The 142147-nt window shown below is 35.6% G+C and overlaps 11 protein-coding genes across 26 annotated transcripts; 6 read left to right on the top strand and 5 right to left on the bottom strand.

The window, feature by feature from the left end:
• Positions 1-20778: 20778 nt before the first annotated feature.
• Positions 20779-29379, top strand: pter (phosphotriesterase related). 2 transcript variants are annotated; one of them, XM_051126412.1, is made up of 5 exons: positions 20779-20828; positions 21688-22143; positions 23936-24201; positions 24297-24437; positions 27254-29379. In XM_051126412.1, the coding sequence occupies exons 2-5, from the start codon at positions 21712-21714 to the stop codon at positions 27462-27464; spliced, it is 1050 nt and encodes a 349-aa protein (XP_050982369.1). In that variant the 5' UTR covers positions 20779-20828; positions 21688-21711; the 3' UTR covers positions 27465-29379. The 2 variants fall into 2 exon arrangements, with proteins under 2 accessions (XP_050982369.1, XP_050982361.1); XM_051126404.1 differs by lacking the exon at positions 20779-20828 and adding an exon at positions 20848-21045.
• c1ql3b (complement component 1, q subcomponent-like 3b) lies at positions 29372-31498 on the bottom strand. Its single transcript, XM_051126425.1, has 2 exons — positions 30423-31498; positions 29372-29815 (listed from the first exon to the last, which is right to left on the bottom strand). The coding sequence occupies exons 1-2, from the start codon at positions 30987-30989 to the stop codon at positions 29636-29638; spliced, it is 747 nt and encodes a 248-aa protein (XP_050982382.1). The 5' UTR covers positions 30990-31498; the 3' UTR covers positions 29372-29635.
• Positions 31499-49915: 18417 nt separating this feature from the next.
• gpt (glutamic--pyruvic transaminase) lies at positions 49916-74942 on the bottom strand. Of its 2 annotated transcripts, XM_051126394.1 has the most exons (12): positions 74786-74942; positions 74116-74305; positions 63434-63523; positions 63088-63196; positions 61368-61501; positions 60786-61029; positions 58938-59017; positions 56463-56599; positions 56126-56300; positions 52165-52320; positions 51943-52055; positions 49916-50555 (listed from the first exon to the last, which is right to left on the bottom strand). In XM_051126394.1, the coding sequence occupies exons 2-12, from the start codon at positions 74254-74256 to the stop codon at positions 50465-50467; spliced, it is 1470 nt and encodes a 489-aa protein (XP_050982351.1). In that variant the 5' UTR covers positions 74257-74305; positions 74786-74942; the 3' UTR covers positions 49916-50464. The 2 variants fall into 2 exon arrangements, with proteins under 2 accessions (XP_050982351.1, XP_050982345.1); XM_051126388.1 differs by lacking the exon at positions 74786-74942 and having other exon boundaries at positions 74116-74613.
• A 3709-nt stretch (positions 74943-78651) lies between these two features.
• Positions 78652-85785, bottom strand: fuz (fuzzy planar cell polarity protein). Of its 3 annotated transcripts, none has more exons than XM_051126983.1 (2): positions 85584-85785; positions 78652-80838 (listed from the first exon to the last, which is right to left on the bottom strand). In XM_051126983.1, the coding sequence occupies exon 2, from the start codon at positions 80769-80771 to the stop codon at positions 79491-79493; it is 1281 nt and encodes a 426-aa protein (XP_050982940.1). In that variant the 5' UTR covers positions 80772-80838; positions 85584-85785; the 3' UTR covers positions 78652-79490. The 3 variants fall into 3 exon arrangements, with proteins under 3 accessions (XP_050982940.1, XP_050982944.1, XP_050982946.1); XM_051126987.1 differs by having other exon boundaries at positions 85589-85785; XM_051126989.1 differs by lacking the exon at positions 85584-85785 and adding an exon at positions 85432-85573.
• Positions 85786-87762: 1977 nt separating this feature from the next.
• On the bottom strand, positions 87763-89859 carry zgc:92744 (uncharacterized protein LOC436846 homolog). Its single transcript, XM_051127006.1, has 3 exons — positions 89666-89859; positions 89350-89425; positions 87763-88502 (listed from the first exon to the last, which is right to left on the bottom strand). Exons 1-3 carry the CDS (start codon positions 89744-89746, stop codon positions 88462-88464), a joined length of 198 nt encoding a protein of 65 aa, XP_050982963.1. The 5' UTR covers positions 89747-89859; the 3' UTR covers positions 87763-88461.
• Positions 89860-90934: 1075 nt separating this feature from the next.
• Positions 90935-96242, top strand: selenot1a (selenoprotein T, 1a). Its single transcript, XM_051126997.1, has 6 exons — positions 90935-91106; positions 91644-91754; positions 92645-92771; positions 93221-93308; positions 93676-93842; positions 95731-96242. Exons 1-5 carry the CDS (start codon positions 90976-90978, stop codon positions 93798-93800), a joined length of 582 nt encoding a protein of 193 aa, XP_050982954.1. The 5' UTR covers positions 90935-90975; the 3' UTR covers positions 93801-93842; positions 95731-96242.
• LOC127175703 (glutamate-rich protein 6) lies at positions 96102-107535 on the bottom strand. Of its 3 annotated transcripts, XM_051126954.1 has the most exons (12): positions 107495-107535; positions 105794-106162; positions 105431-105489; positions 104953-105063; positions 104741-104833; positions 104476-104645; positions 103484-103551; positions 102175-102338; positions 102011-102093; positions 101552-101707; positions 98828-99050; positions 96102-98700 (listed from the first exon to the last, which is right to left on the bottom strand). In XM_051126954.1, exons 2-12 carry the CDS (start codon positions 105849-105851, stop codon positions 98440-98442), a joined length of 1446 nt encoding a protein of 481 aa, XP_050982911.1. In that variant the 5' UTR covers positions 105852-106162; positions 107495-107535; the 3' UTR covers positions 96102-98439. The 3 variants fall into 3 exon arrangements, with proteins under 3 accessions (XP_050982911.1, XP_050982921.1, XP_050982927.1); XM_051126964.1 differs by lacking the exons at positions 105431-105489; positions 107495-107535 and having other exon boundaries at positions 104953-105066; positions 105794-105833; XM_051126970.1 differs by lacking the exons at positions 105431-105489; positions 107495-107535 and having other exon boundaries at positions 105794-105817.
• Positions 107536-107621: 86 nt separating this feature from the next.
• On the top strand, positions 107622-110898 carry wu:fi34b01 (adhesive plaque matrix protein). 8 transcript variants are annotated; one of them, XM_051126915.1, is made up of 5 exons: positions 107622-107886; positions 108469-108618; positions 108788-108903; positions 108980-109734; positions 109990-110898. In XM_051126915.1, exons 1-5 carry the CDS (start codon positions 107670-107672, stop codon positions 110708-110710), a joined length of 1959 nt encoding a protein of 652 aa, XP_050982872.1. In that variant the 5' UTR covers positions 107622-107669; the 3' UTR covers positions 110711-110898. The 8 variants fall into 8 exon arrangements, with proteins under 8 accessions (XP_050982872.1, XP_050982891.1, XP_050982854.1 ...); XM_051126934.1 differs by having other exon boundaries at positions 108980-109842; positions 110245-110898; XM_051126897.1 differs by having other exon boundaries at positions 108980-109842.
• A 1871-nt stretch (positions 110899-112769) lies between these two features.
• On the top strand, positions 112770-127148 carry zgc:153615 (uncharacterized protein LOC777747 homolog). Its single transcript, XM_051137736.1, has 7 exons — positions 112770-112896; positions 114278-114396; positions 121876-121993; positions 122111-122311; positions 122432-122555; positions 125588-125681; positions 125769-127148. The coding sequence occupies exons 1-7, from the start codon at positions 112867-112869 to the stop codon at positions 125857-125859; spliced, it is 777 nt and encodes a 258-aa protein (XP_050993693.1). The 5' UTR covers positions 112770-112866; the 3' UTR covers positions 125860-127148.
• Positions 127149-129242: 2094 nt separating this feature from the next.
• Positions 129243-131800, top strand: zmp:0000001127 (uncharacterized). 3 transcript variants are annotated; one of them, XM_051093699.1, is made up of 7 exons: positions 129243-129766; positions 129864-130015; positions 130109-130195; positions 130977-131018; positions 131130-131246; positions 131363-131404; positions 131512-131800. In XM_051093699.1, exons 1-7 carry the CDS (start codon positions 129730-129732, stop codon positions 131629-131631), a joined length of 597 nt encoding a protein of 198 aa, XP_050949656.1. In that variant the 5' UTR covers positions 129243-129729; the 3' UTR covers positions 131632-131800. The 3 variants fall into 3 exon arrangements, with proteins under 3 accessions (XP_050949656.1, XP_050949648.1, XP_050949663.1); XM_051093691.1 differs by having other exon boundaries at positions 130974-131018; XM_051093706.1 differs by having other exon boundaries at positions 129243-130015; positions 130974-131018.
• Positions 131801-133219: 1419 nt separating this feature from the next.
• txndc12 (thioredoxin domain containing 12 (endoplasmic reticulum)) lies at positions 133220-139861 on the top strand. Its single transcript, XM_051096697.1, has 7 exons — positions 133220-133399; positions 133911-133971; positions 134671-134723; positions 135309-135382; positions 135569-135638; positions 135941-136024; positions 138962-139861. The coding sequence occupies exons 1-7, from the start codon at positions 133297-133299 to the stop codon at positions 139039-139041; spliced, it is 525 nt and encodes a 174-aa protein (XP_050952654.1). The 5' UTR covers positions 133220-133296; the 3' UTR covers positions 139042-139861.
• Positions 139862-142147: the final 2286 nt, after the last annotated feature.

Genomic DNA, 142147 nt, shown 5'->3' with positions numbered 1-142147 from the left:
GACCCAGGCCACAGCCATGATGATGACCCACTGTGGAGCCGATGGAGGGAGGAGCCATGGTGGTGGAAGAACTGACAACTCCAGGGGGTCAACCAATGGCGGTGGAGCAGGTGGTGGTGGAGCTCGAGGCGGAGAGTTGACAAGCCAGGGAGACGCAGAGGATCTGGAGGGCCAGAGTGGAGCCAAAGGCTCTGGCGACCAAGGTGGAGGCAGAGATCCGGAGGTCCTCGACGAAACCAGGGCAACTGAGGACCAAGGTGGAGCTGCAGCGAGGGAGGAGCCCAACAGAGCTGATGGGACGGAGCAATGAGGCACAGCTGGAGGAGTCCTGAGGCGATGGTGGGTCGACGACAGGAGCATCTAGGAGCCGAGGAGGAGCAACTGGGTTGAAGGGCAGAGGCGGAGTCCGGGACTCATAGGCTGGAGGCGGAGACCAGGGATTCTTCAGCCATGACGCAGATGAAGACTGGCAGATCCGCGGCGATCCCATCACACAGATGGTGGGCTGAGGGTGAGCTGAGGGGCTGCCAGGGAGCAGCGGTGGCAGAGCTGAAGAGGCAGGAATGATTGGAAGAGGCAGGAGAGGGAAGGTGGGTGGGAAATCCAAGCAGGTTAGGGGTTCAGGAATGGTGTGTGCTGCCCACACATACCACATAGTGACTCCCATCACTTTCCTCCAATCCTTTGCACTCCCATGCATTATCCACCAGCACATGCTCAGAAGCTGGTTCTTGCACCTGGTCGGATGTGTTGGGCTCTAGCTCCGGGCGATCCTCAGCACTGTTGCTCTCTCTGGCAATGGATCATCAGTCGCTGCGGGCTCTGGCTCCCAGCCACGACTCAGGGTGATGGTGGACTGGGCTGTGGGTCGAGCTGTGTTCTCGATCGGGGCTGGACACTCTCCAGACACCGGCTGATCGCCTCTCTCCAGTTCATTCCCGTGGTGTCTGGGAGGTCACTGGGGCGATGGCAATTTGCCCCAATCTTGATGAGGGACTTCAGTGTCTCACTCTTGAGGGCGGTGGTGACGGTGAAATGGCTGAATACTTTTGCGTAGGATTTTTAAATTCATCCTGTTGCACTGCAATATTGTACAGATATTACACTGGCTGTTTATTTATTTATTTTAAAGGCTGTGTATCTCCACAATATTTCAGTTCAACGGGACAAATTCACTCATTCCAAAATAATAAACTACACTGATGGTTTATGTTCCTCCACCAATTTCCTCGCTTCACCCTGAAATGCAGTGACTGTAAAATAGGTCACACTCATGCCTTCCATTTAGTGTGGAGCTCTATTTGATGATGAACAGAGTCTGTGGTAGAGTGCAGATTGTAGGTGCTGGGTCTCTGCATCTCAGAAGAAATGATAGCACTGGGGTTCACTCATGTCACTGAGTTGGAAAATTTTGTGAACTCTGGAAAGAAAACCATTGGCCCTGCTATGGTAGGATCATTAATCTTAGTCCGTAACCCTGAAATACCCACCTCACTTGCCAGACACAAACTCTAAAAGCCAATGCACATAGCACCAACAGCTGCAGACCAATATAGACAGTCAACCAAGTGTTGGCTATACGTCCACTACTGTAGAATGTTATGGACTGCCATTTAGGATATATACTTATCAGTCATAACATTAAAACCACTGACATGTGAAGTAAATAACACTGATTCACCTTACAAAAGCACCTGTCAAGGGGTGGGATTAGACAGCAATGAACAGTTAGTTATTAAATTCCATGCGTTGGAAGCAGGAAAAATGGGCAGACAAAAATTATTTTTTGACTTTGACAAGGGCCAAATAATGATGGCTAGATGACTGGGACAAAAAATCTCCAAAACAGCAAGTCTTGTGGGGTGTTTCCAATGAGCAGTGGTTGGTACATACCAAAAGTGACACAAGGAAGGACAACCAGTGAACCAGCATCAGGGTCACGGGCTCCCAAAGCTCACTGATACACGTGAGGAGCGAAGACCAGCCCGTCTGCTCCAAACACACAGAAGAGCTACTGTAGCTCAAACTGCTGAAAAACCTAATGCTGGCCAGGATAGAAGGTTGTCAGAATTGATTTACTTGTCCACATTAGTTAGCAACACTCATTTATACTGAAATATTGCCTTTTGTGTTTGTGTTATAGGTAAAAATTTTAATAAAAAAAATAAAAAAAACTTATATATATTTTTTTATAAAATGTAGATTTATGTATATTTATATATAAAAAGTATAATCTTTATTTATGTATAAAAAGTAATTTGTAAAATAGTTTAATTTGATCTAGTTCTCGACTATGACTCTGACTACGAAATGACAAAAGCAGTGTGAACAAATTCTTGTTCCAGGCTGAAGGAAAACAAAAGCTTCAAACAGCTAATCTCTGGAATATGGAATATTATGATCTAGTATAGTATAGTATTTTGGCAGTTAGATGGTTTATCATGTTTTTTTTCCTGACTGTACCTTTATATTAATCAGAATGCATGAAACTATCCAAACATACATGCTACATATAACATGAGCAGTTTTTGATGTAAATTAGGTTGTATCATTTTAAAATTTAAAGCAAAAACAGAATGATCTGACCATAGTTTTGTGATATTATGTTCTCCACATAACATCCCTTGTGAAAAAGAAGTTTATTCAAGTGCGCTATTAGTATATAATACTATAATATTAATATATTATTCTTCTTTTAAACTAAAAATAGGAAAGTATACTTTCAGTATACTCTTATGTACTTTTCAGACATGTGCTTTATATACTTCTCAGAAATATACTTAAAATTACATTTAAGTATACTTGATTTATACACTAGGGGCGCTAATTCACATCTTCTGTACAGAATTTCCTAAACGTGAAGAAGTGAAGAAGAATCATTTTCAATTAATCATTTTCATAATCAATTAAGCAGATAACCTGATTTTTCTTTTGATGTTTTGTATGTTCAGATATTCATATAACAAAATATATACAAATTAATACCTAAATAGGGACATAGTAGTATACTTTTACAAATAATTTACTCACCCCCTTGTCATTCAAGATGTTCATGTCTTTCTTTCTTCAGTCGTAAAGAAATTATGTTTTTTGTGGAAAGCTTTTCAGCATTTTTCTTCATTTAATGGACTGGTATGGTGCCCCGATTTTAAACTTCCAAAATGCAGTTTAAATGCGGCTTCAAACAATCCCAAATTGCGGTTGTAAACGATCCCAGCCGAGGAAGAAGGGTCTTATCTAGCAAAACAATCGGTTATTTTCATACAAAATACAATTTATATACTTTTTAATGCCAAACGCTCGTCTTGTCTTACGCTGCTTGGACTGTTTTGTTCCGGTTCGTGACATTTAGGGTATGTCGAAAAACTCCTATCTCATGTTCTCCCTGAACTTCGAAATCGTCCTATATCACTGTTTTACCTTTTTTGTTAAGGGTGTTTGATCTTCTTTGCATGTTCACTTTGCAAAGACTGGGTCGGTGTAGGATGATTTTGAAATGATTTTTGAAGTTGAGGGAGAAAATACGACTGGAGTTTTTCAACACACCCTAACTGTCTTGAACCAGAATACACAGAGTTCATGGAGAGCAAGGCAAGACAAGCGTTTGAGAATAAAAAGTATTTCAATTGTATTTTTTTTTTAATTATTAAAATTAAAATTATCCCGCTAGATAAGACCCTTCTTCCTCGGCTGGGATCGTTCACAATCGCATTTGGGATTGTTTGAAGCTGCATTTAAACTGCTTTTTGGAAGTTCAAAATCGGGGCACCATAGCGATTGAGGTGCTGTGTTGCTGGATGTAATAATGAACATAGTGGTTGTCATTTACTCCTAACATCTGAGCCTCTAAAGATGCAGTAGATGTTGGTTTGTGAAGGGAATGCATGTCCCGATCTACATAAATGTGTCTACGTTCGCGCAAATCATTCGTGATCCAGCTATACCTACAGCAGAAGTGAGTATTAGGGTTTTTTTTATGAATCTCTGCAATCACCTTTCCTAATAATAGTTAGCAAGTTTCGCGGCTAAATGCACTAAATGCGGCTAAAGTAAACAATTTCTCAGAGCAGCTCCTCACTCCACAGAGAAAAGATAGGGGCGGGGCGAGCAGAGCTCATTTGCATTTAAAGGAACAATTAGGATTTTTGCAGAGTTCATTTTGACAAGGTAAAAAGGGTGTTGTTTTACACTACCATTGAGAATTTTTAACCAAAGTATATTACAGACTTTTCATTAAGACCCTAAAGAATCATATCAACTTGTGGAAAATGGGCATCTGATGACCCCTTTAAAGTAGGCTAATTAGGCTAATATCGTAATACTGCTTGTACCACCTATTAAATTTAGTTTGTCAAAATATTGTGCCTTTTGCTGCTTACTAAGTCCTTCTCTATATAAATTAGAAGCTTCCACACAATTTTTTCTGTGGTTTAGACAGCATAAATTAGCAGAACAACATAATGTATTCAGTAGTACATTAACCGTGCAATCTATGCTGTTGTTTACATCCGAGTATCTCCAATATGTCCGCACATCCGGGTAACTGACCAAAACATGACCGACTTTTTAACTGACTGAATAATTAAAAAACAATGTTGTCAACATTATATTGTTGGCGTTTCTGAAATTATGTTATGACCGTTATGCTATTTACAAGATGTTTTATTGACGATTTTCAAAAACTGATTGATACAAGACATTCGTTTTACTAAGTTGTTCTCATTTTTTCAACATGTCTTCAGATATGTATTCCTGTTTATTTCATGCTGTAACTAGTAGAAAAGAAAAAAGTGAATAGCCATTTGTCGTTGTGAATAGTCATTTAATGTGATTTACATCAGAAAAGGCAACATTAAGAAGCGTTGGAGCCCAGATTAACTTATAACATTTCCATACCAATGAACATAAGCCTATCACTGGCCTACAGTCCACAGCATTCCAGTCCATGGAAGATTTGTTTGTAACCCTGGACCACGAAACCTGTATCTGTAGCAATAGTCAAAAATACAATGTATGGGTAAAAATGATAGATTTTTCTTTTATAAATCATTAGGATATTAAGTAAAGATCATGTTCCATTAAGATATTTTGTAAATTTCCTACTGCAAATATATCAAAACTTATTTTTTAATTAGTAATATGCATTGCTAACTTAATTTGGACAAGTTTGAATGAAATTTTTTCATTATTTGTATTTTATTTATATATTTATTCATTTGCACCCTCAGATTCCAGATTTTCAAATAGTTGTATTTCGACCTATCCTAACAAACCATACATCAATGGAAAGCTTATTTATTTAGCTTTCAGATGATCTCAGTCATGAATGGTAACTTAAGACTGATTTTGTGGTCCAGGTTCACGTTTGTTTTTGTATTCTGTCTACTATATTTTCATGTTTATATAAACGTACTGAAGTCTTTGTATGCTGCATCACATCTTGCTGGATTCGAATTATGAGTTTGAAGTGTTTAAATCAAGACAACAACAACACAATAATCATTCAGTTTCAGATCTGAGTTTATTGTTTCATTGAATATCACGTATTTTGACCTCTTTGGTAATTTATTTTCCTCATTACTTCGAATATGTATCTGATTTTTGTCATACTCATAAATATGGCTTATAGCAGGTGTTAAAGGAGAAGTCCACTTCCAGAACAAAAATGTAAAGATTTACAGATTTACTCACCACCTTGTCATCCAAGATGTTCATGTCTTTCTTTCTTCACTCAATAAGAAATTGTTTCTTGAGGAAAATATTCCTAAATTTTTCTCCATATAGTGGACTTCAATGGTGCCCCCAAGTTTGAACTTTCAAAATGCAGTTTAAATGCAGCTTTAAATGGCTATAAACAATCCCAGCCGAGAAAGAAGGGTCTTTTTTGAAATTTTGCTTCATTTTTGAAACAAATTGACCATTTATTTACTTTTTAACCTCAAACGCTCATCTTGTCTCGTCGACTCGCACATGCGTAGTCTGTGTAATCCAGGTCAATACAATTAGGCTATGTCGAAAAACTCCTGTCTCGTTTTCTTCTTCAACACCAAAATCGCCTTACATCGCTGTTTTATTTTTGTTGTAAACACTGGGTCGGTACTTTTGCAGCGATGTATGATGATTTTGAACTAAAGAGTTTTTCGACATACTCTAACTGTATTGACCGTATTGAACCGGAAAAAACAGAGTTCCGAGGGGATTTTCTTTTTTTTTTTTTGGATAAAAGTAGCCTAATAGGGCTACTTTTAATTTAATATAAATAAACTCCTATATATGTGTGCACTGTAAAAAAATAAAAAACACAATTTGTTGAGTCAGCTTAAAATAATTTGTTACCCTGCTGCCTTAAAATTTTAAGTTCAGTCAACTAAAATAAGTTTAGTCAACTTGAAATGTTAAGTTGTACTAAGTAACAACTTATATATTTGTGTTTGCTAAACTTAACAGATGAGTAAGTAACCCAGCTGCCTTAAAATTTTAAGTTGATTTAACTCAAATATCTAAGTTGTCACGTAGTATAATTTAACATTTTAAGTTGAATAAACTTTTTTTGAGTTGGCTGAACTTAAAATTTTAAGGCAGCTGGGTTACTTACTCATCTGTTAAGTTTAGCAAAGCCTCTGTTAAGTTTATTTTAGGTTGACTCAACAAATTGTTTTTTACAGTGTGTGTGTGTACATATATATATATATATATATATATATATATATATATATATGTGATATTTTGAGAGTGTTGAGACATTAGAGATATTTAATAATTATTATTTATTTTAGTGTCTCATTGTGCTAATAAAAAATTTCCAAAATTAATACAAAATTATATAGTCTATTCTAACAGCCGTCATTTTTGACACAATTTGAACAGCCTGTCAGTTTTCATTTTAACCATCTTAGACTTTATTAGTTCTCATAAACTACATAATGAAGTAAGGAAACCTGTCAAAGTGTTTTTTTTTCCTACAGGATTCTTTGATGATCACAAAGACTGAAGAACAGCTTTAAATTGAAATAGATGTATTATGGGACATTTTTAGTTTATTTGTAACGATTAAAAAGGTTGACCTTTTCTCGTAAATTTTCTTACCCATTTTACCCAATTACTTTAACCAGTTGGTGGATTGAATGTAGCTTCCCTCAAGTTCATCTATTGTTTTATCATTAGAAATGTAATTACAAACCAAACAAATTATAAAACTACTTAAAATGTGCTTGTAGTGAATTAGACCCACTCTTTGTTTTAACAATTTTAATCTTGTTGACAGTTGTTTGTACAAAAGTGTGACAAGAGTATCTTTATAGAACAGAATAAAAATAAAAATTAATTCTGGGGGGAAAAATCATCAAAGCACCTAGAGCACCAGGTTGATGTGATGAACTGTCGATCTTGGTTCTTGACTTGAAAGCCTAGTAACATCACAGATTCACACCAGATTAATAAAATAATATCAATAATCAATAATCCTACAGTTTATAGTCTGTAAAATATATGTACTGTAGAAACGGAATAGAACCAGCAGATGGCACTGTTCTACCATTTTCTGTCTATTTTTTTACTGCACAATCAATCACGTTTGGCATTAAAAATAAATAAATAAAAGAATAAGATTTAAAACACACACACACACACACACAAAAAAAACAAAAAAAACAAAAAACAAATTAGAATAACTATTAATGCCCCCTTGACATATTTAAATGATCTCTGTTGTCTGTCTTCTCTAATTCTACTGTTTATTTCATTGTATTCCACTTGTTTTCAGTTGTGGAGAATCCATGAAACAAAACAACTTGTTTGCATATCACCACACATTACAAAAGTAAAATATCTTAATATAAAAACAGACATCAGAAGTTGTGCCCTGAGTATTTGTTCCAGCCCTTTTTGTTGACACTTGAACAGGAAAATGTGGAACAACTCTGGATTTGCCCAGAGCCTTTCTGCAAATTTGAGAGTTACAATCCGCCATGACAGAGATTTGAGAAACAGTGCGTGAGACAACAATTGTGTATGCATTTCATAAATGGGTGCTAGATGAAAGCTTTTGTTGGAGAAATGTCAAATCACATCTCAGCTGAAGTTTGCATGTGCAATTTGATGGGACCAAAATGGAACTTGAAACTGAGCCTCTCAGAGCCTTTTTCTGCATATTTATATGGAATAAATATGCACTACCATTCAAATGTTAGGGGTTTCATAAGTGTTTTTGAAAGATATCTCTGTGCTTTAGCTTCACATGAGAGACATATCTTGTATTGCAAGCATTTCAGAAAGTTATCTGCAGAGAAATGTACAAACATCAAAAATACAAATGCACAAGAAAGTCAATCGAACATTTAGAGGTGAGTCTTAAGTCTGTACCTAAACACCTGCAGCAATTCCACATATAAGTTATTCCAACATGAAGAACGTACTGGCCACTATTTTTCATATAGTGGAAGTAAATGAGGACTGGGACTGACATGCTCCAAAACAGAAGTAAAACAGCATTACAAAAGTAAAAATTATCCATATGACTTGTGCATTATATTCCAAGTCTTCCAAAGACATGCAATAACTTTGTGTGAGGAGCAGACTCAAATTTTTATTTTATTTTATTTTATTTTATTTTATTTTATTTTATTTTATTTACCTAACATAATCAGACTGATTCAGTCATATTACATAAATTTCTGGTTTGAATTTAACCAGAGTAAACTATCCCTTTAAGTTCTTTTAAAAACATTTACATGCCCTTTCTTGTAGATATCAGCATGTACTTGATGTAGATGGTTTGTCCATGTAAATGCCTTCCAGGACAAATGATGAAAAATCAACAAAAGTACTAAGAGGAAGCTAACAGCAGCACTGGAAATGTAGCTTTTGCCTGAGGCTGCGTGTTTTCTGGTTTGACTTTATATTTGATCAAAAGAATAAAACAAGTCATTGACATTTATCTCTTCGAAGACTCAAGATGTTAACATCTGTCATCAACCCAGTGGGTGTTTTATTCTTCTGAGGTTTGAAACTGAGATGCAAAACACCATTTCTCATCGCTCTCCTTCAAAGCCACGAGCCCACACTGAGAGAGCAGGGCTCTCCATAAATTAGTCAGTGGTCTTGCTGGGAGATCGCGATGGTGAATGAGGTGATTTCGGTTCTTTTTCATACTTCTTTGCTGTCACTCAGCTTTGCCTCCACAACACAGCGGAGTGAGTTATCACATCAGCAGTGGTAATGAGAGCCATAATGCAGATGAGCTGCACTTAGAGTTTTGCTGCATGAAAAGCCATCAGAAAGACAGTCAGGTGCTTTCTAAAATGGTGAGTGAAACATGCTCTGACTAATGTGCCTTTCCTACCTATTCTATCGGGAAAGTTAACTCACACCCATGCTAATCAGTATGTACATAAGATTACAGTAAATTGTCTTTGTGCATTTAACTGTATATGTTTTGGATCACAGCATTATGATCCTACCCTGATAGCACACATACATCACAGAGACGTATACCTGATGTCTGCATTTACATCTGGAAGATGTATTTTTTACAGTGTTTCCTCGTCTGCAGTACGTCTAGGACGTTTCCTATCAGATGTCAAATAAATGTCTTAGATGTATTTTAGATGTTTATGATTTAGAATGTATGTAAAACTGATATCTTACAGACATCTGTCAGATGTTTGTACACAGCAGATGCTTTCCAGATCAAGTGATCTTTAACAGACATCTTGCAGACGTGCATGTGCTATCAAAGATCACTTGATCTTGAAAGCATGTGCTGTGTACAAACATCTGACAGATAAAAATGTCAGTTTTACATATATTCTACATCAGGAATATCTTAAAGACATCTAACAGACATCTATTTAAAATTTGAAATGTCCAGTAGACGTTTTGCGGATGAGCAAACTACGTCTTGTAAATGTCTTGCAGATGTAAATGCAGACGTCAATCAGATGCCCCTGATAGCACATGTACAGAGATGGGAAGTAACTCAGTACAAATACTTCGTTACTGTACTTAAGTAGATTTTTCTGGTATCAGTACTTTACTTCACTGTTTATTTTTCTGACTACTTTTTACTTTTACTCCTTACATTTTTACACAAATATCTGTACTTTCTACTACTTGCATTTTCAAAACAGACTCGTTATTTTAGTTTTAATCTGCATTTGGTGGATCACCATTCGATTACAAATCTCTAAATTATTAATCGGTTAGTCTGTACTGGCGACTCGGCTCCGCGTCTCTGCCAAAGGGTTTCTGTCAGAGTAATCAATGAGAGAGACTCAAGATTGGATTGGATCTGAGAGACAAAACTATTGACCAGGACTTCAAGTGCAGGTCAGTTTTATCTGTAAATAGGCTACTGTAGTTTTGTCTTTGTTTACTTAGTTAAGTGCTAGCAACTCTTAGCAGTAGAAGCCAGAGGATTACAAATACTGTAAACTAAATTAAACTAAATTACAATTACTCAAAATACTGTATGTAAAAGGACATCATTATTATCAACTGTAAAGTTACAGTAGTAATTTAGCCAACAAATGTTATAAGAGATCATTTCATAATACCTTGAGAGGGAACTAGAGCAAATAATAACACAACCCTTACGAAAATTAAAACCCCAAAACAAGGTTACTATAGTTAAACCATGGTAACCTCAAATTAACCATGGTTTTGCTACACTAACCATAGTCTAACCATAAAATTTGTAGTAAAACTATGGTTGTGAATTAAAACAGATTTTAATCAATTTGCCAAAAAACATGGTTAATTTTAATAAGAGAAAAGTATGATACTCATGATAAAGCAATAACATGTTCAGAATAAGAATTTTTATGTAAAGATATTGTCAATGCAATTATTATTTATAATAGAAAATTTAGAAAATATCGTTTTACTAAATCTATAGTATTTAAGTAATTTTACGATAAAAAAACACATGGTCATAATGTGATACTTTAAATTGAACTAAAATGAAGTTATGTTATTGCAAACAGAATACAATGAGGTGGTTGTTTTGCAAGAAGGTGGAGACAGTTCTGTTCATAACAGTAGATGGCTGATGGGAAAAGGGATGGGTACAAGAAAATTAATGGTAAAAAAAGTGTATGCAGAGAGATATCATGGAAAATAAAGAGACTGAAAAGGAAAATGGAAATGAACATGCAGTTCAAGAGAGAGCCTTTAATTATTTTAATTAATTATTAGGTTTTATTAGGTTTTAAACCTTTTTTAAAATGTGATGGCCATACAAAAAATAGGTGGTTTCAGAATTTGTTGTGGGTGAATGGGATGGCCTGGAGGAGTGTGAGATTTCACCGGCCAGAAATTTTGTCCCATAAGATGAACAAACGACTTGAAAAACCTGTAGACTCGAAACAGGTGAACTAATTATAGAACAGAACCTAACAGGATGTTGCGCATGCGCGACTGAACAAATCACTCCTCGAGACGATGCGTTCTTCCCGAGTCACATTAAAGATTCGTTCAAAATGAAAGAATCGTTCAAGAACGACCCATTACTAATTCATAGCATCATGGACCCGCATCCCAGAGCCTGTGCTACACAAGTTTTTGTGCTTAAAAAGTATACAAATTTTATTTAAAAAAAAAAATGACAGATCGGTTTGCTAGATAAGACCCTTCTTCCTCAGCTGGGATCGTTTAGAACCCTTTGAAGCTGTATTTAAAATGCATTTTGAAAGTTCAAAATCGGGGCACCAATAAAGTCCATTATATGGAGAAAAAACCTGAAATGCTTTCCTTCAAAAACCATAATTTCTTGACGACTGAAGACAGAAAGACATGAACATCTTGGATGACAAGGGGGTGAGTAAATTATTTGTAAATTGTTGTTCTGGAAGTGGAGTTCTCCTGTCAGAGCTCATACTTCTTTACTTTAACTTGAGTAAAAACAAAGTGTAGTCAGTACTTCTACTTTTACCAGAGTATTTTTAAACATGAGTATCTGTACTTCTACTTGAGTGAAGGATGTGTGTACTTTTGCCATCTCTGCTCACATACATCTCGGAGATGTCTATCTGATGTCTGCATTTACATCTGCAAGATGTTTGCTCATCTGCAATACATCTATTGGACGTTTCCTATCAGATGTCAAATAGACACCTATTAGATGTATTTCAGATGTTTATGTAAAACTGACATCTTACAGATGTCTGTCAGATGTTTGTACACAGCAAATGCTTTCCAAATCAAGCGATCTTTCACAGACGTCTTGCAGACGTACATATGCTATCAGGGACCTTACTGAAGCTATGACAATTGATTTTGCCCCAGTAATTTTTTTTCAAGACTATACTTACGTTATTTATAAGGAGGCAAAAGTTATTTCCTGTAATTGTACAATAAATAACAATAAATTAGCAATTTATTTTAATAATTATTATTTCAATTATGTTTTCCTGTTTCCCAAAAACCCAAACATGACCATAGCTGCTTTGAAACAATCTATATTGTATAAAGTGCTATAGAAATAAAGGTGATCTGTAGGAATATGTGCATAAAATACCATCTATGTTTGCAACTGTCCACCATGTTACCTGTAACACAGTTGACGGGTAACTTAGTTGACATTTTTAGTGTTTTGGACCTATACTCAACATGGAAGCCTGGAACTACTGAGCATATGGTATGTTTAGAAATATATTTTCATAAACAAAACATTAACAAGTTTTAGTTAAATTGTCTTGTTAAAATGTGCAGCAGTTATACTTGTGTAGTCAATTCTCTTGACAGTCAATTAATCCACTTTTGACAGATTTGCTAGTTTAACCAATATTAGGGGAAGGAAAGAGAACTTAACTTCTAGTGTTTCATCCATGTGCCTCTAGAGGAAATATCATCATACTGTGCAAATTATGTGAGAATGGGACAAACCATTCCTTTTTGAGGAGGGGTTTTCTAGTGGGTAGCTTACTTGGCAATGGTTTTTCGGACAGAAATAAAAGTTATATCACAATAAACACTTATTGTTTTTTAAGCGCACACCCAAATGTCTTGATAACCTAATCTAATGGAAGGCAAAACTATGAAATTAATTTATATTTGAGGTAATTTTGATGCTTAAATGCAGAGTAGAATAAGCAACTTTACAAACTCGGATAGGTGAATACCAGGATTGTATATCCTTCATTTCTGAACAACAGATATGACTTTTTCAACATATAGTAGTGTGATTGGGAAAAACATAATTGTGTACTAGAAAATTAAGCATCAGGGCTTTATACTGATGAAAATATATTAAATATAAACTTCATGGACATGAGATGTACCCACAATTATAGAATGACCCATATGCATTTAGTCAGAATCGCATTATGGTGTAATGCTGAGACTTTCCATCAACAGATTTGGCACACATTGAGAATGTGATATGATTAGGTTTATAACAGGTACGAACAATGAACAATGAGGGTCACTTATTTTTTCTAGAAGTTGCAAGAAAAAAACATGTTAAAGGAGAAGTTCACTTCCAGAACAAAAATGTACAAATAATTTACCCCCTTGTGATCCAAGATGTTCATGTCTTTCTTTCTTCAGTCACAAAGAAATTATGTTTCTTGGGGAAAGCATTTCAGAATTTCTCTTCATATAGTGGACTAGTTTAAATGCAGCTTCAAACGGCTCTAAACGATCCCAGCCGAGGAAGAAGGGTCTTCCCTAGAGAAACGATCAGTTATTTAAAAAAAAAAAAACAACCTCAAATGCTCGTCTTGTCTAGATCTGCGGTGTGTGCGTGCGTACTCTGTGCATTCTGGTTCAATACAGTTAGAGTCGAAAAACTCCAATCTCATTTTCTCCTCCAACTTTAAAAACGTCCTGCATCGCTGCAGAAGTACCGCCCCAGTGTTTACAATGTAAACGTGCAAAGAAGGTCTTTGCGCCCTTTACAAAAAAAGGCAAAACAGCAATGCATGACTGTTTTGACCCTGATTACACAGAGTACGCATGTGCACATCGCAGAACTAGACAAGCGGAGCATTTGAGGTTAAAAAGAATATAAATTGTAATTTTTTTTTAGAAAATAACCAATTTTTTCGCTAGATAAGACCCTTCTTCCTCGGCTGAGATCATTTTGGAAGTTCAAACTCACGAGCACCAAATGAAGAACATTCCGGAAATGTTTTCCTCAAGAAACATAATTTCTTTACGACTGAAGAAAGAAAGACATAAACATCTTAGATGACAAGGGGTGAGTAAATTATTACTATAACGTCTCCTTTAATGATGGATTTGTTTCCAAAATGTACAAACTTGCAACTTTTCACTTCACTAGGTGTTAATTATTGGACAGGACCCATTTGGATTACTTGTGGATTATTGTGATGTTTTTATCAGCTGTTTGGATTTTCATTCTGACGGCACCCATTCACTGTAGAGCAGGGCTGTCAAACTCAGTTCCCGGAGTGCCACAGCGCTGCAGAGTTTATGCTGCGTTCACACCATGTCGTAATTTATTACAACACGTGACATTTTACTCATAGCTTTCCAAGTTAGCGCCAAAATGAAACTGTTCTCTAACGACTGAACAGCTCAGGTATTCTTGTTTTAGTCAGTTGAGGTGTAGCATTCAAACAGATGTCTGTTTCACACCACATTTAGGAAGGCAGGCCAGTTAATTTAAACTGGCTGTGAAAACAGCACACAGTTTTTACCAAAATGATGTGATTACTGCTACATACACAAAACTTATTTTGTATATTTTTTTAAAATACAAGTTTAGGCAACTATCATTTGAAGTTTCAGTAACCATGTGGGACAAGCATACATGCTTAAACTGAATGCTTACATTATGGTTTGTTAGTGGCAGAAAGTACTAAAAGGCCAAAGCATGGCTTTCTTCTGGCTTTCTTCTCTCACAAATGTATGAGGAAGCTTCTGCCTGATTGTATACACAGCATTTTTGGCACAGCACAAACTGAACTCCTCTCACAACACTTCAGATGTGTTATGAGAGAACCACACGCTGATATGAATCTCCCAGTCTTGTGCCAAACAATCTCTGATTTGCATAAACTGTGATGGGTCACAAGTCTATCAAGCAGAATAGAGAGATTATGCTGAACTAATTCACACCCGAGGCTGCAGAACCGTGTCAGCTTTGAATAATCTTCTGCCTGATGCTTCCACAGATGTGTCAAGATAAACTTTATCCACCAATCAAACAATTTATTTGTTCAGGTGAGATACAGAAGTTGGTCAGAAAATATAAACAGGCATCAAAGAGATGACTTATCTGCATGTAAATTTGAGTATGAGAGCTACACAAAAGAGCCAACACTTTTTAAACCAAGGATTTAAAGATCAACTATTGCTCAATGAATCACAGAGATAACTTCATAGAGGGTGAATTCAGGTAATTTAAGACCATTTAAGCTTGATTGTACTTTGTTCAATGTGTATGCACTTTCAACCATGTTTAAAAAACAGCATACGCTGGTCAGGTATGTTAGGTTAGGGTAAATCGAATAAGTTGACATATATGTGCAAAGTTATTTGTAGTGGAAAACATCAAAGTCTTGGGAGATATTAAGCAGACAGACTACTAATACTCTAAGGACTGGTAGTTGACGTGCAGTTACAAAGTTACTTATAGTTAGAAGAATGTCTAAAGTGGACTATCAAAATAAAGTGTTACCAGTTAAATTAATGATAAACTAATTTGATTATATGCTGATACTATGAAATTGGTGGATATGGCTATATTTTATTAATGAAAGATCACAGCTAAAAGAGTAAATATCACAGCTTGTTTGTGTATGCAATTTTAAGTTCATATGTATTTTCTGTCCGTTGGTTGTTTTGTTTCCTTCCCATGTTTAGTTCCTGTTTCCTTGGTTTCTGATGACTGCATCTAAGTCCTCCTGAGAAGTTTGTATTTACGATCTGGGAAGTCGTAATTTACTATATGTAAATTACAAGATGGCAGTGTACCTTCTCAATGACACCCCTTCAACTCGGAAAGCTTCTCACTCAAAATTACGACAGTGTGTGGCATTCATGTCCGTACAACTTGTAAAATACGATCTTTCCAACATGACTTAAACGCACTGCGGTTGCCAACCATATTCACCAGTGTTTTGGTTGGTTCCTAACAACTCTGTGCATTGATATCCTCTGTTTAGTACTCGACAACACTGTACTAAAAATGTAGGGTACAACGGGGCTAAAGGCACACCCTAAGAAAAAAATGCTTTTCACTGTGCCCAAAGTGTATGATTGCAGAAAAATATATACTTTGTATTGAACATTTATGGACCAACAGATTTTGTGTAAAAATAAATCACAATAAGTCATTTATTTTGTTTAAATATCTTATAAATGTACCCCTCACACGGGGTAAAAGGCTCACCAGCATAGGGTAAAAAGGCACACAGTATTGTTGAGTCGCTATTGCAGTACTTTGATTCCACACGTGACAGTCACGAGGCGTCAGCGCCGTCTGAAGTCGGACAAAATTTCTAACCGGCACTGCTTCAAGACAGAATTTGATCAAGCTGCACAGCGCTGTGTTAAGTCGAACACACCTATAGGTTGTTCAAGTCATGTGTCTATTTGCTCATTGGTTGGTTTGTGTCATGGTTTGTGTCACTCTCATTGTTTGGTAGCCCTCTTGTAGCCATTGTCTCTTGTTGTGTATTGATGTTGTAAACCTGCTGTTGGCGAGTTTATGTTTCTGTTCAAGTCTGTTTCATGCCAAGTCTACTCATGCCAAGTCAAGTCTGTTTATCTGAAGTTTGGTCAAGTCAAGTCTCGTCTCTGTTTGGATTATGTTTGCATTTTGGATTATTTCATTGTTTCAATAAACTGCACTTGGGTTCATCCACATCTCGCCTTCAGTGGACTTAATCGTTACAGAATACATGACCGCTAAAATGAACCCAGCAGTTTCTCACCTCCTTTGCCTTCGTCAAGGCAACAGGGCTATAGAGGATTATGTCCAGGACTTCTGTGGACTTTGTGACCTAGTTGGTTTTAATGATATGGCCTTTAAGGACATTTTTCGTGTGGGCTTAAATGACTCTGTTCGGTTAAGGATGCCAGGGGCTAAGATTCATTTTTCCCTTGCTGAATACATAGACTATGCCCTGCTGCTAAGTAGTTTTCATATACTGTGGGTTTAGTGGACGAAGAACCCTGCTATCCCCCAACCACACCAGAACATTTGCACGTCATGTCTGGAATAATTCATGTCACGGCAAAGTGTACAGAGCCTGCTCATGTCATGTCTGCTGCTCCAGGGCCCACTCAGATCATGTCTGCTGCTTCAGGACCTGCTCACATCATGTCTGCTAACGTCACGCCTGTTAAACCAGCACCTGTTAACGTCATGACTGCTAATGTCACGCCTGCTAACACCATGCCTGCTACTCCTGAACCTGTTCACGTCAGGCTTGCTTACAAGATGGCCGCCACGCCAGAGTCTCCGACCAAGCCCCGCCATGTCACGGCTGTCACCAAAATTTCCCCAATGGGGGGTGGGGGGTTCTATAGTCCCCAAGCTCTTGCTGGTGCAGAGCTTGGGCCAGGACAGAAGGGACTGATTGTTCAGTGTGTTGGACCTACAACTGATGTCAGTGCAGGAATCCCAGTGTCAGCGCTCTCAAGCCCAGACATCTTAGAGGTCCTGCCACCCTCTGCTGCCCTTCCTATTATGGCAGTGTGTGGAATGCACACTGTACTCCAGAGGCCTCGTCTGTCCACGAGTCTGCTCCAGTGGTCTCTCTTGTCCATGAGTCTGCTCCAGAGGCCTCGTCTGTCCACGAGTCTGCTCCAGAAACCTCTCCTGTCCATGAGTTCCTGCCAGTGCCTCCAGAGGTGGCGGCTCTTGCTGTAGAACCTCCTGAGGACAGAACCTCCTGAGGTGGCAGTTTCCACTGCAGAATCTCTAAAGGGGGTGATACCACTTCCTGAACTCTGCTCCATGATCCAGTCTTGCCTGATCCACTTTGGTGGATCCCTGCTTGGAGGTGCTGGTCATCTGTTCCACTGTGGGGATTTTTACTCCTGTCTGCTCTACTGACCTCATGGCTCCCTGCTCTGCCTGCCTCGCCATGGCTCCATGCTCCAACATTTCACTGTTCCATGCTCCATGCCATGATCCTGGTCCTATTCCCCTTCATGGGCCTGGCCCTCCATCCCGCCCCCTGTTTCGCCCCTGCTCCACCACCCTCCTGGACTTACTGGATTTGGGTTTTGTTTTTTTGTATTTTGTATCTAATTCATGCTGTTTTTGTCTTGCTTCCCTTGCCCTCTTGTATTCCTGCTATTGGTTCCCTTGTTCAATGTGTCATGTTCTCATTGGTTGTTCAAGTCATGTGTCTGTTTGCTCATTGGTTGGTTTGTGTCATGTGACTCTCATTGTTTGGTATAAGTAGCCCCCTTGTAGCCTCTAGGTGTCTTCGACTTAACGCAGCACTGTGCAGCTCGATCAAAATCTGAAATGCCCACTATAAATTTTGTCCGACTTGAGACGGCGCAGATGCCTCATGACTGTCACGTGTGGCATCAAAGTACTGCAAGAGCGATTCGAGAGCAGCTGGCTGACTCAGCCGCTGCAGTTTCTTCAGAGCGGCTGCAGGAGCTCTGATGACGATACTGCTGTTTCACAATTGGCCAGATTCCATCTGTGTATTTGACAAACATTGCATTTAATTCATTTCAGCTGTGACAGAGTAACCAAACACCATGAGAGTGTCTCTAACAAGAGCAGAAAATGTCCAGTTTGACAGCTCCGTTTTCAATCCCGCCCCTGACTGCTCTCGGCTATTCTCGTTGACCACCGTCTGTAGTCATAGTTGATGTCGAACACACCTATTGTCTCTTGTCGTGTATTGATGTTGTAAACCTGCTGTTGGTGAGTTTATATTTCTGTTCAAGTCTGTTTCATGCCAAGTCTGTTCATGCCAAGTCAAATCTGTTTATCTGAAGTTCAAGTCAAATCAAGTCTCGTCTCTGTTTGGATTATGTTTGCATTTTGGATTATTTCATTGTTTTAATAAACTGCACTTGGGTACATCCACATCTCGCCTTCAGTGGACTTAATCATTACAGTATGATATTTACCATGTGAATCTAACAAAAACATCTAATCTAATCTTTAGTAATTCTAATCAAATACACAACATAACTTGAGAATAAATGTATATATATATATATATATATATATATATATATATATGTGTGTGGGTGTGTATGTATGTATAATTGGACAAGTAGTTTGTAGGATGAATGGATGTGTGTGTGTGTCTGTGTATATATATATATATATATATATACAGGAATGGAATGTTAAGTCGAAAATAAAAGTCCAATAAAGTGCATCCATCTATCATAAAAAGTACTCCATAGCTCTGAAGGGTCAACAAAGGCCTCCTGAAGCTGATCAAAGTGTTTGTCTAAGAAACCACAATCTCTAGCTGTCAAATGTGTTAAATAACATATGTAATAAGGTAAATATTTCCCTCTGGGTATAAATTACACACAACAAAAAGTTGCCCACTTTACCTTAATTCACCCTAATTACATTTTTTATTTCAGTGATCTCACATTTTTGGAGGTATAGTTAGTAGTCAGTAACTAATTTCAGGTTAAATTAGGCTAGAAATGAAAATTCATTGACTCATCTGGGCCATTGGTTAGTTTACCCACATCTTCAAAAAAAAAAAGTTATACCCCTGAAAACTCTGAGACATCATACCTTTATTCCAAATATAGACATATAGGCTTGTTTTTTTTTATTAATATTATTATTTTCTGTGGCTGTACACTGTCAGAAACAATATTGACAACAATGTCTGTGAAGGTCATCTCATCAGTACTGCCATCTTTCTAATATATTATAAAAGACATAGAGAAAAAGCTGAATAGTACTAGTAACAAGCCAAATCAAGATTAGGAAAAATCAGATTGCTGATTCTAATAAATAGTGTTACTAAAAGTGAATACAGGCTTTTTATGTTTCACAGGGGATAAATTAAAACTGACATGAGAAGCCCACAGCTGTTTGGCAATTTGTGGTGGGTTGATACTTAATAGTCTTTCCTGCTCTCTCTCAGGACTAATTTTGTACATGAATCCCCGGTCAGATAACTCCCCAGGACCTGTCACTATTAGTTAGATCAGACTTGCACAGGGAAAATGTATCAGGGCTCAACATGCCAGTTTAAAATCATGGATCAATGGTTAGATCGAGCCATGCATATATGGGCACTTTGTTGCATACAAATTGCTTTCTCAATATGGAAAGTTTGGGTTAGTTGATGTGATTCTAATAACAAAGGATACAACTTACCAAGATTTAGAATATCCCTCATGTGCATCTGGCAAAGGTTTCATTAGGCTGTAAAAATATCAGCAGGGCATATAAATTAAATAATATACAAGAACAATAAATTATTTCAATAAACAAAATAAATAATTAATAGTTAAAATGCTCATTTAATTTTGTAACATATCTGCAGGAAAAATGTAATAGTTTAAGTTGTTTTCCCACCATGGATTCTCATGGAAACACAGCAATTATTGTTTAAACATGGCACAGGCTATAACCTAAATAGTACTGGACTTGCGCCTTTATACTGATAATTAGTTTCCAAATGGCGTGTTTCATAATAACTGGCTTTATTTTCTTAAGGCACTCACTTGAGTGAGGATGTATTTTCCGACTCCCGTTGTCCACAAAGAGCCCTTATATAATAAAGCACACTTATATAATAAAGTACCCTCACAAACGTCAGTGAATAGAAAGGGGTGTGGCATAAGCGCATGAAAGTTTAAAAACAAGCAATCCGTCTAAATTTATCCACTTCTTCATATTAGAGGTACTGCATTCATTCTCAGCTATTTCATTATATTTAATTTAAATTGATTCAATTGATTAAGTTAATTGATTTAACTGTTTTGCTTTGAACACTTTAGTTTACTGTGTTTAAATCGTAATGTTGCGGTAACATCAAGTCTCGCGATATCTACATTAACTCGCGAGAGCCTGTTAGTACGGTGTCAGTGCTGCAAATTGGAAGTTGAACTTGCATGCAGGTCTTGTGTTTTTTACTTCATCCTTTATTGTTCTTTATGAATCACTAACTGCATCACGTTGTGTGATTTAAAAACAACAGCTAGTAACACTGCATGCTTTTTGTGTGTTGTCGCGAACGATTGTTATTGAAGAAGACCCGGCAGTCCGTTCTGTGTCTACTTTCAGAATCCCAATCTTATACGCTTTATACGCTTGTTGTTTGACGTGAATGCTAGTAATCTAACTGTTAATAATCTCGAAAGCACGTGCATTCTTCTTAATGCATGCATTTGCATTACTTATGTATTCCGTATTTGGAACTCAGTGTACTGCAATAAATGAAGTCTGTATTCTTTAATCAGCGCAAAGTCCGAGCCACTAAAGCTTGGCTAACACATTATATATCTTATGAGACAGCCATGATGAGTCAGTTGTACAGCAGCCTACAGTTTTACACCAGCTAAACATGCACTTCGTGTTCTTCAAGCATGCAGTTATTTATATCTTGGTAAAAGTTGTGTGTGTGACTTTATATATAAGTTATGTTTATTTCAACTATGTATGCATGGATTGTAATAATATCATAGACTGCAAAATAAACAATATAACATGCTTGGCAGGCACTATATTGCTTGGCAACCCTATTTTAATAAATGCAACAGTTTGCAGGACAGGATCTCAGAACCATGCCTGAACAGAGCGGTAAGGTCCAGACGGTGCTGGGTCTGATAGAGCCCGATCAGCTGGGCCGCACCATGACCCACGAACACCTTACGATGACGTTTGAGTGCAGCCATGTTCCTGTTGCACCTGGAGACGAGAGTCTTGCTACAGCTCCCATTGAGATGAAGCATCTTCACTGGTTGCAGCAGAATCCATACAGCCACAATGAGAACCTGCTGTTGAATCATGAGATCGAAGCAGTGAAGGAAGAGCTGTTGTGTTACCGTAAGGCAGGAGGAGGATCCATTGTGGAGAACACCACCACTGGCATCACTCGAAATCTACCTGCTCTGCGGCAGCTGGCTAAAGACACAGGTGTGCATATCATAGCCGGAGCGGGGTACTATGTGGACGTGACCCACTCTGATGAGACAAGAAAGATGACTGTTGAGAAGGTATGATTTTGTGTGGTCTTGTGACTACACTGTTGATCAAAAATTGGAATATTTATGTGTTTTTTTGTTTTCTTTTCTTTTTGTTACATTTTTGTAAAAAGTATCTTATGCTTACCAAGGCTGGATTTATTTGATTAAGTAAATAAAATATATTTTTTTTAAATATATATATATATATAATTATTTTATTATTATTATTTTTTTTTATATTTGTTATTGGTTCTCAATATATATATATATATATATATATATATTGTTTTTAATATGTATTCTTGTGATGAGCTTAATTATTATCATTTGTTATTGGTTCTCTCTCTCTCTCTCTCTCTCTCTCTCTCTCTCTCTCTATATATATATATATATATATATTTATTATTATTATTATTATTATTATTTATTTTTATTTTTTTAAAATATTTTTTCTTCTTCTTCTTGCCACATCTTTTTACTATAGACATTTGAATAATAGTTTCTTTCAGTTTCCACTGAAATAATGAGCAGCTAAAACTGTTTTTAACATAAGAACCAAATCAACATATTAGAGTGATTTCATGTGACACTGAAGACTAGAGTAGTTGCTACTGAAAATTCAGCTTTGTGTCACAGGAATACATTTTTTTTTTAATGAAGAGCATTCTTATAATTTCTAATGATATTTGAACAATATTACTCTTTTTAGTGTTTTTCATCAAATAAGTACATACTTGGTGAACTACTGAGAAACAAAACGCACACCCACACAAACACACACACACAAAAAAAAAACATTTTTGGCAAGTGCAGATAATTTACCATAGAAATATTATGTTTATAACAGTTATGACTGTTATAGCACCAGGTGTGGTCCGATTCCCTTAAAACTTTGCACACTTGTTTATAATCATCTGTTGCATGTGCTCAGCAGGTTTTGTGAAGTTTTAAGTTTTCCCTTTGTTCCAAACGGTTTCTATTAACCTTGTCTAACAGGTGCTCAAAGTTCCTTGGCCAATGTTTTTTGAGAAACGCAAATGTCCTTGTAGACACTTGTGGCAATTTGGACCAAGACGGTGCACACCGATTTTCATGTTGACAGGACGAATGGTTGCACTGTTATGGCCATTTTTACATTTTTTTTTTCCCTTATAGCGCCACCAAGTGGCCAAGCTCCGCAGTTTTTTTCCTGTGACCTCAGATTGAGCTCTTACATAAGTGTTCTGAGTTTGGCTGAGATATCTCATTCTGTTCAGGAGTTATAGGCATTTTACTAAAAGTGGCCCTGCCCCTTTCAAACGTTTTGGCGCCCCTTTGCGACGGTGAGTCGAAAGTTTTTTGATAATTATTGATATTCGCTCTCCAGAGAATCTTTCTGCACTGGTTTGGTCCAGATTGGGCGAAAAACCTAGGACTAGTTCTCAAAACTAATTTTTTTTTTAAAATCCAAAATACCCCAAAATTTCGGCAGGCTCACATGCATTTTATCTGGCGTGAGCCAAGGATTCCAACGACAGGAATTCACCCCAATTGACCCTGGTAGGCCAATTGGGGTGAATTTTGGTCACGTTGACAGCGACGTGAGTACTACCATCCCTCTAAGTTTCAAGTCTCTACAACTTACGGTTACGGTTACGGTTACATTGCTGATCCATGACCATTCTAACAATTACAACAGGGTTTCAGCGCTATGCGCTTGAACCCCTACTTATTCCATACTTTTAACCAGTAGCATACATTGTAAAATTGTTGATGAAACAGATGACTTTTCTATTTTCAAAGTGTTTCTGTTTCTCAGATGTGTTGTCTTTTTTTCCTCAAGCTAACTGATATCATTGTCAGTGAGGTGCTCAGTGGAGCAGATGGTACAGATATCCGCTGTGGTGTGATTGGAGAGATCGGTACTGGCTGGCCAATCACCGACAGTGAGAAGAAGGTCCTGCAAGCCACCGCTCATGCTCAGACTCAGCTCGGCTGCCCGGTTATCATCCACCCCGGACGGAACAGTGCCGCTCCTGGGGAAGTCATACGCATTCTGCAAGAAGCAGGTGCAGATATCTCTAAAACAGTCATGTCTCATCTAGACAGGTAAGGAGAAACAGGTAAAAAGCTAAATGTAGGCTATAAATGAACTACATCATGGTCACATTCGCTCGACACTGTAATCTGCGTTTCCCTTATAGGACCATATTTGATCGGCAAGAGTTACTGGAGTTTGCAAAGAAGGGGAGCTACCTTGAATATGACCTCTTTGGCACAGAGATGCTGAATTACCCGTTCAACCTTGATGTTGACATGCCCAGCGACAGCCAGAGAGTTCAGGTGTAAGTATCTGCATCCAGCAAGCACAGCAGGCATTACATTACAGTAGCAGTGTATTAGGCCATTATATTAGGGGGGCGCCCCGCCGCCCCCCCCCTTTAAGGCCATGTAAACTTTATTTTCTATATAGCGCCAGATCACAACAGACGTCAGGTCACCTTTCCTATAGAACAGGTCTATACCTTGTTCTTTTATTTAAAAAACGAAATAGCCTTATGTTATTTATTTTATTTACACAATGGCATGTCATTTCTGTCTCTAACGTTACGTAGTCACGCGTCTACAATTTCTCCTCCGCTAAAATGCGGACAGGATTGCGGAGTCCATTCATAAAAACGGAATTTACTCTATAGCACGGGATGCCGCAGAATTCGTCAATTTTTTGTTTAATAAATCAAAAGTAGGTTTCTCACTTAATTCGAATCACGATATGGACTAGTGTCTGTAAATATTAAAACGCGACAAGACAGTTTAAATATGATTCCTCCATGTTCCGCTTGGCTCTGTATGAATGAATGGCAGAGACGCAGTGGTTTTCGGCCTCTGCGTCTCATTATATGACGACATAAACGCATGAACTTAATTTCCAGAACTGCTGTGAGAGTCACTTCATGTAAATTTTACTGTTTCATTCGAGAAAATTAGCATCATACCGTTGTGTATACACACAAAAACTAACCGGCAACCTGTCAAAATAAAAGTACGGTTTAACATATAACAGAAATGTATTAGTCTTGTATTACTTTTGTACAGTATAATGTAGGTGTTTAAATATTCCTATTTCTGGCAAATTTAATTAAACAATTAAATGCAGAAATTATAATAATAAATAACAGAAAAACTCTGTTTGTTTGGCAACAAATAAAAAGGTTTAATTTTTATTTAATTAAAAATAAAGAAATATTTAATGCCTGTATTTGATTATCAGAAAAATTAAAACACACAAGAATTTCTAGATTGTAGGGCACTGATCTATAATAGAGAACTGGATTGTGCATGACGTCATAGAAGTGAAGCCACTGCGCCGCCATATTGCTATTCCCTAGTATTCGCAAACATTCTATTGAACGAATAGGAAATTATACGACTTTAATGAGAAAACATCGCCTTACAAGTCAGCGTTTTCATATTCGGACGTCTCATTGTACATTCTCACAACGCGAACGTCCTAAGCATTTAAACATTATTTGTTTAATGTCTGGAATTCCCCCTGCTTATTAAAAAGTTACGTTTATATACATTACAGGAGCGAACATCAGATGAACATGATAAACATTGGATGTTCACCATGTTTACAAATGACAAAATGCTCATTCTGAAATCTGAATAAATATTTATGCTTTGTATACATATAATTTGCTTTGTACAGTTAATCACTGTTTATGCTGTTTTGTTAGTGTTTTTATTCGTACAGGATGCATGTTTCAACAATGATTTCGTTCGCATCATTTTGAAGCAGGTCATGATTTAAACGTTTGTTAATTCAGCCTACATAACATTCATGTTGAGATAAATGTTAATAATGCAAAAAGATTAAATATAACATTTTAATATAAAAATATCAAATGACTTAACTAAAAAGATAAAATTAAACTTTAAAAATGAAACTAAAACTGTCAGCAGATGGCGGTAAGTCACTGATTCACTGAATCATTCATTCAGGAATGAAGCAAGTGACTCTTTACGAATGTGTAATTGAATCAATGACTCGCACGTTCATTCATAAACGGAAAAAACAAAAACGCATGTTCATTCAGAAACGGACTACAGCTGTGTTTGAATAGAGATGCAAATCAGCTGTGACTTTGTTTCAGACTATTTTCATTGACGCTATTGAGCAAAATCAGGTCAGATAATGTAATTTAAGGCACTTAATATAATAGAATTTGCGCAATCTTTAAAAGTTTGAAATAAAAGTTGCTCAGTCATAACCTGGAGGAAAAAAAAGGCTGACTAATTACATAATGGTACGGATTTAAAGACATCAAGCTTTATTTCCAATATTTTAATTTCAATACAATATAGTAACAGATGCTTGTATAGTATTATTGTATATTCGAATCAATTTCAGATACTAATATCAGATATATGTTCATGTTTAATATTTCCTGTATAATTCCTTACCTAAATAAATATATTTTGTGTTGGATCAATTAACTGTGTTGGCCAGTGCGCAGCTGACACACCCACCTGAACGATTGGAAAACATTTTTTTATCCTGCTCAAAAAGACGATAAACATTGCACATAACATTTTAAGTAAAAAATAATTTACATACACATATCCTAAAAACTAGTCCTGTGTGACTGATACACTTATAATCGGGTGATTTTAGGTGCTGTGAGTCAATGGTGCTCTCTGCCGGTAGGGGATAGTAAGATGGCGGATCGAGCACTTCCGGTGGCTTCACTGTCTAACGGCAGTTTAGAACGCAGTGAGCGATCCAGTCATTACATATAGATCAGTGTTGTAGGGCCCTATTGTTCAAAATGTTGAAATTGAGATTTTTCAACTTATTTTTTCACTGATATAAATGTTTTTGTTATTACACAGAGAAAGTAGGAAAAAAAGTACCGTACCGTACCGTACCGTTGGTAATCTACCCCCCCCCCACCACCCCCAACCCCTTCTCCCCCCCCCCCAAAACCTGGAATCCTAGGGGAAACAATGAGTAGGCAGATCATAAACATCTGCCTGATTTTCTGTTTGTGTTTGTACATTTTATGTATTTATGTATTTTATTTTATAAACATGCCAATTTGGTTAATGCACAAATTTAATGTCAACACATCATTGAGAGTAATTTTGTCTCCACTAGCTTGGCTTTCCTGATCAAGGAAGGTTATGAAGACAGAATCCTCATTGCCCACGATATCCACACCAAGCACCGACTGACCAAGTATGGCGGACATGGCTACTGCCACATTCTGAAGAATATTGTTCCCAAAATGCTGTCTCGAGGTATCACTCAGAACCAGGTGGACAAAATACTGATAGAGAATCCTAAACAATGGCTGACTTTCAAATAAACCAGCTGCCTTAAAAATTTACTTCCTCAAGTTAACATACCAAAAACGAATCTAATTTTTCTGGTTAGGAACACTGTTGTCCAGATTTTGGTGCTAAATTCCTTGCTTTGGTGAATGTTAATTCATGTACTCTCTTTAAAAAAAAAAAAAAAAATTCTCAAGGGGGCATTATTTTGCTAATACGAGGAACATTTTTTAATAATCTAACTTTTTTCTCTATTAAGAAGCTTTTGTGCAGTCAAATGAACCATTGATGCCAAATAAAAACTTTATTTTTAAGAGTGTTAGATAGCAGAGTTAAGACTCATAGCTCACATGTTAAGTTTAACACTAATTAGACTCTTCTTTAATGTCTTTTTTTAGTCATTGGGCTTAAATATAAAAATCAAATATTCACCCAATCTTCAATGGGTCAAAGTTCTCTCACCACAAGAAATTATATATAATGTTATATAAAAACATGGAAAAGAGGTGCTTTTTACTTTCATTGGATGAACAGTTAAGCCATAGATGATTTAAAAAAAAGTGGAACAGTAGTAAGTCTGATGAAGTGTCCTAACTACATTAGTTACTAATTAGCCCATGCAAAACATTTTTTTTTAATCTATCACACATTGTGATAGTTTGCAAAATTTGCTTTCTGACATTGTGTAGCTGCAAACATCTCAAAGAATTAATGGCAATAAAAGGTTGAACATGCAATAGCCCCTTTACAACAATTGACTGTTAGTACTGAAGTGACCGTATGCCTAAAAGTAAGATTGCTTGCTGTACACGTTTGCTTTGGCAAGCCTGATGTTCCATAGCGCATCTGATAATTTGAAGGCATGCGTTCTGACAGGTCATTGGGTAGGACGGAGAGATGAGTTTCTCTGGAGCAGGTGGCCGCTCACAGTGACTTCTCTAGTAAAATAATGACACTGTCAGGTGCTCTGTTCTTGTGTAACACCAAGATGATGTTAAAAGAACATGCGGAGTCATCCATAATTTACCTAGAAGATGATGGCATGTTAATTCATCTTGTCCAATTTCATTTTATGTATTTTTTTCCTAGCAGTTAGCTTACAAAACTGATTTCCCTTTTTAATATATAGATTTAGGTAAAGACTACCATTTTACAGTCGATGACAAAAACGTTTATGCATTTTATACGTTTGTGCATTTTAATGTGTTTGAAAGACAAAAGCCTTCCAAAGACAGAAATACATGGTATTTATAAATAACCTACATAGTGGTAATACAAATAAAAACCAGTGTGTTCATCAGTAGCTGATGCTGTTGAAACCCCTCTGAAATCTGAAATCAGTGGTCAAATGTGATGCCACCTGAATAATGACTGATCTTTCTGTTTATGTGCACAAAACCTTAAGACTTTTTGAATGTATATTTGCAGTAAGCTATTTTAGAAAGGAAGTTTTTAAAGATGAAGAAGAAAAAATACATGTAATCATGTAATCCATAAAAAAGTAACTGTAGTTTGATTACGAGTATTTTAAAATCGAATTTAATCTAATTACAGGTACTTCACTTTTTGGAATCGGATTACATAATCCAGATTACATGTAATCAGTTACTACCCAGCTCTGTGCAATATATTTGTAGAGCTTTTAGTTTCATAGCAAATTTATACACGCATGCAAATCATACAATATATTTTATTATATTCACAATTTTTGATGACACTGCACATACCAGACAGTGATAATACTTTTAAATGAAAACATTTATATAAAACGGTACAGAATTGTGGCTTGAATGTGAATGTGAATGTGAAGAAATGTCATCTGAACTATATTTCCGGGCTAATGGTGCTCTGTAACAGCCTCTTCAGATCAGCCATGTGTCAGTGTAAAGTAGGCACATATGGAATGGAATGATGCCAAATGATCTCTCAATAAATATACTACAATCATCAGTGTTACACTGTAAGATTTTTTTTCTAAATCACAGTGAATTTTCTAAAAACTAATTTGTGTGTAGAGGATGTGTTCACATGCGTCGAGATGTATGATCATTCAGTAATTCCGCTAGACGTTTGGTTGTTTTTGTCCTTCACTCTGACATGGATGAGTTGTCGCAAGCTTGAGGGTTAAACTTTTCGTGACCTCACTCTAATTACGTTGTGACGTCAAAATGAGGTACATCTGAAAGTGCAGTCCATGCCACAGGCGTTAATCGGCGTAGACCATGAAGCCTGAAAATGTGCTGTATTTGTTGTTGTTTCCCCCGTGCGCTTTGCCTCCATCTAGTTTAATGTAGATCTCGTCTCCAGGCTCCAAGTGTAAAATCACACTGTTGCTGGCATAGTCATAATTCTGGTCTGCATCCTGCGCTATTGCACTTGCACGCACCTGCAAAAAAAAAAAAAAAGATTATAACTCACGTTAGATACAGTAAATACTTTATTAATCCCATAAAATAATTGCACATCAAGTTACGACTCCTTATTAATCACAACACCTTCAAACTAAATTGTCTTATGGAAGTTACTGCATTTTTGTTTTTCTGTTGAAGTGGGCATGTTTTTAAAATGAAATATTTCTGATTTCTTACATGCTATTGTCCTGAAAAGGACATGCTGGCATTATCAGAATATTATAATATGTGATAGAACTTGTATAATAATAAAAAATAATGTAATAATGATAATACTATTACAACAAAATGTAAGTTAAATATTGAATAAATACAAATTATAATATTCAGATTTTATAAAAAATGTAATATTTCTATAATAAATAATAAAATATGTCTAGTTTAATGCATACCTTTTAAAAATATGTTTTCATAGAAACATGTTTATACATGTATTTATTATTAGAAAATATTTAAAAAAATGTTTTGTTGTTGTTGTGTAAAAACAAAAATAAATTATTTTTTATATATATATATATTTTAAATATTTTCTAAGATTCGTTGACTGATGAATAAATAAACTGTGACAGATTTGTGACCTACCTGGTTATTCTTACACAGATCAGCCCACATGCTGGTCCCGTCACCACCTCTCATTAATACGTGATACACAAAAAAGTAGATTCCCGGGATGGAGCAGGTGAATTTACCGTTCGAGGGGTCATAGTGATTGCCCAAGTTAGTGACCACATCGTCAAACTTAAGCACCTCGTAACCCTCGTGTTGCTTCTTGAGTCCTGCGTAGAAGGCGATTTTGGGGACGGTGCTGTACGTCGCCGCGCTTATGACACCGGTGACTCCGGGCGGACCAGGTAATCCCGGTGGCCCCGGTTCTCCTATGACCCCGGGGGGACCTGGAGGTCCGGGTGGACCCGGCGGACCCGGCTGACCCCTCGGACCGATCCGTCCTGAGCGCCCTGTCTCCCCTTTCGGACCGCGAATGAAAGTTGGTGGGGACTGAACCAAGCGGTTGTCCTCCGGTGCTGATGATGGAGACTTAGTACCGTACGGATCGCACACCATGCGGCACGCGCCGAGCATCTCATAGCGCGGGTCGGATCCTGCCGCGCTGACCAGCACCGGGATGAGAATGACCAGCACCAGCACCATGACAACACCCAGCACGCCCGTGGCGATCACCCGCGCTCTGACGCCCAGTCTCGACAGCACCGGGCGCGCCTCGCGCTGCGATTTACGCGCAATCTTGCTCGGCGCAGAAGAGACGCCAAAAACAAAAATTAAACTTCCCTGCAGCTCCAGAGAAAGTCAATGAACTTTTCAACGAAGACGTTTTATCATTCTCTGGACTGATGTAAACGTCACCTGAACGAAGTTTTTGTTTGTTTATTTAGAAAACGAAGTTAAAGACTGGAAACACCAACAGAAATGTGTGAGATGCATTACAGCCCTGCTTTCTCACCTGAGGGTGGGTGGTGGGTTGGTTATGTCGTGAGAAAGACAAAGAGAGAGAGTGCGCACACACGTGAGCTGTATCTTCAGAAAGATGCAAAGACACAGATTGATCCAAAGTGGCACGCTATCAGAAAATGACTTCATTGTTGTTAGCCTATTTAATAGCTTTTTAAGAGATTAATGGTGTACTCATGAAGTGTCACATGTATTTGTGACAGTTATTGTGCATATGCATCATCTGGACACATCATCAGTAAGGTCAGTAAGATTTTATTCGTTTATTTATTTTAAGAATTTGTACTTTTATTTAGAATGCACAAGTCACGTTAAAAAATAAAATGTTAAAAGAATAAAAATAAATGTTCGTTTGAACTTTGTATTACTCAAAGAATCCAGAAAAAAATGTATCATGGTATTCATGATAATATTACTCAGTAACTGTTTTCAACATTCAGAATAAGAAATGTTTTTTGAGCACCAAATAAACATATTGTTATGATTTCTGAATTATCATGTGACACTGAAAACTGGAGTAATGCTTTCAGCTTTTTCATCATGTGAATACATTACATTTTAAAATATATTAAAATGTAATGTATCATAATATTGGTGTTTTTACTGTATTGATGATAAAATAAATGCAGATTTGATGAGCATAAGAGCATACAACTATTACAAAAAGCACCAACATTCATTCATGCCTATAAGGCAGCACACTACATTAAGAGTCAAAACTGTAATCGGTGCAAATTGTTATTCTGCTCATCCCAGACATAGTCTCCCAAAGTCTCTATTTACCCATAAATCAGCTAGAGAAATATAATCAATTGCACCAATTCAGAGTGATAAAGCACCTAAAAAAGTTCCACACATTGTCATCTTAGACACTAATATCAATGACTCAAAATTAAGTTCTCAGCACCTCATCAAACTGAAGGACATCAGTGAGGCCATTTGCATAAACAGTCACTATTAAAGAGCAGGTCATATGGGTTTTCGGAAAAATATCTTTCTTGCAGTCTGTAATGTAGCTATCCTTCAATGATAGCAGTCTGCAAAGTTCACTTCCAGAACAAACATTTACAGATAATATACTCACCCCCTTGCCATCCAACATTTTTGTGTCTTTGTTTAGTCATAAAGAAATTATGTTTCTTGAGGAAAAATTCTAGAATTTCTCTCCATATAGTGGACTTCTATGGTGCCCGTGAGTTTGAACTTCCAAAATGCAGTTTAAATGCAGCTTCAAAGGGCTCTAAACATACTTTTTAACCTCAAAAGCTTGTCTTGTCTATTCTCCGTGATGCACATGTGAATTCTGGGTCAATACAGTTAGGGTATGGTGAAAAACTCCCATCTCACTTTTGCCATCTACATCGCTGCAGAAGTATAGACCCAGTGTTTACAAAATGAATGTGCAGATCAGTGAAGTGAAGATCAAATGCCCTTTATAGAAAAACAAGGTAAAACAGCAATGTATCATGATTTTGAAGTTGGAGAAGAAAATGAGATGGGAGTTTTTCGACCTACCCTAACTGTATTGACCTGGAGTAAATTATATGTACATGAAGATATTGTCTCTCAAAAGAAAGAGTCGACTCAGAATCGCCTTAACGAGTGGAATCTGCCTGTTACCGATTTATGTCACTGGGTAACACATTTGCATAATCCCTCCCTGCCGGCGAAACAGGAACAGTCTGACCTGCCCACAAACACTTCCGCTAATTAGTGCGTTTACATCATGTTGAGAAGACGCTGTGTTCTGCGCTGTGAAAGCAAGTTTGTTTTGTTTTCATTGCCGAAAGATGATGTGAAGAATCAGTGGTTTAAATTAATTTTTTTCCACGATACCTCAGCAATACAATTCGAACCTTCTGTTGTACTCGTCATTGTACAGAGGACTGCTTCTCTAATCTTGGCTTTTCTAATTTTTTTTTTTTTTTAATTTGGACCAGCAAGCATCTCCAAACCACAACCTGCAAGTGTGAGTAATACGTTATGTGTACATTTTCATTTGAGTGCTCAAAATATCTATTTTTTGTGCTAATATGTGATGTATTGCATCTTTAGGTTCCCAGGTAAACCACTATGTTACTGTTCTAATAATTTAGTTCTGATAATTCGCTGTAAATCCACCGTTTCCTAAGAATGCGTCGATTAATGTAGACTGTCACTGTTCTAATTACTTTATTTAATAACAAAGAATGTAACTTAGACATATTTTGGTTTACAAACTGTATTGTTTCATCAGTCAACTTTTTAGAAGCATTTTAGAAACTTTTTACAGTTTAGAAGCTGAACTTTAGCTGTGGCCACGATTCGCTTGCTATATTATTGTTTTATTTACAGGTGCATGCTCCGGGTTGCCAGGTTTTCACAACAAAACGTGTCCAATCGCTACGCAAAACTAGCCCAATCACATTTCGACGGTTCCACGTTCCGAGGTGTGAAATACACATTTTTTGCCTCCCCTGGTCAATTCACATTTCAGGGGCTAAATATGACGTTACTGGGGTTGCTTCAACCCACGACATCAAAAACATTTGCGGATTTGGCAACACAGATGGTAGCACTCGTCAGCTTGCTCGGGTACTCCCCTCTGTACCAATCACAACAGGCTTGGACTGACCTACAGAGTAGAGTAGGCATATAGAAGGGAGGGGTTTATAGACATTACGCTCAAAACTAATTCGAACTGTTTCAAAATCATTGACAAATTACTCTATGTATAAATGTCTTAAGTCGCTGGGGTTTATTTGTAGCAATAGCCAAAAATACATTGTATGGGTCAAAATTATTTATTTTTCTTTTATGCCAAAAAATCATGTTCCATGAAGATAGTTTGTAAACTTCCTACTGTAAATATATCAAAACTTAATTTTTTAGATATATGCATTATTAAGAACTTAATTTGGACAACTTTAAAGGTAATTTTCTCAAGATTTAGATTTTTTGCACCCTCAGATTTCAGATATTCAAATAGCTGTATCTCAGCCAAATATCGGTCCTATCCTAACAAACCATACATCAATGGAAAGCTTATTTGGCTTATCAGCTTTCAGATGATGTATAAATCTCAATTTTGAAAAATTTAACCTTATGACTGGTTTTGTGGTCTAGAGTCACAAATGTATATTCATTGCAAATTGCAATGTTCTGACCTTAGATGCATTTAAACCTTTTGTAGGGGACTCCTACACAATATTAGGACAGGTTTAAAAAAACCATATGATAGTTCACCCAAAATGAAAATTCTGTCATCGTTTACTTACCCTCCACTTGTTCCAAACCTCTTTCTTCTGTTGAGCACAAAAGATGATATTCTGAAGAATGTTGGTAACCTTACAGTTGACGGTAGCCATTGACTTTCATAGTATTTTTTTTCCATATAATGAACGTCAAAGGCTACCATCAACTGTAAGGTTACCCATATCCTTCAATATTTCAACAGAAAAGACATTCATGCAGGTCTGGGTGAGTAAATGATGACAGAACTTTCATTTTTGGGTGAATTATTCCTTTAAGACTGTCTAAAGAACTACCAACTAGCAGTTAGTCAAGGGGAATCAGTCTTACTTTTTGCGTTCAAATTAGACCAATCTATTTTTTTATGTAACTGGCTTTAAAATGTTAAGACCGGTTTAAAAAATTATTATCTTGTAAAAAAAATCTAAGCCGTTTTTTTCAACCAGCCCCAGGTATTTGTGAATGGGAAAGAGGTCTGCTGCTTAATGAAGATTATTACAGTGAATTAAACAACACTCTCCATGAGAAAGTGCTAGCCTGTGAAATTCCATCAAAGGGTGAATTAAAACAGCATGATCTTCATTCTCACATTAGCTATTAACTGAGAACTTTGTTATGAAGAGCATAGATGAAGACAATAAACCATGATATTCACTAAATGTGTTCTCACACATGTCATATTTCATATAAAGAAGCATCACGCATTTGCATAAGAAGCTCACTGCTTCAGTCACACCTCCTGTACTGTATGTACACAGACAGACAGATGCACCAGTGCACACACCCTCTCTGAGTCAATGAGCACTTGTGTCCTGTCTTGTCCACTCCAGCTGGCTCTCTCAGTGGCTTACTCAGCGTGACTGGACCGTCACTGATAATCATGAGTCACATGCCATCTTCATGTGCACAGCAGTGCTCCAACACACAAAAAACATGAAACAACTTTCACCCCCATAATATGTTTCGCATTACCATTGTGAAGTATATCTGCACACTGGACAAAGTAAACAATGCTCTAACATATTTGCATGAAAATTAAAAGAAAAAATGAAAAGATTACACAATTGTTTGTTTATTGAAAGCAGACAGGTACAATACAAAGTGCTCTGTGTTTTCTACTTCTTGAATAACCATAATCAAGCTTTTTTCCTCATTTTTTAGCTATATTAATAAACTCAACATGCCATCAGTGTGCTGTCTTTTTGTGTACTGTTACACCCCTACAGAAAATATGTTTTAACGTCTTTGAGCCCACAGTAAGACGAGCCAATGGTGGCTGTGGCCAAGGAAAAAATTTCACAGGATGGTAGGTACTGGCTTGTCTCACATAGCCAGACCTGTGAGTGACGGCACAAAGTCTGGTCTCTATTCACAATTATTTAGCAAAGTTTTAAGTAAAACAAAGTTTACTGGAGTATGTTTTACAAGAAAATACTTTTACAGTCTTTCTACTTCAAAATGTCATGTTTAAATTGTTTGTTAATTGTAGTTTCTTTGTAATTACTCATGAAACTTAACAATTTCTGAGTGGAAATGCTTAAAAACACAAGAAATCAGTTGTTACTCATCTGTAAAGTTTATCCTCAGAATTGTAATCCAAAACCTTAAGCATTGATTATTTCAATGGTGTGCACTTCATCAACAGCCTCAGAAGGAAAAACGATGCATTAAGAGCCAGGGGTGTAAACTTTTGAACAGAATGAAGATATATATATATATGTATGTATATATATATATATATATATATATATATATATATATATGACAAAATATATATATTTTTTTCATTTAGTATTGTTCTTCAGAAGATAAAGAAGATACTTACATGTTTCCCAGAAGACAAAATAAGTTAAATGTACCCTAATCTTCAAATTCAAAAAGTTTTCACCCCTTGACTCTTAATACATTGGGTTTCCTTTGCAGTTGCTTAAATCTTTATCATTGTTTATTTCAAAGGTGTGCATTTTATCAACAGCCATTCCAATAAATCAAAACTCAATACTACTAATGTTCCGAATACTATACTAAATCAAATAATATACTAAATCAGCTGGCCACAATGTCAGCATCAGTGATTTCATGTTTACCTGCATATGTTGCTAAACACATCTATATATTGTATTATAGACAAAAGGACAAACAGCTAATAAAATAAGATTAGTCTTGAATCCTTTAATATGTTGACAAAGGGTCGATTTAGTGTTAAGTATGCAAAATCATCTCTTTTATGTTTAAGTGCCAAAACTTAACAAAACTGTTGAATATCTTTTAAAACAGTTTTGTTTTTACAATCAGAACATAATGGGGGACAATGGTGCGTCATTTTCAAACTGATAATAGATTGCACCAAATTTTAAGGCAATAACAAACCAAGGAAGTGTGGCTCATGCCATGAGATAAAGTTTAATAAAAAAAATAAAAAAAAATAAAATAAAAACTTGTACTGTTGAACTCAAAAGTTTACATACACATTACAGAACCTGCAAAATATTAATTATTTTACACAAAAAAGAGGGAAAATGCATGCTATTTTTTATTTAGCACTGAACCAAATAAGATATTTCACATAAAAGATGTCTACATATAGTTCACAAGAAAAAATGATGGTTGAATTTATAAAAATGACCCTGTTCAAAAGTTTACGTACACTTGATTCTTAATACTTTGTTGTTCTCTAAATTATCCGCGGCTGTTTTTGTGTGTGTGTGTGTGTGTGTGTGTGTGTGTGTGTTTTTAAGCGATAGTTGTTCATGAGTCCCTTGTTTGTCCTGAACAGTTAAACTGCCTGCTGTTCTTCATAAAAATCCATCATGTCCCACAAATTCTTTGTTTTTTCAGCATTTTTGTGTATTTGAACACTTTCCAATGACTGTATGATTTTGAGATTCATCTTTTTATACTGAGGACAACTGAGGGACTCTTATGCAACTATTACAGAAGGTTTAAATGCTCACTGATGCTCCAGAGACAAAACGATGCATTAAAAGCCAGGGGGTGAAAACTTTTGAGTATAATTGTGAACATAGATGTGTTCATTTTTTTTTTAATTACTGCCCTTCAGAAGCTACAAAAGATACTTACATGTTTACCAGGAGACAAAATAACTTTTACCCTGATCTTTAAATTCAAAAAGTTTTCACCCCCCGGCTCTTAATGCATTGTGTTTCCTTCTGAAGCATCAGTAAGAGTTTGAACCTTCTGTAATAGTTGCATATGAGTCCCTCAGTTGTCCTCAGTGTGAAAAGATAGATCTTAAAATTCGTGGGACCAAAGAACAGTGGGCAGTTTACCTGTTACTCATGAACAACAACTATCACTAAGAAAAAAAAACACAGCTGTGGATCAGTCAGGTAACAACACAGTATTAAGAATCAAGCGTATGTAAACTTTTGAAAGGGGTTATTTTTTATAAATTCAACTATTATTTTCTCTTGTGGACTCTTGTGTAAACATCTTTTATGTGAAATATCGGGTCAGAACTAAAAAGAAAATAACTAAAATAATCTATTTTGTATGATCCCTCTTATTTTGGTAAAATAATTTACATTTTGCTGATTCTGCAAGCTGAATGTAAACTTCAACTGTATCTGTTCTTATATAAATGACAACATGGACTTGGTGCAATAGTCATATAGACTACTTTAATGAGTTCTTAAATACTACTTAAGCTCGACAACCCCAGTTTCCATTCACTATCCTGACTTGGAAAAATAGCCTAGTTATTTGGCTAGAAGGAAATTTTGTGCGCCACAAAAAAGAAAAAAAAACCCACACAGGTATTACTGCTTTTGCTATGCCGATGCTTTTTTTCTCCATCGTATTTCCAATTGACCTTAATCAACATGCTTCACAAGCCATGATCTCTTTCTCTTCTTGCTCTGTGACTAATTGTTTCTATTGTGGTCTTTGTTAAGTTTGTCACTCGGCAGGTCTGTGGCACGAGGCCTGAGCCAGAATGGAGAGAGCAGATGAACAGAAAGGAAGAGTAGGTGCGACCACACCATCACCCCCTCAAAGCATGGCCTCTTACTGCGCTGCCACTCACTCCTGCCGAGGGATGATTAACTATACTTATGTAACCAGCCCGTTCTTTACTTACTTTAGAACATTCACTCACCTTATGCAAGCATCATTATGGAATACGGATTCTTTAAATGATAGTTTGTAACCACTGGACACATTTAGAGTGTGCATTTACATGACAAAGATTTACTACAAACTGAATTTTGCTTAGCATTTTTTAAAAGTTTCACGTACAGATAACAACATTGCCAAAACAATCCCCGTTCACACAGATCTGCAAAAATTACTAAAATGCTGTATTATGCATGCCAGAACAGTGGTTGGCAATGATATGCACACATACCTAAAGACTGAACAAGTAATATGCATGCACATGACGTCACCGTTTTCACAAATTCATTTTTTTGCAGTTTAAACTGAGCCATAATTAGCCACAACATTTAAGCCATCTGTCTAGTATGGTGAAGGTTCCCCTTCATGCTGTCAAAACAGCTCTGATGCATTGAGGTTTGGATTCCACAAAATCTCTGAACATGTCCTGTGGTATCTGGCACTGAGATATTAACAGCAGATGCTTTAAGTCCTGCAAGTTGTGAGGTTGGGTTCTCCATGGATCGGATCTGTTGGTCCAGCACATCCCATAAATGCTTAATCAGATTGCGATCTGGGTAATTTGGAGAATATGACAACGCCTTGAATGTTCCTCAAACCATTCCTGAACAAGTGTGGCAGGATACATTATATTTCTGAAAGAGGCCATTAAGGAACAACATTACCATAAAGGGGTATATGTAGTCTGCAACAATCTTTAGGTACAGGTGGTACGTGTCAAAGTAACATTCACATGAATGCCAGGACCCAAGGGCCTCATTTATCAACAGTGCATAGAAAAGGTTCTATATGTTGTCCTACGAATGAAAATTAGAATGTGTGCAAGTACAAAAAAATCCATATTTATCAAACGTGCGTACGCGGTTCTTACGCACACCAGTAACACCATGCTCATTCACGTTCATGGTCATTTGCATTCAGAAACGCCTCCAGTAAATCACGTGAATGTGTAATGTCCTCACCGAAATCATGGTATGCGACACAGACTGAGAAGTCCTTCAGTGCTCTCACTAAACAGCACAGCGCGGCCTCTGAAAATGCGTTCTCTGTGCAGCGCATGGTTTGCTGAATTTTCCAGCAAAGCGAGATCAGCCATGACACTATAGCTACATTTCAAATTACTTCCCACCTGCACGGCAAAAACAAACAAACAAAAAATGCTTATCTTACTTAGTATTTTTGCCTTGTTTCTGGTCAAAATATCTAAAAATTCTAAAAAAAATCAAAATATATTTACTAGATAAGCAAGATATAAGATATTTAGTCCTGTTTCCTGGGGTAAAAAAAAAGTCTAAATTAAGTGCATTTTGCTTAAAATAAGTAAAATTATCTGCCAGTGGGGTAAGAAAAATAACCATGTTTTAAGAGGATTTTACTTACCCCACTGGCAAATAGTTTAACTTTTAAGTGAAAATTCACTTTAATTTAACCCCCCCCGCCCCCAGGAAACAAGACTAAATATCTTTAAACATCTTTTTGCTTATCTAGTAAATGCATCTTCTTAATTTAAGAATTTTTTAGATATTTTGACTAGAAACAAGACAAAATACTACGTGAGATAAGACTTTTTTTTCAGTGTCTTTTATAGATTTTCACACCAATTATATAAATGTTTAGCTTGATCTATGAAATTATTAATTGAGTATTTGCAGTTAAAGGACACAGGAAACACGCAGCGGCACTTTCTGTCTGTAGTATCACTATTCTACTACTATATTCTCTGCGTAAGCATGCTCAGAGTTGTGTTTATATTTACACACATTTCTATGTATAAGTACAAGTTGGTAGATCCCACACTTTGCATGAAACTGTTCTTACGCACTCATTACACACACATTCGTGCGTACGCACTTTTGATAAATGAGGGCCCAGGTTTCCAAGCAGAAAACTGCCCGGAGAATAACAACCAGGCAACCTTCTTGCATTCCTCCATGTTCACGTTTTAATGCTCACTTACCCATTGTAAATGGGTACTGAAACAATGCCAAAATGCAGATTTTTCTTGTAATTTTCATTTGAAAGGCAACAAGAGAAGTGTTATGTCAAGCGTAAGTTTTCACTGCTTTCCTAGTGATAAGAAGAGAGATGCCTGTAGACAAATAAAGCATCTTTGTTCTCTCCACTTTAGCCCTCACTGTAAAAAGAAATAATTGTTTCAACTTAATTTACCCCGCTGCCTTAAAATTTTTAGTCAACTAAAACATTCAAGTTGTCACTTAACATTAAGTAACTTAAAATTGATGCCTTTGTGGCTTTTAGCAGACCACAGCTACTGAAAGAGCTTACAAACAGCAGAGACAAGAAACGCTAGATGCCATCCTGGCAGGATGCAAACTTGCAGACACTGGTCATGCTGTCGCAGCCACTGAACGAGTTTCTCAGCACGGATTTCACTCAGTATCCTGGGGCGTTTAGACTCCTTGTGGGGAGTTCAATGGTACAGCATTTGGTTTAATCCTACACTGTAAAATTATGTAAAAGTACTTTTTCTTCGACTTCTGCTTCTTTGACCTTTTTCTTCGACTTCTGCTTTTTAAAATTTTTCTTTGACTTCTAATTCTGACTTCTGAATTGACTTCGACTTTTGTTTCTTTGACCTCTTTTTTGACTTCTGCCACTTTGAATTTCTTTGACTTCTGCCTGTTCGACTTTTTTTCAACTTTTGCTTCTTTGACTTTTTTGACTTCTTCAGCTTTTTCTTTGACTGATGCTTCTTTGTCTTTTTCTTCGACTTCTGCTTCTTCGATTTTTTTTCTTCGACTTCTATGACTTCTGCCTCTTCGACTTTTTCTCCGACTTCTGCTTCTTCGACTTTTATTTCAGTTTCTGGTTCTTTAACTTTTTCTTAGACTTCTTTGACTTCTGCTTCTTTGATTTTTTTCTTCAACTTCTATGACTTCTGCCTCTTCGACTTTTTCTTCGACTTTTGCAACTTCGAACTTCTACTTCTGCATCTTCAGATTTTTCTTCGAGCTTCTTCGACTTTTTCTTTGATTTCTGCTTCTTTGACTTCTGCCTCTTCAGCTTTTTCTTCAACTTCTGCTTCTTCGACTTCACGACTCTGATGCTAGCTCACCGTTTTTTTTTTTCCTTGTATCATTTTTGGAAGGTACCAACCAAAAATGGTGCAAGACTTGTTGTTTGGAGATGCTCTGACCCAGTTGTCTAGCCATCACTATTTGGCCCCTGTCAAATTCAGTCAGATCGTTTCACTTGTCCATTTTTCCACTTCCAACACATGAAATTCGAGAACTAACTTCACTTGCTGCCTAATATACACCATTTGACAGTGTTATTCACTTCACCTTTCAGTGTTTTTAATGTTGTGGCTGATCAGTGTATAATCAGATGTTCAAAATGAAACATCACATACCAAAACAAACAAACAAACAAACAAACAAAAATTACGAAATTGAAATGTATGTTAATTAAATAGTGTACATTTCTAGAATCATGTTGTGTACTTGAAGACATGGCAGGTTGTACCACAGTTCATTATTCAATCATTATTCTAGAGGGAAAAAGTTCTTGGGTTTTACGCCAACATGAGGGTGAGTACATGATAGAATGTTCTAGCAGAAAAACTCAAATGGACTGATTTTAATAATTACTCATTTTATGTTTCACAGAAAAAAATTCCTGCATGCTTTGTTGCAACCTCATTTGCCCTGCTGCTTAGTAAAGCATTCAAAAGGGCTTAATGATTATTCTCTCTACCATTTAATTACAGCTGAAACTGAAGCAAACATCTGTGAGTTTGCTGACTGAGACATATGAGCTGCAGAGAGTGTTTCGGCACAATCGACAAATCTTTGAGTGCACCAATTTTGATCGATAGATCTAGTCTAGTATTGATCAATTACTCTGTACACTCCTCAGACAGCAGGGAGGCAAAGTATTGGATAACCTTGATAAGAAAGAGATTAATCACCATCACCATGGCAACTCTGATCATTTTCAATTTTATTAGCATTTTTTGTGCATCTACATCTACATATGCACCCATCCTTGTTCTTTCACAAGTGGGCGTGTTACTGACCAAACTTTTGTGAACTGTGAAATACAGTGGCCGCAAATGTATTTACACTATTGGACACTTATATAAAAATCCACAAACGAAATTTCTCATAAACATTTCTAAGCCATTTTTTTTTCCCATTGTTATTTTTTGTGGTTGTATTAAGTCAATTCTTTCAGGTGTTAAAGCAACCACATTAAGTAATTTACTACATTTTCTTGTGAAAGAAATGGTTGTTTGTGCTAGTTATTCTTTTATATTTTCTAATGTAATGAAATCACAATCAAACCTTGTTATTTGTGGTTTAAATTTCCAAGTTCTGAGTACTATTCTTAATGGATCAGGATTTTATTTCTGAAATAAGCCACTATTTTGAACTTGTTTGAGCTTCTCTTTATTGATGAAGGTGGGGGAAAAAACTGCTAAAGTTGTCATAATCAACAACTTGTTCAAAGATGCAGTCAGCGTTGTATCTATAGCCACTGGAGTTGTTTGTGCTTATGTAATGGGTGAACATGCTCAGAGACCCTACTGGGTGTTAGCTGCTCAGGACTGGCACACGTTCGCACCATGTCTCTCTCCTTCTGCTGTCCGTGACAGAGGGGAAGCATTACTAATCTGCCACAAACAGAGCAACAGAGGCTCTCAGAGATGAAGGCCAGAGGAGAAATAGAAAAACATGTATGGAGACAGAGCGAAAGGATGAGAGAGAAAACAAACTAGCATAAAAATGAGCATGTAAAGCCACTTTTGTTCTGCTGTGACAATGAATGGGTCTTCTCCATACTATTGTGTCTTGCATGGATGAAATTTCCATGACAAAGTCTAAGCCCAAGCTTTGAGTAAATCGCAATGCGGTACAAATTTATTTGCGTCCAGGACCTAAAATAAATTCTGGAAACCAATCCATGATATTCATGAGATTTCAAAATTCCTGTGGTGCGTCATTCGGAGCACAGTCATCCTCATATTTAGGCAGTGAAGATCAATAGGAAACTTACGAGAAGCTTGCCTCAAATTGCAATGTGAGTTTGAAAGGGAAAAATTCTCAAGTGTTAGGCTGAGGTGCCAGTTTTGAAACCCACTGAACAATAGAGCTACTGATTGCCATTTTGCTTTTCGTGACTGCATATTGGAGGGTTTGTTCTCATAATGGCAAGAACCTGACTAAATGCATGTCTTAATTGTAATGTTTAAAGGAACCATGCTGAGAATGGGAATGAAAGCAAAGAGAGTGACTAAAAGGTGAGAAAGCATGAACGATGGAGGTTGAGGCAGCGTCTGGAATATAAAACAAAATCTTTGCAGTGTTTTTACATTGTTCCACTGCTTTTAAATGATAGTGGTTAGACACACTTACAACCGTGCATGTACGTGCTACGCATTTTTGCTCTTATACAATTTAGTACAGAATGAAAAATAGAGCATATGATACAGTTAATAATAATGGTGCTGGTAAAGACTGATGCATATTTCAATACAAACATTTATTGTAATGTGAAATAGGTTTGCGTCAGGGGCCTCTTACAGGGGAGAACATTTTCTAAGAACCATTTCATAATAATTCTAACAGTGATTCAACATATACTTGCTGCAGTTTTTTACTCTTAGATCCATTTAATTTTTTCAAGACGTTTTAATAATTCAATTAAATAGTAATCAAAAAGTATATTTAAATCATTTTTAAATTTTAATCATACTGTCACAACGAACTGTGTACAAACACGCACAAAGACAAAGATGAGAGTTAAACAGTCTTTAGTAATCCACACAAGGTCAATTCAACAGACAAGACCCAACAATAATGAACAGAAACAGCCCTGATAGCACATGTACATCTCGGAGACATCTATTTGATGTCTGCATTTACATCTGCAAGACATCTGCAAGATGTAGTTTGCTTATCTGCAATACGTCTATTGGACGTTTCCTATCATATGTCAAATAGACATCTATTAGATGTCTTTAAGATGTTTATGATTTAGAATGTATGTAAAACTGATATCTTACAGACATCTGCCAGATGTTTGTACACAGCAGATGCTTTCCAGATCAAGAGACCTTTAACAGACATCTTGCAGACGTACGTGTGCTATCAAGGAGTGGAACTTAAATATAAGAGCTAGTGAGGTGGTGCGTCACAACAGCTGAACGGAATGACAAATCAAATCAGTAACTATGACAACTAACTAAGCAAGAGAAGATAGTGCAAACTGAAAACAAGCCCAAGTAAAGTGTACGTGTGACAGAATTCCCCTCCATGATGGCAAGACTTTGCACCATAGTGAAGGAATGGTGAAAAGGGTTGGCAAAGGAATAGAACACAGGCAGGAGAAGCCTCTGGAGGAGGACCAATGACCGAGAGGAGGGTAGTGGTCCAGGGTGGTGATGATGTAGGTGACAACCAGTGAATTGCTTTGAGCAGGAGTGGCTGGATGTCAACCCTGGTGACAGCCAGGACTGTGACCCACAATGGCATCGCTGGAGGTAAGAGCCATGATAGAGAACATTCTGATGCCACTATGGAGACAAGTGGAGGGGACAACGACGATGGGGCTGGAGCCCATGACGCAAACAGAAATCCGAAGGAGTGGAGAGATGCTGAAGATCTCAGAGGCTGCAACGGAGCCGCAGCGACAAACGGCTGAGGTGAGCCTGGAGTGACTGAGGGCAGTAGTGGCGTTTTCCGACCCAGGGGGAGCTGATGGTCTGAGGGAGCCCGGCAGAGCTGAAAGTCTCCCAAGCCCAGGAGAAGCTGGCTCACAGCAGGCCTGAGGAGAAGCCACACCACTGAGAGGAGGCTGAAGAGGGACTAAGGGGTGGATGGGGGACAGTGAGGACTGGGTGTCAGGAGTGGTTGAGGACTGGAGCAGAGACTGAAGAGAAACAAAGGTACTAACGATGCTCAGTGAATCCTGGGAGGCAGTTTGGAGAGGAGGCAGGAGAGGGAGGCTGGGTGGGAAATCGAGAGAGTAGGAGAACCAGCAGAGATGCAGGTGATTCAGAAGACTCAGGAGATTCTAGAATGGGCGGAACCAGTGGGGCCAAAATAGGGCTGACAGGTTTGGAAGGAATTAAAGGGGCAGGAAATCCTCCTCTCCAAAATTAAAACAATAGTACATCGATCTTGCCAGAAACTTACACACTGTCTACACTAAAACAGTCTGTCGACACTGGACCCGACAAAGCGACCGTTGCAAATAATTTGTACTTTGTGCCACACATCATAAATAGAACAAGGCATCAGTTTACTGTCAGGGATTTGTCTTGTTGCGTAGCACCCCGTGGCACATCCAGTGTAAACAGCATCACTGATTATGATAAGTTCTATTCCGCTCAGTAAGCAATAGAGCAACAGAATCATACTCAATAGATGTTAAATAGGAATGTGTAGGTGTATATAGGTGTTGTGTTCCTACCATTTCGTTAGATGTAAACAACACTGGTCCAGAAGCACTTCCTGTTTTTTTGTTTTTTATTTTTTATTTTATTTCACATATACAAATACATCTTAAAGGTGCTAATGTAACATTTTCATCCAGTCAAATGTTATGTTGGTTGTATTTTTTTGTGATGTTAAAAAAAAAAATAAACAGGAAGTGTCTGACGAAATGGTCTATAGGTCAGGAGTAGGCAGGTTCGGTCCTAGAGAGTAGCTGTCCTGCAGAGTTTAGCTCCAACCAAGAAAAAAACATCACCTGCCTATAACCTTAGTAATTTTGAAACATTGTTCAAGTGTGTTTGATTAGGGTTGGAGTAAAAATCTGCAGGACATCGGCTCTCTAGGACCAAACTTGCCTACCCCTGCTATAGGTAGATGTGAATCAGCTTATGCACGCTCGCCTCACATGACCTGCCAGAACTAACGCTATGCTTGATTTTTTTTTTTCCAAAGAAAATGGTGAGATGCTGGTGAGGCGACATAGAGCATCTCTGGAGATGAAGTTTTTGTGTTCATGTCCTTATATAGTGAGACAGCACGTGTACAGTTTGAGTAGATGAAACTGTACATCTGTGGCACCTATTGTCAGTATGGTCAGCTTTGGTTCTGTTTTAAGTTTCCTTGTTCTGTGTTTTTATTTGACCTAGTTTCATTTGTTTACATAGCTCCTGATTAGCTCACACCTGTTCTTTTTCCCTTGATTACTCCCTGCAAGTATATATAAGTAATGTATTACTTCGCAACTAAAAAATTGCATTCTATATAGTATGAATGTAATCCAGACATACTTCATTTGTCATAGTGCCATGTGTCCTACCAGCATCAGTTGTGTCACTTCACAGCCATTCTTTCTATCCTGTGTAATCCAAATTCTATTTACACTATTTTAAAAGACTTTTTAAATGTTTTTAAAAGAAGTCTTTTCTGCTCACCAAAGCTGAATTTATTTGATCCAGAATACTACAAAAACAGTAGTATTGTAAAATATTACTGATTCTTTGATCAATAGAAAGTTCATAAGTACAGTAGCTAAAAAAGAAAGTTAAATTGTTATATGTGAGCAGGGCTATATATCGGCACTGCTGTGATTCAGCCATAGGGGATCACAGCGTGCCGTTATACAGCCATATCTCAAGTCTACAAGTGTGATATTGCGTTTATACAACAGTCTGACGACACAAGTGCGTAAATACATAAGGAACAACAGTGGAGTGCCTTTAAAAACCCTCTTTTGTGCAGAACCACTCCCTTCCACCACAGATTCAAATCTCAGATTGACAGCTGAGCCCAAGCCTCCGTTACTAATTCGAAAACTTTACTTTAGGACTAGAACAAAGAAACATTAAATTGCTTAATTTAAAGCTTACTGTATTATTGTATTAAAAGCTGTATTATGTAGAGGTTTATGAGAGAAAGATGGTCTGAGCAATCGTGATTACCTGTATCTGATTCTTCATATTCATGATGAAACATTAGTTTGAATGTCTGCTGAGGAACACATTATCTTTGTCGTAATGTTAATATCATTAATATCATCTGTTAAGGGTGATTTCTGAAGACAGTGCTGCTCTGTGTATGTGTTAGCAGGTCAAGCTGTTAAAACTAAAAATAACTTCAGTTTCTGACGTGTTTATTTTGTCAGCATAAAAGTCTTCTGATTTGTAAAACAGTCTCTTGTGGCTATCTAATGGCGGAACAATGTAACTAAAATCATATTTCTCAATATTAAACACTTTTAAATACTATTTCTATAAAATATTATTTATTGAATAATAATATTCAACAACATCCATCATAAAAGTTGGTAGGCAATCCATTTAAACCTACAAAGACAGCGCTCTGATATTAGCATTGAATTTACATAAACATGATGAGATTTTGCCAAAACTATTTGCTCTGGAACAAATAATAGTTTAACGACACCAAAGACTGTCCGTTAGATTTACCCCAAACAAATTATAGCTCATGTTTAACCACTATAAAGACATCAGAGTCAGCGGTAAATTCCAGAAGATCTGGCCGAGGTGAGGCGCTCTCAGGTGAATTAATGAGCTGTAGCTCACATGTCCGAAAACTTTCAAAGTAAGAATTATAGAGCTCTCTAATTCAATTATTACTAGTAAAAATGCAATTACGACGAGTAACACTTAGAATATTTTAAGCTAAAACGGCTTGCCATAGTCCCGCAAGCAGAGTGATACAATTACAAACTGTGAACGGCTGTTGGAGCTCTGATATTGCTCTAATATTGCACTCTTATCAGCCAATCAGATTCGGAGACTAGAAAGAACTGTTGTATAAATTTATAAGTAGTATTTCTTCAGTCAAAAACTTGAAAAAAATAAAAAATAAAAATCAAATCAAGTTCAGTGTGGTCTCAGACTTTTGGACCCAGCCATATAGGCCTATATTATATGGTTGGATGATGGTGGGTTTTACTGCTTTTGTTGAGAACACAAACGTAAACATATTCATTAAAGAACTGTGATGTGCAAAACATTCTGGAAGCATGACTGTCTTGTGCCACATTTGTCTATGAGCGGCTGGCAGATTAGATCTCTGCCTCTGCTGTTGCTGTCACTCCCTGTTAAGACAAGCACATCAAGATCAATCAGTGAGCAGCAAACAGAAGCAGCATTTAGAGGCGGTCGTCAGGTGCAAAGACAAAGGCAGCGGGCGGTACGAACAAGATGCTGCTTAATTAAAAAGCCAGCTCTGTCTCACCACTGCTAATATGGGCTGACAGAGGTCAGGGACAATATGAGAGACTGTTTCAAGTTTGGATAGACATAGTAGAGAATAACCTTATTTGTCATCTTGAAATCTGCTTTTATTCTTAACAAAGAAGACTTGAAGATCCCTTAACAGATAAAATGTTTTCACATGCCAAAGGTCTTATAACTGTTACTTGGCAATGTTTCTGTGAAGCATCATGTTCACTGGTAATGTTCTACCAATTTTTTCTAACAAAAAGATTGTTTTTTAACTTCCAGAACCTAATGTTGTGCTCTGCTACTCTTATTTGTAAAATAAATGTAAAACAGTAATACTGTAAAATATTATTTCAAATTTTTAAATTGCTGTTTTCTATTTTAATATATTTAAAAATGTAATTTATTCCTGTTATGGCAAAGCTGAATATTCAGCAGCTATTACTCCAATCCTCAGTGTCACATGATCTTTAGGAAATCATTCTAATCATTCTCAGTGATCAATTATTATTTGTATCAATTATTAATACTGCTTCTTATTATTATCATTGTTAAAAACAGTTCTTAGTACTTAATATTTTTTTCTTTGATTAATAAAAAAGTTCTAAGGAACAGAAATAAAAATCTTTTGTAACATTAATACTATTCCAAACTTTTGAGCAGTGTGCATATAATATGTGGCGATGCATTTACCAAACATAAATTTCTGTGCAAAAATTGGAAGAAAACGACTGCGGAATGTCAGCGTAGCAGTTAAAATCCAAGCATTTCTCACAGAGCGCTGACGAGAGACAATTAGCTTTTAAAAGTTCTGAGATGAGAAGTTCTCAAAGTTCATCTCATCCCATAATGTCTCTTAACTCATTAACAAAATGACACCATCAAAGAATGAAGCAGCTGGGCTTCTCGGTAGTATGTCTTTGTGTGTGGGAGAGAGACAGAGGTGTTACAAAACAAGGCTTCAATTCAAAAACACGATTAAGTATGATTTCTGTGGTGGTGTGTCCTCTAGTGGTGAGGAGTTTGCATAGAAAAAAAAATGTGTCTACCCCTTAAAACAGCACACAGAACAAAATGTTAATGTATATTGTATTATATCTCCCATATAATCAATCTGTTATTTACACATACAGAAATGTTGTAGCATACACTGATTCAAGAACGCATTTATAATTACAACGACCACAAAGCACTGACGGGAAAAGTGCAAAATTAAGAACAATGCCCATTATTTTCATTTTGCTACACACTAACATACATTAAACATCATACCACATCAAGAAGAACTGGATGTTTAGGAATTGTTCAGGACTGTTTCTTAAAAATGTGATGATTTTGTTAAAATCTTGTGATATGAGAAATCAAGTCATGCTATTTCTACCCATCGCATGTTAAAATGGTCCTATCACGTCCATAATGATAGTTTTATAGTATAGTCATTCATGTTTAGCTACAAGGCATAAAATTATGTGGCAAAGGTGCAGATTAGTGTCCATCAAGGCTCAAGTGATTATTTGGCCACATTCTGACCAAACGTTAAGATGTGAAAATTGGATTTTAGCACTTTTTGTCAGTTGGTTGTAGTAGAAGGGACATAATTGGACGAGGTGGGTGAACTGGGTCAAGAATATTGCTGGGTGAATTTCTGATGGAATTCCTTCAGTTTGTTGAGCATAATCTTGAGCTTGTCTGTTGGAGGAAGGATGGTCATCCTGGTGAAACAAAAAAACACCAAAATTTATATACAGCACCTGTCAAAAGTTTGGAAGCATTACAATTTTTAAATGTTTTTAATAAAGTCTCTTATGCTTACCAAGGCTGCATTTACATGTTCAGAAATACAGTATAACATTGTTTGGTGTTAAATTTGTTCTTTTGTTTTCTTTACCAGATATTCCATGTACTGTATAGTAAAGTCAGCATAAAATGAATTCACCCCCTTCTGTTTTCTAAATGCATGTTATGGGTATCCATATCATCCAATCAACAACCAAAGGATAAAACCACATTCTCACTCCATTTTTTTTTTCTTAGACTGTTTCACCCACATGTCATAATATGAGAGAAAAGATCTATTGTGACTTCCGTTTCATTACAAGAACTACAAAATTTATCATAAAATAATTTTAGATGAAGGACATTGATGTCACTGCACAATATTTCATGTCAACGATCCATACACTACCAGTCGAAAGTTTTTGAACAGTAATATTTTTAATGTTTTTTAAAGAAGTCTCTTCAGCTCACCAAGCCTGCATTTATTTGATGCAATGTACAGCAAAAACAGTAAAATTGTGAAATATTTTTACTATTTAAAATAACTGTTTTCTATTTGAATAGATTTTAAAATGTCATTTATTTCTATGATTTCAAAGCTGATTTTTTTGCATCATTACCCAACATGACCCTTCAGAAATCATTCTAATATTCTGATTTGCTGCTCAAAAAAACATGTATTATTATTATTATGTTAAAAACAGCTGAGTAGAATTTTTTTTAGGTTTCTTTGATGATTAGAAAGTTCAGAAGAACAACATTAATCTGAAATAGAAATCTTTTGTGACATTATAAATGTCTTTATCATCACTTTTGATCAATTTAAAGCATCCTTGCTAAGTAAAATACTGACTCCAAGCTTTTTAATGATATGGTGTATAATGTTACAAAAGCTTTTTATTTCAGAATAATGTTGATCTTTGGATTTTTCTATTCATCAAAGAATCCTAAAAAAAAAAAAAAAAATTACTGTTTTAAATATTGCCAATAATAATAATAATGATAATGTTTCTTGAACAGAATATCAGCATATTAGACTTCTGAAGGATCATGTGACACTGAAGACTGGAGTAATAATGCTGAAAATTTAGGTTTGATCACATTTCAAGACATTTTTGATTACATTTTATTTAGTATTTGAAAATTGTACTGTTTTTATTTTGGATCAAATAAATGCAGGCTTGGTGAGCAGAAGAGACTTCTTTAAAAAACATTAAAAATATTACTGTTCAAAAATTTTTGACTAGTAGTGTATATTGTGTGTCAACAATTCCTTTTACAAACCATGAGAAGAAAGTTCAAAACTTTTGAGGACACACACACCTGAAGTGGTAAGTGCCTTCTCTTTGACCAAAACCGCTGCCAGGAACAAGACAGATCCCAGTCTCCTCCAGAAGTTTCATGCAGTAGAACATGTCTGGAGCCTGATCCTTTGCCTGTATTCACACACACAGCAAGCCATGAAGCAAGTAAATTAGACCAAGCAGAAAACATAGAACAAGAACAAGAACAAGAAAACATAGAACAAGAACATGTGACACAAACCTTGGCTTCATTGATGGCACGTTCAGGTAGGGTGATGCGGGGGAAAGAGTACATGGCTCCTTGCACAGGGTTACAGCTGATGCCTGGAACTGTATTCAGAATCTCCTCAGTCAATTTGGCTTTTTCAGCCAAGGCACTCAGAACGGCTGTTCGTTCCTACACGAGACAGAAAGAGAACTGAAAAAAGGAAGGAGACTGGGATACCGGCCGATATGGTTAGAACTGCAGAAACAGCAGAAATATTGTTAAACTACACTGACCAAAATTATAAATGCAACACTTTTGTTTTTGCCCCCATTTTTCATGAGCTGAACTCAAAGATCTAAGACTTTTTCTATGTACACAAAAAACCTATTTCTCTCAAATATTGTTCACAAATCTGTCTAAATCTATGTTAGTGAGCACTTCACCTTTGCCGAGATAATCCATTCACCTCACAGGTGTGGCATATCAAGATGCTGATTAGACAGCATGATTATTGCACAGTTGTGCCTTAGGCTGGCCACAATAAAAGGCCACTCTAAAATGTGCAGTTTTATCACACAGCACAATGCCACAGATGTCGCAAGTTTTGAGGGAGTGTGCAATTGGCATGCTGACTGCAGGAATGTCCACCAGAGCTGTTGCCTGTGAATTGAATGTTCATTTCTCTACCATAAGCCGTCTCCAAAGGTGTTTTAGACAATTTGGCAGTACATCCAACCGGCCTCACAACCGCAGACCACGTGTAACCACACCAGCCCAGGACCTCCACATCCAGCATCTTCACCTCTATCATCTGAGACCAGCCACCTGGACAGCTGCTGCAACAATTGGTTTGCATAACCAAAGAATTTCTGCACAAACTGTCAGAAACCGTCTCAGGGAAGTTCATCTGCATGCTTGTCGTCCTAATTGGGGTCTCGACCTGACTGCAGTTTGTCATCGTAACCAACTTGAGTGGGCAAATGCTTACATTCGATGGCGTCTGGCACTCTGGAGAGGTTTTCACTGTACAGGGCAGATGGCAGACAGCGTGTATGGCGTCGTGTGGGTGAGTGGTTTGCTGATGTCAACGCGTCATTGCGTGGGGCAAATGGTGGTCACACCAGATAGCGACTGGTTTTCGGACCTCCCCGGACCCCCCCAATACAGTAAAACTGCACATTTTAGAGTGGCCTTTTATTGTGGCCAGCCTGAGGCACACCTGTGCAATAATCATGCTGTCTAATCAGCATCTTGATATGCCACACCTGTGAGGTGGATATCTCGGCAAAGGAGAATTGCTCACTAACACAGATTTAGACAGATTTGTGAGCAATATTTGAGAGAAATAGGCCTTTTGTGTACATAGAAAAAGTCTTAGACTTTTAAGTTCAGCTCATAAAACAGAAGTGCTGTGTTTATAATTTTGGTCAGTGTATGTCTAATTCTGTACTTAAAGGGATAGTTCACCAAAAAATGAAAATTCTGTCATTAATTACTCACCCTCATGTCATTCCAAACCCGTAAGACCTTTGTTCATCTTCAGAACATAAATTAAAATAGTTTTGATGACATCCGAGAGCTTTCTGACCCTGCATAGACAGCAACACAACTACTATGTTCAAGACCTGGAAAGGTAGTAAGGACATCAGTAAAATAGTCCATGTGACATCAGTGGATCAAACTTAATTATATGAAGCTACGAGAGAAAACAAAAATAGTGACTTTATTCAACAATTCCTATCTTCTTCAACACTTTCACGAGAGCAGGGGCGTTTCTAGGATTTGAAAACATCTGGGGCTGGTGGCAAAACATCAGGGGCTAGTAGTGGTGGATGGGAGCTCACATCATACTTACGTATGATGTATGTATGAAATACGTAATGAAGTGTCTAACGTTTTGTTAGACACAGGTTAATCTGGTGCACTTTGAGAGCTCCAGAAAGTAAGAGCTCCAAGTTAACCCATGTTCAGTGCGCAAATTGAACAAAGAAAAAAGGTTTATGACCTGACTCATCCCTCTTCTGATACTCTGAAAACATCGGTTCATGAACTCAACGTGTGAGCAAAGTCATATTGTGCTTTCGATTTTAGTTCATCTGACAGATACTTTGCCTCAGCACAAAACAACATTGTTACACTATGAAAAAAATAGTAAATCGTAATCACTACAAATAGCAAACATATCAAAGTATTATCACAAAATTATAACTTTACAAAAATATATTACACAAATAAAATAATAAATTTAGAAATATATGTTTGCATGCAAAAATAGGGGCCCATTTTTATTTATTTATTTATTATTTTTGTTTACCAAATTCCATTTTATTTTTTTTTATTCTGTTTTTTTCTGTTTTTTTTTTTCTGGACTCCTTTTTAATAGTTAAATTTAATTTTATTAATCAAAAAAGATGTCTAATTAATTAAAACATGAAACTTGTACAATTTAAAGTCAATTTATCAAAAATTAAGTTATGTTTAGGGCCCTATGAAATGTTTTATTTTTTCTCACCTTATAATTTATACATATGTTTAAAATGCACCTTATTGTTACCAAATTTGTTTTAGCATGTCTATTTAAATGCATAAAACAACTTTTATTTATTTCTACAACAGCCTTATGAAATTCTGTGTTGTGTATTTAAATTTTCTGGTTATGAGGCATGACATATTAATTTATCTTTTAATTAATGAAAATTAAATTTCATTTTTGATAAATAAAGGGGATGTACTATTAAATGTAAAAGATGGAAGAAATATTGTGTAACAAAGTTTTATTAATTTTTCAACAGTAGTAGTAGTAGTACTGTAGGTAAGTACATTCTACTGAATGATAGTAATGTATTTCTGGCACAATGTCTACAAACTAAACCGAACTTTTATTTTGACGGGTTTCCCTAAATACCTTTAAATTTCTGTTAGTATATGACCCTGGTTTACTCAAATGAAACAGTGAAGTGCTCACAAAGTACTCTCAGAGCACTTCTGGAGATGTTGTTTATGCATTTTCTATGGCAGACGCTGAAATTATGAAATCACCGCGAGCGTCACGCGCTTATGTGTAGTAAAGGAAACCGCGCCTGCGTCTGCACCATTTATTCATAAAGAGACACGCAGAACATGCAGGATTCATATTTAAATGGTATTTTGCGGCGTAATATTTACAGATAGTCCATATCGCGATTTGATTTAAGTGTAATGACCGGCTTTTGATTCATTCATTCAAACTTTGACAAATTAAGTGAATTCCTAGGAAATCATAGGGCGATACAACGACGCCCCTGCACGTACCACGAGGCATGTGAATGCATTCCTCTAAAGGAAGAAATTGTTGAATAAAGTCATCATTTTTGTTTTCTTTGCGCACATAAAGTATTCTCATTGCTTCACTGAAATTAAAGTTGAACCACTGATGTCACATGAACTATTTTAATAATGTTCTTACCTCCTTTCTGGGCCTTGAACTTGGTAGTTGTGTTGCTGTCTATGCAGTTTCAGAATGCTTTGTGTGCCAATGATGCACACAGTCTTACAGGTTTGGAAGGACATGAGGGTGAGTAATTAAAAGGGCTGCCCTTGATTAAAGATTTTTCTGGTCAACTAGTATTTGTTCATTTTAAGCATAGTCGACTAATCGCATGTTTATTAATAAACCATTTAAATCATAATAATGAGACTTCAATTGCTTACATAGCCTAATAAGCGCTCAAGCGCACACATAAAGCTTGCCAAAGCACACCAATCTGTAATATACTACCATTCAAAGGAACACAGTTGCTCATTTGAAATATCCCAAATTCATTAACATTAAATCAAGGTTAAGAAAAAAGTAATGTGCATGTGATGAATTAGGTGGAATTCTTCTGTGAGAATAATTCACGCAATTCCTAGCGAATCAGACCAAATGTCTTAACCAGACCAGAGTCATATACCACCAAGTTAGCTTGTCTACTCGCTGTGGTAAAAATTCTACAACATGGAAAAAGGAAGGCACCTTCATAAAGGTTTGGTAGGAGGGCTCTCCAGGCTGAGGTGAGTTGACCACCAGGTCCATGAGGGCTTGTCCAGGCGCAGGTGGGCACAAACGCACTGATACCAGCTTGGTGAGCTGAGCCTTCACTTCTGGGTCCATGTTGATGACCTCCATGTATCCTCCTCGAAAACCACATCTGAAAGTGTGTGTTTGGATGTTAGAAAAGAAAGTAAATTGTATGGACTGGGTGAACTCAAACCATCAACATGCCATGAATTGTTTAATACATAGATTCTTTTGTAAATACAAGTTTTTGTGCTTCTATAAAAAATGATAAGTTTGATAGATGTGTACTCACTCTCCCATGTAGCACTTAGAGGTGGAGTGGAATGATGCCAGCTCTACTTTGCTTGAATACTCTGGACCCATCTCAAACAGCACTTTCTTGAAGGAGTGAAACGCACAACCCTCTGCATACACATTATCCTGATACACCTTTGAAAGAGACACATAGTAAGGAAATATTATCTTTAAGCCTTGTATGAATATTTAAGGAAGTGTGCACTTCTATACCTGTAGATACTAATACTACAGTTGCACCAGAGGTCGCGTTAACCGAAAATTGTCTATCATTGACGGAATTTTTTTTTTTATCAGTGACGGAAAAATCTGAAGGCTGTCCATCACTTTGACAGATTACACTGAGGGTGATATATTGTAAATTGTAGCTGCAATCGCACCCTTGTCCAGTCGCTCCAGTCTGCGTTTGATTACGCACAGACAAGTACACAAAAGCTACAACGATCTATCACTCCACATTAAAGAGCGCCAAATGGTATTTATTGCTTGAATTTCCTAATGAAATCAACAGAATTTGAAGTCTGAGACTTTGTTTTATATCGAAAGTAACACAAAGCCTAGCCTATTGCCATTTATTGGAAGGAAGATGCACTATGTACTGTCCATTCATCAACTGAAAACAGCATAGACCAAAAGATTGACTGTGATTTAAGAATCGATTTTGGTTCACTAAAATGAGAATCTATTAAAATCGAGAAATCAATTTTTTTTTAGCGTGTTTTGTTGTTTTTAAACACTGTGCTGTCGTCCTGTAGGTTCATGATTAAAAATGAAAATGTGACCAAAAATAAAAGCAATTAAATGTTTTATTCTAATTACATTATGAAAATTACAATGACGGGTAATGTCCATCAAAATGACGGGCAGTGTTGGGAAGGTTACTTTGGAAATGTAATAGGTTACAGATTACAAGTTACTTGATTTAAAATGTAATAAGTAATGCAACTTTTCAATTACTTTATTAAAGTAATGTAACTTATTATTTTTAATTACTTTTTGATTACTTTTCTAAATTTCTAATATTTTCAATTGTTAATCATTTTGAAACATTTAAACCAGGCAGAGTTAACCTTACAGTAGCACTCAACACTGATTACTGTCAGACTTTCAAAATCCTTTATCACTTGACTTAAGATTATAATAAGTAAGGGATAATATACATCTTTATTTTGTGATAACAACTGGCTGAATGTACATTATCTCACTTATTACACAGCTGCTTGATAGATTATTTATTTGTTTCGTGTCAAAATTATTAGACACGAAACACTGATCTGAGTTGAAATATTTGAACGCAAAGTTTCCATGCCGTTGCTAGCAAACAGCAAGTTCAAACTAGACATTTTAGGGATACAGTGCAGTCATACCAGTTTTCTTACACAACATTTCACCACATAAACAATTAGGTAGTAGTAGTAGTTTGTTAGTTATCTTATAATCTATTACAGTGTACAAAAAAAAAATGGCAGCAGCTGCGTTTGTATGAAACAATAGAGCAAGTCCACGATACCAGAATGACAGAATTAAGAAACTGTACACATGATATTGAATTAAGCTTTAATATTTTATGAGCTAACCAAATGCAAAGCTTCCGCCAAGAAAAATTATCAAGCATATAGCACCGACTTAAGTTGCCCCGAATGAGTCTGAGCTGTGTAATAATTTAATAATAATTTAATTTAAAGCACAGCCACGACAAATTCAGACCTTTTTTTTTTTTTTTTTAACTTATTTCTTATTTTGGGCTTTTTATGCCTTTTATTGTAATAGGACAGTAGAGAGATGACAAGAAAGAGCTGGGAGGAGAGAGGGGAGCGGGATCGGCAAAGGACCTCGAGACGGCAATCGAACTCAGGTCACCGTGCGCGCAGTTGCACTATATGTCATAACAAGATCATAACATAAATAGCATCATAACAAGAAATAGTTTAATAGCTATAATACTGGGTTTGAAATCAGATGTTTGCATAGTTATGACAGAAAACACTAGCATCTAACAATGCCTTGGAAAAAGCAATCTTTTAAAAAAATGAAATTTATGCATAAACCCAAATAGGAAATAAAATTATCGAATAAGCATGTGTCATATTCTGTGTCCTAAACTCCTGAAACATTGGTGTCTCATTTCAGAGCAGTCAATGCAATTTATGAAAGAAGTAAATTAAATCTGTAAGTGGGGGTGGGTGTGTGAAAAAATTCAGATGTAATCCCCTTTGTAATCACTGGCATTTTTCAAAAGTAATTGTAATTTAATTACACATTTTTTCTCAGTAACTGTAACTAATTACAATTACATTTATTTTGTAATTAAATTACATAATTCCATTACATGTAACTAGTTACTCCCCAACACTGATGACGTTAACAATGTTAAGGTCTAGCGCAACCTCTTAGTTGCACTTAGTGTAAATACAGATTTCATAGAATAATATAATATGGTGTAAAGACTATACGACCGCCACTATTAACTTACTTCATCAGCCATTAGGAAGAGGTTTTCTTTGGCGGCAAATCGGATTACATCTTCAATACATTGTCTGCTTTGTACCTGACCTATCAAAAGAAAGAATGGAAAGAAATTGTTTATAAAATGGAAAGAAATGAATGAAGTCATTTCTAAAGGATAAATAATTCAGAAAATACAATCTTGCAAAAGGTTATATATACTGTGTTTTGGATTATTATAGCATGTAAAATGTTTTTGATGTTTCTTATGCTAACAACGCTCAAAATTAAGTGAAAACAGTAATATTATGAAATATTATTGCAATTTAGAACACAAAATTTTATTTATTCCTGTCATTGGAAAGATCCACTACTTCAGTCCTCAGTGTCACATGATCACTCAGAAACCATTCTAATATACTGATTTGATGCTCAAGAAACATTATTATTATTATTAATTACAGCTGAAAATGGTTGTGCTGCTTAATATTTTTGTGGAAACCATGATGTAATTTTTTTTTTTATTAGAAAGGTTCGAAAGAACAGAATGTATTTGAATTGTGTGTGTGCATGTGTGTCACTTTGGATCAATTTAATTAATATTTGTGAATAAAAGTATACATTTCTTTTTGAAAAAAAGAATCTTACTGACCCCAAACATTTGATAGTATATATATATATATATATATATATATATATATATATATACACACACTACCGTTCAGGATCAGTAAGACTTGTAATGTTTTTTTAAAAAGTTTCTTTTGCTCATCAAGACTGCATTTATTTGATAAAAAAATACAGAAAAAAAAACTATAATACTGCGAAATGTATTACTATATAAAATAATTTTTAAATAATTTTTATTTTAATATACTGTAAAATATAATTTATTCCTGTGATGCAAAGCTGAATTTTCATCAGCTGTTACTCCAGTCTTAAGTGTCACATGATTCTTCAGAAATCATTCTAATACGCTGATTTATTTTTAGAATTATCAATGTTGGAAACAGCTGTGCTGCCAAATATTTTATGGAACCTGTAATTAATTTTTTCAGGATTCTTTGATGAATAACACAGAAGAAATACATTTATTCAAAATATAAATCTTTTCTAACAAAATATAAATGTAAATCTATGCTATCACTTTTTTATTAATTTAACACATCCTTGGTTGGTGAATAAAAGTAAATAAAATTAATGTCTTTCAAAAAAAAAAAAAAAAAGAATAAAAATTTACTGACCCCCAAATTTTATACAGCAGTTTTTTATTTTAAATAAATGCTGTTCTTTCTAACTTTTTATCCAAAGAATCCTGAAAAAAAGTATCACAGGTTCCAAAAAATTATTAAGAAACACAACTGTTTCCAGCACTGACAATAAATCTGTATATCAAAATAATTTCTGACGGATCATGTGACACTGAATACTGGAGTAATGATGCTGAAAAATTCAGCTTTGATTGCAGAAATAAATTAGATTTTAATGTATATTAAAATAGAAGAATGTTGTTTTACATTGTAATAATATTACACAATATAACTGTTTTCTGTATTTTTAATCAAATAAAAGCAGCCTTGATGAGCATTAGAAACTTATTTAAAATACATTAAAAATCATACTGATCCCAAACTTTTGACCGACAGTGTAAGTTAAGATATTTTAAAATATTTTTTTATTTATATTATAATATTATACATAATGTTTAAATTTTATAAAACTGTATCGATATTATAATGAGTTAATTATTATTATATTTTTATTATACTAAATATAATAAAAGTTTTGATAGGTAGTTATTATTACTGTACATATAATAACTAATAATAAACTGTACATTAAAGATAATCAATTTCTTTTTTAAGGAATGGCTTACCAGTTGGGTTGCCAGGGTTGATGATACACAGTACACGGGGGTTGCAATGCTCCCTGGCTGCCTGTAGAGAGCGCTGTAGCTCACTAATGTCTAAACTCCAGCACTTCTCTTCATTCAAGTAGTAATTGACCTGAACTGCACCCAGCTCTGCTACAGATGCAGAGTACAGAGGGTACTGAGGAATAGAGATCATGATCCCTGTCCGCGTACGACCCTCTCCAGCAGTCAACAGCTTCAATATGGTCTAAAAGACAACAAGAGACAATAAGACAATAAGAAATAAGACTACATTTCCATTGTATGATGAAAGGGGGTTGTACATGGTTGCTTGGGCCTTGTCATGTGGTTTCTAAATGGTTGTTTACATCTAGAGGGTTCAATGTAAGACTATCAGATTTTAAATCTGATATACTGAATTATAACAAAATAATTTTGTTATACTTATATGAAAAAATAAGTATAGCGGATATACCAGAGCAGGAAACTGGTGAACTGTTTCTTTAATTGGCATACTGGAGCAGGCTGACTCTGAGTACACAAATTCAGCATACAGAGAACTGTGTTTGCGTTTGCCTGACGTACCACAATGCCGTCACTGGCTCCTGTCGTGAGATAGATGTTATCAGGATCAGACGGGATACCGCCGTCACGACGCTGTATGTAGTTTGCAACATCGTGCCTCACACAATCAATGCCTTGACTGGTTGTGTATGCACCTGAGAGAAGGAACAGAGCAAAGGTAGGTACACTGTAAAAAACAAACAAACAAAAAAATTTGTTGAGTCAACTTAAAATAATTTGTTACTCTGCTGCCTTAAAATTTTACGTTCTGTCAACTCAAATAAGTTTAATCAACTTGAAATGTTAAGTTGTACTAAGTGACAACTTAGATATTTGAGTTGACTTAACAAAAAAAATTGGTTTGTTAAACTTAAGAGCTAGGTACGTTACCCAGCTGCCTTAACATTTTAAGTTGAATCAACTTAATATCTAAACTGTCACTTAGTATAACTAAACATTTCAAGTTGACTAAACTTTTTTTGAGTTGACTGAACTTAATATTTTAAGGTAGCCGGGTAACAAATTATTTTAAGTTGACTCAACAAATATATTTTTTTTTACAGTGTATGAATATGGAAAGAGTTTCCTCACAACCCATAATAGAGGCCTTTTGGACAGTGACTAACATCATCACTTTAATCAGTAACATCCTTGACTGGAGAACATTGGGTAACATCAGTGCTTTCATTAGTTAACAATTAAGACTTTTGGTTAAAATGTACATAGAAAACTGTATGTAAGTCCTGTAACTGGTCATCACTCCTTTTTTTTTATTTGTAACTTAAAAGATGATATTTCAAAGAATGTGTTAACTGGTTTTATCCATATAATGAGTCAAAAAAGTCAATGGGGTCCAAAACAAAACTGGATCCCTGCTTGTTTTTATACAATACATTTTTTCCTCCAAAACATTTGATGACAATTTTAATTTTTTGGGTAAACTATCACCTAGGGTTTTCACTATTTTGCAGTTCAGTTAAATTCAACATTTAATTAAAAATGACCATATTTACTTTCCTAACACATATTTCCTAGCCCTACTGTAAATGATACATCAGTGCGCAATATTCCAAAAGAGAAAAAAAATGTTACAACTTGCTCTGTCTCTAAAATAACTTTACTTTTCAGATGACATCACCAAGGCCTCTTATTTTACCTTTCCAAAAGAGACTACTGGATAAAAGCAAGACTCTCTCAACATTTTTTTCTCAATAAATATCAAGTTTCTCTCATTACAGGAATAAAATTGGTTATCATATCATTTTGACTTTATATACATGTACATTTAAACAAAATTATTATCTGAAGGTAGTAATATTTCTTTTCTTTTACGCCAAAAATCTAGGATATTAAGTAAATCATGTTCCATGAAGATATTTTGTAAATTTCCTACCGTAAAAATATCAAAACTGAATTTTTGATAAGTAATATGCATTGCTAAAAACTTCACTTGGACAACTTTAAAGGTGTTTTTCTCAAAATTTAGATTTTTTGCACCCTCAGATTCCAGATTTTCAAATTGTTGTATATCAGCCAAACATCAATAGAAAGCTTTTTTATTCAGCTTTCAGATGATGTATAAATCAAAAAACTTATAGATCCTTTAGATCCTTATGACTGGTTTTGTGGTCCAGGGTCACATATGAGATCATACATCTGCATGTGTAATAATTGTAAACCTTTGAAGATTATTGTCATTTGACACTTTCATGCCAACTCTCATTATACACACATCACGTACCGATGCTGTTTCCTCCACATGATTGTAAAATACGCCTTGCTCGATTTTTGGCATCTTCTGGAAACTTGCTGTCATCAAGTAGTTGTGGATAAGTACACAATGCCATCACCTAGAGAAAAAAAAAGTAGCTTATGAGGCTACATAAAACATCTAGTAACAAAGCTAAATTTATTTAAAAAAAATAAAATAAAATGTTGGCTATGTACAAATAGTTTTATCTGAAACTGTTGACTTTGGTTAATGCATGGAATAGCTGAAAGCGCAGTGGACCTGAAAATGACTTGAAACATCAAGAGTAGATCATTCATTGAGGCTCTTAGTCAGCAAAAGGAGAGGACTCAGGTACCTGTCGGAAAAAGGTGATTGGCCGTTGCCCCATAGCGTGAGCGTCTCCGATGTTTGCTTTAATGACCTCTTCAAAAGGCTTCTTGACCCCCTGTAACAGAGTTAAAAACCAGATTTTCAAGTCATTCCAAACACAAAAAAACTCATGCACCTCAGTGTGAGAAGACAGAATGCAAATGAAAACAATCTGTTCTAAAATGGTCTTAAAGGAGAAGTCCACTTCCAGAACAAAGATTTACAGATAATGTACTCACCGCCTTGTCATCCAAGATGTTCATGTCTTTCTTTCTTCTGTCGTAAAGAAATTATGTTTTTTGAGGATTCAAGCATTTTTCTCCATATAGTAAACTTCTATGGTGTCTTTTTGATTTTAACTTCCAAAATGCATTTAAATGCGGCTTCAAACGATCCTAAATGCGGTTGTAAATGATCCCAGCTGAGGAAGAAGGGTCTTATCTAGCGAAACGATAAAAATAATTTATATTTATATTTACTTTTTAATGTCTTGTCTTACTCTGCCTGGACTACCTGTTTTTTCCGGTTCATGACAGTTAGGGTATGTCGAAGAACTCCCATCTCATGTTCTTCTTAACTTCAAAATCATCCTATATCACTGTTTTTACCTTTTTTGTTAAGGGTGTTTGATCTTCTTTGCATTTTCACTTTGCATAGACTGGGTCGGTACTTCTGCAGTGATGTAGGATGATTTTGAAATGATTTTTGAAGCTGAGGGAGAAAATACGATCTGAGTTTTTCGACATATCCTAACTGTCTTGAGCCAGAATACACAGAGTTCAGGCAGAGCAAGACAAGACGAGTGTTTGAGATTAAAACTATTTAAATTATATATTTTTAATGAAAATAACCGATCGTTTCACTAGATAAGACACTTATTCCTCGGCTGGGATCATTTACAACTGCATTTGGGATCGTTTGAAGCCACATTTAAACTGCATTTTGGAAGTTCAAACTCGGGGCACCATAGCAGTCCATTATATGGAGAAAAATGCTGAAATGGAGAAAGAAAGACATAAACGTCTTGGATGACAAGGGGGTGAGTACATTATCTGTAATGTATGACTTTTTGCCACGATGCAGGGTTGATTGCTTGCCAAGCCACTGCTAAGCAGTGGCTAAGGTGTTCATAGTGGTTGCCAGGGTATTCAGGGTGGTTGGTAAAGTGTTCTGAATGGCCAAGTCAAAAGTGCCCAACAACAGGTCTCAACAGGCGTGGCACTGAGCAGACTGACAGACTCCTGGGAAAACTAGGTTGCTGCAGGGGGTGCTTAACCTGTGGTCTGTGTGGGTCCTAGTGCCCTAGTATAATGATGGGGACACTATACTGTCAAAAAGCACCGTCCTTCTGATAGGATGTTAAACTGACAAAAATCCCACGTCTTTCGAAAAGCATAGCGGTATGACCTCAGCATCCTGGCCAAATTTGCCTGTTGGCCTCCTAACAATCCCCATATACTAATTGGCTTTATCGCTCTGTCTCCTCTCCACCAGTAAGCTGGCGTCTGGTGGACGTTTTGGTGCACTATGGCTGCCGTCGCATCATCCAGGTGGATGCTGCACACTGGTGGTGGATAAGGAGATACCCCCTCACAATAAAAAGTGCTATATAAATGTAATGAATTATTATTTTTGTGACATATCAAGGTACAACAAGAGTGACTTGAGAGCAGTCGGCTGGCTCATTCTGCATTTTCTCCAGAGCAGCTGCACAATTTCTGATGACAACACAGCTGTTTTATTATGTTTATTCTCACACCTTCAGTTTCAGTAATGCTTACGAATCCGTGTTTTCAGCTACAGGCGAAGTCGAACAAACCTTTTGATTTGGCCCGGATGTGAACTGAAATGTAATAACATTACTATTCATGATAAAGGCTCTAACTGATAAGTTGGTGAAACAGCATGCTGATCAGCAGCCTCAATATGGAGTGGGCGTTAGGCATCGGGACTAATAAGCTTGCAGCTTTCTTATACCATCCTACATTTCAGACCTTTGCAACTCAAGGCTCTTGTTCTCCGTAAGTCTATCGAAAAAATTTTCGCAAGAAAAATCTTTAAAGCACAGGTGTCCTCGCTCCTCCGTCCTCCATCCTATGACCCGGAAACCGATCGAGCTCAGCCATCTTGTAGGACATCTCAATTCTCTAACTGCACCACGAGGAGGCGAGGATCGAGGAGTGAGGAGCCTTCCTGAGAAGTCATGAGCGAGGATACACAGGTCTATGCTTTGCTAAAGTGTTTTATCGACTAAACGTGACGCACATTTAAATTCTCCTCCCCCTTCACATCTGTCGTAATAATTTACATTTATATTTTACCTTTGCAGTTTAAATAATGCCATATATTTAAACAGGGCATCTTGCTTTATTCATATTTATTATGAATGCCTTAAATAACGAACTTTAACAACATATGGGCAGATCCGTTTAGCACAGCTGATGATGCTTTGAAGTGACGCTTGAGTGCTCAAAATTATTCCAATGTTCATCCTTTGATTCCTTCGTCCTGGCGTCTTTTCCTTGCGTCCTTCACTCGCATCCTGAAGGGGTAGAGCTAAGACGCGAAGAAAGGAAGCAAGGAAACGAGGATGCACAAATAAGAATTGAGAAGCATCCCATGTAGCACTCAAATAAGCATGAAGGACTTGATTACGCAGATCAGGTGCATTTAATTAGCGTTAAATCTAAACCAGAGACTGTCTTACTACTGGGAGATGAGAGGGTCTGTATTACTTACTATTGGAGAAAGTGTAACGGCTAACTTGGATCACATATCCCTTAATAACCAATCACATTAGTCACGGTTATGCGATACTCAATCGGCATTCACAGATACCATAGAAATGAATTAGAATTGCCGTAAGCTGAATCCCAATTATTGCAAAAAGCCAGTGACTTCTCTTATAAAACAGCATTTTTTTGTGGTGAACTCTAAAAATAGGTCAATCCAAAAGTATTAGCAAATAGGCTGTCAATTTATTAAATGATAAGCCATTTTCTCTGTTTATTCTGTTTAAAAGCTGTTTATTCAGCATAGTAAAGCCTGTCCTCCATTGACACCCATTAAAAAAAACAGCCTCTGGTTTCCTTTCCCACGTACTGCCAGACCGGAAGCGTCTGCTTTAGCCATTACACTTTTTTCAGCTAATGGTTGCAGGCTTTACCTAAACTCTGCAGGGCTGTGGCCCTCCAGGAACTAAGTTGGACACCCCTGCCGTAAAGGAATAGTTCACCCAAAAATAAAAATTCTGATAATTAATTACTCCCCTCATATCGCTCCAAACCCATAAGACTTTCGTTCTTCTCCAGAACACAAATGAAGGTATTTTTGATGAAATCAGAGAGTTTCTGACCCTGCATAGACATCAATGCAACTAAAACATTCCCAGGCCCAAAAAGCTAGTATGGACATCATTAAAGTAGTCCATGTGACATCAGTGGTTTAACCGTAATGTTATGAAATTTCTGCCACGCGTTCACAAGAGTATCACAAGAGACTCAGGAGCCAGCGTTCTGACGTAGAATGTTCATCTTGCTTACTTCACAGTCTGTACTTTCTGGTTCAAATAAGTAGGTTGGGCAAAACATTGCAAGTCACCTTCTCTGTCGAAATCTTCAGACACGTTTACAAAGACTGTTTTATGTAAAGTGTGCATCTTCTTCACTTGTAAACAAAACACAAGTATCAGAATGCTGTTAGAATTTCCATTTTTTGGGTGAACTAATCCCTTAAATCGAATTGCTTAGAAAAATAATATGTGCAAGATGACTTTTGTGACTTTTATTCAACCTCTGAATTAATTAATCTGATCAACAGAGGGTTCAAATGCTGTTTACGTGTCTTATCTGGCGAACAAATAAGCAGCAAGGGTCAGTAGTACTGCTGATGGCAGGGTTTCACCCAGTCCTCTTTCTGTGTCCCTTTCTTTCTGTTTACTCATTTCAAAAGCACTTTAACAGACTGTGCAGCAGAAGCCTCACAAACAACCTCCCTGTCACTCTCGCTGCATGCTGATTGCAACACAGAAGCACCTTGTTTTTCCAAATGCGTTGTTTTCTCTGGGGTGGAACACATGGTTTTGATAGAGTAAGATAATAAAACTGTTGTTTTACTGTCATGTGAGCAGTTTTTCAGCTAAATGTATTACCTGCTTCAGGAAATTATAAAAGAAATCAATGACCAGACAGATGGAGTGAAAGCGTATGCAAACACTGTGAATGTAAATGTGTGAGATAAAGATATCGCTGTAGGAAAAAGACATCAATGAAATCTCTTCAGCAGCTCAACTGTTGCTCCTAGACAGTGATGAGATTAAATGGAGACATGGCTTAACCCCATATGTGCCTCCTGTAGAATGCGCACATTTGCCAAGAAAAGTGCAATAAAAGTCAGTTTTCAACATGAAGATTTCTCTTTAGTCAGAAAAGAGAGTGATGAGTTGACAGGAATTACATGATTTCTCGGTCTATGAGTCAGCATTCCTGCAGCTGAACTCTCTAGGAGTGTTTGATAGAGCTCTTTAGTAAATTAGCCAATTTTACAACTATTGCAGTTGTCAAGACCAGAAGTATCAAATGTGTGAATGCATGGATTTCTCACATTTACACATCACACACACACTGTTTTATAAAAATCATTATATATTATTGTCATGATGTGCTGCAATGTTTCAATATGAAGTGGTCAAACACCTTCTCACAAAAAATCCAGAGCAGGTCCTTACATGATCAGCAGGAATGTGCTCTCTGAAATCCAACCTCAGAAAACATTATATGTCAATCAGACTTCTAGGTGTCATGCCAGGAAACTCAGAAATGAGCTGAAGTTGGATGCAAATGCAGTATTTTAATAACACCATAACAAAAGTAGAAGAGTCAAGGACACCAGAAACAAGGAAAAGAGAACTAAACTGGGGTGTAAGAAGAATGTAAAAAAAAAGTGTGCAAATGAGATGTGTCGGGGAAACAAACTAAAAGTCCACATAACAAGGACAAGACCACAAAGAAATTGAACCATTATGCTTAAATTTCAAATAATCAGTAATAATTTAAATAATATTTCAAATCCCATTAAATCCCAAAGAGTAGCTGATAATCATGTCACTTCTGAATAGGTAAGTAAGAGTTGTATAAAAATCTTGTATAAAAAAAAACTTATGTAGAGTTACAGGAATAGTTCCATTAAAAATTAAAAAGTGGTGACCAGTTTTTTTTTTTGTTTTTTTTTAAATATATATTCTTTTTTGTTTCACAGTAGATATAGAGTCATACAGGTTTGGAACAATATGAGCGTAAGTAAATGATGACAGAATTTTCCTTTTTTTTTCTCCTCCTTTTTCCTCCTAAACTAACCATTTTAATAAAATATACAGTACCAGTCAAAAGTTTTTTAACAGTAAGATTTTTATTTAATCCAAATTACAGCAAAAACAGTAAAATTTTGAAATGTTTTTACTATTTAAAATAACTGTTTTCTAATTAAATGTATTTTAAAATTTTAATATCTTTAAAAAAATATTTTAAAAATGTTAAATTTATTTCTGTGATTTCAAAGCTGAATTTAGCATCATTACTCCAGCCACATGATCCTTCAGAAATCATTCTAATATTCTGATTTGCTGCTAAAAAAACATTTATTTTTATTATCATTATGTTAAAAACAACTGAGTATATTTTTTTCAGGTTTCTTTGATGAATAAAATGTTCAGAAAAACAGCATTTATCTGACATAGAAATCTTTTGTAACATTATAAATGTCTTTATCACTCAATTTAAAGCATCTTTGCTAAATAAAAGTATTAATTTCTATAAAAAAATTTCCAAGCTTTTGGTATAGTGGTATAGTGTATAATGTTACAAAAGCTTTTTATTTCAGATAAATACTGATCTTTGGATCTTTCTATTCATCAAAGAATCCTGTAAAAATGTACTCAACTGTTTTAAATATTGATAATAATATTTTTTTCTCTTAAACAGAAATTCAGCATATTAGCATGATTTCTGAAGGATCATGTGACACTAAAGACTGGAGTAATGATGCTGAAAATTTAGTTTTGATCACAGGAATAAATTTCATTCTAAGATATAGTATTTTCAAACAGAAAGCAGTCATTTTAAATAGTACAAATATTTCACAATATTACAGCTTTTGCTGTATTTTGGATCAAATAAATGCTGGCTTAGTGAGCAGAAGAGAATTCATTAAAACATTAAAAATCCTACTGTTTAAAAACAATTGAGGAGTGTGTGTGTATATATATATATATATATATATATATATATACACACACACTGAAATATACTGAAATGGACTCTTATCCACATTCACATGGCAGCTAAGGTTTTGTCTTTATATTTAGCTATAATTATATTCAGCTATAATTAAGCATTTTTGGAGTGACTGCCTAAATGACACTCAACTTATGTGTATAATTTTGAACATAAGATGTGTAATTAACGTAGAACAGGAATGAGAGCTATAACAGTTGAATTTCAATTGAGAGCACTGGTGTTTTTTTTTTCATTAGCTATTCAAAACGAATAAAATAATTTACAAACCCAAGAACGGTACATTAGGCAGTTTTATACTGCACACACAAACAGTGTATGAAAAGAAACTTGCTGTGAAAAAATTATTTTCATAGTTTATCAAATTTGCCTAAATTATAATGTACAATGGCTGTCAGGCCACAAATTCAATTGCTTGTCACTGCGTGTTTATCTTGAATTACGCCTGACTTCTTAACAAAAGGCGAGTAGTACATGCCAATATGTTTGTTTGTTTCATAAAAGGAATTTTTATGAAAGAATTTAAAACATAGGCTCAGTGTTGATTGTACTTGCACTTGATTATGGCTCTTTCATTCTCTCACAAGTCATCTTGTCCCTTTAGGCTTCAGCTGTCTGGAATTCAACAAACAACAGCGGCACTCCCAGTAGTTGGTACGGATGGGACTAGATTGCAAGCACCACATCTGTTTCTCACTGGGGCGAGACCGAGTCTCTGTTCAGCAGAACCAGATGCATCCCCCAGAGACTCCCACCTCCCCCAAAAAGATCAGAAGTGTTATTTCCCAACTCTTTAACTATTGGTCACAAAGTGGAGATAATTGTGAATGGCAGCCAATCAGATGTAGCTGCATGTCTGCCGCCCCTAAAAAAATGACAGCCTTTAATTCTGTTTGAGCAGAGGGTAGTTTGTGTTGGAACGCGGTTTTCAGATCTGTAAAACTGAGTCACGCAGACTTTCGCAGTATGAAGCATGAGAGACAGTGGATCAGATTTCACTAAACATTTCTGTGGTTATTACAGCTGGCCTTGCCCAACATGATCAAATGCCATTCATTTACTCATTCCAGATTTCTAACAGCATTAAAAATGTAGTGCAGAATATAAAGTGCAGGATAAAAAATAACAAGGTATTGTAGAATAAGGTGTTAAACAAACAGTTTTAAATAAAAAGTCTTTGTTAGTGACTGCAAATGACAGCAACAGTGTACTGACTTTCTTTTCTTTCCTTTTTTTTTTTTTTTTTGCGGGGGTTATATTTTATGTACACTTCCCCACTTCCATGTTTGCTGCTTCACAAAAAAATAAAGTTTAGGAAAGTTTGAGGAAATGTTCATAACATATCAAATGAATATAATATAATATAATATACATTTCTGGTGTATGTGGAACAATTATGATTGACATTTTTTCTCTATTTTTCTGATAATAATAAATCTGCAATCCATTTGGGGTGTGACTTTGTACAGTTGTGTTTTTAGGGAAGTCGCCAATTTCAGTTTCAGCTCCAGCAAAAACCAGTAGTGGTTAGTTTTTTTGAAAGGTTTAACTATTCATAATGTCCTAATTAAAGCATTTTTATCTTCTTATTGATTGAACAGCAGGACACAATGAAGGGTTACTTGCTAGTTGGTTGCAGAAAATTTTAGAGGCGGGACATTCTCACTCTAGCAAGCATCTGATTGGACAAAAACCTATTTAGCTCAAGATAACTCATCAGTGTTTTGGTCCAAATGTTGGTAAACTGTGTAATATAGGCTTAATCTTCAAACCATATGTCCTGTATGAGCTATACAAAAGATCATTCTGTTTTTGTCTGTAAATGTCCGGAACAAATACCCATTTTAAGAATAAATGCAAATGATTTACAGTAAGGCGATCAGTGAATGTTAATAAGCATATGCATACTGTGCACCGTAATCGTAAACTCATCTTTGGACTTTCTGTACTCCAGAAAAATACCAACTCTGGGCATCGAAGTCCACTGTCCTGTAGAGTTTAGCTTCAACCGAATCAAACCAATGGTCAGATTTTTCAGGTGTATCTTAATAAGGTTGGAGCTAAACTAAAGGCCAAAGATGTCACCTCTGATGCAAGTTCATGTACTTTGTAACTATATGGATACTATGTAATGCTTTTCCAGTATTGTAATCTTTTACATACCAATAAAACTTTGTTGAGAGAGATACGAAGACAAAAAAAGAAATGCAGAGTGAAAGCGATTGCGTCAAAGAGTTTTTTACAAATAATAAAGGCGTAAGACGAGCAGGCAAATGAGAGAAAGAAAGCAGTCGAACGAGAAAGAAAGATTTGTACAGTATTAGGTGAAGGCCACCTTTGTCATGCATGTCTTTCCCAGAAACCTAAAACCAATGGACCTGACAGCGGGTGCCAAGACTAAAACAGAGTGCATATTCTTTCCGAGATCAAGAAATCCCGCAACAGATTGGGCTGAAAAAACATCTTGGTTACATTATTATCACATGAGATTCCTGGAAGCCAGTTATACAGTTTTTATGACAGCAGTGTGAGTAGAATGTTGTCATTGAACTCTTTCGCGATTTAATTACCATGGACAACTTTAATAGAGTCTGCTGACCCATTGTTATTGCAGTACTTGTTCCTGCAGTCTCTATGTATGTGTGTGTGGATGTTGTCATTGTGACTGCCAGTACCTCGCATCTAAGCAAAGGCCTTTTGTATGTGGCCTAATGGCAAATTTGTAGTGATTTGAAATTACTGTGTGACAGTAATCATGGGTTTAAAAAATGTATTTCTTATATATTATATTATATATCATAATGCATTTTCATACTTTATGGCTGAAGGTCTAGTTCTGAGACAAGGAGCATAAATGCATTTGGAAAATAAAAGGCATTTTATAATATATCTTTTTTTTAAATTACATTAAAAAAGCATTTTTGTCAAATCCAGGTGATTTACCATAGAAATATGATGTTTTTATAACATTTGTGACTGTTACAGCGCTAGCTGTGGTCCGATCTCCCTAAAACTTTGCATGCTTGTTTAGAATCACCTGTTTTGAGAAGTTTTGAGTTTTCGTTTAGGCTTTACAGGCTTTTAAGTATATTTGTACAGGCTCCTTTTCTAACTGCACGATCAGTTTTACGTGGAAATTGCTCATCCGTAACCATTCTAACAATTACAATAGGGTTTCAGAACTACGCGTTTGAACCCCTAAAAGACAAAAAAGCAAAATAACTACGTTCTGTAAGCTTTAAACATGACCTAAAATTGTAATGTGAAAAAGATACAAGGTTGAAAATCAACCTCTGGGACATAAAAGTATGTGTAAAGCTGAAATTAGATAATATGTTTGTAAATAAAGCATGTAATCAGTCATGAATGTGATTTAAGAGTGAGGAATGTGTTTTAAAAAATGTCTAATACAAAATATTCTGATGTATGTGTGTTAAATGTTAGATTGGAAGAAAACAACCCAGCTTCAGCTGTTGTTTTGCAACTGCGTGGCAACAGATGTTTGACATCTAATATAATTTCCATGTGTGTTCATGGAAGGTGCTGTGCTTTACTTAGATACAGCCACCAATTTAAAGAGTGAGGTAAAGACTTGACAAACAGAGATGCTCTCTGTTCCTATGACAATTGGTGCTGACTCTAGACTGTGATCTTACCAAGGGCATGACCTCAGAGTTTACTACTACTCCCAGCACCACTCATATGGCCAAGAGAAATGAGGACTGCTATGAGATGTCACAGCCAAATTAACTAACAGAATGGACTTTATCCTCTCATGACTGATGACAGTCTGCTTCTAGTAAATTTTCCAAAAAACAGAGGATAAAGAGTGACAGAGCGACAAGCACTGGACGTTTTACCACTAATTTCTTGCTGAATTATCTAATCAAAGCTTTACTTTTGAAGTTCAGCCACTTTTAAAAGTGTCTTTGTGATGAACCTGAAGCACAACAGGAAAGATGTTCACTAGAAAAATAACACTGCGTACTGCGTAATACTTTTTCCAGTAGAGAGAAGAGAAATATGTATGTGATCTGAGAGGTTCGGATGTAAATGTGCTTTATTAAAATGAGCCTGACTACACTGTTAACACCAACAGTAATTTGTAAATCATATAATACAAAATAGCTTTTTAAATTTTACAGTAGCTCATAAGAGCATGAGTCAACCTAGTTGTTTTTACTTAAGAGCTAAAGCGAGGGTGATAGTCACATAAACACTGCATAATTATTCTCCTGACATCCTACGTGGATGTCTTGCTTCCAAACTGAGCGCAAGAGAATTATGGGATGTTTGCAGAATTTACAGCCGGCCATACCATAAACTTTCGCTTAATGCATAACTTTGTTTGCGAGCATGAAATATAAAGTGCTTATACCTCTTTCAGCTCCTTCTCGATCTGCACCGCACGCTGAACGATTGGTCCGCGGACCGCGTAGTCAACCTTCTTCACGTTGGCGTTCATAGTGTCAACGGTGAGCACTTTCCCCCGATGGGGTAACGCTCCGTTTTCGGACATCTTCTTGTGTAGATGTTCGCTTTGTGCCGCCGGGGATGCAGAAAGATTCCTATGGGGAGAAGAAAGGGAAGGCAGCGGAGAAAAGTTCAGGACCCATTCTGAAACTTTGGGGTGCACCGCCGCGTAAGCCTCACATCTTCCCCATTTCAAAACACTCACGGTTCTATTAGACAACATTTTTATAAACAGTTAAATAGCGCAAAGGGGTTAACTTAAAGGTTTAAGAGGTATAGCTTAAATTTGGGTTCTTAAACTTTGGTTAGGCAGCGCACGTTGTGCTGTTACCCGCGTAGTAAACCCTACAAAGATCTACTTGAGAAGACCTTTGGACTGTGCATCAGATAGCTCAAGATTTCATAAGACAAGCAACTGCTGACCCCCACAAAATCCCCACGCCTCTTTTTATCTGCTGGCCTCACAAACAGTAAATTCAGTGTCTCTCTAGTTACTTTTCCATGACTTCCACCCCTTTTTTTTAATGGGGAGTTTTATGGTCAGTACCTCCTCCCGACTGTAGGCTATTACGCACCAGAAGTGTAGAAAGGGAAGCCTCCTCGGTTTCCGAGACGACAGACAGCAAAGATCGACCCGTGTGAAGCGTCTGAAGCGGCTCCAAACTCTGACCTGTGTAAAACTTCCCTTCACAGTGAACCTCCTCCCATTGATCCAATAACTGAGAATAAAGCACGTCAGCTCCTCCCATGTTGACTAAGGCTTTGTGTATCTTGAAGAAGAGATTACTCAACAGTGTGATCAAATTACAGGGTTATATATGTTCTTTCAAAAAGAACTCTTATGAAAAGGCACTGGCAATCTTAAGAAAATAGTGGAGAAAATGGCAGACTCGACAAGATGCTAAATCTAATTAGTTGTCATGTGATCAGAGGCCATGATGTTCCAAACAGCATGCTCTTCGTTATTAAAACACTTTGGTCTTATTAGATATGTGAGAGGGAGGTGTTTGTTTGTTAAAGAGGATATATTATGGAATATATATCTGTAACTGAGGTTTGAAAGTTCAATTACATAAATGCTTGTTTTCTTCTTCATTTGTAAGGCTGAAAACACCAGTTGTCACAATATTCTTAAATTAAGACATTTTGGTAATATATTGTGCATTTTTAAAATACTACGAAATATATTATAATGATAAAATAATTTACCATGAAATTAGTAATGATATTATTATTTATAATGACTCTACTCTTAAAACAAAAGGTTACTTAATACAACTATGGCTCCATGAAGAACTACCAATGAACTATTCCATTGGACAAAAGGTTCTTTATAGTGGAAAAAGGTTCTTTAGATTATTAAAAGATTCTTCACACTAAGAGAGAGAAAAAATTTGTTTTTTTAACTGTTCACAGAAAGTTTCTTTAGGGAACCTATAGTTCTTCTGTGGCCACTGCAGTGAAAACCTTTTAAAACATTTATTTAAAAAAAAAAAAAAAAAACTAGGCTAAACAATGAAATCCATCTGGGATACATTCAAACTAAAATTTTTAACAAAATTTATTAATGTCATCTAAGGCAATGCGTATATCACTCACATCACAGTTAGCTGTCATATGTTTGTTGTTGTTGTTTAGTTTGTTTTACAACTTTATTGCTGAAAAACCAATACAGATATGTTGTGGAATGTATTTTTCACTTTAGACAGTATAATCTGCAAAATATAAAATATTTTACCAAAATAAGAGGGATCATACAAAATGCATGTTATTTTTAATTTAGTACTGAACTGAATAAGATATTTCAATAAAAGACATTTACATATAGTCCACAAGAGAAAATAATAGTTCAATTTATAAAAACGACCCGTTCAAAAGTTTACATACACTTGATTCTTAATACTGTGATGATCCACAGCTGTGTTTTTTGTTTAGTGATAGTTGTTCATGAGTCCCTTGTTTGTCCTGAACAGTTAAACTGCCCGCTATTCTTCAGCAAAATCCTTCAGGTCCCACAAATTCTTTGTTTTTTTTTTAGCATTTATGTGAATTTGAATCCTTTCCAGCAATGACTGTATGATTTTGACATCCATCTTTTCACACTGAGGACAACTGAGGGACTCATATGCAGCTATTACAGAAGGTTCAAACACTCACTGATGCTTCAGAAGGAAAAATTATGCATTAAGAGCTGGGGGTGAAAACTTTTGAACAGAATGAAGATGTGTACGTTTTTCTTATTTTGCCTAAATATCAGATTTTTTTCATTTAGTACTGCCCTTCAGAAGCTACGGAAAATACTTACATGTTTCCCAGAAGACAAAGTTAAATTTAGCCTGATCTTTAAATTCAAAAAGTTTTTAACCCCCGGCTCTTAATGTAGTGTGTCTCCTTCTGCATCAGTGAGCACTTGAACCTTCTGTAATAGTTGCATATGAGTCTCTCAGTTGTCCTCAGTGTGAAAAGATGGATCTCAGGTCCTGAAGCATTTTTCTGAAGAACAGCGGGCAGTTTTATTGTTCACTATTACAGAAAACAAAAAAAACAGATCATTCAGGTAACAACACAGTATTAAGAATCAAGTATATGCAAACTTTCGAATGGGATCATTTTTATAAATTCAGCTATTATTGTCTCTTGTGGACTATATGTAAACATCTTTTATGTGAAATATCTTATTCTAAAAAATAACATGCATTTTGTATGTTATTAACATTTTGCAGATTCTGAAAGGTGTATGTGTGTAAACTTTAGACCTCAACTGTATATACTAACATCAAGATTCAAGTTTGTACATTGCCTTGTATGCTGAATCATTACATTTATTCAAGCAACAGATGTCTGAATCATTGCTGTCTGAATAACATGGAAACTGGTTTCTGGAAAGGTTTTCCCAGAGTTCAATGATTAGTCAAAAGAATTTTATCTAGTGACACATTTAATTGCACGCAACTCAAGCATATGACATTGCAGCCATAAAAGCTTGATTGTGACAAGCGAATTATGTCATGAAGTTGTACTTCAAGTTTAAGGGCGGAAACATGTGACCAAGCGTATTCAGCATAAAACAAGGAAGAATAAACCAGTTCTGATGTTAGTCATTTCCTCAACAGCCTATGAAATCACCTATAGAAATAATTTACGCACAGCCAAAAATGAATAATACATCCCTACAATCCAGATATTACTGTGTCATCAGTTTTTGTTTTAAAACCCACAAAATGAAATTGGCACGAAGTGACATGTAGTAGTATTACTCAAGGTGACTTGACATTTCAAACAGGATGAAAAGGTAAACAGTAGCACAGCCCACTAATAAAAGTGTTAATAATTGTCTATATGCATATGTACTTCTACAGACCATGAAGACATTAACACATCTATCCTAGCTTAGAGGTAAGATTTTATTATTCATTTAAATGCAATAGAAAACCTGTAACTGCCCTGATTATATGCTTAACAGGAACTCAGAGTGCTAATGAAGATTAATATTGACAGCTGAGGCTAGTTACTACATATTTAGGTTAGAGACACGAGCCAAAACCTGCTGCTTCTATTCTGTCATATAATGTCTGATCTAATACTCAGTGAGAATTTTTCAGTGAGACGAGGGATAAGCTAGTCAAGGGGCCCCATAGACTTCTATTGTGAGTGTTTTTCTATCAACACATTGTCTTTGCAAACTGAGGCATGTCACAGTGGTATTTAACCCGGATTATGCCTTTAAAGCAAAGATAATGAGACTGGGTGTGGAGGAACAGCTTGATATAAAACATGATTTATTTATATTTATTCTTTTAGCCTTTTATACAGGTTATTGTCTGTACAACAATATTTCAGCTTTGTGAACATCACACTGTGTTGATCTTTGACTAAAGGAGTGACTCAAGAAAGACTTACTTGAAGACATGGTAAGTTTAATTTGTTAATGGATAATTATATATTAACAAAAGAAGTACTATAGCACTATAGTTGCCTGCATAATTTTATATCCTGTGAGAACAAAACACATGGATGAAAAAAGCTCTTGATGTTTAAAGAAACACTAGTACATCTAATAAAAAAACAGCCATATTTATTTTTACATTGTCACATGCGTTCAATTTATTTTGTCATTATCTTTTTTTAGTCTCTCAATTGTTGGGTGCAACTGCAGCTTTAATGTTGTGCAGGCAGTAAAATGCTATTTATATTTAAAATGAAGTATAAATATGCTATTAAAACATTCAGTGCAGCAATACTCACCCCCCAAATTCTGTCTTTATTTAACCTGCAAATATTTCGGTACTTCTTCTTTAACATCACCCACTCTGGTTATAAAAGTCTGCTGTAGGCAGGACTCTGTTTTCAAAATATAATATGATTGGGCAGCAGGGGGCGTGGTTACACATATTGATGCTGAGTTATTTAAAAAAAAAAAAAAAAAAAATTTTAAAAATCACAGTGAACACAGGCTCAGAAATAATAACAGCAGCAAGATTTATTGCTAGAATGCAGAATGTTATTTCCTTGTTGGCGCTGAAACATGAAAATATAACTAAAACATAAGAAAATCTAAAAATGTATGTGTATTTATTCACACCACAAATTCAAACATATTATTAAACAATTTGTTCACCAGTGTTATTAAGAGAATACTAACATACACAGCCTTCAAAAATACTGCTATGTTGGTCCTCAAAGCCAAACTCATTTTTACATTCATGTTCAGTAACAACACACCAAAGGTAGCATGTGGTATGACAGTGTGAATGCTACTCATATAAAGTTACACAGTAGTCATTAAGTGTTTCTGAGTCTATATTTTGATTCACTTTCTAGAATCACATTTGTGTTACCAAAAATCTTCTTGTGATTAATAAACAACAAGGCAGGAGACTTAACCTGATGATCACAGCCAGAATTCACCAGTGACCAGCTAAAGGGATAGTTCACCCAAAATGAAAGTTCTGTCATCATTTGCTCACTTTCATGTGGTTCCAAACCTGCATGCCTTTCTTTCTTCTGTGGAACACAAAATAAGCCATTTGGCAAAATGTCTTGGTGTTTTTTCCTCAATGGGATTCACTGTTGTTTCGAACAATGACTGTCATTGTATAAACAATTTTTAGATTTGTTTTTCACAGAAAGTTCATACAAGGATATGAGAGTAAAAAAAAGATGACAGAATTTTTATTTTTTGGTGAACTACCCTTTTTAATAATGCTTGAGCTGTTCATTTTTACAAATCCAGTAAGTTTGGTATCTGGTTAGTAAGTCATACATGTCCAAACCAATGCCCTAGAAACCAGTTGCAGCAGTAATCGCTGAGAGAGTCTGTGTAGCCACGTTACGCAAGGCAAATGTGGGGACAGAGAGATCCATTAGGACGAAGAGCTGGTGTTGGGAATTTTGCAGGGCATAACACTTGCACTCATCTGTGACGAGGTAGCACTGCACAGGGACGTGGGTAAAGCCCTGAGAGAAATCCTCTGAGGTAGTTGAGGCTGACGAAACTGAGGTCTCCTGAGAGGTAAAATATCGAGTCACAGCAAATGTATAAAAGAGGCGGAGGAGCTCCAAGCGCCTGGCTGATGAGAGGAGAGGCGTAGCCTGCGAGGGAGCACCACTGCGCACACGAGGGCAGACGGTGACGGCACGTCGAGATTCACGGTTGATGAGCAGAAGAGCCTGGATGTCCCAGCGAAGGTTAACAGATGGGGGAAGAGTAGAGCGTTCGGCCTGCTCCAAACAGCTACGCAGGTTCTCCGCAAAAGTGGACCAAAAACGACCAATGAGCTCATTTTGTGCCTTGCACAAAGAGGGTTTGGGGCCACAGAGGATGCACACGTGAACCCCAGGAAGCAGTTGGAAACTGAGCAAGCGAATTGCGACTGTAGGACTTCCTTGGGGCAGGAAGACGGGGTAGTCACATGAAGATGCACCTGAAAGTGAATGCACCAAGACTGAGAGCACAACAACCTCCTGGGACGTTAGTCGAGACCACCACTTCTCCGTGGCCTGCGCCACGCGGCCATGCACCAGCAGGCAGCCAAATTCACTCTCTGCCGCTTGGGCGAAAGAGTCTAGGGCTTCCTGAAGCAAGCTGGAGTGGGAGGGAAGCAAACAGTCGGAACACTGCGTCAAATCTCCCATAAATCCCTGATCGTCATTGATGCGTTCCAAGAGCATGTCGATTAGGCGGTAGCAAGAGCGCAACTCCCGTTTTAGCCGTTCCACGTTGCGTACGTTCGCCAGCTCGTCCTGTCCCAGAACCAGGACCATACAGTTCCACACGTTCTCTAGCAGGCGGTGCAACTGTAGCTCACTGATGGCGGAGCCCCCGCCACCACTAACCGCAATGAGCATCAGGCTATCCTGAAAGACCCCCCAAACCACACGGCTCTCTTGATCCGTCTCACAGCTCGCTAACTGGGCCCCATGGCCGGCGCCAAACATATGAACACCATTCAGGGAGCCGATGATGGAAAAGGGAAGCTGCTTGGAGGAGCCTCGTGAGAACAGAGGGACCCCACTGGAGGCTGTGAGGCACAGCAGTTGGAGGGTTTCTGCTTGCAGCATAGTGAATGTAGACTGGGCTGGAAAGTGGCTCTAAACACCAATCAGTGATGGAGACATCTTATAAAGCCTTAAGGTGCACAAAAACAAAAGAAATAAACATATGAGAACCTCAATTGCAAAAGACACTACACTGACATGACACCTGTGAATGGTAAAATGGGGTAAGATGCCCCTCCTTAAGAACAATGTGCTTTTACTTATAAACTGTAACATCATGTTTAGATGTAAGTTTAGCATGTGTATTTTGATGCATCAGCCAACACGGTACTAAGGGAAACTGATAGAAACATTTGTTATTTTAGATGTCATAGCACAAAATGTAACATTATTTGTTTACATTTAATCATTTAGCAGGCGCTTTTATCCAAAGCGACTTGAAGGACAATGAGGACAATAGAAGGGTCATTCCATGTCAACTCAACAAAAGGTGAGTTGAGGCTCCATGTATCAATTTTTTGATTTTGCTAATATTTCTTCTGAAGAAAGATAGACATGTATAGTGATGAAACTGAAGAACAAATAATGTTGAAACTAGAAATTAATCTCATTTCCTTCTGTCAAGACAACCGCATTAAACTTTCCTGCCATAAATATTCTTTTTGCATAGCTTGTGTGTCTATAACTCAAGAAGTATTCGATTTATCACAATGTGACTTTAGATTCTAGTTGTTAAAACATTTTTTTTTTTGGAATCTTACTATTCATGGCCCTACATCATTCAGTCCCAGAGATATGGGGATCTCAGTGAGGCTCCATTTCCAGATTGTTGAATATCACTCATTTTCAATGATTGAAAACCAAATGTTGGTCACTTTGTATACAGCTGATACTTATTCTATTTAAAGAACAATGTCTAAAGAAGAAATAATGTTAAAATTAGAATTGTATCCTGTTTTCCTCTATCAAAACAACTGCATAGAACATGTCTGTCTGAGTGCTAAACGTGCACTGAAATGGTCAAGTTGAGACACATTACCTTGCTTTCTGTAGTCTATTCATAAGATTCTATATGTGAATCAGTTTTAGGTATATTTGGAAGAAGGGATGTACCAAGAGTTTAAACATGCAGTATTGTGTCATGATTTACCTCACCTGGATTAATTATTAGAATTTCTTTTCCTTTTTATTGTTGTAAAATATGAAGCATAGTCACAGATCAAGTAGTATCTACTACTAAAGGGTATCTACTGCTGATAGTACCTCAAACATTTAAGGTCTCTCACACTTGAAATAATTAACACTGGGTAATTCTGAACCCTAGTAAAATGGAATCCTGGGAAATCTTATTTCACATTTTACACTGTTCATACTTGACCTAGAGTTAAAAATTAATCCTGGTCATTCATAATCTGACGTGCAGTGTTGGGAAGGTTACTTTAGAAATATAATAGGTTACAGATTAAAAGTTACTCTATTTAAAATGTAATAAGTAGTGTAACTTTTCAATTACTTTCAATTACTGTGTAATGTAACTTATTACATTTGATTACTTTTCTAAATTTCTAATATTTTCAACTGTTTATAATTTTAAAACATTTAAACTAGACAGAATTAACCCTACAGTAGCACTCAACACTGATTACTGTCAGACTTTCAAAATCCTTTATCACTTGAATTAAGATTATAATAAGTAAGGGATACTATACCGCTTATTACACAACTGCCTTCCACAAAAGTAAATAGACACAAAACACTGATCTAAATCAAAATATCTGAACACAAAGCTTCCATGAAGAAATCAGTTGCTAGCAACTGAAGAGCCCAACTAAGTGAACACTGACCACTATAATGGTGATAAAATATTTTCTCCTTTAGTGATGCTGCTTATTAACACCAGGTGTTTTCAATAATGGTTAATCATCACTCAGTGAATCACTTAATTACCTCATTAACTTATTAACACCAGGTGTCTTCAATAATGGTCAATCATCACTCCATAAATCACTTAATTACCTCATTAACTTTAACACTACTTCAGTGTTCATTTTAACACTCTTTAGTATGGACTTAAATGAACTCAGAGTTCATTTAACATTGTGCTTACAATCCTGGGGTTCTCAACTCTGGCCCAAAAGATCCAATTTCCTACAGAGTTTAGCTCCAACCTTGATCAAACTCACCTGCCTTTTACTTTCTAGTGATCCTAAAGACCTTGATTAACTTGTTCAGATGTGCTTGATTAGGGTTAGAGCTGAACTCACGGGCCAGAGTAGAGAACCCCTTTTATTAAGAATTAAGAAACAGTACACATAATATTGAATTTAGTTTAATATTTAATTAGCTAACCAAACGCACAGCTTCCACCAAGAAAAACTATCAAGTGTATAGTGCCGACTTTAGCTGCCCGGATGAGTCTGTGTTATTAGCTTTTACCAGTTGTTATCTGGGAATAGCATACCTTGGAATGTTGGTTTTTGACCATTGTACATGGGTAGGATACTACGTTTGGACATGAAGCTGCACTGAGATCTCAATATCTCTGGGATTAAACCATAAGGGCCTTAAAAAAATTCCAAATAAAAAGTTTCTTAGGAACCAGAAGCTAAAATCATATTAAGATAACTTTAATATTTCTTGAGTTACAGGCACACACATTTACAAAATAATATTTTTTCTATATGCAATTGTTTTGATAGAGGGAAACAGGATACAATTCTTATTTTAACATTATTTCTTCTTCAGACATTATTTTTTAAATAAAATAAATATCAGCTGTATACATTACAAAGTGACCAACATTTGGTTTTCATCCACTGAAAATGGGTAATATTCAACAATCTGGACATGGAACCTCATTGGGCTTCCCATATCTCCATCACTGAATGATGTAGGGCCTTGAAAATGAAGATTCCCAAAGAAAAAAGTTTATTAAAACTAGAATCTAAAATCATATTGCGATATCTTTAACCGTTCTTGAGTTACAGGCACGCAAAATTTGGAAAAATAATATTTATGGCACTCAGACAGGAATGTTCAAAATTGAAAATTGAAACAGAATTAAGCGCACTAATGTTAGAGGGTCAAGTGTAGATGGAAGAGATGGCGTTTCTTGGAGATGACTAAAGATTCACCTGCTCAGAACGAGTTGGGCAGGTCATTCCACCAGGGAACAGTTAAAGTATAAGTCCACCCCCACCCACTCCTTTACAGAATGTACACTACCAGTCAAAAGTTTTTAAACAGTAAGTTTTTTAATGTTTTTTAAAGAAGTCTCTTTTGCTCAGCAAGCGTGCATTTAGTTGATCCAAAATAAAATAAAAGCATTAATATTGTGAAATGTTTTTACTATTTAAAATTTCTATTTGAATATACTTTAAAATGTAATTTATTCCTGTGATCAATGCTAAATTTTCAGCATCATTACTCCAGTCTTCAGTGTCACATGATCCTTCAAAATTATTATTATTATCAATATTTATAACAGCTGAGTACATTTTTTTAGGATTCTGAATAGAAAGATCCAAAGATCAGCATTTATCTAAAATGAAAAGCTTTTGTAACATTCTACACTATTCTACACTAATTTTTTTATAGAAATTAAAACTTTTATTTTGCAAGGATGCTTTAAATTGATCAAAAATGATGATAAAGACATTTATAATGTTACAAAAGACTTTTATTTCAGATAAATGCTGTTCTTCTGAACTTTTTATTCATCAAAGAAACCTGAAAAAAAAAATCTACTCAGTTGTTTTCAACATAATAATAATAATAATAATAATAATAATAATAATAATAATAATAATAATAATAATAATAAATGTTTTCTGAGCAGAAAATCAGAATGATTTCTGAAGGAAATGTGACTGTACTGATCATGTAATGCTGCTAATAAATTCAGCTTTGAAATAACAGGAATAAATTACATTTTAAAATATATTCAAATAGAAAACTCTTTTAAATAGTAAAAATATTTAAAAATTTTACTGTTTTGCTGTATTTTGGATCAAATAAATGCAGGCTTAGTGAGCAGAAGAGACTTTAAAAACATTAAAAATCTTACTGTTCAAAAACTTTTGATTGGTAGTGTATAAATTATTAATATTTATTATTAAGGTCTTATTATAATGCTTTTAAAATGGATATTAATGAATTATCTTTTTCTTTATTTTACATTTTTAAAATACTAAATCAACTGTCCTAATTTGTTTTGACAAAGCAGAATCCCAGTAAAAGAAATTTTGTTGAAAAGTAAATTTACTATATGACTTACATAAAGGATGATAAATATGTAGATAATTAATTGCCCAATCTGTCGTATTGGAAACATTATGTTTTGAATGACTACGTTCAATAAGCTTGCAGAATTGATTGGATATCAAATATTATGTACATCTGAAATATATATTTGACTCATGGAATTACTAAATATTAAGCCATGAAATCCAAAAACAAATTAAATAACAGTACTAGCTGCAAAATGAAATCGTCAATTAAATAAACTAAAAACCACAAATCCCCCATTAACATTAAAAAAAAAAAAAAAAAAAAAAAAAAAAAAAACATTTGGCTTTTGTCTCGGGGGCCCTTACTATAGCCTACTAACTGGATAAACTGGTCTTCATGCAAAGTTGGCATGCTAATGAGACTCATCTGCGTCAAAATGACATTTTCTCCACTGTGTTTTTCGTCACTCTCATTATGCAAACATTGAACAAACCTGCTAACGTTGATGCAAGCTGAAACATTCACAGACTGCTACTAATACGCCTTAGTTCGCAAAAGTTCATAAGTTTGACCAAAGATTTCACTCGCAGAATAAAGTCACTAATGGCTTTGCTAATAAGAAAAATAATTAATTAATTTTCTTGCCTGACTTTGCGAGTTGTAAACTTCACGTATCCACAGTAACATCTCTGACAACAGCAGTTCCGCTCTTCTTCGTAGCCAATGAAAGTAAAAGAGAACTGATGGCTCCACACCGCCACCTTCCGGAGACTACATATGCATGCAAGTACAGTGTATAAAAACCACCATGCTCTTGTTGAATTATTCAGCAACTGGGTCAACTGCAATTAAATGTTTATCAGTAATTTGTCTAACGTATATTTAACACTTTATTTTATATGATCAATCCTGAATCAATCAGTCTCACGTTAATATTAAATGATAGAACTTTAATATAAAAGTCAACACCCACTCATTTTTAACAATTCTTGTATATCATTAAGTCAAATCTGAAGTTTTTTTTATTATTATTAATAGGAACTAGCAAGAACTAACAATATAATGGCACATTTAATCACTGGCATGTTTAAAAATGTGAACAATTTTAATTAAATACACTGGTCTTTCTAAACATTTACAACTTGACAATAAAATGTGACTTTCTACAGAGTTCTTAGTATTGAGCAGAACTTATTCCACTCTGAAATTCACGCATTAGATAAGAACAACGTTACATTTAAAACACTCACGGCATTTGTTCATCATGCCACACAGCATAGTAAAAACAGTCCTCAAGTATTTTTAATGCCACTCATCTTTGTGTCTGGTGAATAAAATGCTTAATTCGTATCAGAATGATAAACATTCACACCTTGAAATGCAATCAACTCTGTATTGACTCTCATTGTGTGACATACAATTGGCAAGTCAAATGTAAATCACTGAATATCTTTGAGTGATGCTGCTGTCTTTGGCATTGCTTATCCATCTGAACAAGCCAATGAAAGTGATTAATCATTTAAACAGTGTAGAGATCATGACAGTATGTAATCAATCACAGTCCTGGACGTAACTCCATTTTTCCTCAACTTCACAGACAATAGTCAGCAAACTTCTGCTGAGTACATAGTTCCTTGTTTTCAGTCCTTTTACGCCAGTATAAACAGTTTAAAAATGGTTGGTTTTATGTAGCCTACTAGATTGCACTCTTATGCCTTTACTGTTTTCGGGTATTTCATTCTACCAGCCTCTTTATTGGTAGATACAGTTGAGGTCAAAAGTTTACATACACCTCGCAGAATCCACAAAATGTTAAGTATTTTACCAAAATAAGAGGGATCATACAAAATGCATTAAAAAAAAAAAATTTTTTTTTTTTTTTTTAGTACTGACCTCAATAAGATATTTCACATAAGAGATGTTTACATGTAGTCCACAAGAGAAAATAATAGTTGAATTTATAAAAATGACCACATTCAAAAGTTTACATATGCTTGTCCTGAACAATTAAGCTGAATGCTATTCTTCAGAATTTAACTTATTTTGTCTTCTGGGAAACATGTCGGCATCTTCTGTAGCTTCTGAACGGCGGTATGAAATGAAAAAAAAAGAAAAATGTACGCATCTTCATTCTGTTCAAAAGTTTTCACCCCCTGCATAATGCATCGTTTTTCCTTGAACCTTCTGTAATAGTTGCATATGAGTCCCTCAGTTGTCCTCAGTGTGAAAAGATGGATCTCAAAATCAAACAGCCATTGTTGGAAAGGTTTCAAATACACAAAAATGCTGAAAAAAAACAAAGAATTTGTGGAACTCTAAGGATTTTACTGAAGAACAGCAGGCAATTTAACTGTTCAGGACAAACAAGGGACTCATGAACAACTATCACTAAAAGCTGAACAGCTGTGGATCATTCAGGTAACAACACAGTATTAAGGATCAAGTGTATGTAAACTTTTGAACAGGGTAATTTTCATAAATTCAACTTATTTTCTCTTGTGGACCAGATGTAAATGTCTTTTTTAATGTGAAATATCTTATTCAAGCCAGTACTAAAAAAACAAAACAAAAAAAAATGCATGCATTTCTCTCTTACTTAGGTAAAATAATTTACATTTGCAGATTCTGCGAGGTGTATGTAAACTTTTCACCTCAACTCTATAATCAATCTATACTTCTGCTTGTAGTTTTAATGTGTAGTTAACATCTCAGATAACTGCTGGTTACATTACAATCATTTTAGATTGTTGTAAGATTGTTGATGTAAAAAAAAATAAATAAAAAAAAATAAAAAATGAACAGAACAGAGCCAAAACACATTGCATGCAGTTTTTAAACATTTTATTTTAGTCCAGCTCTCTGTTCCTGTTCCTCTTTACTCCATCATGCTTTCACAGCAGTATACAGTATATAACATCATCAGTTCTGAAAAAAGCTGAATTGCTAAGCCTTATTCTATTATGGTAAACAGTACCACAACAACAAGAATATGTGCCAGAGAACTAAATTATTCAGGTTGAAGTTCCATATTCTAGAAGGAAAGAGGCAGATATTAAATTACAAAGAAAACAAGTAACAGAAACCACACTTTTTACATTTGTGATTTAAATTGGCTGACTGGTTTTTCATTCGTAATACTTTATCCTGTGCAAACTACAAAATGGCTGTTTTGGGGGTCCATAAAGCAAACAAAAAGACATCAAATAATTTCTGCACAATTATTTCAGGAATGAACGAGAAGTCAGGAATTGCAAATCACATCACAGCTTGTGACAGCTCAAGATTTTTACATTACATCAAGGTAGATTGACAGAAAAGAACATTACAATTGATCGGAATGCAATTTTATGGCTTTTTGATTTTTCTTCATTAACAAGGCACCAGAGAGGAATGACAGAATTGTTGCACCTCATAGAAGATGAATCGATAAAATCAGCAAAAAGCCTTTAAGAGAAGTTCCTTGGCAAAGTCGCAGTATGTGGAACTGGCAAGGAGTGGATACTTTTGACATTATTGGTCCTCTTTACATGCCCATTCGAATGCTCTGAATGATCTGGAATATTGCTGAGGAGGAGAAAAAAAAACAAAACAGAGTGATATTACAGATGGCTGGCATTCCAGTCTTTGGAAAAGCTGAGGAGGAAGAATATTGAAAAGCTAAACTTGGAGAAATCAAGGCTTAACATAAATGCCAGCTTCAATATAAAAGGAATATAATGGCCCATTGTGCTATCAGATATTTACGTTTCTTCACTCTTCTGTGATCATCTCTAACGGAGTAAACTTTATGCTTTTTGGATCGAATCAGATTGCAAAAAAGATTGCAAAATCATCCACGGCACAAAAGTTAGGGCAAGCAAACAAAGAGCAAGATGACCAGAAACATGCACGAATATGCAATTTGTTCAAAGCAAACAGCTTCTCAAAGGCAACAGGTAAAACTCTACATGAGAGCTGGCAGGAACCCAGAAGTCTTGGCCAGATCATGTGCCACATCAAATCCGAATGGAGCGGTTTATGACGTTGACAAAAAGACTACATCTTTTAAGCGATGTCTCAAAATCCATTACTCTTCCTGGGAGTACTTATGAAGTTGTTGGCAATGTACTTCAATGCTGTTTTGAGAATAGTAACACCTGCAGATCCACGTGTCGTGCCCAGTGATAATAAGCAGATAAAGTCATGTTATCAGTCCAGCCTTGTCCATGTAAATAGTGTGCATTATTATCTCGGCCTTCACTACAGTGCAAGGTTTCACAGTGTGCCAAGCTTAGTCTACCTACCTTGGACTAAACAAAACGTGCAACATATGCTAGTGTAAAATAAAATACTATTTCATTTAATGTGTTTATTGTGTGATATAAGATATGATAGATCACTTGTTAATCTTTTGTATTGGTAAGTTACTCACCTGAGCCACAGACAACAAAGATGAAGAGCGCCAAGAGCCACGGTCCCACCGAAACTTTATCATCACTGACGTTTCTCTGCGTGAATTTACATTTAAATCAGTTAGAATCGTTTTTAGCTGTCATTTAATTGTAGTGCAGTGAGATTTAGCAATGAAAGCATATATACACTGCAGTATTAAGAGCCACTATTTCAGTGCAGAAACAATAATTGCTAATATGAATAATACCTTTCAAATAAGTTCAGTTAATATATTACATTCACTTAATTTCACTTTCTATCGTGACACTACTGTGTATCATGAAGAGTTGTCATACCGACGATTTGACGTTGCCTCTCTGGGTGATGTTTTTGCTGTGTTTCTCGTTGGCCATACGAATCCTCTGTTTGGCGACCATCGTTACAAATGCTGGTGGGTTTTAAAAGTGAGCTGGAGACCGTCACAAATATGACGAACACAAACTAGTGAGGATGAAGAGAAAACTACGTCGATTTTTGTCTACGTACTCAGAATGTAAGCTCCGCCCACACCGGAAGATCGTAGATGGACTGATGCTCAGATCGGACCACCCAGCTTTTTGAAAAACTCTGATAATAAACGTCAACACGACATTTGCTAAATTTACTTTTTAAGATTTTTTTTTCCATTGCATTACATGTCAAATAATGGATATGTGGTTCAAAAGAGCCAGTAGTGTACGTTATTTCTGCAAATTATTGAAAGAAGTTTTAAATTGGATCTTTCAATTAATCGTTTGGATTGCGAAAACTATTTTCACGATTCCGACTGTTACTATTCATTAACTAAACTGGCATATATGGATTTATAATAAGCGTGATTACGTAAGGAAATTGTTTATTATTATTATTAATGCTATATACGACTTAACAAAACAGAACAACGACAACAAAAATACACATAAAAAATACACAATACGTTTATATATTATATATTGTATTATACATTTTGTACATTATGTATTATATTATACATTTTTTTTCTGCCCATCAAAGACAAAACGTAGGAATTATAGTCTACTAAAAAGTGACAGTAGTGGGTTCTTACACAAGCATTTGATTAACAATGTACTGAATACAAGAATTTGAGTTATGATTAAAAAAAAAAAGTTATATTAAAAGTCAAAAACATATTTTGATTTTCCCCCCCAATTGGAGGTAGCTTTAAGACAAACATATTCACAAAAGAGATGAAAAATCGTCTCTTCTATGTCACAGAAAGTTGTATTTCCCCAATATTTTGATTATATTTGAATATGAATATAATATCTGTAATATTTTAAATGCGGTTTTACCTTATTCATCTTGTTAATATACATTTGTGTGGAAGAAACCAGACACATTTCAGTTAATACTGTATAACGTCATCCACTATTTTCTGTTATAATATTGTTTTTGGTTGTTTGAATTGTTTGTGTTTTTAAGCGGTTCGTTGAAACAACCTGTTCAAAAGAACCGATTCGTAGAACTGGGAAGTTCTTCCTCAAAATGTGTGACCTCACGTCAAGCAGTCGCCAACCAATCCCAGCGTGGCTTCCTGGATTACCCGTATGAAATTCAGCACAACACTTCCTGCTTTCAGTTCAGTAACTAATCGTCGTGGGTGAAGATGCGTTGGTTACCGCTCTCAGTTATAATATTATGGGCCTGTTCTCTTTACAGTGCCTCCGCGGATAACAATGGCGTCAAGAAAATGAAGGTACAATTTGCCACGGGTCCACTTCTCAAATTCCAGATTTGGTGAGTGAGAGTTTGAGCATTTTCATGTCTGTTTGTCGGTCAGTCGGTCGGTTTTCGGGCCAGGCCGACGAGTGTATGACATTGTGTATGTTGATAGTAGCACCGCGCTTAACCTCGCAAAGATATTAACCACGATTACTGTAAGCAACGGAAGGTGTACTGTGACCGTATACAGAGAAAAGCGTTAATTTGTCTCATGGCACAAGTAGTCTCGAAGATGACCTGAGCAGGATGTTATAATCGGCTGGTAATCCGGTGTTAAATGGAGAGCTGTCATTTGAGGATTAGCCGACTAGTGTTTATGTCTGTGTGCTTGCATTTGAGACGCTGCACGTTTAATATTGCAGCTTTATGGATTTGTAACGCCAATTTGAGGCTGCTATAATATCTGGTCTCCAGTGGCTCATTTATCATAATCTGAAATGGAAATCAGTGTTTATATAGTTGGTGCACGATAGTGCAGTTGTATTTCATGTCACCCTGTGGTACTGAGCAAAAGGCTCTGAGGTGTGTCTTCATCTTGTTTGTTTTCTACAGTGTCTCCTGAGGATACAAGCGGGTGTTTGAGGAGTACACGCAGGTTTTGTACCAGCGGTACCCAGACATCCGCATAGAAGGAGAAAACTACCTTCCACTGCCTGTTTACAGGTAATTTTTTACAAACCACTACTCACTGCTACATAGTGACACTTGCATGTCTTCTGTCCTGGTGACCAGGAATTAAAAAAAAAATGTTTGTGTGTGTATATACATACGTGTGTGTGTGTGTGTGTGTGTGTGTGTGTGTGTGTGTGTGTGTGTGTATATATATATATATATATATATAACACAAATACACACATAATCGCACACCTTTTCAAAATAATCATCTTTGACTTGTACATTGCCTACTCGCCTGGCAGATTTTTGCAGAGATGCTACTTTTTGCTTTTAAAGTCTCTTTTGTGCACCAAGTCTGCATTTATGTGCTCACAGATAAAGTAAAAACACTAATATTGTGAAGTAGTATTGTCATTTAAAATAGCTGTTTTCAATAATGATGTATTTTAAAATGTCATTTTATCCTTTGATAGCAAAGCTGCATTTTTAGCATCATAATATGCTGATTTGCTGCTCAAATGTTTATCAATTTTGAAAACATACTACTTAATATTTGTGAAACCATGATATGCTACCATTCAAATATTTGAGGTGTGTTTATAATAGCAATTTATGTTTTTATTCAGCAGTTATGCTTCAAAAGTGACAGTAAAAACATTTCTAATGTTACAGATTCCTTTTCAAATAAATGCTGTTCTTTTGATTATTTTGGAGGACATGAGACTGAAAACTGGTCTAATGAATTTACATCACAGGAATAAATTACTTTTTTTTTTTTTTTTTTTTTTTTTTTAATAATAAAAGAAGAATGCAAATATATGAATGCGTATATAAATAAATAAATAAATAAAGGGCTGGTGCTTACTAATTATATTTGTATGTATGTGTATTTGTGTGTGAATTATTTATTTATATAGTGTCTCTTTTTCTTCCTCCAGGCACATTGCTTCCTTTCTGTCTATGTTTAAGCTGTTGTTAATTGGTGTGATCATTGTGGGCAAGGATCCATTTGCTCTATTTGGCATGCAAGCTCCAGGGCTCTGGGTTTGGAGTCAGGAGAATAAGGCAAGACCTCAGACTTTTCCTGTTGAGATATTTTTATTTGGTGGTTTAGCTTCTGGTTCTTAACTAAAACCTATTTGAATAGTAGTTTCCAAATACGAACTTTTTCCCCATGGAGCTCATTAGTTTGCAACTTTGTCACCTCTGTGACGTCTGTGGTTATAGGAGAGAGTGTAATACACTAGAGAGCAAAGAGCAGACTCTCATGTTAATATTTACTTGATTCTTTCTGGACTATTTCTGAAATGTAGTCATCAAAGTACAGAAGAAAACCTTAGGCATTCTTTTAGTTTTTAATGTTTCAGTTTGAAAAAAGTAGCACAGAAGTTATGTAAGTTGTAACTATTCACAAAGTAATGTGTTTGTGTGTACAAACACAAACACAAATAAGTATGTACAAATAAACTAGCTGCTGCAATGCTTGTTTAATTATTTTATTTTTTATTTTTTAGATATATGCCTGTATGATGGTGTTCTTCTTCAGCAATATGATCGAAAATCAGTGTATGTCTACAGGTGCTTTTGAAATCACACTCAATGGTAAGTGCGTTTGATCCATAAGTTGAGTATTACATATTTACAATTTATTTGATTGCATGATTAAATGATTTTATAGTTTAGAAAATTCTTATGACCACTTTCAGAACAACATAACCTGTCCTGACCCATTATATTCAAGCTCTTTTTATGGGATCGCACACAGAAGATGTGTTATTTAAGAAGTTGTTTATCAAGTCAGAAAAATTAGAGTTGTTTTCTGTCTGTCAAACCTATTAGGCATACTGGTTTGCTGATGTTTTTAAAAAGAAGCAGTGTGGCTGTAGCCTAATTCAGTGGTTTAGTCTGGCGGAAGTTAGTAAAATGGCATGGTTGCACCATAGTAACACTTTTTTTTTTTTTTGGTTAGATGTTCCAGTTTGGTCCAAGCTGGAGTCAGGCCACCTGCCTTCCATGCAGCAACTTGTCCAAATTTTGGAGAATGAGATGAAGATGAACGTGCACATGGACACACTTCCACACCATCGCTCGTAACCTTGCCTCTGATTCACTGAATGGAGCCGACGACCCCTCCTCGTATGTTTTTAATACTAAATTTCTATTATATAAAATATTCTCTCTTGTTTTAAAGATATCAATCATGTGCTTAAATGCTCACATGGCAATAAAAATAAACTATTACTACTATCTACAATGTATACACTACAAAGTTTGGGTTCAGTAAGATTTTTCGTAGTGTTTCTTGTGCTCACCAAGGCTGCATTGATTGAAAATACAGATATATTTTGATATATTACAAAATCTTATTACAATTTAAAATAAATGTTTTCTACTTTAATGCATTATAAATGTAGTTTATTTCTATGATGACAAAGCTTAATTTTTAGTACTGTTACTCCAGTCTGCAGGGTCACACAATCATTTTCTAATCATTATAATATAAAATTTTCAGAATTATCTGGTGAGTAAAAGAAATTTTGTAATAATAATTAATTACTCACACTCATGTCGTTCCAAACCCGTAAGACCTTTTTTCATCTTCAGAACACAAGTAAAGATATTTTTGATGAAATCTGAGAACTTTGACACTGCATGGACAGCAAGGGTCCTTCCACATTCAAGTTCCAGAAACGTTGTAAGGACTAGGGGTGGGAGAAAAAAAATCGACTCTCCAATGCATCGGGATTCTCTCTTCAATGATACTGAATATTTTAGAATAAATTCTGAGCTTGTTTTTTTTTTTTTTTTCCCCCGCATATGGCACGTGTGCACACTTCATTGCACAGAATATGCGCTGTGAGACACGTGCGCATTGCTTGACAGTGTGTGCTTCCACCCGCCGTGTTTTACTTTAGATATGCTTTCATTAATGTGGTTTGGAATGCAGTACTATTAGATGCACAAAACTCGCGGATCGATTGCAGCTGTGGTTAAGTGCACTTGCATTTTCAAATACTTTTATACAAAATTGATGTTCACACAGTCAGTTATGTTTTCAGAGCAGGAGAAAACATCTGATATATCGAAATAGATCTGTGCATTAGTGTGAATACAGTCTGTTAAAGCTGCCACTGTCTATGATCTCATCAGTAATAATCAAACGGTAATAATTCTGAGGAAAAAAGAAAAAAACATAACTATTGTCTGTAAACTTTCCAATACTTCAATAACACTTATTTTAAATAAGTAATCGTTTTAAAAAGTAGCCTGCTTGTATAATTAAAAAATAAAGTAAATTTTGCACAAAATAAATTTTGAAAATGTAGCCATGTGCAGTAATATTGAAAACCGAGAATGTCACGCATCGTGATATTGAGTTGATAATGAAAATCATAAATGAATCGAATCGTAAAACCAGTGAAAATTCGCACTCCTTCTTTTAAGATGGCAGTACTGACATACAGAGATTCCAACTGTAAACAAAAAGCATAGAAACTGCATTTTTGGTTAAAATGTATGGTTGTAAAGATGTATTTGCACAGCAGAAGAATTAATTGGGGAAAAACTGTAGATCAAGAATCGTTTTGGAATTGGATCGTGACTCCCAGATTTGGATCTGAAGCTACAAGAATACTTTTTTTGCGCAAAGAAAACAAAAATAACAACTTTATTAAGCAATTTCTTTTCTCCTGGGACAAACGTATTCTCGTAGCTTCATAAAATATAGGATGAACCACTGATGGACTACTGATGGTCACATGGACTATTTTAACAATGTGCTTACGTTTCTGGACCTTGAATGTGGTAGGATCCTTGCTGTCCGTGGAGGGTCAGAAAGCTCTCGGATTTCATGAGAAATATCTTAATTTGTGTTCCAAAGATGAACAAAGGCCTTACGGGTTTTTAAAGACAGAATTTTCATTTTTGGGTGAACAATCCTTTTAAAGCAGATGACTAGTGATATTGCTTTTTCTGTGTTGAGATGAAATAATTTACTCTGTACTTTCTCAATATTGTCTTTTAGTTCTGTGGTGAAGCTCTCCTACGCTTGTGAGGTGACGTTTATGAAGGTTTGCGCTGAAAGTAGCAACTCTACTAGCGCACACCCGATGTTCCGTGTTATCCTCACTGTGCCCCTCGGAGATGCACCACCTACAGATACTGGTGTGGGAATTACGGCAACAACAGTGGCCATATAAATATGATTTCCATCTCTTCTCTTGTGCAATAACTATTTGGTTCAGGTCAGGATAAATGTTCACAAAGATTATAATCCTTTTTAGTTCAGTTAGCTCAGGCAACAGAATTTATGATGACTTTTTTTTTTTTTTCCAACATTCTACTGTATGGCTAAAACTTGGTCTTTGTTTTATTTAATAAGTAGATATGAGAAGCTCCTAACTTATGCACCCAACCCCCATCATGAGAATTTAACACCTAAGTAACACTGATTAGATTTCTGAGCCCTGGTTTTTATATTGCTTTGTATAGCTTAAAATGTTTACTAAAAGGAAAATAAAATGGAATGAAACAAGATATTTTTTTTGTTCTTTATTAGGAGAACGGACTTGAAAATGCTTTTTACAGTCATAAAACACTTTTTAAAAATTGAGAAAATTACCAGTTACATATTTCAATTAAGGTTTAAAATATTGCATTACCAAAAATTACCAATTAGAAAAAGACTTGTTTCTTTTTGTTAAACATGCTGTTGAAAATCATTGTTCAGTCATTTGTCCTGTAATGTCATTAACCCAGTCCAGAATTGGGTTTAGTCTGGTCTTATCCAGATCACTTCAGGTAAAGAGTCTTATGTGCTTATCGCCATCTGAGAAACCTATTGTGAACTGAGATTTTCAGTTAATGTACACTAAATGTTTTTGAACAGTAAGATTTTTAATGTTTCTTTAAAGAATTCTCTTCTGCTCACCAAGCCTGCATTCATTTGATCCAAAATACAGCAAAGCCAGTTATTTCATGAAATATTTTTAGTATTGAAAATATCTGCTTTCAATTTGAACATATTTTAAAATGTAATTTAATCCTGTGATCAAAGCTAAATTTTCATCATCGTTGCTCCAGTCTTCAGTGTTACATGCTCTTTCAGAAGTCATTTTGACATGCTGATTAGCTGTTCAAGAAACATTTATTATTATTATTATTATTATTGTTATTATTATTGTTATTATTATTGTTATTAATATTATCAGTATGTATAATTTTTATAATTGTTTTTACTTTTATTTAACAAGGAAACTTTAAATTGATCAAAATTGATGATGAAGATATTTACAATGTTACAAAAGATTTGTTTCAGATAAATGCTGTTCTTCTGAACTTTCTTTTATCAAAGAAACCTGAAAAAATCTACTCGGTTGTTTTTAACAAAAATAATAATAAATGTTTCTGAGCAGCAAATCAGAATATTAGAATGATTTCTGAAGGATCATGTGACTGGAGTAACGATGCTAAAAATTCAGCTCTGAAATCACAGGAATAAACTACATTTTAAAATGTATTCAAATAAAAAAACATTTTAAAACAATATTTTTTTTTTTAATTTGATTTTGCTGTAGTTTGGATCAAATAAACGTAGGCTTGTTGAGCAGAATAAACTTCTTTATTAAAAAAAAAAAAATTAAAAATTAAATCTTATTGTTCAGAAACTTTTGACTGGTAGTGCATTTTGTCTAATGAAGGCTTCATCTTATTTTGATTATTTATTATTATTTTGATTATTATACTAAGTACTAATGCATGATTTTCACTGCACAAAAACATTCAGCTTAATAGCTTTTCAACATGGCACTATATTTCTGTAATTGAAATATATTTCATTATTATACGCAATACCTGGAATTTGATAATGTTACATGTAAAATTACACAGTGTTGAACTACTATTAAAAGATTTAGGTCAGTTCATTTAACGTTGATTAATCTAGGTTGGAATAACATTGTAAATTCTGTTAAAGGGGTCATCGGATGCCCATTTTCCATAAGTTGATATGATTCTTTTAATGAAAAGTCTAATATACTTCGGTTAAAAATTCTCAATGCTTGCCCCGCCCCTCTCTTCTCTCTTTGGAGTGACGAGCCTGTTTACTTTAGCTGCGTTTAGCCACTAAACTTGCTAACTAGCACATTATTAGGAAAGGTGATTGCAGAGATTCATAAAAAAAAAAACCTTATACTCACTTCTGCTGTAGGTGAAGCTGGATCATGAATATTTTACACAAACATGGACGCATTTATATAAATCGGGAGGTGCATTCCCTTCACAAACCAACTTAATCCACTGCATCTTCAGCGGCTCAGATGTCGGGAGTAAATGACGACCACTATGTTCATTATTACATCCAGCAACACAACACCTCAATTGCTCAATCTGAGATATTCTTGTCTAACTTACATCCCTGCTCCGGCATCGAAACAATGGAGGTTGGACTGTGACAGCTGATCTGAGGTGTCCATATAATCTAAGTAATTGGGTGCTGAAACAGCAACCCAAAATGATAAATCAGTGTCTTCTGAAGCTGCATTATAGATGTGTATAAGAAAGACTAACTATAAACCATCACTTACAGCAGAAACCTGCTTTGTTTTAAAGTAACATCTGTCTTAGCAGTATTTCGTACATCACCACAACATTGACGATAGACACTGGAACATCTTTCCCACAAAAATGGGAAAAACTGACGTTTAGTCAAGTGAAATTACTCCAGCATGTCAGTTCATGGACAGGCTTGCAGACAGCGCTGGATAAAGGCCTTGTCTGGCTCTTCCATTTGTACTCCGTGGCTCAGACTCCGCAGCCTTCGAACTAGTGAGTGGAGGAAAGGTGGAGGTCTGACCCGCAGGTGTGTTGGGCTGGATGGGAAGGCTTGGCACTGCTGTAACCGTATCAGAGCCATGTGAAGGCCAACCCTGCAAGCCAGAAGTACTAGTTCCTCTTTGCACATAAGGACTTGAGGAGGTATGTTGTGTTCTTTGTGCTGTAAGCAGACACAACATTTAGCTGGACCGATCTGAGTTAAGTAGTAAGTGTGATGGATGAAGAAAATGTCTTTAAACTAAAATTGGTGATCAGATTAAAAAGACAAGACTTGTGTACTTTCTTACCGACTCGCAGCTGCCTACTCTGAACCTGGCTTGCTGTCCAGAAGCAAGGAATGACACAAACACCAACTGTTGCCCAAGAACTCGAACCCCTATATTTCTGTTAAGCGACAGAAAGAGTGGTCTCAGGGGTGTTGGTGTTTGAGCCTGGTCTGTCCAGCTCCATGTTCTGATCCTTTTCCCCCCTTCATCTAGACTCCGTCCACCCCAAACATCCATACTTAACCTGCTCCATAGGAAACAAAAGCAACACCAAAGCTGTCAGAGCAGATTCAGTTATATCATTTATATATTTATGCTGTTCAATTAACTAAGATATTTTTAACCAGAGGGCTTATTAGTTTAACTTATATAACTTAAAGGGACAGGTCACCCAAAAATGAAAACATAATTCTGACATTATTTACTCTTCCTCATATTGTTTCAAACCCATAAATCTTGTTCATCTTTGGAACACAAATATATTTTTAATATTATTTAATCTATTTTGTCCATCCATTGAAATCCCACTAATCAAAAATCATGTTTGAAAATTTGTTAAAGTATTCATACCCCTTTATTTTCTTCACGTTTTACGTTGCAGCCTTATGTTAAACTGCTTTAAATTACTTTTTCCCACATCAATCTGCACTCCATACACCATAATGACAAAGCACAAAACAGGTTTTTAACAACTTAGCAAAGTTATTAGAAATAAAAAACTGAAATGATTCAGTTGCATAAGTATTCATACCCTTTTCTGGGAAGCTTGAAATTTAGCTCAGGAGCACTCATATTGTTTGTACACTTTAAGTGGAGTTAAACTGGCAAGTTAATTTGAATGAGTATGATTTGGAAAGGCACACACCTCTCAAAAAAGATCTAACAGCTGAAAATGCATTTCTGAGCAAAAACCAAGGCCTGAGGTCAAAATAACTGCCTGTAGAGCTCAGAAACAAGCTTGCGTCAAGGCACAGATCTGGGGAAGAGTTTAGAAAAAAAATCTGCTGCATTGAAGGTTCACAGAAGCATGTAGCCTCCATTATCCATAATGGAGGAAGTTTGGAACAAGACTTCCTAGAACTGGCATCCTGGCAAAACTGAGCAGTAGATGCAGAAGGGGCTTGGTTAGACTGGTGACCAAGAAGCTGATGGTCAGTCTAGTTGAGCTCCATGATCATATGTGGAGATGGAAGAAACTTACAGAAGGACAAACATCACTGCAACACTCCTCCAATCCAGTCTTTATGGCAGTGTGGCTAAACTCAATGCTCTTCTCAGTGAAGACACATGAAAATTCACATAATAAGCACCTAAGGGACCCTCCGACTGTGAGAAACAAGATTCTCTGGTCTGATGAACCTCAATTCCAAGCATCATTTTTGAAGGAAACCAAGCACTGCTCATCACCTGCACAGTACCATCCCAAAAGTAAAGTGTGCTAGTAGCAGCCTCATGCTATGGGGCTGTTTTTCAGTGGCAGGACCTGAGTGACTCGTCAGAGTAGAAGGAAAGCTCGAAGAACCAAAATATTGAGATAGCCTTAATGAAAACCCAGTCTAGAGCATTCAGAACCTCAGACTGGGCAGAAGGTTCACCTTTCAACAGGACAATGAGTCTAAGAACACAGCAAGAGTGGCTTATAGACAACTCTGTGAATGTCCTTGAGAGGCCCAGCCAGGCCATGGCTTGAACGCAATCGAATTCTGGAGAATTTCTGGAGAAACCTGAAAATGTCTGCCAGCCCCCATCCAAGCTGACTGAGTGTGAGAGGTGAAGAGGTGAGGAGAAGGATGGCAGATAATTGCCAAATGCAGATGTGGTTCAACTAAGTACTGAGTTAAGGGTATGAATATATGCATGCAAAGTTCTCACAAATGTGTTTTTTGCTTTGTCATTATAGTATATAGATTGTAAAAAGTAAGCGGGAAAAGGTAAGTAAAGTTTAAAGCATTTTAACATAAGGCTGCAACATAACAAAACGTGAGAAAAAGAAGGGGTATGAATACTTTCCCAAGGCACTGTATTTGATGTGCTCTATGAATGCATTTATCGATGTTGAATAAAAGCCTACATTAAATATGTTTTTCTCGTAAAGTGAACATGTCCCTTTAGAAGACTTGTATTGAACCGCTTGATTCATAAGGATTTCATTTACACAGTGTTTTTGAAAAATGGGAATCATCAAAACTTTGGCTGCTTGGACTTTCAGTCAAAAGTTTTATTAACTGAAACACTGACTATTTCCTGTTTTCATTTATGTTTCGAAAAAATGTCTAACAGCTTTGGAATGACATGAGGTCAAAAGAGTGTCTCTCTCTCTTTGTTTTTTTTGTTTTTGTTTTTTTGGTGAACTAACCATTTGAAGTTAAAATGTATTGGTGTATGAAGAAATGAGCACTTTAGATTAATAAATGCTATATGCAACATGTTATAATGAAACAGCTTAATGTTGCTGTGCTTAAATTCTGGGCTTACTTTTTTAATGTAAATCTACTTTAGCCTCATGTGGATTTAAACCTCTATGTCTTGCTTTCTCAGAAGATATTTTTAAGAAACAGTACAAAGAGACATTTTTTTTTATGTTCCACAGGAAAAAAAAGAAAATTACACAGGTTTGGAGTGACATGAGGGTAAGTGACAGAATTTTCATTTCTGAGTGAACTATCCCTTTATCCCTCCTCAGATCAATAATCAGTCTGCTTGAGACATTGAGAACTGTGTCAGTGTAATAGCAATCGACCCTACCAAATGCTGCCATTGCTATGGTAACAAGTGGCTCTGCCATTAGACTGAAAGAGGGCTCTGACTGGACAGAGAGGAGTCGTCATGTCATCATGTATGATACAGATCTTTTCCTTCTTACTGCTGAGAATGATGAGAGCCAAGTTTCCAGAGGGATAGCTATAGCCATGACAATAAGGACAAACAGCGATATATAATAAATTAATATAGTTTTTAATGATTGTACCATGCTCTTGCCCTTACACTTGTACACTTTAAAATATAGTTATTGTTGTCTCTTTGTTGTTTTTGTTGCGTATATAAATCAGGTTTTTATGTCTCATAGAGTGTGATATAGGAAAAACATCTAAATTTTATCCAAACTTTATAAGGTTAAGTAATAACCGATGAGCATAGATGGTTTCACACAGCTATTGCTGCTTAAAACGACTCATTTAGTTTTTCACATTATCAAAAGGATACAAAACTTGTGCAGAACTGTCTGGAAACACAGTGAGAAATTTCTCTCCATTAGAGTAGAACTTCTCCAAGAAACCTGAATTGTACTGAATAAAGAGACCAGATTGTTTAGTTTAAGAGCATGATAACACAACTTTCTAACAGAGTAAATTATTACATTCAGTTACCTGGTGATGAGTTAAACCAAACTGAATTGACCCCGGAGCATAAGACTCTGAACTTTGTCCAAAGGTCTCATCCACGTGCATGTACTCTTTAACTTTCCAGACATCCTCACTGGGTGGACAGTTAGAGAGGCGGAAACTGATGACTGTTTTATCATGAGGCGCATCTGGGGGAAGAAACCATTCATTTAAACCCTCAACATATCAGTGATATCATGTCACACACATCTTCTTTAAAACTATTCAATGGGAAAAAGGGTGTTTGCAGTCAATCAGATATTTAGTGGGATCTGATGGATTTCATTTAAAAGAGAAGTCCACTTCCAGAACAAAAACCTACAGATAATGTAGTCACCCCCTTGTCCCCAAGTGAACATGCAAAGAAGATCAAACACCCTTAACAAAAAAGGTAAAACAGCAATATAGGGCGATTTTGAAGTTGAGGGAGAACATGAGATGGGAGGTTTTTTTTCGACATACCCTAACTGTCATGAATCAGAAGACAAGACGAGCGTTTGACATTAAAAAGTATATAAATTGTATTATTTTTATGAAAATAAACAGTCCCTTTTTCCTTGGCTGGGATCGTTTTCCAACCGCATTTGTGATCGTTTGAAGCCGCATTTAAGCTGCATTTTGGAAGTTCAAACTTGGGGTACCATAGAAGTCAATATGAAGAAAAATACTGAAATGTAATTGTAATGAAATTGTAACTAAATCAAAATGTCTATGCAGTTAAAGCAGTCTGGCAGTCTGCTAATAAAATATGATATCACTTTAACTAGCATACACACTGGAAACAGACTTTTCAAGTATGTTATAGAATAATGATTTTTATCATGTATTATCACATTATATGAAGTAATGGAATGTGTAATGAGGGTCAATAAAACATGCAAATGTGGTCTTTGAACTGATGTTGTCTTCATTTTTAAAAATTTTCATACCATTTTCAAGAAAAGTTAAAATTGAAAGACTCTAAAAATGTTGTGCAATGTACCATATTTGAGTATATGTGAGAGTACACATCTTAAAAACCAATATTAAAACTCATTCAAAATACTAACATAATTTACTCTATTTTGTAGAATATAGTCCCATGAACCACTTCAGTGATGCTTTTATTGTGCTTTTTTTGTCAGCTTGAAAAAGCTGCCATCCTTGTTTATTGTAAAAGCGTGGAAAGGCGCATTGTAATAATGGGAGTAATGGCGAGTGGGTAATGACAGAATTTTAATTTTTGGGTGATTTTCATTGTTGTTAATGGTCCATCCATGAGCAACCTGTCCAAAAACATCATGTGGATACTCACTGTTCTTCGATTCCAATATACTGGAGTGAGCATCCCTGTCATATCTCTGCATCTCTCTCTGCTGCTGTCTGAAATGAAGCCAAAGGTGGGAATGACAAGTAAACAAAATCATTTAATTCTGTGAAAGCATATTTCACAGTTTTTATAACACAGTATAGTATATGTATATATATATATATATATATATATGTATATATATATATATATATATATATGTATATGTATATGTATGTATATATATATATATATATATATATATATATATATATACACATATACATACATACACACACACGTTTGTTTTTGTGAATTGTGGGGACTTTCCATAGACTTCTATAGATTTTATACTGACCAAACGATATTGTTTATCCCCTAACCCTAACCCTAATCATCATCATCAATATTTAAAACAGTTTTTTCAGGATTCTTTGATTAGAAAGATCAGCATTTACCTGAAATAAAAAGCTTTTGTAACATACACTATACCATTCAAAAGCTTGGGAAAGAAATTATAGAAATTAATACTTTTATTTAGCAAGGATGCTTTAAATCAATCAAAAGTGATGATAAAATCATTTATAATTTATACAAAAGATTTCTATTTCAGATAAATGCTATTCTTCTGAATGTTATATTTATCAAAGAAACCTGAGTAAATTCTACCCAGTTGTTTTCAACATAATAATAATAATAATAATAATAAATGTTTTTCTAAAGGATAATGTGACTGGAGTAATGATGCTAAAAATTCATCTTTGAAATCAAATGAATAAATTTTAAAAATATATTCAAATAGAAAGCAGATATTTTAAATAGTAAAAAAAACGAAATTTTACTGTGTTTGCTGTACTTTGGATCAAATAAATGCAGGCTTGGTGAGCAGAAAATGCTTCTTTGAAAAACATTAAAAATCTTACTGTTCAAAAACTTTTGACTGGTAGTGTGTATACAACGCCAGACTTTTGAACAGTAGTGTTTTGTACAACACAAACCTGTGTTTTCCTCTTTCTTGTGTTTTCTCTTGTAGCTCATCATCCTCAGTGATGAAGGGGTCATCTAGTCGAGCAGGTCCAGCAGGCCTTGCATCAGAACGTTTCATAGCTAGATGCTTTTCATGGACCACAATGTCAAACAACTCTCTGTAGTTCTCACAGCAGAAATCCTGAAGTCCAATTAGACAGCCATAAATTCAAAGAAATTGTAAGAGTTGAAGCAGTAATAGTTTGTGTCAGCTACATCCATTGTCAAGAGACGAACCTCTCGTGTCTCTGCATACACCGGATCCAGAGGAGGCCAGGCTCTCGAACCACAGAACTGACAGCATATTGGAGAGTCTCGTTGCAGCTGGGGCTGGGCAAAACCAATTTGTTTATTTATATATATAAATAAATATGAAAATCTAATTATAGATTTAACAGTTTTATAAAATGTTACACTTTTAACCTGGCAGTGATCAAATGAATGGCTACCTGAGGACTGTACGTCCTCTCCTGGGACTCTCTTTTGTATCTTAGAAGTCCTGGAAGCCCACGGCACAAATCTGGTGAGGATTCCAGCGTCTGGAAATACTCCTGCTCCATCTGCTGGACAGTACAGAAAATAGTGTGGCCAGACCATATAAAGGTGAACTGGTTAAGAGAAAAATCATTTATTTTTAAAACACCATTTGACAAAATTTTCTTGTTGTGTGTTCAGAGTTGTAAATAAAAATTATTGAAGTATGTTTCAGAAAATAAGAGTACTACTGGAGTCTTTCTACTTTAAAAATTCATGTTTAATTGAACGTGTTACTTGCTGTTTCTTTGTAATTGTAAAATTTACTAGCAATTTCTAAGTGAAAATTGACAAACTGTGCACCATTTCAGTGTAAGCAGACTCCATGTGAAAAAGTTTATGTGTAATATCATATATTATACATCATATAAGTGAAATATCATAAGTTCTTACACAATCAATATAATTGAGGAGTGTTCCAATCTCTGAATCCACTAGTGCAGAATCAGCATCTGACAATGTGAAAAGCAACTTTAATATTTACATTTAGAGGTAATTCTACAGTATTTTCTGTGGTGCACATCAGGTAGTATTATTTTCGGTTTTAGTTAGATGCCCTAAGTACAGAAAATCATTAACAACAACAACAAAAACAAAACATAAAGGTTGAATTGTAGATTATTAAGTTATTGAAAGTTGTAAAATGTTCCACTTCTTGTCTTATCAGATTCTCTTTTGCTATTTTGCAGTAAAAAATAAAATAAAATAAAAGATTAAATTCCAAACAAATTCTACAAAAGATAATAAATTGCTTACCTTGCTGAAAAGTTCTTTTTTGATTTTCCATATCACATAGGTATTCCTGGGAGCACATGTTTACTATTCCAATGGCCTGGATTGTATTTTACCAGCAGTTTTATCACATTTTTTTTCTCCCTTGAGTACAGAAAATATATGAGACAGTCTGGTTTTATTCCTCTTTGTCACACTTTATCTTCTATGAATAATGATCAAACCTGAGTTTGAGGAATGTTTGACCTCAACTGGATTGTTCCACAGCAGTGCATTGAAGGTATGCACCCAGTGCACTGTTGATGGTATCCATGGATATTTGAGAGCCCTTAGGGGAGTTGTCCAGCCTGTAATATCAAACGCTGTGGGAGACAGTATAGCATTCCGGCAGACCTGAGTGTCAAAACACCAGAAGCAAAAAGAAGTGAGAAAGCAAGTATTTTAGGAATCTGTCAAAAACTTACTTAAAACTACAAAATGTATTGTGATTTATTAGGCAAATAGCAAACTGAAAAAATGAATTGGTCTTTATTCACACACAATAACCAAACGTGACATGGCATTTTCACTGTCCCACAAGATGAAAATGAATATGATTTATAGTGTCGTTATTTAAAATTCAGTAAATTGTTAAACATTTCTTTGTTCTACGTGGACCTGTTGTTATAAAAGCTGCGGTGTTATTAGATTTGTATTATTTTTGAACCAAATGTCAAAATTGTCCTATGGTGTGACTGTCTCAAGCATGTTTCAATAAATTACAGCTTTTATAAATGAAAAAGAAAAGCATAAAATGTTAATAGATATATTCGGCATAATTGTACAAATGTCTGTTTTAGTAAATGGCAATCATTTTTTTTCATCCATATATTCGTGGAAGAACTTTATACGTTTTGTCTCTGAAAACCACGTCCTGTGGTGCGACACCATATCCTGATTTTAAATCAGCCAATTCCAGAAAAAAAACAAAAAAACTTTAATTTGTTGAAGGACCCCATTCATGATCATGTCACTGAAGGCCCCTGTGAAGCACATAACGTGCACATGATACATTTTTGTCGTTTTGCTGTCCTTTGGTGTGATAGCCCTAAATTATATTTTTTAATTAAAAAAACTGTATGTTAAACTACATAATCATGGAAAATTATCCAAACATGTCTTGCTAACCGCTAATGACAGGTTAGCTTGGAGTAGCAAGGTCATTAATTGACACAGAAGGCTGAAATTCCTTTGGTGGGACAGAAAATGTCCACCGGTGTGACGTATGTACTGTCACATCACAGGACAATGTTGCCACACCAGAGGGCAAGGTCTTCTTAAGAAGCATTTTAAATAATTACATACAATTTGTTTAACTCCTTTTTATTCATTAAACATAAAATTTGATCATTTTCAGTGTTATTAAATGCAATAATTAGAATGCAGAAAACCTGTACTGTTATAAAGTGTCATGAAAATAAGTATAAAATGTGATTCGGAAACAGAAAGAACTGAGGAAGAGAGTGGATTTCCTATAAACAGGAAATATAAACAGAAAATGAGCAGGGATCCATCAGAAGGGATCCTAAGAGAACGATGCAGAAATTAGAAAGATTCTAAATCATGCCTAAACGCATTATTATAAATATAATAATTCTTATTATTATTAAACCTATTAAGTTAAATTTAAAACTTCGAGACATGAGGTCACAACGTTAAATAAAAGTCGAGAAATAAAGTCGCTACCATGAGATGCTACGTGGCGGAATTCGGCTTCAGTCTTAAACAGTTAATGACTCTCGCGCAATCGTTAAACAGAACAGGTGATTTGCCTTTAATTTACGTAACGTGAGAGTGCTTAAAGCAGCACGGCAAGGTATTTAACAAACGCATTGCACATGCTTCACGAGCACGTACTACAATGGCGTATTGGAAAATACGGGAAAGTCTGTTAATAATATTAAGTTCTTTCACGTGCATTACTTTAATACACTGCAGAAGTCTGTTACAGTTTTCTGGAACGGAAAAAAATGGTGACGGTGGTGAAATTATATCAGAACAATATACGTCAGACCACGATGAATATAATGAGGGCTTGGCTGATTTTGACTACCTTAGTGAGGACCCCAGTGTGTCAGGTAAGTAACTAATTAACGTTTAATTTAAGTGTATAAATGTGACCCTGGACCAAAAACCAGTCGTAAGGGTCAGTTTTTGGAAAATGAGACTTGTACATCGTCTGAATGCTGTTTTGTTTTTTGTTTTTTGTTTTTTGTTGTTGTTTGTTTTTTTGTTTGTTTTTTTTATAGATGTATGGTTTGTTAGGATGGACTATTAAAAAAATTTGGAATCTGAGGGGGAAGGGGACAAATATCTATGTATTGAGGAAACTGCCTTTAAAGTTGTCCGAATGAAATTCTTAGTAATGCATACTAATTAAATTAAGTTTGGTTACATTTATGATTGGGAATTTATAAAATATCTTAATGGGACATGATCTCTACATAATACCCTAATGATTTTGGGCATAAAAGGAAAATTTGTTAAATTTGACCCATACAAATGGGTCGTTGGCTATTGCTACAAATATACCTGTGCTACTTATGACTGGTTTTGTGGTCTGGGGTCACAAATGTAAGTTTTGTCCATTTGGATTCTAAATGTAGAACCTAGAAAGCCTTTTGTCTTTTTGTGAGGGAAGAAAACCATTTGAGTTTCAGATCTGCAGAAGAAATCGATAATTAAAGGGCAACTAGTCAGTTCTTCCGAAGCAGCCTGGGATGCCATGTCTCCAAAGCTGAGGTGTGGTGATGATCTCATGAAGATACAACTCAGTGGTCCAGAAGTAGCCAAAGTCGAGCTTTGTCGAGGTAAACTGCGATTTCCTTATCCATTTGTTTACTGAAGATTCTGAAACCAAAATTATGTCTTTGAGTTGTTCTAATTCTTTTATATCACACTTAGACTTTACAAGCATCAGTGCAAGATAGAACTCCATGTGGTTTTCTAATAGTCTTTATGCCTTTATGTATATCACAGGTAATGGAGCGCCTGTTCCTCTCACTCAGTTGCCACCTCACTGTGGACACACAACACCCACTTATGGAGGTCTTGTCTATGCTACCCCCTATGATGGATGTGGTGTTGCGCAAAAGGTATTGCGTTCTCTGTTCAATTTAGCATGAGCACAGAGTAATGAAGACCAACCTGGCTGTTCATGATGTGTTTCAGGGAGGGAGTTATGTGATGCAGATGCAGTGGCAGGGAAACTCTGCAGTCATTTCTTGTCCTGTGACCTCTACAACTTCAAATGAAACCTTCCTAGGACCTCATCCTCCTGAATATCTGCAGATTCTGCTGCCTCACTCTCCTCCTGATACACCAACTCCAGAAGCAGCTGCAATGCCGCAACCATCTGATACTGCAGCACTGAAACCACCACCTCCTGGGTACCCTCAAGAGTGGCCTTACTACTACCCATATTATCATTATCCTGGAAGGGTTTATCCTACAGCTAAGCCAACAGAGAAACCTGAGAAGCCTCAACCTCCAGGGTACCCCCAGATGTTTTGGCCATATTACTATTCTAATTACCATTATCATGGCAAACCAAAGCCCAGTGAGAAACCCTTTCCAGCCTCTGTCCCTACCGCGACATCAGTTGCCCAAGCACCAATGGAAAAGCCTCAACTTCCAACGTACCCTGAGATGTTTTGGCCATACTACTACTCTCATTACTATTATCATGGCAAACCAAAGCCCACAGAGATACCAGTACCTACTGCCATCCCAACCACCACATCAGCAGTTGCAGAAGCACCACCCGAGAAGCCGCAACCTCCATGGTACCCCCATATGTTTTGGCCATATTACTACCCTCATTATCATGGCAAACCAAAGCCCACAGAGAAACCAGCACCTACTGCCATTCCAACCACCACATCAGCAGTTGCCCAAGCACCACCCGAGAAGCCGCAACCTCCATGGTACCCCAACATTTTTTGGCCATATTACTACCCTCATTATCATGGCAAACCAAAGCCCACAGAGGTACCAGCTGCCCAAGCACCAACTGAGAAGCCTCAACTTCCAAGGTACCCCGAGATGTTTTGGCCATACTACTACTCTCATTACTATTATTATGGCAAACCAAAGCCCACAGAGAAACCAGTACCTACTGCCATCCCCACCACCACATCAGCAGTTGCCCAAGCACCAACTGAGAAGCCTCAACTTCCAAGGTACCCCCACATGTTTTGGCCATATTACTACCCTCATTATCATGGCAAACCAAAGCCCACAGAGGTACCAGCTGCCCAAGCACCAACTGAGAAGCCTCAACTTCCAAGGTACCCCGAGATGTTTTGGCCATACTACTACTCTCATTACTATTATTATGGCAAACCAAAGCCCACAGAGAAACCAGTACCTACTGCCGTCCCAACCACCACATCAGCAGTTGCCCAAGCCCCAACCGAGAAGCCTCAACTTCCAAGGTACCCCCACATGTTTTGGCCATATTACTACCCTCATTATCATGGCAAACCAAAGCCCACAGAGAAACCAGCACCTACTGCCATCCCAACCACCACATCAGCAGGTGCCCAAGCACCAATCGAGAAGCCGCAACCTCCAGCATACCCTGGGAGTATATTCCCTCACTATAGCTATTACCCCAGTTATCCTTTTCATTTTCCACTTTATCCACAACACTCAGTGCAGCCTGCTAAAACACCTACTGCACCGCCTGTAACTACCACCCCTCAACCCTGTACTACAACTGCAGCTGCTGAATGCAAACCCTTTGCCAACCAACCTCCCAATTTGCCACCGCCTCAATATGTGCCTCCCAACTTGCCACCCCAGCAATATATATTTCCCAGTTCTGTGCTTTATGAAAACGACCCGTTTGCACTTCAGTTTGTGGACTTTTCAGAGTTGGAACCAAACTCCTTCCCATGAACTTTAAATATATGAGGACTGAGGACAGATATTTAGTATTAGGTTGGCTTTTGTGAAAGATTGCTTCCTGGTTTAATGCCAATATGGGTTGTGTATGGAGTGACCGCAAAGTGATTCTTGCTCATCAATATGCTGGTCTCTACTTCCCTTTGTCCTAATTGTCTCAAACCATTCAATAAATCAAATATGGCCAAATGCCCTTGTCTTTAAATTTTTCTTAAATTGAAGGTTGAATTGGGTTTGGTGTGTATATGGAGGGTTCAGTTGCTAAATACCCTTTTCCACCAGCATGCAATGGGTGCTAGTTTAGAGCCAGTGCCAGTTCGGAGTTAGTTTGAATGGCGAGCCTTCTAAGTACCGGGGGGTATGCATTGATGCCACTTTTCTGCCAGGATACGCCCCCTTAGCCAGACTGAGTGGCAAAAGAGCTTTCTGCGTGACTGGATTTAATTAGGAAGATGTGAAAACCCGAGTAAAACAAACGATAATAAGTTTAAACTGAAGGTTGCTAAACTTGATATAATGTTCCTAACAATGTAACAAATATCCAGTGGTCCATACACATTAATGCAGCCAGAAATCGTGTTTTCTAACACTTATAGGTGTCTGATTTTGACTCCGGGGAAAATAAATGAAGCAAATTTGCCTGTGAACTCATTTTCCAAATACAAAATAGGTTGGTCTAAATCCCGGTGATCACATGTATCAATGTTATATATGTGAAGTTGCCTATCCCTGCCCTACGGTTTCGTGGACTTAATGGACACGTGTACACTGTGGCCATTGTAACTCTGCAAGGCCACAAGTGAACCTGAAGAGTGCCATTTGGGACAGGACCTAAGAACCAGTTTGCCTTTCCATGGGCTATTGCAGGGGTGCCCAAACTTGGTCCTGGAGGACCAGTGTCCAGTTTAGCTCCAACTTGCCTGAACATGCCTGTTGGAAAGTTTCAAGTATGCCTAGTAAGAGTCTGTTTAGCTGGTTCAGGTGTGTCTAATTGGGGTTGGAGCTAAACTCTGCAGGACGCTGGCCCTCCAGGACTAAGTTTGGGCACCCTTGGGTTAGAGAAGCCAGGTCTTGCGTCACTGAGTATGTCTCATCATTCCCAGTAATGCTATTGTGGCAGCGCCAAACACAAAAACACCAGGCTTGCTCAAGATGCATCAGCACTGTGCAGACTGACATGCAGGGTGCTGAAGCACCATAAGAGCAATTGGAGAGCAGACGACTCTTTAAGCTTTTGAATTGCTCTGTGGCACTTTGATGCCACTTGCCGATGCATCCCAAACAAGCCTAATATCAACAATGGGGGACATTGCTTTGCTATTGATGTTCACAGCTTTGCAAACCTACTTTGGCATCTGAACATGGTGAATCCAGCGTGTTTGTGTTTAGCTGCTATTTCAAAAATGGTGGTCAAACGTTTCTTGTTGGTCCAGCCCCTGATGCAAGTGGTTCTTACTTCTAGACCAGCAATGTCTTGGTGCTACTCAAGAACCATTTTTCCTGGTTCAGAGCTGGAGTTTGGGTGTCGATAGACAAAGAACCAATTTGAAACTAGGCTCTGGTTTTGAACCAGCACTCATACTACCATGGTGGATAAGTGGTGTTTGAAATATTCTTCTAAAATTAGCATTTTTCTCAGGCGTCTATGCTTACGCTCAGGTATTTCACTTTAATGGCAATGAAAAGAACTTATGCTATGCCATTTAAGTGAAATTGCTGAACCTACATGCAGGAGCCTGGGAAAAATGCTAATTTTGGAAGAAAATTTCAAATGCCATTCACAAATGTGTGATTATATATATATATATATATATATATATATATATATATATATATATATTTTTTTTTTTTTTTTTTTTGTGAAATGTATGGTGTTTGCTGGTATGGCAAACACACCACAGTGGGGAAACGGTATGATGTGAGATTGGATCATCTGAAATTGATGCCAAAACACAGATCTAGTTCACTGCCTTTTTTTAGTACATGCGTTTCATTGCGAGATGCTTGTGCTCCTCCTTTGCATGCTCGCTCACTCACACGCTCTCTCCTCCCCCCTCCTTTCATGTGTGTGATGCTGGTCTCAAGGGTGTAGCTCAGACACTGCAGTAGAAGGTAGGGCTTGGCTGCTGCACTATACAATGCGCTGAAAGATGGTGCACCAGGAGAAATGTGTTTACCAGGTAAGACGGGTCAATATATCTTGTATAGTGTAAGCATTGTGGCATTGGTTTGCCTTATGAGTGTGTGTGTAAATATATTGCGTATATTTACAGAGTCATTGCGTGTGAGGTGGCTTTAAGATTTATTTGTTTTTATTATTATTTCAATTTCTAATACTAAGGAAGGAATTACACTATGAGTGTTTGGTGCTAAAATGCTTGTAGATTTAGTTCAGTGATACCTGGTCTTAAAAAAAAAAAAGTGCTGCTTGAATTGGAACAAATTCAACCCATCCCACACAAGGTCATGTTTTTTCATTTGTATGGATGGCTGCGTTATCTGCTGGTGAAGTGGCAACATTTCCCACTAGTGAAAGCAATCCAATCTAGCTATTATTGTTTTTCCAGAACGTACCGGAAACCTGGTTTACAGATTGCTAATATTACATCACAAGCAGAGCTATTGATGTTTCTCATTTGTCTATAATTTTTGAGTGGATCATGAATCAGCCTCTCATCTACTCTGTGTATCCCTTTATCTGGAAATGGCCGGCAATCAGCCTGAAAATGGAAAGTGGCAGGGGGGTTGAGAAAAATAAGTACGTCCATGCATACAGGATAGGAAAGTTATTGACTTTCATGATAGCAGGCCTCATGATTATACCATTTTTTATTAGTCATATTAGTCATTCTGAGCACCAGAAGGCAACTGTGTTGCCATGGCAATAATTTGAGTGTCGTATGAAGATCTGAGAGAACATCTTATTCCTGCTAATATAGCATCATCAGGAATAGTCATGCAGTTTTGTATTTGCCCATCTACAGAGAACATTCTCAGAACTTTGGCTGGTGTTCTGGTCAAACTTTTTGACATTAATAGATTGTTTGTTCAAAGTTAACTGGTTTTAATAATGTTCTCGAAAACACAATGTTTTTAAAGTGTTTAAAAAACTGGACATGTTTTAATAACTTAATTGGAATGTTATCAAAATGTTCCTAGCTGGGATGTGTTTATGTGGGTATGTTTATCGGGTGCCTCTGCTCTTCCTTCACGTGTACCGCCTCAGGCTCTTCTCCATTTTTTCTCTTCGTCTCTGTAATTTGCCGTTTATTGAGGTGGAAGTGAATTTATATCATACATTCCAATCCACACTTCCAGCAAAAGCTTCTCTCTTTTCCCACAGTGATACCGTCATGCCCTTGAAATCCAGCAGGTTATTTAAACTCTGTCATGAGCATTCTGTAGCCTGTGTCTGTAGCTGTATGAAAGTGGATGACATCTATTTTAAAATGCCACATTAAATATTCTGGGTCGCGAGATCTTCTGTGGCCTACTACATGCTGTGAGACTGTCTGTGTGAGCGCTCTCTTCATTTATTGAAGTCGACTGTGTTTTTGTCAGGCCCAGAGGAATGAGAGGGAGTCCATTAGGCAGAAGCTGGCCCTTGGCAGTTTCTATGACGACGGACCGGTTACCTTTACTGGCTGCAGCAAGAGCAGCAAAAACTGCCTGTCCTCACGGTCAGTGTGTGCTTGTGTTCAGTGGGTTGGTGTTGTGTCTTATGTAATGCTGACTGTACACACACACATTTTGTTGCACATAAGAGATTTGTGTATTAAATGGTAGGTGACAAAATGTTTAGTGCAAGTCTTTTTAAGATTTTATATATAATTTTCAGGTTTCACTGTAATCATAATCTTGTATTATTGTCAAATATGATATATGTGTTTAAATGAAGTGTTAAACTTTGACTAAATGTGATTTGAAATGTTATAACAGTGATTTAGTCTATGCATGAATTGAAATGAATGGAAAACAATCTGTGAATAGCACTGTTCATTTCAATGAGCCATTAGTGGTCTTCTACTGCCATCTAGTGGTTATAGTTGTAATTTCATGACATTTTAAAGAGATGCATTGTTTTTAAGCTTTATAATTGTTACATTGCCTTTTTTGCCTGATGTCTTTAAAATGCAGGCTTGTTTAGAATCATATGATGATGATTTGACTTAGGTTTGTGAAATTTTCTTTTCTTTTAGGTTTTATAGACTCGGGTACAGTAGATCATGATCTTATTATTAAGTGGCTATCTAAATGGTAGGGATGTGACGAGACCAGTCGGATTTCGCGAGATCTCGTGACAGTATCCTCCCACAACATTTTGCCATGTTTACATTAGAGCTGCACTATTAATCCTTAAAATATTGAGGTGTCGATTCAAACACCCACGCGATCTTATTCCTAAATGACAACGAGTTATCTATGTCTATTAGGACTGTTTCACATCGCCAGTGTCAGTGGAGCGTGAGAAGCAGGTTTTGTCGCTGCCCATATTAATGAATCAGAAGGTCGGAGTAAATGTGAACGCAGAAAGAGCAACACAAACAGTCTTTTCAACCACATTATAATCATTATTTCTGTGTTACAGATATTTAAATAATAGAAGTACTGGGATAAAAGTTTATAGTTTGGGTATAAACACTTATTGTCTACAGTAGCGATCAAAACGAAAGTATTTTAACACGTGTATCTATTGTAACGCTTATCCTCTTCCGCCAGGAGGTGGCGACAACTGCCCGTTTAAAAAAAAAAGTATGTCATTAAATCATTCATTCAGGAGATTTCAATAGTCAAACAAGTCTTAATGAAGTGAGACACTGTCTCCTTTATTGAATGTTTTTTTTTTTTTTTTTTTATTTTGTTTAAATGAATATATGTTTTTAAAAGACTTAAGCAATGAACAGTTTGTCAGAACCACTAGTAAATTGTTATTTTGTTTAGTTTTCTAATCTTTTTTCTCCAGAATCGTGAGAGAATCGTAATCTCCCATTTATAAAAAACAACTAGGATTCTCAATTTATCCAGAATCATGAAGCTCTTGTTTAAATGTTGTTTATTACTGCATATTATTCATTAAAATTGAAGTTTAATTTCATAAAGTTCAAAATGCACCTTAATTTTTTTTTTGCATTTTGTGTTTTTCAGTTGAATAAAAGACTATTTTCCCTATATATTTCATCATTGAGGATTTCTTAAGAAAAGTTTAAAAATCTTGTCTCGTCTCGTTCTCGTGAACCCAATCTCGTGTCTCGTCTCGTCTCATGGGATTAGTGTCTCGTCACACCCCTACTAAATGGCTAAATCTAAATGCAAATGTTTTTTTTTTTTTTTTGATAAATGTTTATCTAGAGAGTCCAGGCAATTTTACTGCAGTGGTTTTATTGATTTTGAGTTAAACACCTAGAACTAGTTCCCAAAAGTAGTTTTTTAAATAATATGAAATATTTAAAGAACAGTTGGATTGACATTAATGGTCCAAGAGTCAAAGTTGTTCATCATTAGGAGATCTATCAAATGATATGAAGATCTAGTGTTTGTGTGAATATATGAGCATTTATTTAGCCATTTGAAGCCATTTACCATACACAGCTTGTGTTTTTGAAGCCTTTTTAACTGTTATAGCGCCACCTATGGTCCGATCTTCACGAAACTTTGCATGCTTGTTAAGAATCATCTGACACATGTTTTCACCAATTTTCGTAAAGTTTTGAGTTTTTGTTTAGGTTTGATAGGCTTTTGGGTATATGTGGCCACGCCCCTTTTGTAAATGACCCCGTTATAGCTAACCGAAGGACAAAATTCAACATTTTTGACATATTTTTGAATAATTAATGAACGGTTTGATTGACAGCAATGGTTCTTGAGGCAAAGTTGTTCATCATGAGGAGATCTATCAAATGATATGCATATGTGTTGATAATTATTGATATGAGTCCAGAGAATATTACTGCAGTGGTTTGATGAAAGTTATAGCCATTTTTATGTTTTTTTCTATTATAGCGAAAAACCTAGGACTAGTTCTGAGTTTTGATGATATGTCATTTGTTCCAAAGTTATAATTTTTCTAAAGTAGGTTTTTAACTGGAGAACTGTGCTGCAGTGGTTAGTGAATAACCTTAGTTCGCAAAAGTAGGACATATTTGTGAATGATTAATGAACGACTTGATTGACAGCAATGGTTCTTGAGGCAAAGTTGTTCATCATGAGGAGATCTATCAGATGATATGAAGATCTAGTGTTTATGTGAATATACTAGCATTTATTTTTCCATTTGAAGCCAATTACCATACACAGCTTGTGTTTTTGAAGCCTTTTTAACTGTTATAGCGCCACCTATGGTCCGATCTTCACGAAACTTTGCATGCTTGTTAAGAGTCATCTGACACATGTTTTCTCCAACTTTTGTAAAGTTTTGAGTTTTTGTTTAGGTTTTATAGGCTTTTGGATATATGTGGCCACGCCCCTTTTCTAAATGACCCCGTTATAGCTAACCAAAGGACAAAATTCAACATTTTTTTGATAATTATTGATCTAGAGAGTCTGGAGAACTGCGCTGCAGTGGTTTGATCGAGATTGAGTGAAAAACCTAGGACTAGTTCGCAAAAGTAGGTTTTTCACATATTTGTGAATAATTAATGAACGATTTGATTGACAGCAATGGTTCTTGAGGCAAAGTTGTTCATCATGAGGAGATCTATCAAATGATATGCATATTGTGTGGATGTGTGAAACACCACGTGATTACAGAGCCATAAAACTCGTTAGCGCCAACTAGTGGCCGATTTCTTTCAAAATTCTTACAGACCTTTAGGGCCATGAGTCGAACATGCCCAGTGAGTTTCGTTCCGATCGGCCTCCGTTAACCTTGTCTAATAGGTGCTCAAACTTCATTGGCCGATGGCGGCCATGTTTTTTGAGATACGCCAATGTCCTCATAGACCCTTATGGCACATTGGACAGAGACACTGCATACCAATTTTCAGGTCGATCGGACCAACGATTGCATAGTTATAGTCATTTTTATGTTTTTTCAGGCTTATAGCGCCACCAAGTGGCAGAGCTGTGCAATTTTTTTTATTTGACCAAAGATTGAGCTTATACACATGTTTCCCAAGTTTGGTGAAGATATCTCATTTGGTTCATGAGTTATAGCCATTTTAGTAAAAATGGCCCTCCACCTGACAAACTTTTTGGGGCCCTTTCGCAACGATGAGTCGAAATTTCAACTTTTTTTTGATAATTATTGATATTCACTGTCCAGAGAACATTTCTGCACTGGTTTGGTTCCGATCGGGTGAAAAACCTAGGACTAGTTCGCAAAAGTAGGTTTTGGACATTCGGCCATTTTGCGGAAAAACCGGGCCGGTTCCAGAGAGCGAAAAATGCAAGCCAGTGCACTTTTGTGCGTATTGACCCAAGGATTGCAAATAATGTAAAATTTTTGAGTCTACGACAAACGGTACGAGCTAGGGCCAAAAATGCAAAAAAAAGTTTAGTTTTTATGCGCTGTAGCGCCACCTTTAGGCCGATTGGGGCGGTTCTTTGCGCCTGAGTAGCGAGGAGGACTACTACCTTCTGACCAAGTTTCAGCTCTCTAGGCCTTACGGTTTGGGCTGCACGATCAGTTTTAGAATGCTGGAATAATAAAAATAACTCAATTATTAATAATTATTAATAATACTCTTGTAGAAGCCTTGATGAAAATAAATTCAGAATTTTGGATAGATGAAAAGAACTGCATTTGTTTGAAATAAAAAAAAAAATCTTTTGTAACAACATGCATGTATTTTTTTGTCACTTTTAAACAGTTTAATATGTCCTTGCTGAATAAATGTTTTATTGATAATAGTAAGATATATGAAATTATTCTTGAACATCAAATCCGCATATTATAATGATTTCTGAAGGATCATGTGACACTGAAATTTAGCTTTGATCACATGAATAAATTACATTTTATTCAAATAGAAAGCAGTTATTTTAATTAGTAAAAATATTTTACAGTATTGCTGTGTTTGCTGTATTTTGGATCAAATAAATGCAGGCTTGGTGAGCAAAGGAGAATTCAATAATAAAAAAAATCTTATTGTTCAAAAACCTTTGACTGGTAGTGTATTTTAAAAATGTAATTTATTCCTGTGATGCAGAGTTGAATTTTCAGCATCATTACTCAGGTCACCTGATCCTTTAGTAATCATTCTAATATGCTGATTTGATGCTAAATTATTAATGGTACTCAATTATTAATAATGACATTTTTTTTTCTTATTAATAATTTTGTGGAAGCCTTCATAAAAAGAAACTCAATATTATGGATAGAACATTCAAATAAACAGCATTTGTTTGAAAAAAAAAAAAAAAAAAAAAAAACATTTGTAACAATATGCATGAATTTTTTGTCACTTTTAAACAGTTTCATATGTCCTTGCTGAATAAATGTTTTATTAATAATAGTAAGAAATATGAAATTATTCTTGAACATCAAATCAACATATTAGAATGATTTATGAAGGATCATATGACACTGAAATTTAGGTTTGATCACAGGAATAAATTACATTTTAAAATATATTCGAATAGAAAGCAGTTCTTTTAAATAGTAGAAATATTTTTTAATATTATTTAAAAAAAATAATTTTAATTAATTAATTAATTAAATTTTAAAAAACATTAAACATTTTACTGTTCAAAAACTTGTGACTGGTAGTGTATTATAAAATGTAATTTGTTCCTGTGATGCAAAGCTGAATATTCAGCATCATTACTCTAGTTTTCAGGGTCACATGATCCTTCACTAATCATTCTAATATGCTGATTTGATGCTAAATTATTAATATTACTCAATTATTAACAATTACATTTTTTTCTTATTATTTTTGTGGAAGACTTCATAAAAAGACATTCAGAATTTTGGATAGATGGATAAAACATTCAAAAGAACATAATTTGTTTGAAAAAAAAATGTTTGTAACAATATACATGTTTTTTTGTTGTTTTTTGTTTATTTTGGTTGTTGTTACTTTTAAAGAGTTTAGTATGTCCTTGATGAATAAATGTTTTATTGATAATAGTAAGAAATAAGAAATGATTCTTGAACATCAAATCAACATATTAGAATGATTTCTGATTTTCCTTCACTAACATAAAAAATTACAACTACTGGAAAAAGTAAAATATTTTATAAGCTTTAAAATATTTTTGGTGTTCTATTTGCTAGTAAATGATGAAGCATCATTTGTCCCATGGTAGAGTTTCGCTATAAGGCACTTTAGTCTTTGTGGGAAGAGATTGAAATCTTCTTGTTGTCACTGCAACCCCACATCTCACTCTTCGCCTAAGTCTACTTTGTTTCCACTGTTTCATCAAACAAAGATTTGACAGAAAAAAATCCTACTTTGTGTCTATTTTAGTCTGGGGTGCTTACTGTTTAATGTCTGAAGCGATTTGGGAAGGAAGGAAGAGAGTCTGTCGACACATTTTCTCAAAAATAACATAGGGAAGGAATTTAGACATCGCTGATGTAAAAAGGCAAAGATGTTGCAGAGAGCAAATATATCGGCATTTAATCTGCAAAATAATATTTTTGCACAAATCCGCTTCTTAAGAGACCAGTGTATAGTTACCACCTCAAACTGTTATTTGTATGTTATCCCTTAATTGCACTGATATTTCCATTAACCCTAAAACACAATTTTATGATATTATATTGCATTACAAATCTATTGATGAACCATGTTTGTTGTGTGGGAGTTTCTGCTTTTCAGTGACTTTTCTTGTATTGCACCTACGTTTCAACAAGGTTCCTAGAAAGCTAAGCAAAGGAAAGTACAAAGAGCATTAAAATTTAGGAGCATACGGTATTTTCCTGCACTCAATTCCACAGCGTGTATTTCACAGAATTTTTCTCCACAGATTATACCCTCAACTTGACAAGAGATACCACAAAACCAGTGTCATACCAGTCTACAAGGGTACACTCAGCCAAAGAAGACTCCATTTCTAATTATAAACTTCACTTGAACCCTATAGCCATGTTTTCTTAGAATACTATTAACCACAAAATTCTATTGCAGCTGAAAAGAAAAGTCTAACACTTTAGAATACAGTTCCATCATTAATGATAACTACACAGGAACAAATGACTAATGCACTATTAACATTCTAGTAACTACAGTTAACTAACAAGAAACTCTGATTAATGAATCAGTAAGTCATAGCACTCAGTTGAACATAGTAGTTCACTATTAGCTAATTAGTAACTACTATTTTTCCCATATCTCCCAAGAACTATTATATACATGTTCATAATTAATGTAAATAATGCAAAATACATTAAAATACATTAAAAAAAAAAAAAAAAACCTCAATAGTTTTTAATGACATTAGTCATTACTAAGGAGTAGTTCACTTTATAATACGGATCCAAATAATTAGTATTTCCTTTAGAAGGATGTAGTAACACTTGGGTCATTACTATCCAAAACCTTACATATACCTCAATAGCTTACAATGATTTCAGTCATTACTACAGAGTTATCGTTATGTTCACTTTAGAATACGGATCCAAAAAATTTTTAATTACTTCTGAAGTATTTGGTAATACCCGAGTCATTACTAGTGGGTTACCATGATCTTTACTTTAGAATTAATTATAATTATTTACATTAATTATGAACCTGTATATAGCAGTTCTTAGTAGATCTTTGGGAGCTATGGAAAAATAGTAGTTACTGATTAGCTAATAGTGAACTACCACTTTGAACTGAGTATTGTTACTTTCTTGTTAGTCAATAGTAGTTACTAGAATGTTATTTGTGCATTAGTTCCTGTGTAGTTATTCACTAATAACTGAACTGTATTCTAAAGTGTTAACGAAAAGTCAAATGCACAGCTTTCCAAGGGAAGTGCGTAACACTGTGGTTCACAGATGCCTAAAATAGAACTTACACTCTTTCTTTCTCTTTTCAGTAAATACTATCTGAAGTGCTTATTTTAGAGTTATTTCACAACTTACTACAAAATTATTCCTGCTATATGACTAAAAGAAGTATTTTTCCCCAATTGATTACTAATCAAAATGCACACCAAAGAGCCTTGTACGTTTGATAAAATAATCAAATAAAATAAAACCATCATTTCTCACTGAACTCTTACTGTAGGCTTCAAAATGGGGTGAATCTACAGATGTGCTTTGTGAATGACAGCAGCAGTGACAGGGATAGTGATGCAGAGGACAGCAGAACAGAGACCAGCTTGGACACTCCATTGTCTCCTATGGTATAAACCCTAGATTTTTAATGTTTATTAAACAAAGTGCTTCTAAATTTTGGAACTGTGATGCAATTGATGTGATTTAATTTAGCAGTTGTTGTATTTGTTTCTGTCTCGCTATAGAGTAAACAGAGCTCCTCTCTCTCTGACCGGGATACAGGAGAGGAAGACCTGGACTCAGAGGATTCGGAATTCTGGCGGCTACAGCGGCGACTGCAGGAGGAGGCCCGTGTGGCTCTGGCGTTGGCCCGTCCCATGGCCCGCATGCAGGTGGAGGTGGAGAGACAGATTCAACTACATCGCAGGTCCCCCGTGGCAGACTTGGTCAGTGCTGCTTTGTTTTACCCTCGCTGTAGATTTCAAAAGAGCCGCCACATCACCTCAGAGCGCTCGCTAATAAGAAAAAAACAATAAATTCAACTTCACTTTGTCCTTGTGTTATAGTTACCACATCTGCCACACATCAGTGAGAGTCTAATGAAGAGGAATCTGAGGCCTGTGGATATGAGGGACATGAGTCTTGGACAGTTACAGGTCATTACCAATGACCTGCACTCTCAGATACAAGGTAAAGACATTAGACAGAAATATTCAAAATAAGCATTTTGTTACTATTGTAATTGCTCAGTTTCTGTTTCTTCTCCTTCTTCTTCTTCTCCAAAATGAATTGCATTTTTGAGGGCCTAAACATGCTCAAAAACTCATGAAACTTTGCACACACGCCAAAAGTTTACATCTGATATTGGTTTCATAAGTGGGTGTGGCAAAATGGCTCGATAGCATCACCTGTAAAATTTCAACAAAGTGCTCCTCGAGCTATGTTTCACATACATGTACGAAATTCGGTAAACACATGTAACACAAAGGTACCTACAAAAAAGTTCCTCAGTATAAAGTGCGAACCCCAACAGGAAGTGTTATTTTGAATTTTTTCGGCAAGTTTTGTGCAGTTTTTGCCATTTTCAGGCATATTTAAACAAATGCCTCCTAGAGATTTAAACAAATCAACACCAAATTTGGTCAGTGTAATCTAAAGCCCTTTGTGACATTAAATTGCAAAGATCACATATCCTTGGTGGCCTGACAAAGTTTAATGTTTCGTCATTAAAAAGGAAGTTGTTATAATTTAGGCATACAATGTCCGATCTGCACCAAAATTCACATGTTTGATAAGAGTCCTGTCCTGAACACATGATCATACCCATATTATCAAAATAGGCATAGCGCCACCTGCTGGCAAAAGGAAGTGGCATGTTTTGTTTCTGACGAACTCCTCATAGAGATTTAATGACATCAGTATTATATTTGATCAGTCTACATTTGGTCAGTTGCACTCACACCATGGCGGATTCGCTATTTATTACTTAAATGAGTTACTGTGCACCCCTTTTCCATCCTCTCCCCTCCTTGCTGAACGAGATTGTTTTCAAAAGTGAAACAAACAAAACAGCTCACATAAGAAAGCGACTGATTATCCATTGTGACATGTAGGCATTTTTATATTTATGTACACAGTAATAATCTTTTACATTGTAATCCTTTCATTTTTAATATTTGGCATGTTTTTTGTGCTGCTGCATGTCCCTGTGTGTGTAATAAGCAGGGTGTATGTGCATTGTGCACCTCCCTATTGGTACATATTACTAACGCGCTCTTTGAATAACAAAATAAAATATTGCGGCATTGACTTTAGACCAGGTTTCAGTTGGTTAATGGCCTCAAAATAGCAACGCATCAACAATGCGCCTGAACACACCTTGTTTTCAGACCAGCACGCCCATGGGTGTACAAATGGGCACAAATGCGTTTGCTATTTAAACAACATGGCGCTAGATGTAAAAATGATAACTGCGTCGGGTTGAAACTAGCATTGTACCGTGTGCATGATATATAGGGCCCCATATGTTTGACATCTACATGCCAATATTCAGTTATAGTCATAGCACCACCAGCTGGCAGCAGGAAGTTTGGCACATATAAATGACTTTGACATATTCCTCCTAAATTTACCGCTTTAAATGCATATTGCTCACCATTCGCTGAGCCTGGGTGCGAGGGCTCTTTCAATTACCTTCATTATTTCTTTTCTTTTCTTTATATGAAACGCAATAATAAGAAATGATTTTTTTTTTAAATAATGATTTCTGAAAGATAATGTGACATTAAAGACTTGAGAAAAAAAAATAATGCTAAAATGTTTTGCCATTACAGGAGAATGTTTACAATATATTTATATCCACCTTTTTCCTGAACATGGAAGTCTCGCCTGACTGGAACAATACTTTACATTCCCAGTCTCTGGTGTTTCTAGTCAAATTAACGTATTTTATGAGCTGAGAATATAAGGTAGGGGTGGGGAACGTTGATCCTCCAGGGCCGGTGTCCCTGCAGAGTTTAGCTCCAACCCTAATCAAACATACCTGAACAAGCTAATCAAGGTCTTCAGGATGCAGGTTGGTACTTTTTTTTTTTTTTTTTTTTTTGAGGGTTGGAGCTAAACTATGCAGGGACACCGGCCCTCCAGGATCAAGGTTCCCCACCCCTGATATAAGGTTAAACATACTGTTTAAAAAAAAAAAAAAAAAAAAATAGATGAGGGCATACAGCACATTATTTTGTTATTTCACACACTGTAATTTAACATAAGTGCTCGTTTTCTTTTTTCATCATTTATGCAAGGCATACACTGCCCTGATAGCACACGTGTGTCTGCAAGATGTCTGTTAAAAATCACTTGATCTGGAAAGCATCTGCTGTGTCCAAACATCTGACAGACATCTGTAAGATGTCAGTTTTACATGCATTCTAAATCATAAACATCTTAAAGACATCTAATAGATGTCTATTTGACATCTGAAAGGAAACGTCCAATAGACATATTGCAGATTAGCAAACACTAAAAAAAATACGTCTTGCAGATGTAAATGCAGACATCAAATAGACGTCTTCATGATGTACTTCAGGGATGTCTGTTAAAGATCACTTGATCTGGAAAGCATCTGCTGTGTACAAACAATGTATTGCAGATGAACAAACACTCTAAAAAATATGTCTTACAGATGTAAATGCAGATGTGAAATAGACGTCTCCGTGATGTAAGTGTGCTATCAGGGTGCCCACAGATTTGCTGGTACGCAAAACAAGTGTTACTGTGGCAGCCAACAACAGCACAGTTTAAACCTGTGCACATTTTTAGTTATACTGAAAAAGTTTAAGTTTAATAAATTTAGTCTGTCTTTTTTAACATGGATTTCTACGGAGACCGGAACAAGAGAGGACCCAAATGAAAGTTAGAATTCATTATGACAGTTATTATCAGTTATTCAGAAAAAAAGGTGGATAGAAACAGATATTTTACATTTAAATAATATTTCACAATATTGCTGTATTAACTGTGTTTTAATCAAATAATGCATGGTGAGCATAAGCATCTCCTTTCAAAAAAATCTTACAAATCCTAACATTTTAAACAGTGGTGTAGCCTTGTTCTTATATTTACTTCATTTATGTAGTTATATTATGCAACAACCAGGAAGACAAAAGTAATTCTTTGTAGTAGTGGCAATAACAAGGTTGATTTGACTTGTAATTACATTGCAGGTCTGAATGAGGAGCTGGTTCAGCTGTTGCTCATGAGAGATGAGCTACACATGGAACAGGATGCCATGCTGGTAGATGTGGAGGATCTAACCAGGTTAGGCCGTGACCCATTTAAAACACATCTTAAATTAGAATATGAGTGCACATATAAAAGTAATCTTTTTTTTTCATGTTTGAACAGGCATGCACATAGCCAGCAGAGGCACATGATGGAGAAGTCTGTGACCAAAGGCAAAGCAGCTTGCCATGGTCGCTGCGATTCTCCATTTTGAGGCAAACAGCACAGGGTCCAACCTTTTGTGTTTCACTATATGAAGCAGTATACTCAGAATAGATCCTTTCTTTTCAAATAGATGTGTGTGTTTTTGCCTATGTTTCAAGCTTTGTGTGGATGTATGTTAATTATACATGCTGTAAGTGTTCATGCATGCCCGCACCTTAGCTGAGGGTTACACACTCACTTCTGAGAAAGTCCTGTTGATCTGTCATAATGTAAAAATACAGAAAGAATCATCAATCAGTGACAGGCTGGATCTTTTCCTGTGCAAACTATCTGCTGGTTTCATGATACTGAATAGACCTTAATAGGAAACAGCTCTAATAGAAGGCTAGTTCACCCAAAAATGATGCTTTTGTCATTGTTTATTCACCATCATGTCAAACCTTTATAAGGAATGTTTCTGAACTGTTTTGTCCATGAAAGTCAGTAGGATCCAAAATATTTTATTTTCCACAGAAGAAAGAAATGCATCCTGACATTCGTTTTTAGGTGAACTGTCTCTTTAACTCTCTATCAACTAGTAAACTGCTTCTCTGTGCAGATTATTGCTGGATTCGCTTCTGCAATGTCCCTTCTTAGGGATGAATAAGTTTACTCTACTCTCTACACTGTAAAAAACAATTTGTTGAGTCAACTTAAAATAATTTGTAACCTGGCTGCCTTAAAATTTTAAGTTCAGTCAACTCAAAAAAAGTTTATTCAACTTGAAATGTTAAATTATACTAAGTGACAACTTAGATATTTGAGTTGAATCAACTTAAAATTTTAAGGCAGCTGGGTTACTTACCCATCTGTTAAGTTTAGCAAACACAAGTTGTTACTTAGTACAACTTAACATTTCAAGTTGACTAAACCTATTTTAGTTGACTCAACTTAAAGTTTTAAGGCAGCAGGGTAACAAATCATTTTAAGCTGACTCAACAAATTGTGATTTTTATTTTTTACAGTGTAGTTTTCCTCTGACGCAGTGTTTGCACTGGCTGTTGTGCTATATACGGAACTCTCCTACCTAAAACATAACCAAAAGTGAGTATTAGGATGATGTTAATGTTATATTTGTTTGAAGCTGCCTGCTGTGGTGGTAATCGATTCTTGTGTTCACAATGAACTATTAACGTCAGTCTTTTAAGAATGTCTATTTTACTTACTTTTTCATCCAAATGTGGCATTTCCTGTTTCACAGATGTAAGTGACACAACATGGTTGAAATGCTGTATATCTTTGTGCACAGAACTGTAAAAGGGAATTATGAACAAATAAATGACTTAATATGGGCCAGTATGACATTTGTCAGAATTGTTTTCTTCTTAAGTTCCAATTGTTTAGGAGAGTCACAAGGTATGAAGCACTCAACACCAAACAAGTGTCATTGTGGTTTGTATTAGGTCAGTCCCAAAAACGAAACTTGTTAAAATTAAAAATGCAATAAATAAAAATAACTGTGTAAAAAAAAAAAACCTCCACCTCTCGTTCTTTGAGTTCACTTATCTAGTTTTTGTATCAAAGATCTTCACAGAAGTGGAGCACAACAGTGACTCTGTGAAAATAGCACTTTGTCATAAAGTATCGCCATGTCGTTTCTGAACTGAGAGTCGAGTAGTTGTATCCACTTCCCTTTTGTGGCCAAATTACGCAAAACACTCCAGATCACCACTGTGCTCCCTCTCTCCCCTTTTGCCCACAGCCGCAATATTAGATCATTTTTAAGAGATATGATGTGTCCGCTCCATCAAATGATCACAAATAATAAGGAAAATAAAACAGTGAAGTTGTTTTTAGTGGGTATTCCACTCCTGTTCAATACTGTGGCCTACAAAACCAATAATATGTGTATATGAAATGTAATAAAATGAAAGAATGATTAAATACATAATACCTAAATTAAATACAAATGAATGTATAGATAAATTATGAATGTAAAGGCCTAGTTTCAATAAATGCAATGCACACTATACAGTGTAATCTCTGTAACATAGGTATTTCCAGAAACTGTGACGTGTTGAGTGCAGAAAAGGGCAAGCCATGTGAGTTTTTGAAATATCGGTCTCTGTTAACACTTTTTTTTTTTTTTTTTTTGTAAAAAAAAAAGTCTGAAAAACAAGACATTGGGAAAGCTTGTTGTTTCATGCTTAAATCACCGGTCACATTTTTAAAGAGGGGAAATGTGACAGTTCTATGTAAAACGTGACTTATTTTCTTATCGTCCAATTAAAGAAATATTCCAGTTTAATGCAAGTTAAATGCAATCAAAAGAATATGGGCCATAATGTTGAATAAAAATTACCATAAAAAATACTATGACTTGTTCCTTGTTTACTTAGAAGAAGAAGAAGAAGCAAAAATCAAGGTAACAGTGAAGCACTTAGTAAATGGGGCAAAGTTTTGAATGATTTAAAATGATTTAATGATTTAAAAAATATATAAACTACCGTTCAAAAGTTTGGGGTCAGTACATTTTTATTGTTTTTTTTTTTTTTTTTTTTTTTTTTTTTTTTTTAAAGAAATTAATACTTTTATTCACCAAGGATGTTTAAGTTAATAATTAAAAATTTATTAAAAGTTAATAATAAATAATTTACATTGTTATAAAATATTTATATTTTGAATAAACACTGTACTTTTTAAACTTATTATTCATGAAAAAAAAAAAAATCACAGGTTCCAAAAAATATTTGGCAGCACAACTGTTGATATTATCCAACACTGATCATTCTAATAATAAATCCGCATATTAGAATGATTTCTGAAGGATCATGTGACACTTAAGACTGGAGTAACAGCTGATAAAAATTCAGCTTTTCATCACAGGAATAAATTCTATTTTAAAGTATGTTAAAATAAAAAATAATATTTTATATTGTAAAAACATTTTGCAATATTACTGTTTTTTTTTTCTATATTTTTAATCAAATAAATGCAGCCTTGATGAGCATAAGAGTCTTCTTTAAAGACTATTACAAGTCTTACTGACCCCAAACTTTTGAACGGTAGTGTATATATATATATAATGCTAAAATGTGTTTATTTGAGTAAATCTGTTTGAATCATAGTTCTGTCATTTCATGGTTTTAACACATTAAAGTCATATACATATATATTGAGCAGGCTGATTTAACATTTACAGATTGATTCAATTCACTTCTTCAGGAGGAAAAATAAATAAATAAATAAATTAAAAACAATTAATTAATTATTTAAAAAAATAATGAATTAATTATTAAATTAATTAATTATGACAGCATTTGTGTTAGGCTATAATATTAATTATAACAAAAACTAATGTCCCCTTAAAAAAAATAATTAATTTATTGGTTAGTTATTTATTGATTAGTTTTTGTTATAATAAACATTATAGCCTAATACAAATGCTGTCAGACTGAGTTGAATATTTTTAATCTTGAATATTTTTTTGTTTTACGTGTTATACTATGGTAGCATTCAACAAAGAAACAAAAGTGCTACATCACGATATCTCTTAAATGCCCAGTTTTCCTTTAAACCTTCTTCTGCGTGTTTCTGCAAAATGTTTATGATGACTGTAAACGAGAACACAGCTGAATTTTAAAAAAATGCATGAAATTGATAGTGATGAAAGGGGTTTACCTAATACGATGATTTTAGATTCTTATCCTACACACACACACACAAAGTACTTGAAGCAAATCGAAACGTGCGTTAATTCCCATGTATGCAAGCAATTTGTCCTAAACCCAGAGCTCAACATCTGTAATACCACGGAAATTACACAACACATGGCTAGCCGGTTATTTTCATTTTAGTTAATAGCAACATGTTTTGAAAAGGAAACTCCCATATCTCTAAAGGATTTATAAACGTTCCGGAGCATTAGAATATACAACAGATGAACGCAACAATGCTGCCCAGGGTCTGCAAGTATTGTAAGTAAAACATTTTTCGCTCATGTTTCAGTTCGTTTATTTCTAATAAATGAAAATACTTCCATAATATATTGTTACGTGTGGCGTTTTGTTACAGATTTGGCCGTCAACATTCTGTGCTTTGCTTTGATGTTGCGAAGTAGCATCGCCGGTCCGGTCGGAGCGCGTAAATCGCCATTGCGACTCACAGAAACGTGCAGTGCGCTCGCACGCTCTCTGCTCTGGAACGTGTCAGCGGTGCTTGAGAGGGTGAATATCATTCAATTAACCAGCACATATAGCCAATACACACAAACACACACACAAGTGGCTTTAAGTCTAATATGTATTATCTTTTTACAGGACCACTTGTTCAGCGGGTTTGACTGCGCACAGCAAAACGCAGAGGTGCACCTCAGGACGCAAACGGTGTCTGCTTGCATACCACAAGTAAGTGAGTCACACAAAAAATGATATGATGGTATTATATTTCAACGATGAAATATTTCATTGCACATAAGTGGACAAGGCATTAGGCTGTACAGTAGAATGACATGCCCATTAAAGAGAGAGAGAAAGAGAGATTTTATCAAGATTCAGGTTGTTTTTAAAAATATCCATAATTTTTATTCATTTTTGCCTTGAGTAGTTCAAATTGTCCAGAGATGTGACAAATAAATGTTTTTAATTACAAATACTCAATAGTCATAAAACAATACATATGTTATTGATAATTATTGACTACTAAAAATAATAATATTAACAAACTAACAAAAAAGGTTACTATTATCATTAATAATAATAAAAATGGTAACGCTTTACAATAAGGTGTTAGTTGTTAACATTAATGTATTAACTAACATGAACGAACAATTCGATTTATTAATCATTGTTAATGTTATTTAATAAAAATACAGTCGTTTATTCTTTGTTCATGTTAGTTCACAGTGCATTAACTAGTGTTAGCAAATACAACTTGTGATTTTAATAATGCATTAGTAAATGCTGAAATTAACATTAGCTAAGATTAATAAATGCTGTAGAAGTATTGTTCATTTCATTCTTAACTGATAATGATGGACACAAAGTGAAAAGAGAGTTGCCTCCATTTATATTATCAAGTTTGCTGATAGCAATAAATAGCCATTGTATTAAAAATTATAGTACATTCTTGATTGCTGAAATTCGGCATAATCAAAACATGTCATGAATTTTGTTTTTCACCCAGCAGAACTCCAAATGCACGCACAGTCCTGTTCTAAATATTGATGAGGTAAACGTACAGTCCATTTTTGCAATTTTTTTGCGTATTGGCTGTTTATTCTTCTGTTGATTAGTGTCTTTTTTCTGTTACACTGACATACATTGACATATATCTTTGTAGAATGAATGCCTACAGAGAATTCTAGAAGATCTCCACTACTATCGGGAGACATTTAGAGCATACTCCAACCCGGAGCTCACCAAAACTGTAGTGAAGAGCATTGATGAACTCATGCAGGTAAAATAAGCCAATCAACCAAATAAACTGTTTTCTGTAATAACTGTTAATTGCAAGGATTTTTTTCACTCACTCTTTTTCTTTCTTTCTTTCTTTTTTTTTCTACATTGCAATAGAACTGCTTCTCTGTCTCTGTGGTGGACAACTCTCCGCCCAAGGTAAAGCAGGCTATATTTATTGATAATGTAGGCATGTAATGTTATGAGTGCTTTTTTGACCTCTGTGATCCTGTCGAGTTTAAGTATGATTTTTTTTTTTTTTTCAGGCATTCATGGATCATCAAAAATCGTTTAAAGAACGACTGCAGCTGTGCAAAGTCTTAAAAGGTTTCAACCTTCGAACAATAACAATAAACCGTGTTTTCAGCTACATTTTGTCCAAATAGCAAACTAGTAGTTGTTACAGGCCAAGCACCTTTTAGTTTACTGTTATTAAATGCAATGATTATTTATTACTAAGTTATTTATTGTATTGTAACATTATTTATTTATACAGTAATTTATGCTATTTTATTTTTTGTGAACTTCTGGTTTGTTTCCTGCTGTTTTATTAAAGGTGGCCATGCATTTCTGCAAAACCTTGTTGTAGTCATGCTTTACCTTATATATTATATATAATAAGATATATTTTGTTAATAATACAACATATATAATTTGTCTCATGTATAAATTGGTGGTAACATGGGATAAATCACAGAGGAAGTGTCTTCAACATATTGCTGAACTGAAACAGTTTTGTGTATAAATGATTAACTAAATAATAGAGACGGCCAATATAGAAAGAGATCGTTCAGGTTATCCTTTCTATTTTAAGATATTCACTCTCATATTCAAAGATACAGCTATTAACATACTAATTCCTCTCTACTTTGAACAGGTAAAAATGATCGCCATTTTGCAGTTTCATCATCACTGTAATCAAATATTGACAAATTCTCTTTTTCTTTCGCTTTCATACAAGCCAATGCTTCATGACCTTAAAAAATTGCTGTCATTACATAAGATGTCATCACGTAAGAGGAAGTCAGCAACCACTGAATTACTACACTGTAATTTCAAGAAACATTTTCAATAATATGACAAAACTTTAGAATATTCTCATTTCTTTTCAGCAAAACAAACAAACAAACTTGAAAAAATGTTTATATATATATATATATATAATGGGAATTTAGTGAGAAAACTAATATGAACACAATCAACTGCAAATGAAACTTTGACTGCTCGCTCTGATTATTACAGTTAAATTGTTTTCATGTCTCAACTGTATTTCGGAAATTGTTTGAGAAGTTACAAAGTTACTTTTACTACAAAACGTAAAAAATTGTTAGTATATAAATATAGTATTCTCTTGTTTCTAAAGATTTTATATAGCAAATCCTGGATTATTGTCATTGGCTAAAATCAAAGTTCAAGAAATATTCTGAGATGCCTTATATGTAACATATATGTAAATATTTGCGTTCATTAATAAATGTGACCCTGAACCACAAAACCAGTCTTAAGTAGCATGTGGGTGTATTTGTAGCAACAGCAAAAAATACATTGCATGTGTCAAAATTATCGATTTTTCTGTTATGCCACAAATAAATAGTATATTAAGTAAAGATCATGTTCCATGAAGATATTTTGTAAATTTCCTGCCGCAAATATAACAAAACTTAATTTTTGAGTAGTAAGAACTTAATTTGAACAACATTAAAGGCGATTTTCTTAATATTTTGATTTCAGATATTCAAATAGTTGTATCTGGGCCAAATATTGTCCTATCCCAACAAACCATACATAAATGGAAATCTTCCAGATGATGATGTATAAATCTCAATTTAAAAAAAAAAATGACGCTTATGACTGGTTTTGTGGTCCAAGGTCACACCACTGTTTGTTTGTTTATTTATTTATTTATTTTGCGCGACTGCAGTCTATAAAACTGGGTTCATCAAAAGTGACGCATCTGACGCCATCAACGTGCTCCTGTAATCCGGTGCGATTTAGGACCCTGCGGTTTCTGTCCGTCACATCCAGGCAGCTCAAGGCTAACGACCGTCGGAATGAAAATGCAGTCGTCTTTATTCAACATTGCTCTGGTTTCTTTTATACTGGTTTTTATTGCTTCACATTTCGGAGAGGTGTTAGCTGATGGCAACGGACGAGGTAAAAGTGTATATTAAATGTAACGTTAGACATTTGAGCAAATAATCCTGGTCAACGCTAGCCGTGCTAGACCACCGGCTTCTGACCCGGAACGCGGATCTAATGTAACTCCCGATTGACCGAAATAAACCTCAGTACTAACTCCGTAAGGCTACATGTGTACTGCTGATAGGCGACATTATATCTATTCCCGTATATGTGAAAGAGTATGATTTATTTAGTGATAACGTTAGCTCATCTTAAACCTGAGTTGATGGGATTTTGCAGCCGCAATAAAGAATAGTGATCATAAATGATCAGATGAGTTATGTATTTTGACTGACGTGTCTCTGTCTTTGCATTTGTGTATTGGACGAAAGACTGTAATGAGATCTCTGATCACAGGTGCATTGTTGCAGGTCTCTTTGTTCTGTGGTTGTAGTCGTGGCTTGTTCAAACAGGTACACTTGTTTCTTTCCGGATGTATCATGTTAAATATCTGTAATGGATGTGTATATGTGTATTATTTAAGGATTTGGGGACCATATTCACTGGAGGAACCTTGAGGATGGAAAGAAGGAAGCTGAAGCAAGGTACATATGGCTTAATCTTCTCCTTCAGTATCCTTTAACAATGTAGTTCAAGTATTTCTATAAAAATGTAGGCCTACACCAGACTGCCAGAAATATGATCTGGTCAAGTTCAAGCACTTAATTTGAAAAAATGCATTTTAAAAGACTCTAAATTATCAACATGATCAGGATTTAGCTATTTTTGTAAACCAATAAAAGGTATTTCGTTGAAAAGGCCGAAAGTATCATTAAAAAAATGTTTGACTTCAGATTGTGCTATGTGGTGTTGTAGTCTTTACAGATTTTTATAAAGTAAAAGTAAGAATATCTTCTATTTTGTTAGTAATATTTCAAAATTGACACTTACTGGACTGAAACAATTTAGATTTACTATCCATTATCCATACTTTTTTAAAAAATTTTAATAAGAAACATCTTGTTAAAAAGTGAGCATGTAATATGATGCATATGAGTCATCATTGTATTGCATTGCTTACAGTAGAAATATTTTGTCTAAAGGTTCAACAAACTTTTTAATAATAAAAAAAATCTTTTTTATTTATAATTTGATTATATTAGATTATAGAAAATTACCAGGTTTCCTAGTAAAATGGAATTTGGGAATTATCTTGCATGAAGTTTACATCTTGCAAAATTTGCTTTTGATTGAATTGTTTCAAAAGTGATTTCCAAGTGTAATTCTGATCTTGTTCTGTCCAGTGGACTCCCGATGATGGTCATTGTTCACAAGACTTGGTGTGGAGCTTGTAAAGGTATGATGCTGGGCAGTGTACAATTTAATGATATAAACGGGAAAATCATTCATAAGAACAGAAAAACACTACCATTCAAAAGTTTGGGGTTAGTAAGGTGTTTTTTGTTTTAAATATAGTATTAAAAAAAGTAATATTGTGAAATAATTTCAATTTAAAATAACTACTTTTCTGTTTAATGTATTTTAAACTATAAGTTATTCTTGTGATAGCAAAGCTGAATTGTCAGCGTCATTACTTAAGTCTTCAGTCTCACATGATCCTTCAGAAATCATCCTAATACGTTGATTTGATGCTGAAGTAACATTTTTATTTTTTTTTAATTTGTGTTGTAAGACTGTGTTGCACAAAATATTTTTGTGGAAACAGTTTTTTTTTTCTTTTTAATTTTTTTTTAATTTTGCAAAAAAAAAAATTATATATATATATATATATATATATATATTTATTTATTTATTTATTTATTTATTTTTTAATAAAAAGACTTCTGAACGGTAGTGATTTTTGATGTATGAATGGCTTATTCTGTTATTCTCTTATCCTGAAGTGTGCAGATGATTTATGATGTTTTAAAAATAACTTTAGCTTTAAAGCCCAAGTTTGCTGAATCAAAGGACATTTCTGAGTTGGCTCACAACTTTGTCATGGTTAATTTGGAGGTGAGGAGCTCTTATTATTATTTACTTGATAATTTTTTACAAAATGCATATTGTAATTCCGACATGTAGATGGCTTGGAAAAAAGAACTTGTATATAATATGAATATACTGTATGTATATGTGTGTGTAGTAATACACATTTTGTCAAGAGAGTATGTGTTATTATATTGTCCCATGTGGCTATAGGATGAAGAGGAGCCGAAAGATGAAGCCTTCAGCCCAGATGGCGGTTACATTCCAAGAATACTTTTCCTTGGTAGGTCATAAACATAAACAAATTGACTAAACAGATGCACTCATTTAAAACATAAACCAGTGTCAATAAAAAGTTTTATTCCTTAAGAAATTAGTTGACCTAATAAAAGCCCTTTTTAACAGAGGTAAGAGTCAGTCAGTGTGAAAATGTTTTCACCACATAACCAGCCCAAATATGAGTCCTTTTATTCCAGAAACCCTCCTGTTGTGGGACAGTGTCAGTATAAATGCATTATGGTAGAAAAATGTATTTCTGAAATACCATAACAACATGGATGGAGAATATTTTTTGTTCTTTGGTAGATCCAACTGGTAAAGTCCACTCTGAGATCACAAACAAGAATGGGAACCCCAACTACAAGTACTTCTACAGCAATGCAGATCAAGGTAAGAAATTCTAAGAAAAAATGTAAAAGACACACATGCACACACATGTAAATATATATTTTATTATTGCCCTCCTGCTTTTTTTCAGTATTTTTCGTTTCATTTTTCCCATCAAGTCTTTTCAAAGCTTTAACCAAACCAACCAGCTACTAGTGAGTCACAACATTACAAACTTTTATTTGAAGTAAAGTATTTGAAAATCAGACAAAATAACACTGGTACAAGACTGTGTACTTAACGCTTTAGTGACGGAAAGAACTACAATCCCATGAACCATTGCGAAGGACATAATTAAGTTTAAAAACGTTATAGAAATATAAAATGTCCGTTTAAATTTGTTGATTGCGTACATTTAGGAACAATAAATATTTTTTTTTTTGCAAAATATGCATATTAGGGATGTCAAATGATTAATTGCTATTAATCGGATACAAAATAAAAGTTTGAGTTTGCGTAATATATGCGTGTGTACTGTGTGTAATTATTATGGATATATAAATACATACAAATTAATGTATATATTTAAGAGAAATGTTATTTATGTACAAATAATTTTTATTTAGATATAATATGAATTATATAACAATTATAATGAATACATATACTTGTAAATATTTCTTAAATATATACGTGAATGTTTGTATTTACAGTTTTTGAAAGTTTGTGAACCCTTTAGAATTTTCTATATTTCTGCATAAATATGACCCAAAACATCATCAGATTTTCGCACAAGTCCTGAAAGTAGACAAAGAGAACCCAATCAAACAAATGAGCCAAATATATTTTCTTTGTCATTTATTTATTCAGCAAAATGATCCAATATTGCATATCTGTGCGTTGCAAAAGTATGTGAATCTTTGCTTTCGGTATCTGGTGTAAACCCTTTTTGCTGCAGCAACTGAAGGTTACTTGTAAATTACCTTTAAAAGTTTCTTGTAAATGCTGATCAGTCCTGCACAATAACATGTAGGAGTTTTAGCCCATTCCTTAGTGTAAAAGGAACTGCTTGCTTAGTTCCTTCCACAACATTTTAATTGGATTAAGGTCTGGATTTTGACTCAGCCATTCCAAAACTTTAACTTTGTTTTTCTTTAACCATTCTTTGGTAGAATGACTTGTGTGCTTGGGGTCGTTGTCGTGCTGCATGGCCCACGTTCTCTTGAGACTCTGTTCTTAAACCGATGTCCTGACGTTTTCCTTTAGAATTTGCTGGTATAATTCAGAATTTATTGTTCCATCAATATTGGCAGGCTGTCCTGGCCAAGATGCAGCAAAACAGCCATGATATTACCACCATCATGTTTCGCAGATGGAATAGGATTCTTAAGCTGAAATGCAGTGTGTTCTTTTCTCCAAACATAATAGCTTCTCATTTAAACCAATATGTTCTATTTTGGTTTCATCCATCCATTAAGCCTTTCTCCAATAGTCCTCATGATCTTTAGTAAGCAATTTTCTTTTTGGAGAACAGTGGCTTTCTTCTTGCAACTCTGCCATGCACACCATGGTTGCTTGGTGTTCTCCTGATGGTGGGCTCATGAACATTAACATTAGCCAATGTGTGAGAGGCCTTTAGTTGCTTAGAAGTTACCCTGGGAACCTTTGCGACCTCGCAGACTATTACACGTTCCCCTTCGAGTGATCTTTGTTGGTTGACCCCTTTTTGGGAAGGTAACAGTGGTCTTGATTTTCCTCCATTTGTACTCAATCTGACTGTGGATTTGTGGAATCCAAACTCTTTAGAGATGGTTTTGTAACCTTTTCTAGCCTGATGAGCAACATGAATTCTTTTTCCAAGGTCCTCAGTAATCTCCTTTGTTCGTGACATGATTCACTTTCACAAACATGATCAGACTTTTGTAGATCCCTGTTCTTTGAATAAAACAGGTCACATACTGACATTTGATAGTCATTGCACTGACTGAAAACACCTCTGCACAGATACAAGACTCCAATTTTACCTTTGAATTAACTGCTAATCCAAGAGATTCACATACCTTTGCCACTCACAGATATGCAATATTGGATCATTTTCCTGAATAAATAAATGACAAGGAAAATATTTTTGTCTCATTTGTTTGATTGGGTTCTCTTTGTCTACTTGCAGGAAATCTGATGATGTTTTGGGTCATATTTATGCAGAAATATAGAATATTCTAAATGGTTCACAAACTTTAAAGCAGCACTGTGTATATCTATACTAATTGCACGCACACATTACATTATCCATTACACTACACACACATATATATTAGGCGAACTCAGACTTTCATTTTGTATGTGATTAATTGCGATTAATCGCTTGACGTTATATTCAAGTATTTAATTGTTATGAGACGGAGGATGACCAACTCAATTCGTGTTGCTTCTTGGGACTGGGAGGAGCTCAGCGCTCATTTGACGCAATTTGATCGCTGTGACTCTAGTGGAATTTTTTTTTATAGCAATATGGGTAATGTAGTTTTTCACCAGCGATTCTGCTGTTAAACACTTGTTTAAAACAAGTTGAATATTGCAAACTGATGCCTTTATCAAAAGCATATACCTTTGATTAACAACCTTGGATCTTACAGTAGGTCTCTCTTTAAAGGCATCTAATTTGATATATATATATATATTTTTTTTTTTTTTTTTTTTTAAAAGGAGAAAAATGGAAAAATTTTTACTTTTGGAATCTTACTGTTGCACTTTTGCAAAAATATCATCATCATGCACAATATAACTACTTTATAAATAATGTGATGTATTGTGTCTGAAATGATTCACTTTTTCGCTCACTTTCGCTTCAAATGGCAAACTTTCCAGTGGCAATGCAAAACAGGATTGACTGTGTGTGCAGTACAGTCGAAAGATGAATTTGAAAAACAAATGAGATTTTGGGTGCAATATGAACAAAACGAGTGACGTTCCTTGACCACATTTCTCTTCCATATGCAGTTGTGGCTAGCATGAAGGAAGCTCAAGAGAAGCTGACTGGTGATGCCTTCAAGACCGCTCACATCGGTGATGAACTCTAAGAAAGGCAGAAGCGGCATGGAAAAGATCTCAGCCAGTATACTGCATCACTTTCATGGGTACATTAGATCCATCCACCCATCCATCTACAACCTCAACTCCTCCTGTCATTTCATTTGATCTGCTATAGCACAAGACTAGCTTCAAAAATGAAGGAATTTATAATGCATTTACGGATTACATTTCAAGGTTTTACAGCTTGTGGTAGATTGGCTTATTACTTGGAGAACCAAAGCATACTTACTGTCACATAAAGGGTGCTAAAAGGTTTTTTTTTCGTCATGCATTTCATAAATTCAAAACTGATGTGTCCATATTGATTATTCATGTTGAAAACAACCGACCCTCTTGACTGCATTCTTAAGGCACTCCATGTTTTTTCTAAGAAACACGCCAGTAAGGCAATTCTCATGTGCTTCCAAGCCATATCTTGCAAGCTGTGGTAAAACTGACCCAGTTACCCAGTCACTTTATGAAGAGCCTTATAATCCCCAAACTGTACCCACCTAAAAACTATTATGTATGTTTTCATGAGCGTGCCAGTTCTATTATGTTAAAGTTATTAGAAATGCTAACAATATCTCTTAAACTTGCCAAGTTTTAGTCCTCAATATATGGAGTCAACTTTAATTTTAAAGACAGATTTTTACTATCAACAATACCTGTGAATTAAAGTTTGTAATGTGAACTGGCACTTTTTTTGTTTGTTTGTTTGTTTTTTTTTTTCCTTTTTTGGGATTGATAGGGAATTGTCTGTCTTCACCATATTGTATTTTATACCAATATGTAAAATGAGGCTACAAATAAAGTTGATATAAAATATTGGAATATAATTATTTCACTGTTAGCTTACAACAGATTTAAGTATTGTTCACTCTTTGTATTTTAATAACTACGTTTCCGAAAGGTACTACAAAACTACACTTTCTTTAAATTAAGGTGACAACTCATAACAAGTAAACACTGTAAAAATAAATAAAATAAATAAAAATAAATCATGTACAATTTATTAAAAAAAAAAAAAAAAAAAAGATTCCTAAACTACTGTTCAAAGGATTGGGGTCTGTCTTTTTTTTATTATAATACTTAAAAAATAATAAAGATAATTATACTTAAAAATAATTAATACTTTTATTTTATCAAGGATTCATTGAATTGACCTTTTTTAATGAATGAAAACCTATTTCTTAATAAATGCAACCTTGGTGACTTTTCCTGTGGTGTTTCCAAACCTTTGGATGAAAATCTCTAGTCTCAAAACTACATTTGTTTCATGGTACAAATCAGTTTTGGGGAAAGTTACTTTTAAAAGTAATGCATTACAATATTGCGTTACTCCCTAAAAAAGGAACTAATTATGCTACTTAATTACTTTATATGGAAAGTAATGCGTTACGTTTCTTTTGAGTTACATTTGTGTTACTTTTTAAATCTTGGCAGGGCTTGCTTGTTTAATTTTAAAATAGATGGTTATATTTTTAGCAAATGTAAAAGCCCTGGCTTTCACACCACAAAGTGAAATGAATAAGCCTCATGCTAAAGGAAAAATAAATTCACGTCTGTACAGTAGAACGCCAAAGTAGAAGGTTCAAAACTCTTCAGTAGTAAAAACAATAAAGCACAAATGTTAGTTTATTTAAAGTCATTTTTGCTTATTAGTATGGTTGAACTGGATCATCAAAGGTCAGTAGCAAAGACATTGGTTAATAAAATGTCATTAAATACATAAAGGAAATCTGTTATTTAACATACTGCAGTTTCCATTTTAATTTATTTTGATGAGTAATGAATCAGTTTTTTCTGAGTGAGATGAATTAATGCATATTCTAATTTAGTTTAGAACTACAGTAACATCATGTTTAGACAACGCACACAATACCTCTGCATTTCCAATTTCTCTCAACATGGGGACAGGAGACAGTCAATAAATGGGGAAAACAAAGCAACTTTTTTTGAAAAAGCAAAAAAAAAAGTAATGTGTTACTTTACTAGTTACTTGAAAAAAGTAATCCGATTATGTAACTTGTATTGCGTTACCCCCAACACTGGTACTAATTTAATGAATAATAAATTTATATGCATATCCTAGTCCCACATTATGGAGTTGTTTTGCCTGATAGGGCTATTACACAAAGCACTACCACATGATTGGTGCTACAGCAGGGGGCAGTCATTATCCAGATCCGTCCTTCTGTTCCAGTCCTTCTGTTCCACTGTGAACTGGAAAATGGAAACTACTCTCCTATTAGTGGTGTTTGCAGTAAGTCAAACCCCAGTGCAAAAACACTAACAACAATGTTAAATGACATGCTGTGGTTTAATATATGGGCCATTCTACAGAGTTGGATATGTCTTGAAATAAATGTCTTTTTCCTGAAAAATTGTATGTAGGCTTATGCAAATTGTGTAATATCTAAAGTACACATTTCTAGTAATTGTGCAGTTAATTCTCATGTTGTATTTTCAGAAAGTTTTGGAATATTTGTCCTCTCCCCAAATTTGTTACTACTGAAACAGTAACATATTATTTACTTAGAAGGGTTATATTGACCTGTTTTATAGAAGACTTTGCTACTACATTGTACATTTTTTGCCATTTTGTTAAACTTTTTTTTTTTTAGAGGTAAATCAATAACAATGGCATTTTTAGCAATATTTGTATAAATCATGAGATTTACAAGAAATTTTCTTTGTAAAAGGCAAAAAGTTCATCATACTGATTTCAAACTTAAGGATTCATTAGTTCGAATATACATTGAATCTACATCAAAAACTCATAACATCTTAGTACATTTAAAAGTACATTTCATTTTTGACAAAACATCCCATGCTTTGGTAGTGACTGCACATTTTCAGTAGTGACAGTAATGCTTTGGTAGTGACCACATCACATTACAGAATTTTAACTTGCAAACTAAAACACTAAAACTAAAACACTACTAAAACAAACAAAAAAAAAAAAAGTATAACTGTACTGAAATTGTTTATTTTCCCCAAATATGAGGATTATGCTTTCCCTTTTGTCACTACTGAAACAATGATGACCTGTGACCGTTTCCGTCGTAACAATTTTAGATACTTTTGAACCCAGCTCAAAAATGCTAATCA

The sequence above is a fragment of the Labeo rohita genome, chromosome 2, assembly GCF_022985175.1.
Source record: "Labeo rohita strain BAU-BD-2019 chromosome 2, IGBB_LRoh.1.0, whole genome shotgun sequence".
Lineage (NCBI taxonomy): Eukaryota > Metazoa > Chordata > Actinopteri > Cypriniformes > Cyprinidae > Labeo > Labeo rohita.
The sequence above is the reverse complement of the archived record's forward strand: the minus strand, read 5'-3'. Positions and strand labels throughout refer to the sequence as shown.

What these genes read in the sequence shown, in the direction of transcription:
- txndc12 (XM_051096697.1), top strand. Translation starts at nt 133,297, where the DNA reads ATGAAAATGCAGTCGTCTTTATTCAACATTGCTCTGGTTTCTTTTATA. An exon ending in AGCTGATGGCAACGGACGAG is followed by an intron (nt 133,400 to 133,910) that starts GTAAAAGTGTAT and finishes GTATTATTTAAG; the next exon opens with GATTTGGGGACCATATTCAC. An exon ending in AAGAAGGAAGCTGAAGCAAG is followed by an intron (nt 133,972 to 134,670) that starts GTACATATGGCT and finishes TGTTCTGTCCAG; the next exon opens with TGGACTCCCGATGATGGTCA.
- pter (XM_051126404.1), top strand. An exon ending in GAAAGATGACTGTTGAGAAG is followed by an intron (nt 22,144 to 23,935) that starts GTATGATTTTGT and finishes TTTTTCCTCAAG; the next exon opens with CTAACTGATATCATTGTCAG. An exon ending in GACAGCCAGAGAGTTCAGGT is followed by an intron (nt 24,438 to 27,253) that starts GTAAGTATCTGC and finishes TGTCTCCACTAG; the next exon opens with CTTGGCTTTCCTGATCAAGG.
- fuz (XM_051126983.1), bottom strand. Translation starts at nt 80,771, where the DNA reads ATGCTGCAAGCAGAAACCCTCCAACTGCTGTGCCTCACAGCCTCCAGT.
- zgc:92744 (XM_051127006.1), bottom strand. Translation starts at nt 89,746, where the DNA reads ATGGTCGCCAAACAGAGGATTCGTATGGCCAACGAGAAACACAGCAAA. An exon ending in GAGGCAACGTCAAATCGTCG is followed by an intron (nt 89,426 to 89,665) that starts GTATGACAACTC and finishes AAATTCACGCAG; the next exon opens with AGAAACGTCAGTGATGATAA. An exon ending in CTTTGTTGTCTGTGGCTCAG is followed by an intron (nt 88,503 to 89,349) that starts GTGAGTAACTTA and finishes TCTCCTCCTCAG; the next exon opens with CAATATTCCAGATCATTCAG.
- zgc:153615 (XM_051137736.1), top strand. Translation starts at nt 112,867, where the DNA reads ATGGTGCACCAGGAGAAATGTGTTTACCAG. An exon ending in ACACTCCATTGTCTCCTATG is followed by an intron (nt 121,994 to 122,110) that starts GTATAAACCCTA and finishes GTCTCGCTATAG; the next exon opens with AGTAAACAGAGCTCCTCTCT. An exon ending in GATGTGGAGGATCTAACCAG is followed by an intron (nt 125,682 to 125,768) that starts GTTAGGCCGTGA and finishes ATGTTTGAACAG; the next exon opens with GCATGCACATAGCCAGCAGA.
- wu:fi34b01 (XM_051126877.1), top strand. Translation starts at nt 107,670, where the DNA reads ATGGCGTATTGGAAAATACGGGAAAGTCTGTTAATAATATTAAGTTCT. An exon ending in CAAAGTCGAGCTTTGTCGAG is followed by an intron (nt 108,619 to 108,787) that starts GTAAACTGCGAT and finishes TGTATATCACAG; the next exon opens with GTAATGGAGCGCCTGTTCCT. An exon ending in GATGTGGTGTTGCGCAAAAG is followed by an intron (nt 108,904 to 108,979) that starts GTATTGCGTTCT and finishes GATGTGTTTCAG; the next exon opens with GGAGGGAGTTATGTGATGCA.
- zmp:0000001127 (XM_051093691.1), top strand. Translation starts at nt 129,730, where the DNA reads ATGAACGCAACAATGCTGCCCAGGGTCTGCAAGTATT. An exon ending in TGTCAGCGGTGCTTGAGAGG is followed by an intron (nt 130,016 to 130,108) that starts GTGAATATCATT and finishes ATCTTTTTACAG; the next exon opens with GACCACTTGTTCAGCGGGTT. An exon ending in GCATTGATGAACTCATGCAG is followed by an intron (nt 131,247 to 131,362) that starts GTAAAATAAGCC and finishes ACATTGCAATAG; the next exon opens with AACTGCTTCTCTGTCTCTGT.
- gpt (XM_051126388.1), bottom strand. Translation starts at nt 74,433, where the DNA reads ATGTTGTCTAATAGAACCGTGAGTGTTTTGAAATGGGGAAGATGTGAG. An exon ending in CAACCCTGGCAACCCAACTG is followed by an intron (nt 59,018 to 60,785) that starts GTAAGCCATTCC and finishes TTCTTTTGATAG; the next exon opens with GTCAGGTACAAAGCAGACAA. An exon ending in GAAGGCACTTACCACTTCAG is followed by an intron (nt 50,556 to 51,942) that starts GTGTGTGTGTCC and finishes TTGTTTCACCAG; the next exon opens with GATGACCATCCTTCCTCCAA.
- LOC127175703 (XM_051126954.1), bottom strand. Translation starts at nt 105,851, where the DNA reads ATGTGCTCCCAGGAATACCTATGTGATATGGAAAATCAAAAAAGAACT. An exon ending in AGAGGACGTACAGTCCTCAG is followed by an intron (nt 104,834 to 104,952) that starts GTAGCCATTCAT and finishes GGTTTTGCCCAG; the next exon opens with CCCCAGCTGCAACGAGACTC. An exon ending in CATAGCAATGGCAGCATTTG is followed by an intron (nt 99,051 to 101,551) that starts GTAGGGTCGATT and finishes CCTATGGAGCAG; the next exon opens with GTTAAGTATGGATGTTTGGG.
- c1ql3b (XM_051126425.1), bottom strand. Translation starts at nt 30,989, where the DNA reads ATGGTGCTGGTGCTGGTCATTCTCATCCCGGTGCTGGTCAGCGCGGCA. An exon ending in ATCTGTGTAAGAATAACCAG is followed by an intron (nt 29,816 to 30,422) that starts GTAGGTCACAAA and finishes TTTTTTTTGCAG; the next exon opens with GTGCGTGCAAGTGCAATAGC.